The sequence below is a fragment of the Pipistrellus hanaki genome (assembly GCF_964339955.1).
Source record: "Pipistrellus hanaki genome assembly, chromosome: 6".
NCBI classification, from domain to species: Eukaryota; Metazoa; Chordata; class Mammalia; order Chiroptera; family Vespertilionidae; genus Pipistrellus; species Pipistrellus hanaki.
Genome location: NC_140508.1, coordinates 8,760,584 through 8,904,237, shown reverse-complemented (window position 1 = coordinate 8,904,237; position 143,654 = coordinate 8,760,584). Strand labels below are relative to the sequence as shown.

General features: G+C 48.8%; 3 pseudogenes across 3 annotated transcripts; 1 reads left to right on the top strand and 2 right to left on the bottom strand.

The window, feature by feature from the left end:
• Nucleotides 1–27,112: 27,112 nt before the first annotated feature.
• LOC311624775 (armadillo repeat-containing protein 10-like) lies at nt 27,113–31,235 on the bottom strand (annotated as a pseudogene). The gene is made up of 3 exons: nt 31,207–31,235; nt 30,078–30,189; nt 27,113–27,658 (listed from the first exon to the last, which is right to left on the bottom strand). The product of its transcript is annotated as an armadillo repeat-containing protein 10-like (transcript).
• A 7,796-nt stretch (nt 31,236–39,031) lies between these two features.
• Nucleotides 39,032–94,448, top strand: LOC311624774 (glyceraldehyde-3-phosphate dehydrogenase-like; annotated as a pseudogene). The gene is made up of 3 exons: nt 39,032–40,018; nt 93,242–93,284; nt 94,078–94,448. The product of its transcript is annotated as a glyceraldehyde-3-phosphate dehydrogenase-like (transcript).
• Nucleotides 94,449–126,845: 32,397 nt separating this feature from the next.
• On the bottom strand, nt 126,846–127,653 carry LOC311624773 (cytochrome b-c1 complex subunit Rieske, mitochondrial-like; annotated as a pseudogene). Its single transcript has one exon. The product of its transcript is annotated as a cytochrome b-c1 complex subunit Rieske, mitochondrial-like (transcript).
• Between the last annotated feature and the right edge of the window lie 16,001 nt (nt 127,654–143,654).

The window sequence follows — 143,654 nt, the reverse complement described above, 5'->3', positions numbered from 1 at the left end:
GAAAGAAAGAATCAAGTCAAAGATTTGGAATACAAAGAGGCAAAGGACACTCCTCGGGAGAAGCAAGAAGAGAAGATAATCCAGAATGTTGAAGATAGTGTAAGGAACTTCTGGGACTTCAAGCATACCAACATCAGAATTATGGGGGTGCCAGAAGAAGAGAGAGAGCAAGATACTGAAAACCTATTTTATGAAATAATGACTGAAAACTTCCCCCACCTGGTGAAAGAAATAGACTTACAAGTCCAGGAAGCACAGAGAATCCCAAACAAAAAGAATCCAAAGAGGACCACACCAAGACACATCATAATTAAAATGCCAAGGGCAAAAGACAAAGAGAGAATCTTGAAAGCAGCAAGAGAAAAGCAGTTGGTTACCAATAAGGGAGCACCTATACGATTATCAGCTGATTTCTCAACAGAAACTATGCAGGCCAGATGGGAGAGGCAAGAAATATTCAGTGATGAATAGCAAGAATCTACAATCAAGATTACCCAGAAAAATTATCATTCAGAATAGAAGGGCAGATAAAGAGCTTCACAGATAAGAAAAAGCTAAAGGAGTTCATCAATGCCAAACCAGTATTGTATGAAATGCTGAAAGGTATTCTTTAAGAAGAGGAAGAAGAAGAAAAATAAGTAAAGATAAAAAGTATGATCAACAAATACATATATATCAACAAGTGAATCTAAAAATCAAGTGAATTAAAAATCTGAGGTACAGAATAAACTGGTGAATATAATAGAATCAGCAGCAAAGAAAGGGAGTGTATTGATAATTATCAAGGGGAAAGGGGTGTGGGGGGTGAGGAAGAGACTGGTCAAAAATTGTACACCTATGGATGAGGACAATGGGGGGAGGTAAGTGCAGAGGGAGGGGTGGGAACCGGGTGGAAGGGAGCTATGGGGGGGGGATGGAGAAATAATTCTAATAATTTGAGCAATAAAGATTTATTAAATTAAAAAATAATAATAAAAATAAAATAAAAAAATGTCTAACAATTTCAGAAGGAATGCATGCTTATTGTAAACAGGTGGGACAATGGAGAGATCTTTGAAAAGGAAATAACCTCCCTTCCTACTTGGAAAATGCATCTGTATGGCATAGCATGTGCACCTCACACATGAAATAAAAATTTGAAAATAACACCTTGACATACGCAATGCAGAGTTCTAACATAACATTTATTCACATATAATGTCAGTAAACTAAGCAAAAGGATGATTATTCAAAAGTCTAATTCACGTGACTCATTGACATGCCCCTCTGGCAGCAGAGGAGGAGTCAGGACGCTGATGGCCCAGTGATGAAGATGGTTGCAGGGAGACTCATGCAACTCCAGTGGCCGGTGTGCTGGAGGTTCCTGACAGCTCATGAAGCTGGAACCCCACACTTTCCCTCTGCACGGGGCCCTGCAAACTCTGTGGCTGGACCTGGTGCAGCTTCTTCAGCTGACTCTCCAGTCTCCTTGGGGTCAGAAAGCCCTCTCATAGGAGGACAGGGACCTCGCAGACCTCCAGGTCTCCATATGTGTTCACAAACCAAACCCCGTTCCTTTATAGCAGGTTTGGAAGTACCGGACATGGGCACAGAGGAGATGGGGAAGAAAAGTGGCTGCAGGGGCAGCTGGGCTTCCCAGGAAAGCCTATGCTCTGTCTCATGGGGTCACCCCAATGATCCAGCCAGGCCCTCTGGGCTTCTCACGGGCAGCAAACCTTCAGATTTTAGGATAACTGCCAGACTTTTAAAGCGTGATGCCAATTCACACTTTGAAAAACACGAATCAAAAGAGACTTTCTACTAAAAACTAGTCTGGACTCTTCAGAAATGTCCATGTTATAAAAGACTAAAAAGCAAAAATTACAGCATGATAGTCATAGACCAAAGGGGACTAAAGAGATATGATAGCTAAATGCGAGGCAGAGGATGACAAAGGACCTTATGGGACAGCTGGGGACATGGGGATATAGACTATATATTAGTAAGAGTACGTGTACCATTATGTTGGTATGTTAATAGTATAATAATATGCTACTGTCATGCTGATATGACATGTTTTATGTATATTATGTCAAACTAAGTATGAAAACTGAGTGTGGTTATGTAAGAGAATGTCCCTAGGAGACATACGCATATCTCAGCTATATGTCTATAGGGAGAAAGCAATGTGAGAGAATTGTATCAAGTGGTGAGTCTAAGTGAGAGTATATGAATGCTCGTTATTCATTATATATATTTTTTTATTTTTTATTTTTTGACAGTTTTCAAAATAAAAACTTGGGGAAAACATTATAAGGCCTAACTCTCCCCATCTTTCCCTTAGCAAATCTGCAGGTCAAACTGGCTCATGAGCCCCTGGCTCATGACATTTGAATTAAACTATCTGACAAACAGGGAATTTCCTGCCTGACTTTTACCTCTGTGAAGCCTCCCTGATTTCCTGGGAGCTAACCTGGTCATTTGTTCTAGGCAGTTGATAATGATAGATCAGGCCACTTGTGTAGAGGTAGGTGCCTATTTGTCTTCTCTTAATTATGCTATGAATGGAGAAGGCAATGTTTCTTACTCTCTTTGGTATTCTTCCCTCTCCCCCATATTATAAGGACTAGAATGAGCTGCTAATTCTAGTCCTTATAGATTCACTTGTTGATAGATATGTATTTGTTGTTCATAATTTTTATCTTTACCTTTTTCTTCTTATTCCTCTTCTTAAAGAATACCTTTCAGCATTTCATATAATACTGGTTTGGCAGTGATGGAGAGTTTTAGCTTTTTCTTATCTGTGAAGCTCTTTATTTGACCTTCAATTCTAAATGATAGCTTTGCTGAGTAGAGTAATCTTGATTGTAGGTCCTTGCTTTTCATCACTTTAAATATTTCTTGTTACTCCCTTTTGGCCTGCAGAGTTTCTTGAGAAATCATCTGATAGTTGTATGGGTGTTCCCTTGTAGGTAACTAACTGCTTTTCTCTTGCTGCTTTTAAGAGTCCATCTTTGTATTTAACCTTTGGCATTTTAATTATGATGTGTCTTGGTGTGGTCCTCTTTGGGTTCCTCTTGTTTGGGAATCTGCACTTCCTGGACTTGTATGTCTATTTCTTTCATCTGGTAGGGGAAGCTTTCTGTCATTATTTCTTTAAATAATTAAATTTCAATTTCTTGCTCTCTCTCTTCTCCTTCTGGTACCTCCACGATTGAGATGTTGGTTTGCTTGAAACTGTACCAGAGGCTCATTATACTATCTTCATATTTTTGGATTCTTTTTTCTTTTTACTCTTCTGATGGAGTGTTTTTGCTTCCCTCTATTCCAAATCTCTGATTTTATTCTTGGTGTCCTGTGCTGTTGATTCCCCGTAAATGATTCTTCATTTCAGTTAGTGCAGTGGTCGGAAAACTGCGGCTTGCAAGCCGTGGTTTGCTGCTCTGTTGACTAATGAGTTTGCTGACCACTGACTTAGACTCTTGATTCCAATCATTACAGGCTCTTGTTGTTCCTTGTGATTAAGCCCCTATCCCAGTGGTCGGCAAACTCATTAGTCAACAAAGCAACAAACTGTGGATCTCAAGTTGCAGTTTGCCGACCACTGAGTTAGTGTATCCTTCATTTCTGATTGGTCCTTTCTCATGTCTTTATGTTCCTTGAAATTATCATTAAGTTCCTTGAAATTATCACCAAGTTCCTTGAAGCTCTCATTAAGATCTTTGAGCATCCTTGTAGCCATTGTTTTGAACTCTGTATCTAATAGTTTGCTTGCTTCCATTTCATTCGGTTATTTTTCTGGAGATTTCTCCTATCCTTTCATTTGTGACATGTTGTTTTTTGTTTTTGTTTTTTTTGTCTCCACATTTTGGCTGCTTCCCTGTGCTTGTTTCTGTGTGTTAGATAGAACTGCTATATTTCCTGGAATTAGTAGAGTGGCCTTGTATAATAGGTGTCCTGTAGGATCCAGTGGCTCAGACTCCCCAGTCACCTGAGCTGGGCACTCTAGGTGTGCCCGTGTGGGGGTTGTGTCCACTATCCTGTTGTAGTTGAGCCTTGATTTCTATTGGCATCACTGGGAGAAATTGACCCCCAGGCCAATTTGCTGTGAGGATCTGCTGCTACTACAGTGGAAGAGTTGCTTTGCAGGAGACACTCCTGTGGAGCAGGACTTACTTCAGTGGTGCTTGGGTTCTCACTGAGTTTGCCCCTTGAATATGTGGCTTGTAGTGTGGAATGAAGCTGTATCTCCTCCCTCCCCTCCTCCCCCCAGGTGCACTGGCTCTGGGGCCTCCTGGGAGGTACAAAGTCAGCCACTGCCTGGGGCCATCTGTCAGGAGCAACAGAGCAATCTGCAGATGGCTGCTGCTTTTTATTTTATTTTATTTTATTTTATTTTATTTTATTTTATTTTATTGATTTTTTACAGAGAGGAAGAGAGAGGGATAGAGAGTTAGAAACATCGATGAGAGAGAATCATTGATCCGCTGCCTCTTGCACACCCCCTATTGGGGATGTGCCTGCAACCAAGGTACATGCCCTTGACCGGAATCAAACCCAGGACCTTTCAGTCCGCAGGCTGATGCTCTATCCACTGAGATGGCTGCTACTTTTGTTGGGCTTAGAGATGGCCAAAAGAGGCCAAGCTGTGAACCTTGGTAAGATGTTACTAGTGAAGGGCCTAGGGCCACTTATGGAGAGGTATGGGGCATATTGAGTTCAGCTGTTACTTGAGAGATTTTAGGAAAGTCTGAAGCCTGAGTCAGGACAGGCCCTTCATATGGAAAAGCTACTGCAAACAGTTTTGGTGGAGCTGCAAATTGGGTGGGGCAGGGTCTCTGGGAGTCATAGTGTGAGCCAGATTGATGGAGACTCAGATAGCGCCTGCCAGTCAACTGTGTGTGTGTGTGTGTGTGTGTGTGTGTCTGGGGGGGGGGGGGGGTTGGGAAGGGGAAGTGTCTCAGCAGAGGAACAATGACCTCAGCCAACACTTTTGTCTGGGAGAAAGCTGCTCCCAATTCTTCCTCAGATTCCAGATCATTTAGTTCCCACCTGTATGTCTCTGGGTCCTTTAAAGCTGCTGCCCCAGCGCTGGAGCTCAAAGGGATCAAATCTGAGTAAGTTCATGCACTGGCCCTTTAAGAGGACCTGCTGGGACTCTAACAGCCCTTGTATCACTCAGCCACAATCCCTGCTGGTTTTTACAGCCTGAAGTTATGGGGACTTCTCTTCCCAGGGCCAATGGGTTCTTGGGAGAGGCCTCCTCAGCCAAGATATCCCTCCTTATTAAAAACATGCCACACCTGGGGGTTAGACCAGCCCATTCCATGCCTCTCAATGTGGTTTCCTCTTTAATTCTCTAGTTGAAGGGCTTCCATCCAGCCACATTTCAGACGGTTCTGAATGATGGTTATTCTCTATTTTGGTTGTGATTTTGATGTGATTTGGGGAGTATGCAAATATTGCATTTACCCATACTGCCATTTTGGTTTCTCTGTCAGAGAAGTGGAGTCTTTATACCAAGAGACCATGAGCCCCCCTGAAGTTCAGGGGTTTTGTTCCTGCAGAAGAGGAGAATGGGGACAGTAAGGAGCAAATAGCAGTCTCTGCCACATCCCAAACCAGCAGAGGGCCTGGCATATGCTGAATCAAGAGTCAGCGAACTGCACCCCACAGGCCATATCTGGCCAGCTGCCTGTTTGCTTACAGTCCATGAGCTAAGAGTAGGGTTTACATTTTTTAATGATTACATTTAAAATGGTTAAATAAGAACTTACTATAAAGAACAGCCTTGCCGAAGCTGGTTTGGCTCAGTGGTGGAGCGTCGGTATGCGGACTGAAGGGTCCCAGTTTCGATTCTGGTCAAGGGCATGTACATTGTTGAGGGCACATCCCCGATGGGGGGTGTTCAGGAGGCAACTGGTCGATGTTTCTTTCTCATTGTGGAAAATCAATAATATATATATATATAAAGAGCAGCCTCTGTGTTGCCTCTTAGCCACTAAAACCTAAACTATTTACTGTCTGGCCCTTTAAGAAAAAGTTTGCTATCCTGTACTAGATAATTAATACATTCTTTTAAAGATTTACCTTTTCCAGTGTTTGCCAACCATTTGCCATGTGTCAAGCCCTGGAGATGCAGCCACTCATCCTCACTGGGCTCAAGGCTGGCAGGGGACAGAGTAAGACATAGCTAGTGAAATGTAATTGATTATGACGATGCTCTGTGCTGTGAAGAAGTATGGGGTGCTGTGGATATATAGGATGGAGAACCTAAAATATTCTGGGCAGGCCTGGGAAGGCTGAGGAAGGACTGCTAGCTGAAATCTAAGAAGGCGTTAGTCTGGTGCTGTGTGTGTTAGGGAGGAGGAAAGCATTTTAGGGAAGAACAGGCCACGAGTGGGGAAAGGTCTCAGAGTTACCAAGAATGACAGGAGAGGTGGGAGGAGCAGCATGGAGCCTAAGGAAATGCTTTTCCGCCAGGACCTGCAGGAAACCTATTAGCTGGAGAGCTGCACATCGTCTCCGCTGTTTCTGTTTTTGGCATCCTCTCAAATCCCATAAAATAGCCATTGCTAAAATGTGCCCACTGCCTGTCTTGCTTTTTGGTCATTCCCACTGCCTTCCTTTGAATCTCTTATAGAAAGAAAAAAAAAAAAAAAAAAAAAAAGCAGGGATTCCAGAAAGACTGGTCCAGCCACATGGAAAGCGGCCCAGGAAACTGCTTGGTGATGGCTGCAGATGCCGTGAGAAGAAAATTATCCTGTAATTGAAGGGGAAATTCTTTATTAGGGTCGTTGAAGAGGTCTACAAGCTGCTTTCATCTGTGGCTTGCTCCACGCTATAATTAATTTGGATTCAGGAGGCTTCCCAAGCCTCCAGTCGCACCATTCTTAGGGATCAGGACCTCTGTTGTAGGCGGAGAAACCGAGGCTGGCGAAACCGAGATGTGGAGCTTGGGGACAGGACCTGCAGCAGAGAGATGGTTTCTGAACCCTCAGGCCTCAGGCTTTCCGGAAAGAGCTCTCAAAGCCAATTGCTCCCAAAAAGGAAGAGTTTCTTTAAAAAAAAAAAAAATAATAAAATAAAATAATATATATATATATATATATATATATATATATATATATATATATATATATTATTGATTTCAGTTATTGATTTTGTTATTGATTTCAGTTTGGAGATCATGTTTCCATATCACAGCTGGCTAAGGAAAACCCTGCTATTGTCCAATGGGCTTTTCTACTTTTCTTGATTCTTAACTAAAACCCTGCTCAAATATGGTAGCTTCTTGGGTCACGTAAACAAGGAAGTCCAAGAGGAATATCTGCCTTTAGTCACGTCTAGTCTCTGGGCTTAAGTGATGTCACCAGCTTTCTCTCCAGCCTTTCCTGGCACTGGCTCCTCACTCCTGAATGCCCGTTCTCTCTCTCTTTTGCGTTTTCTGTCTCTTTCTGCTTTCTAGAATGTGAGATGGCCTCAGTGGTTCACAGAGCTTTCTTTTGCACAACCTCACGGGAAAGATGGCTTCTTCCCAATAGATCCAGAAAAATCTCAAGAGAGAACAATATTGAGAGGCACAGAGATGGTAAAACGGATACCAAAGAATTTTATTATCCCTCCCTTGGATATTTTCAAAAGTGGTTTGTGAAGTTTCCAATTACTTTCAACTGTGTTTTTTGGTGACTGGACTATTTCTTTGAAACTATATAGAAAAATACACCCACACCAATCACCCATTATCCTACCAAGTTAATACAATCACTGCTATCATTTAGGGGGTGTCTTTCTTTTCTGGGTCCCAAAGCATGTCTGTGCCAAGTGTAATTGTGACAGTGGTGTGATAGGCAGTGTACTTTATATGGGCTTTGGAGCTATATGGACTTGGGTCTGAATCTTACCTTTTTTATTCTTACCAAGCCTTTGATCTTCAGAAAAAAAGGGAGAGAGGGAGAAAGAAATCTCTCCAACTTTGGAATGAAATCCCTGAGCTCCATACTGATTGCACTACCACTGCCCGATGCCTGTGGCCAGGGGAATGCCAGGTGCTGATTATGTCAGGTCTGAGTCACCTGAACCAATCACGATGGAAGATAGTGAGTGTCTTGATTGGCTTACGCGGGTGGAGGCTGCTGAAGTTAGGAGGCCACACTGAGGACCTGCCAGCCAATAGAGTCCCCAGCAGGATGACAGACTCCTGGCAGGCAGGCTGTGCCCACCTCCCCATGTGGGCCAGAGGGGTCCTGAGGAGTGAAGAACCTGAGGGGGTCTCAGGCACAGGTCTCTGCCCCTGCAGCCTGCATCTCCAACCCAGTGTCACCTCGTTCCAGCCCACACCTTTCTTCTGGGCTAGGGGGACAACCCTAACTGCTACAGTTTGGAGGTCAGACGGGTTTTTTATTTGCTCCCTGGCAAAACATGAATTCTTTCCCCTAAGAAAATAAAAGTACTTAAAACAAAGAAGAAGAAGAAAAAGAAGGAGGAGGAGAAGGAGAAGGAGAAGGAGAAGAAAGAAAAACCTCATAAAAATAAAAGCCCAATTCCCAACTCCAGTAGCAAATTGTACAAATTGTAGCACTTAACAAACTAGACCTGGAGCAATTTACAGGCGGCAACCAGACACATTAGAATTAAGTTTCTCATGAAGGCAGAGCCAAAGGCGGGTGGAGGCAGAGAAGGTTTTCAGGGACAGGATCCCTAAGGCTTCTGAGGCGGAGATTTTAATCACTTGTCCATACTGAGGCTTATTGAGCACCTGCTATGTGCTGGGCACTGGGCTCAGTGTGTTGTCTATCATCTATCAACCTTCCGACCGCCTCCTCTGACAAAGGAAGCTGCGGCACTGGAGTAGGTGGCTCGCCTGCAGGCACGCTGTGTGCTGGCTGTGGAGCTGGCCCTCAGGCCTGTGTCTCTTTCTCCAAAGCTCCTGACCACTGCCCTTCACTGCCTCTCTTCAGGTCTGGGTTTGAGAAGGTTTGCAGAGTTGAGGGTTCGGGGGTGAGTTGGGGCCTGGGGCAGACAGAGCCTCCTGGGTTCTGGTCTGCTGGGCTTTGTCATGGCCCACATAGGACTTTACAAGCCGGATGGAGAAGGGGAATTATTCTTTTTTATTTTCTACTCCCTGGATTCTTCCACAAAGTGAGTTGACTTCAGTGAGCCTTGGGTTTACCTTCTTGGGTTTATTTTATTTTATTTTTCCTGGGTTTTTTAGATGAAAGGGAAGCAGAGTACAATGGACCTTTCCAGGGGGCAAGTTCCCTGGACTTGGAGAGGAATGAGAGTCCCTTCTCAGGCTGACTTGGCCGGAAGAGGCAGACCTGATCACCTTATCACTTTACCCAGGGATAAGAAAGCAGGGTGAGGGCAGAGAAGACTGCTCCCGGTGGGCCCAGGGGGCCCTCTCTGTGGAGGCCCCTCTTCAGTGGAGCCCTGAATGATGGGAAGGAACCAGCTATGGAGACTGGGGAAAGAGGGCTGCAGGCAGAGAGCAAGGTGCAAAGATCTGGAGGATGGACAGGAGCTAGCCAGGGAAAGGGGCGGGCAGGTGGGAAGTGAGGCTCTCCCAGAAGAAAGACCCGTGTGATCGGAGGAGCCAAAATGTCTCTGGGCCCCATGGAAGTTTTCCCCGCTGCCAGCTCTGATGTCATCTGATTCTATGCCTCAGTAACACAGGGAGCCCACTTGTGGCCAAGGAACATGGTCTTTGGGTCATTAGTGCTTGCAGAGGTGGGGCTGTGGGTGTCACCCTGACCTCCATGGGGTTAGAACGTGGCTGGTAAGGAAGGTCTGTCCCCCGCCCTCCCTCCCCATGGGCACTTGAGAGCTTGTTTAGCAGCTGCCTTCACCTTCAGGCTTAACAACCTGTGAGGCAAACAGCCCTGGAGGGACGCAGTGCCCAGCTTCTGGGCTCAGCGCCGGAGGGAAGGAGAGCACGCTTTGCTGAGAAAGCATGAGTAGTCACTTATGAAGTGCTTTCTTTTTCTTTTCCTCTTTCCAGTTGAGAGCAAAAGGCACCGCCTTATCCTGGAGGCAATGTCAGGTTGTTTTCCAAAAGTGAAAATTGATATTTGCTCTCTGAGCTGTGTTGATCTTCATTTTAGTGGCCCTCCAGGCAAGCAAATAAAATATCCGTTTCCGGGATGGAAGAGCAGAGAGATGCAGTAATTGAGGGGCAACAACCCAAAATTTAGTATGGATGGTTTGTTTAAATATTCATCGGGTCTGTTTAAACATTCCAGATCATCAGAATGCTATCCTGGGGAGGCAGTAGAGTGCATATTTAAACAGCCAAGTGCATGGGTCTTGAAGGCTTCGGCTTCAGTCTTGCTCTTGCCTCTTACCAGCGCTGAGAATTTGGGCAAGTCCCTATCCTGTGAAAGCCTCAGTTTACTTGAATAAAAAATGGAAATAATGAACCTTTCTCAAAGGATTGTGTGATAGCAGATGGTTAGTGCATGTCTGAATACACATAAGGTGATTAGGATAGTGCCTGGAACTCGACAGCAGTTCATGAACTTTAAATTATTCATATTAATAATAAAACTAGCGTAGTAGTAGTATTAATGAGTGGCAGATGTTAGAACTACGGATTCTAAGTTCAGTTACCTGGTTCTGCCACTTACTTACCAGCTCTGTGACCTCAGGCAAGTTACTTGACTATGCTGAGCTTCATTTTTCTCAACTATAAAATGGAGATGATCATAGTTTTTATGAAGATAAGATGAACAAGAACTTAGAACTGAGCCAGGTTCAGGGTGAGCACTACATGAGGGTTAGATTATTGTGGGCAGTATATAGTTGTTTGGTGCTAAAAAGTATTTTTCCTGAGAGCAGGGCCTTGGCCCTATTCTTTATATTCCCTACATCTGCAACAGTGCTGGGCACATGGTAGGTATTTAGTAAATTTCTCCAGCTTTGTTGAGTAAGTGACATGGAAGGCGGTGAATCATTCCTGTGTTTCTGTGCAGATGGAGGATCCCGTGTCCCTCTGTGTGCTGAGCACTTTGCTGAGTCTAGAATGGGAGCCCTTCTCCCTTGCCTCCAAGTAGGTGCCATTCATGTTCAAATCTTGTGTTTCCAAAACACGCAATGCTCAGCAAATGCGATGCAGGGCTCCTTGGTTCCCTGTGGGCTTCCAGTGCTAAACCCTGTGTCCATCAGGCATCGTCCATCAGGCATCCCAGCAGGGCTGCCGCTGGCCAGGAGCCTGGGATCTCATTGGAGACCCAGTGAGTTCCGTTCCTTGGCATCTCCAGCGCTTTCTGCACAGGAGGCACTCAGGCCAGGTTTGTGGATGGTATCAATGCGCGTAGATGCGACCAGTAGTGAATGCCATTTGGGTGGAATTTTGTGTTCATACACTTGAGGGAACAGGAGACGAGATACATATTCTCCTCAAGTCGGGGCACACAGGCTGTTGTGGGGCAGAGCTGGGTTAGCAGCCAGGCCAGACGAGCAGCCACACAGGCTGCTGGCATCCCTAGGGTACTAACTTAGTTGGCACGATGAGACCTTTCCTCAAAGAATAATGCTCACCAGACTGCCTCCATAGGAGGGTGCGCCAGTGACCTGTGGGATGCTAAGCAAGGATGCGAGTGTAGGCCAGAACGGAATTGCTTTAGAGAATAAACCTTAGGGTCCCCTCTGGCATTGCTTCTTGGCTTGAAAGCCAGTAGAACTTTCAGCCTGCTTCCCCAGAGTCATGACTGGAGCAAGCTGTGATGTGCAGGGGGACATGTAGCCATAGCTTAAACCTGGCATGTTTTTCTAAGCTGATTAGAAGTCCTTTTCAAAAAATTAAAATAAGTAGTAGTACATCATGGAATAGAATGACAAGCTTTTTCATAGATTTTTAAGTTAAAGCACAGGACTTAAAAAAAAAAAAAAAAGTCAAGCCTGCTTCAGCCAAATCATCCAGATCTTCAGCTAACTTGTTTGCCTTTTTCTCTGCAGTTAGGATTGTTTTGGTGGACACATTTATGAAGGGACTGTATTAAAACCATGAATGGGACCCAGGCAGCTCATCTCTCTTTCATTCCTCCTATGAGACTGATCTCTGGGTGGAGGGAACTCCTGATCTTGAACTCCCTCAGAGAGTGACTAGAGTTACTGTATTTTTCTGTCTATAAGACGCTATTTTTTTTCCTAAAATTATTCGACTGAAAATTGAGGGGCATCTTATACATGAAAGTCAGCTGAGGAGGGAGCTGCAGTGTTGCATTCCTTGTCATACCTTGTCGAACAGGCTTCCTCTAATCACAAGCCTTATTGCTACTGACGTCAGCTGATGCCATAATTGGATTGGAGGTGGAGGTGGAGAGTGTGCAGATGCAACAGGGAGCATTCTGAATCCATAAAGTGTCAAAAATAAAAAGATAAATACCGGTAAATGATTGTTCTACTCTGCAAAATTCAAACTGAATATAATCAGCTATGCAAAAGAGCATGGACTTAGAACTACAGAGAGACAATTTGGACCTTCTCCCACTGAGTGTATGATCAGACAGCGGAGAAAACAGGAAGAACAATTCATTAAGATACCAAAAAAAGAAGAAGGCCTTAAGAGAAAAAAACAGCAAAATGTTTAAAATATTGACTTTTTAATTTTGGGTTGTAAATGTGGGGGCATCTAATACACGGAAAAATACTGTAGGTTGTGCTTAACACCAGTGAGGCACTTATGAGGCAGAAATTTTTGGTTTCTGGGAGAAAGCCCCAATCAAAACTAGTGAAAGGTACAGAAAGACACTGTTTGGCTCACAGAATTGGAGACACAAAGATGAATTCCTGGGTTCAAGAACTATGTTTTTGTCTGGTTCTTCTCTCTGTCTCCTGATGTTCTTCTGCAGACAGACTTTCTTTATGCACCTGTGCAAAGTGTGGGGAGGGTCATGGACATTGACAGAGGCAGACTTACACACAAAGCAATCTTGCTCCTGGCAAGCATAGAGGCACTAGGGAGCTTGGATTTCTCAGGGTCTGCCCATAAATCCCAGGGCAGGGCTCTGTGTGGTCCAGCCTGGATCCTGTGCATGTGCATTGGCCAATCAGAATGGCCAGGAAGATGGAGTAGTGTGGTTGGCCAGGCCTGGATTACGGTCTCACTTTAAAGATGGTAATGGGGAAGTGTGTTATTGACAGCCCAATCAGAATCACATGGGAGAGGAGCAGCTCCCCAAAGGCAAGAGGGAGTCATTAGAGTAAGGGAGGAGCATCAGACAGAAATAAACCACTATGCCCACCACCCAGGAGAAGGGATTCCTGCTGGGAGAAGTAGGTAGTGTCCAGTATCTTCTTGTGGTGTTAGCCCAGGTAGGGTGGGCCCTGATCTTCAAGACAGTGAAATTGAGGGGTTTCCACACTCTCAGGGCTCTATCGGGCTTCTCAGGAGAATGCTAAAAATAAAAAGAGAAAACTTGCGTCCATGCCCAGAACATGATTTGGTCTTGATTTCCTTACATGCTAAGAGATTAGGAAGAATGCTCTAGAACAAATGGCTTGATCTTGTTGCCAGTTTCTAATTCTGCACATTCAGTGATCCAAAGGCTGGTTGTGCAGCTTGACCAACTGGTCCACTGAAGAACGGTTCAGGGACAAAACTTTTCAAGTATTTAATAGTTTTAAGCCAGAGGCCACAAAGTGATGGCATGCTTTCCTTGGCCAGCACAGAGTTTAGGAAAAAAGAAAAGCAAATGCTTGCCAACATTTAAGAATTGGAATATTTCACATGAAAGCATGGATCAACGGCTTCTCCAGGAAAACCAGAAGGTCTGGCCATGCTGGCCCTGGACTCGCGCATGGCCACAGTTGGCTGGAGCTGAAGAACAGAGACCTCTTTAGACAGAATGTAACGCTCTGGTTTGCCACAGTCTCCACCACTCCCCATTACTTCCCCCATCATTCATTCCCATGACCTGTTTGGCTTCTGTAAACATTTACCTTTCCAATCCCTGTACAAAACAAATTCCCTGAGCAAAATCTCTGAAGAACCAGGTTGCTATCTAGCTTTGTGACCTAAGACAAGTTATTTTCTCTCTCTAAACCTGTTTTTTAAATCTGCAAGTGGGGATGAAATACTTAATTTAACTGATCCTATTGAGTATCTATGTTTCTAGGTGCTGGGTTTACAGCAGTGAACAAGTAGACTTGTTGGAGCAGACAGGGGTAGATGCGAGTGAGGAAAGGAGATGGTGGGAGCACATACTGGGCAGGTGATTAAATGACAGGTTGTATCTAAATCCCTTGGCAAACTGTGGCCTATGAGACAAATCCACCCGCTATCCGCTTTTCTCAATCAAGTGTTATGGCGTGCATTCACACCCACTAATTTACATACTGTCAGTAGGCTGCAGACTGTCTATACAAGGGCAGAATTGAGCAGTTCCAACAGAGACCACATGACTCACAAAGCCTAATATATTACTTGGCCCTTTACAGAGAAAGTTTGCCTGCTCCTGCTTTAGCCCAAAGCCTGGATAAATAGAAGGAACACAGTAAATTGCAGCGTATTAATAGTAGTACAAATGGTCCCCTCCCTGACTCTCTGTTGCTGTCTTCCAAGGCTGGGAGTTTTGATTGGTAGCCCTAAACCCCTGCCTTTCTATTTGCTTGCCTAACAGCCATGCTCCTTGTTTATGTAAAACTGCAGAACCAATATTGGCTACCTGTTCATATGGCTTTCATAGAAGGTTTACTGTGGCCCCATGAGGGGCAGGGTTGGGTTGGGGTTTGCCTACTGTTCCTCTCTGTGTGTCGGATCAGGTTAATCAGACCAAATCAAGTACAGGATTGGGCAGGCTGCAGCTTGAAAGCCTGTGTAGAGAGGGCTAATCTGTGTTGACTTACATTTTTCAATGGGGTGTGTGGCGGGCTTGCTGAGGGTTTATGGTCTCATCAATGGTTCTGCCCTTATGCCAGCTCCCTCAGCCTGACTCCGGGCCAGAGACCTAGCTCTCAACAATGCCAGGTGGTTTGTTTTCAACTAGTTTTGGGGCTCTCGTCAGCACAGACCTCCAGCCGGGGATGGGGGTCACAGGGAGAAAGCAGGTGTTACCTAAATCCAGGAGCAATAGCAAAGGGCCTGGGTGAATAACCATGAAGGTCAGCAGAGTCCTTGGGCCAGCCCAGTTTTATGAGTGTGTGACCTAGACAGTCACTCAGGGACCCATGCATAAAAAGGCCCTACGCCTAATTTAAATGCTCTGTTTCTGATTCAATGTTAGTTTCTGAAAGTTCTTAATAATTTTTTTTTTATAGGTATGGGACTTGCTTGGATTTATTTTGGAGGGCCTCGGGACAAAGGGATATTTTTATTTTTATGAATGGAACCAAAGTTTATTGAGAGAAGTCAGTCCTAGAAAAGGAGCCAGTGGGTTCAGGATTAGCCTGGTGTCAGTTACAATCAGGAGTAGTTTAGCATCCAAGCGAATTAAAGTCTATTAGTCCATGTGAGGAGACCCACATGGTCATGAGCCACAGGGGCAACGGGGGCTCTGCTCCTCTGCAACAGGAACGTCAAGTATCCATGGTGCACTGTCAGGGCACTGAGATATTTATGGATGAGCTAGAGAATTGGAAATTGTTTCATAGTGGGGCTTTACAGAGTTCCTGCACTCATGAGATTTCCAGCAGTGGACAGGGAATTAATAGTATGGCTGGGGATGGAGACAAAGAGGACATCTCTTCCTCCTCTGGCAGCTGACAGGCAAAAGCATGACAACAACACACGCATCATTTATTGACCACCAAGTGCTTTATATTCATCATTTCATTCACCCCACCACAAGAATGCTGTGAAGTGGGCACCCTTGTGTGGGATCAGCCAAGTAAGGAATTAGCCAGATAAATTTAAATTCTTAAATTTAGCAACCCCAATCCAGAATGATCTTATTCCAGTATCTGGCAAATTTGGCTGTCTGAGCTCAGAAATCTAGCACAAGTAGTTTCCTAGTCTGAAAAATGGAAGCAATTAAAGCTACCTTGTAGTATTATTGAAGGAATATATAGTACCTAGTACACAGCATCTAATGCGTGCTTACTACATGATACCTGTGATGATGATGGTGGTGGTGGTGATGATGATGCTAGTGATGCTGGTGATGGTGATGGTGATGGTGGTGATGGTATTGATTATATGGTGATGTTAGTAATGTTGGTAATGTTGATGATGATGGTAATGATAGTAATGCTGGTGATGGTGGTGATGAAGGTGATGGTGGTAATGCTGGTGATGATGATGATGGGGATGGTGATGGTGGTGATGCTAGTGATGGTGATGATGATGATAGTGGTAATGTTGGTGATGGTAATGATGATGATGGTGATGTTGATAGTGATGATGATGGGTGATGATAGTAATGCTGGTGATGGTGGTGATGATGATGGTAATGCAATTGATGAGATGATGATGATGGTGATGGTGATAATAAAGATAATGATGGTAATGATGGTAATGATAATGAGAGGATAATACAACTATATTGGACTGTTTCTTATAACTTTATTGACTATCATCTGTCTCCAAAAGGCATATCTTGCATTACAGAAAAATATGGAGTAATGTTCTTTTGCTCTCGAGTGTTTTAGTGATCTGTGGCCTCCACACTACCTGTGTGGCTTGAAGCAATAGAAACTATTCTCTCCTAGGCTTGAAGCAATAGAAACTATTCTCTCCTCGAGTGTTTTAGTGATCTGTGGCCTCTACACTACCTGTGTGGCTTGAAGCAATAGAAACTATTCTCTCCTAAACTATTCTCTCCTCTCCATTGGAGGTCAGAAGTCCAGAATTAAGGTGTGGGCAATGTTGATTCCCTTTGGAGAATCTGAGGTAGAATCACCCTGCACTTCCATGGCATTCCTTGGCTTAAGGTCTCATCTCTCTAGTCTCGCCTCCATCCTCACATGGCCTTCCCCTCCGTGTGTCCTTCTCTGTCTCTTATAAGGACACTGTTGTTTGATTTAGCACCCCAAATTCAGAATTATCTTATTTCTATTTTTATCTTAATCATATCTGCAAAGACCCTAGTTCAAATAAAGTCACATTCTGAAGTCTCATGTGGACATAAATGTAGGGGAGTGGGGAGACACACTATTCAACCACTACACTGAGGTAGGTCATTGAGGGATCCAAGGAAGTGACATGCCATGTCCACCCCCAGTAAGGGCCCCAGACCTAGGGCACTGCGTTCCCAGTGCTCACCAAGAAGCTGTCACAGCGACTCTGTGCTGTGGGAATTCTGGTGGATTCATCCTCTTTGAACTTTAGAAGGTGGTGACTCACTGGGAGTCATCCTGGCGTGTGCTGAGCCACCGGCTGATGGTGGACCCAGTCAGGAGCTCACTACTGCTTCTGAAGAACGCAGCCCAGGACCACCGCCCCATTTCCACAGAGCACATGTGTCTCTGAGCCTGGGCAAGGCTAGTTGGGCTGTGGGCAGCTTTTGCCTTTCCTTTTCTCCCTTAAATGAAAAGCTGACGAAGATTGCAGTTTGCCATCATTGAAGGCAGGCTGTGACATGTGGAGGGAGCTGAGCCAGCATTTGGAGAATTAGACCTGCACGTTGAAGTCTCCGTGGACTGGGCAAGCCCGCTTCAATGTGGACATAGGTTCTTACATTTCTTCTGCCTCAGTGACAGGAAAGTGTGTGTGCATCTGGGGAAGGGAAAGGGCTGCTTCCACTCCCAGTGTGAGGTCAGAAGAAAGGTGACCCTGCCCTTTCTTAAGAATGAAACAAACAGCTCTGTTGAAAAGGGGGTTTCCCCATTGCTCAATTCTAAGCACCCCTCTCTCCTGCCACCCTCCCCCATGCCAGCTCCACGGGTCTTCTCTTCTGAGGTGAGGACAGGAGAGCAGCTGGAAACCATACACACTATTTTTAGAGAGAGAATGACACAGAGGGGTGTATGTTTGGTGGAAAGGGGCGCAGCATGGAAGTGGGTATAGATATGAATGTCCTTGAACACACTTCAGGCATTGGCTGTCTCCACGAGGCCTCCCTTGTTCTGAGGTGCTAACCCCAGAACCCGGGGAGGGTGGAGGCTCTGGGAGCCTTTGGAACCTGGCAGTGGTTCAGATAACAATTGATGATTTCTTTGCAAAGGGAACTTCCTTTATAAAAAAGGACTTTACTGGTTTTATTAGTTCTAAAAGATGAATGTGGGTGGGCAGCCGGGATGTTTGAGTCTTTCATTAGTGTACTAGCATGAATAGAAAAGTATACTTTGAGTGCCTCTGATAATGAGGCTGAGGAGAAAAAATAGGGAGAAAAGAAAAGAGGGAGGGAGGGAGGGAGGGAGAGAGAAAAAGGAGGGAGAGAAAGCAGCAAAGAAGATAAAAACATAAACAACAAAAGAAAGGAAAGGAAAGGGGAGAGAACCAAGATGGCAGCACAAGTAAACACCTATGCTTGTTGCCTCTCACAACAACATTAAAATTACAACTAAAGGCAGAACAACTACCACCCAGAACCACAGGAAAGCTGACTGAGTGAAAGTTCCACAAGCTGACTGAGTGAAAGTTCCACAACTGGAGAGGTGAAGAAAGCACATTGAGACTGATAAGAGGTGTGGAGGCGTGGAAAGTGCTGGCCCCTGGATGTGCTGCTCTTTTAATCGGGAGGGAGATATAAGCTCCCACTTGCTCTGAACTCCAGTTCCATGAGAGACTCTGGGGGACCCAGACACATACAGGGAGAAGCTGGAACGTGAGGGCGGCTTTCTCTCAGAGGTGCTCACAGCGATCGTTGTTTTTGCATGGGGGTGCGGGATGTGGAGACCTGAGGACCTCTCCAGTGCAGGGCTGACTGGCAGTTTGGTCCTCCCTGGTGATTCCCAGAGATTCTGCCCCACCCACTTTATAACCCCACCCAAGCTGTGCTTTGGCATATGAATGTCCTGTCCTTTCTCTGCATAAAACCTGTCAAACTGCAGCTGGGTCAGAGAGTCCCAGAGCTTTCAAAAGAAGGCCCAAGGCCTGACAGCAGCAGCCTGCCTTTCTTCACAGCTGGGACCCATCTGGGCACTTCCAAACCCCATACAAAGGAGGAATCTGCACATCTCTCTGTAGTTCCTGCTGGGTGGCCTCAGGCAGTGGCTGACTTTGCACCTCCTTGGAGACCCAAGAGCCAGTGTACCCAGTGGCCAGGTGAGACCATACCAGATTACAACTCTTCACATCCATAAGAGATACACTCAAGGGGTAGACTCAGTGAGCATCAAAGCCCCACTGAAGCAAGTCCTGCCCCATAAGGGTGTCTCCTGTGCAACAGATCTTCCAGTGTAGATCCAGCTGGTTCTTACAGCCAATTGGCCTGGAGGTCAATTCCTCCCAGTGATACCAACAGCAACCAAGGCTTAACTACAACAAGACTGCACACAGCCCACAAACGGGTGCACCAAGAGCGTCCACCTCAGTTGGCTGGGGAGGCTGAGCCACTGGGCCCTATAGGACACCTACCACACAAGGCCACTCTATCAACTCAAAGAGACTTAGCAGCTACTCAGTACATAGAAATAAACACAGGGAAGCGGCCAAAATAAGGGACAAAGAAACAAGTCACAAATGAAAGAAGTGGATGAAAGCAAAGTACTGGATATAGGGTTCAAAACCACGGTTATAAGATTACTCAAGAATATTCTAGAAACCTCTGAGAAATTTAATGAGACCTTCAAGGATATGGAAAAAGGCCAATCAGAAATTAAGCATACACTGAATGAAATAAAGAATAATACAAATATCCAACAGCAGACTAGAGGATCCCAAGAATCAAGTCAAAGATTTGAAATATGAAGAAGCAAAAAACACACTCAACTAGAAAAGCAAAAAGATAAAAAAGAATCCAAAAATATGAAGATAGTGTAAGGAGCCTCTGGGACAACTTCAAACATACCAACATCCAAATTATGGCGGTGCCAGAAGAAGAGAAAGAGCAAGATATTGAAAACCTATTTGAAGAAATAATGACAGAAAACTTCCCTACCTGGTGAAAGAAATAGACTTTCAAGTCCAGGAAGTGTACAGAACCCCAAACAAGAGAAATCCAGAGGACCACACCAAGACACATCATAATTAAAATGCCAAGGGAAAAAAACAAAGAGAATTTTAAAAGCAGCAAGAGAAAAACAGTTACCTACAAGGGAGTACCCTTATGACTGTCAGATAATTTCTCAACAGAAACTATGCAGGACAGAAGGGAGTGACAAGAAATATTCAAAGTGATGAATAGCAAGAACCTGCAACCAAGATTACTCTACCCAGCAAAGCTATCATTTAGAATTGAAGATCAGATAAAGAGCTTCACAGATAAGAAAAAGCTAAAGGAATTCATCACCACCAAACTAGGATTATATGACATGCTGAAGGGTATTCTCTAAGAAGAGGAGGAAGAAGAAAAAGGTAAAGATAAACATTATGAACAACAAAGTGACAACAAATATATATCTATCAACAAGTGAACCTAAAAACCAAATTAATAAAAAAAAAAAAAAAACACTGATGAACCGAACAAACTGGTGAATGTAATAGAATCAGGGGCATGGAAAGGGAGCAGACTGACAATTCTCAGAGGGGAAGGGGTTGTGGGGGTGCAGGAATGGATTGGTCAACAAGTGAATCTAAAAACCAAATTAATAAAAACCTGATGAACAGAACAAACTGGTGAATGTAATAGAATCAGGGTCATGGAAAGGGAGCAGATTGACAATTCTCGGAGGGGAAGAGGTTGTGGGGTGCAGGAATGGATTGGACAAAGAACTTATACCTTTGGAAGAGGTCAGTGCTGGGAGGGAGGCCTGGAGTGGGGTGGGAACCAGGTGGAGGGGAGCTATGAAGGGGGGAGGGGAAACAACTATAATAATCTGAACAATAAAGATAAAAAAAGAAAGGAAAGAAGAGAAGGACAGATAGTGACTCTAAGGAGGTGACATTTTAAAAAATATATTTTATTGATTTTTACAGAAAGGAAGGGAGAGGGGTATAGAGCTAGAAACATCAATGAGAGAGAAACATCGACCAGTTGCCTCCTGCACACCTCCCTCCAGGGATGTACCTGCAACCAATGTGTATGCCCTTGACCAGAATTGAACCTGGGACCCTTCAGTCCGCAGACCAATGCTCTATCCACTGAGCCAAACCGGGTTCGGCAAGGAGGTGATATTTAAACTGTTTGGGCCTTAAAAGGATTGTGGGGGTGGTGGTGGGGAGCGGTCCAGGCAGGAGAGCATGTGCCAAGGCTCTGGAGGTGGCAGAGAACTTGACATGTCTAAGGAACAGAGGGGAGAAGAGTGACTGAGCCTGTGGACTCCGGGTGAATGGCCGGACCTGGACCACAGGGCCAAACTCCTCCTGGGTCAGGCAGGACTACGAGGTGGGGAGGGGGCATGGCAGCTGAGCAGTCTGTCCTGAAAGGCTGGCCGCCGTTGCACAGCTCCAGCAAGGTACTGCCACCTGGGACTGTCGCCAGGTTTGAGCTTTATTACAGAGTAGGACTATAGATTGTGCGAAATCTCATGTCTTTTGGATGCTGGCTTCAAACATAAAGACTTAAAAATGACATTGCAGACTGAACAGAGACCATGCGCTGGGATTGACTCTGGGGCCACCACGCTGGCACTTGCTCCGGGTCTCTGACCCTATGGACCAGGGACGTGGTCATTTATGGGCTATTCCAAAGCATGGCACTTGTCATCTCTCGGTCCATCTCCAGAAGAGCTAGGCCAAGTCACAGGAACAATCCTTTGCCGTCTCCATCTGCAACGCTGGCCAAGGGACTTGATCCAAGTAAGAGTGCAGCCAGAGGAAAAGGGCGTGTCTTCCTTAAAAAGCCTTGAATAATGGAATCCTATTCAGGGCCTGAAAAGACCAGTGTTTCAGTGAGTGGCAGCTTGTCCAGGCAGGTCTGTGTGGTGACCTCTTACAGAAGAGAGGCAGCTGTTTGAAGGCTCGCTGCTCCTGCCCATGGAGGAGTCTCCTCAAGCAGAATTAGGCCCGTTTGGTTGCAGCCTCTGCTCTGATGCTACAGAAACTTGTCCTTAGCCTTCTTTTGGGGATTATCAGAAGGGCCCTCCTGTGTACATCTGGTTCATCCTACCTTAGGCATGGAGAGCTGAGGTCCAGCTGAGGGCAAGTCTGCACCCAAAGTGTCAGTGAACATGTTGACCCATTTGTGCTATGAGCTGGTCGTGCCTAGCTGAGTTGCAGAAAGGTTCTTGGTTGCAAGCGACAGAAAGTGAACTCATACTGAGTTAAACAAATAAAAGAAAGCGACAACATGGATGGAAGGTCCTTATGCTAAGTGAAATAAGTTAGAGAAAGACAAATTCTGTATGATCTCACTTAAATGTGGAATCTAAAAAGAAAGCTCACATCAAGAGAAATCAGATGGGTGGTTGCCAGGGCAGGGGGTGGGGGTGGGAGAAATGGGTCAAAAGGTACAGACTTGCAGTTATAAATGAGTAAGTCCAGGGATGCAGTGTGTGGCAGGGTGATGGTAGTTAACACAGCTGTGTGGCATACTTGAAAGGCACTAACAGAGCAGACCCTGAAAGTTCTCATGGCAAGGAAAAACAGTTTGTGGCTTAAATGAGGTATGCACGTCAAGTTTTTGTGTCGTACAGCTTAAGCTCATATAGTGTTGTAGGCCAATTATATCACAATAAAACTGGAAGAAAATAATGAAGAAGAAAAAACCCACAAAAAAACCCTAGTCAACAAACCAAAGAAGGAACAGGTTGGTTTATGATCCTGAAAAATCAGCCCATCGTATTTCAGGGGAATGGGAAGAATCTCTGTCCCTTGACCCCAGCTCCCAAATACCGTCATACCCATATTTCAGCCAGGAAAAAGGGATGGCCAGTGGTCCACCTCCCAGCCGAGTCAGCCCCTGAGAGAACCCCATGACGGCCATGTGCCCTGACTTCTGCTTATGTGTCAGTGGCCACACATATTGCAAAGGAGGCACCAAAAAATGATCTTCTAGCCAAACTCATTTCAGGCCTCAGTGATTTAGGATTTCTGTTAGAGAGGAGGAAGGAGACTGGGCAATGGGAAGGCTGCAGGCTTTGTTTGTTTGCTTTACTTTTTCTGAAGTCATCATGTATGCAGAGTTTAAAGTAAGAGTCACAAAAGTCACATACCTGCATGAGGCTGGCTCAGCAGCAGGTAGGCAATAGGGAGTAGTGGAGCCTGGGGCAAACTGGAGAGCTCATACTCATCTCCAGGGAATTGCCAGTTGGACCAGCTGATGTTCACCATGTGAGAAAGAGGAGCCCAGTATTATCAGAGCCTCTGAGTTTTTAAGAAAAGTATATATACACAGTTTTAGATGAATTCTTCTGATTGTTAAATGATGATAATTCTAATTTATTCCCAAAATAATTCTATGATCCAAATAATACATAACTATAAGCTAGATCTCACTTGGGGCTTACATTTTTTATCGATAAAAGTCGGGCTTATTGAGGAATAATTTACATTGAACAAAACCCACCTATTTTAGATTCTATGAAATTTTGGATTTCACCAGTTTTTTTATTCATGTCCTATTTTTTCCTGTTCTAGGATCCAACCAGATTGTACTTAGTCCTGGGTTTATTAGATGCACACTTTTTAAAATAACTTTTTATTGATTTTAGAGAGGAAGGGAGGAGATAATTATTGATTGGCTGCCTCCTGCACACCCTCTACTGGGGATTGAGCCAGCAACCCAGGCATGTGCCCTTGACAGGAATCAAACCCAGGACCCGTCAGTCCCCAGGCGACACTCTGTTCATTGAGATAAACCAGTTAGGACTAGATAAACATTTTAATGGCTCTAGAATCAGGGTCCATCTTATAGTCTGTGCTATCTTACAATGATAGCTGGCTGTATTTTTTTCTTAGTGGACCATCAAATTATAGAATGTCTTAGATTTAATGAAATATGTTATTATTATGATTAGTAGTTGATCTCCTTAAGTCTCCACTTCCTCATCTGTAAAATGGGAACAATGCTAGGACTCACCTCATGTAGGTGTGGAGGATAGAATGAGAGACTCCTCAGAAAGGGCCTTGCATAGAGCTGAGTGCACACTGAGCACTTATAGTCAGGGGTTAGTGCTAAACCCAAATATGTGCCCTCTACACAGCGTGCTCACAGGGACTGGTGAGCACACCTTCCCTTCCCTTTCCCTATGTGGAGGGAAAATTGCCTGGAGCCCTCATTTCTTAGCAGCGTTTGTTTTACAAACAGGAGCCCACAGGAATAGCTACCAATTAAAAAAGCAAAATTTCAGGTGACAACATTTACAGAAGATACTGCAAATATATATATATATATATATATATATATATATATATATATATATATATCCCTAATATGCAAATAGACTGCATAGCAGAACAACCGAACAACTGGTTGCTATGATGTGCACTGACCACTGGGGTGGGTGGGACATGGAACACGGTGGGCATTGGCAGCAGGCAGCAGAGTGCAGAACATGGCAGGTGTAGGCTGTAGTGGGATGGTGGAGCAGGTGAGCAGGGGCTCCAGACCAAGGCGGGGTGCTGGTTGCTGTCATGGGGGTGAGCCTCCGGTGGTTATTGAAAATTCTTTGCTCCTGTGCTTTGCAGTCCCACCTGGAGCTCCCACCTGCTGCCAGTGCCTGGGCTGGCCCTGATCGCCCAGTGCCATCAGCAGGTGTGAGCAGCAGCTGCCAGTCCCAATCACCCATCAGGGTTTCTCCATCTCCCCCTGCTCCTGAGGGGTGATGGGGCAACAGCCGCTGCTTTACCTGCTGATGGGGCCAGCCCCACTTACACCTGCTACTGACGCCAGCCCCAATCACTCTGTGCCATCAGTGTGTGGGAGCTGTGGCGGCAGAAGGGGAACTGCAGGTAGACAGGAGACCTGGGGGCTATAGTGGGAGGGGCCAGGTGGGGGCATGGAGATGGGCCCGAGACCCACCCCTGTGCCCACCACAGCCTCGAAGACCACAGTTCCTTTCAAGGTGCATGAATTCATGAACTGGGTCCCTAGTGCTTACTAGTAATAAAAACCCAGTTGCTGGGAGAGTGAGACAGCTACCTCTTCTGGAAGATCTGAAGCCACATTTTAAGTTTGCCAGTAAATTTGCTTTACTTAGAACAAGATCTTATTTTTGTTCTACCTCAGTGTCTAAGGTCAGGCCCCCAGCTCTGTCACTTTTTCTCCTTTGCTTTCACTTTCTGAAACCCATTCACTTGTTCTTAATTGCACTTGCGTTTTCAAAATACACCAGCCACATGTTTCGTTTGGACATTGAGATTCTTATACCTCTGGCTGTATAAGGCTCAAGAAATCACTTAGCCGAAACTGATTTGGCTCAATGGATAGAGCATCGGCTTGGGGACTAAAAGGTCCCGGGTTCGATTCCGGTCAAGGGCATGTACCTTGGTTGCGGGCATATCCCCAGTAGGGGGTGTGCAAGAGGCAGCTGATCGGTGACTCTCTCTCATCGATGTTTCTAACTATCTCTAACTATCTCTCTCCTTTCTTCTCTGTACAAAATCAATAAAATATATTAAAAAAAAAGAAAGAAATCACTTAGTCTGGCCCTGCCAAGGCATTAGGTGTGAGTTAATTAAGTGTTTGTCCAAATAGCAGGCTAATTTTTAAAGATAGTAATTTTGTTTGGCCCATGAATGATGGGCTTATAAATATCCAAGTGGCCCTCAGCAGAAAAAAAGATTCCCTATCCGTATTACAGAGAATTGAGATAATATTTAAAAAATAATAAACACAGTGGCCTGCAACCCCACTGCTCAGATATTGTCACCATGGACACCAAGTTCTTTTTAGCATTCTTTCCCTGATTGTTAAAAAATAATATTCACTGTAAAAGAAACTAGAAAATGTAGAAAAAAACACAGAAGCAAAACACCATACTGTTTCTTAACTCACTGTCCGGATTACCAATGTGGAGACATGCCTTCTTACAGAGATTTTCAGGCTGATGTTTTCATCTATATTTAAAACTATTGCAAGCCTGTGTAGCTGAGAGCCGGCACTGGGTGGATCAGCTGGATTTAGATTTTTGCCACCTCTGCTGACTAGTCATGGGCAACTGTGACTCTGTAGGCCTCAGATTCTCTATGTGTAAGACCAGGATGTTGTTGTGGAGAACATTGCTCCACCCTTGGCCCAGAGAGCTCTGAAAAGTGGCAGTCATGAGAGGTGCGTCCATTTCTAATGGCTGCCCGACAATTCCCATGCAAACCTAGTCAGTTAAATCAACCCCTGGGTGCTCCCTCCCATTTATATGCCACTGTTTTTGTGAGTCAGCATTTCAGGCACAGGCTAGCTGGGTCCTCTGTTCAGAGTCTCACAGGTTACCACCCAGGTGTTGGCTGGGGCTGAGGTTTCAACTGGGGTACTGCCGGTAATGTTTTTGGAGCATTTGATAAGTGTTGGGAAATTAAAGCACACAGACCTAGTGCCAGGTGAATTGGGTTTAAAAACTTAGACCTGATTAGTTCTTCATTGCTTTAATCATTTGCCTATAGGTGGATATTTTGATCGGTGCCAATATTTTATGCACAGCATCTTTACATACCTGCACACTGAAGGGGAGTGGATGATTAGTAGGAAACATTTCTCCTCCAAGTATACAATTTTAATTGACTAGAATGAGTTCTGGCTATTGGAACAGACTCTTGAAAGCAGTATGGCAAGGCTAGCAAGTGGCTCTAGTCTAGAGCCTAGGCTCTCGTTGCTGCTAGAAGACCAAGGTCCTTCCTACAGCACTTCTGAGACAGTCACATATTACCACTCTCTCAGATGTGTAACTTCCAGTCACAGCTCATAGCAGAAGGATAGCTTAACATTAAAAGGTTGTTGTCACTTCATGTTGAAAAACTAAATGAAGTAGCTCAGCAAATAGCAAAAAGAAAAAGAAAACAAGTGTTCCAGAACAAGCTGTTGTATTCACTTAATATTAATAAAATTGTCCAAAATAACCCAGAAGACCATGGCAAGTTACAGTTATGTAAATGTTGAAATCTGATATTTCACTTTGAAATTCAGCAGCCGAGAGAATCTCTTTGTAAAGAAGATGAAAAAGAAATGTGCATGCATTACTTCCAAACTGCATTACTCTTTGGAAATATACAACCTACCAGTTAGAGTTTGGGTATGATTGTTACCTTTGCCTTCATGTCCGCGTCATGGTGATAACCAACACTCTCATTTCCTGGGTGCGTTCTTCTCCATATAACAGGAAAAACAGTGAACTTTAGTGACAGTAGGCTGAATAGCTAAATGGCCTTCCTTTTTGAGGCAGTTAAAGTTATATTCTGAAACAGTGTCAGACCTCAAAGAAGAATCCCCTTTGCCACATGGCCATCCTAGAGGGAAAGGGATGAGTAACCCGCCTGGAAACCAAGTAGTCCTCTGTCCTGGCTGGATTTTCAGACACATTTAACAGCAGTTTCAAAACCTGAACCTTGGTGCCTCCATTTCCTGTAAGCAACACTTGGAACTGGCCTGTAATGTCACTGTTCAGCATGTGCTGGTGGTTGTTGGTAACTGTCATATTTGTTAACAGTCTCAGCCCGCCAGCTGCACGGGGAGTTCAGGGGACGGGAGAAGACATCCTCACAGACTTGATTGATGTGTACCTTTATCTTCATTTGCTTTCCAATGTCCACACTCAGGTGACTCAGTGCCTGATTCTATTATATTCACCAGTTTATTCTGTTCATCAGATTTTTTATTCACTTGATTTTTAGATTCACTTGTTGATAGATATGTATTTGTTGTTCATAATTTTTATCTTTACTTTTTTCTTCTCTCCTCCTCTTAAAGAATACCTTTCAGTATTTCATATAATACTGGTTTGGCAGTGATGAACTCCTTTAGCTTTTTCTTATCTGTGAAGCTCTTTATCTGACCTTCAATTCTGAATGATAGCTTTGCTGGGTAGAGTAATCTTGGTTGCAGGTTCTTGCTATTCATCACTTTGAATATTTCTTGCCACTCCCTCTGGCCTGCATAGTTTCTGTTGAGAAATCAGCTGACAGTTGTATGGATACTCCCTTGTAGTAACTAACTGTTTTTCTCTTGCTGCTTTTAAGATTCTCTATTTGTCCATTTCCTTTGGCATTTTAATTATGATATGTCTTGGTGTGGTCCTCTTTGGATTCCTCTTGTTAGGGGTTCTCTGAGCTTCTTGGACTTGTAAGTCTATTTCTTTCACCAGGTAGGGGAAGTTTTCTGACTTATATCTTTAAATAGGTTTTCAGTATCTTGCTCTTTCTCTTCTTCTGGCACCACCATAATTTGGATGTTGGTATGCTTGAAGTTGTCCCAGAGGCTCCTTACACTATCTTCATATTTTTGGATCCCTTTTTCCTTTCTGGTTGGGTGTTTTTTGCTTCTTCATATTTCAAATCTTTGACTTGATTCTTGGAATCTTCTAGTCTGCTGTTGGATCTCTGTATATTATTCTTTATTTCAGTCAATGTATGCTTAATTTTCTAATTGGTCATTTGTCATATCCTCAAGGGTCTCACTAAATTTATTGGCAGTTTCTAGACAATTCTTGAAAAACCTTATAACTGTGGTTTTGAACTGTATATCCAGTAGTTTGTTTTCCTCTATTTCTTTCATTTGTGACCTGTTTCTTTGTCTCTGTATTTTGGCTGCTTCCCTATGTTGATAGAGTGGCTTTGTGTGCTAGGTGTTCTATAGGGCCCAGTGGCTCAGCCTCCCCAGTTACCTGAGATGGACATTCTTGGTTCATCCCTTTGTGGGCTGTGTGCACAGTCTTGTTGTAGTTAAGTCTTCATTGTTGTTGGTATGACTGGGAGGAATTAACCTCCAGGCCAATTGGCTGTGAGAATCAGCTGTGTCTGTGATGGGAGAACTTCTGTGCTGGAGACACCCCCATGGGGCAAGACTTGCTTTAGTGGGGCTTTGGTGCTCACTGAGTCTGCCCCCTGAGTGTGTCCTTTATGGATCTGAGGAGTTGTAATATGGATGGTCCCACTCTGACCACTGGGTACACTGGCTCTTGGATCTCTTAGGAGGTGCTAATTTAGTCTTTGCCTGAGGCCACCCAGCAGGAACTACGGAGAGATGGAGAGATGTGCAGATTCCTCTTCTTTGTTTGGGGTTTGGAGGTGCCCAGATGAGGCCCAGCTGTGAAGCAATACAAGCTGCTGTGGGGCCTTGGGCCTTCTTTTAAAAGCTCTGGAGCTCTCTGACCCAGCTGCAGTTTGTTAGGTAATTTTAGATTGCAAAGGGCCAGGTTATTCATATGCAAAAGCCTCTGAACACAGCTTGGTGAGTGGGGTCTCAAAGAATCCACAGGGCAGAGCAAAGAGCAATGGCTGATCCTCAGTCCTGCCCTTAGAGGCCCAGGTCTCAGTGTCCCTTGGTAATCGCTGTAAGCACCTCTGAGAGAAAGCCGCACTTGAGTTCTGCCCGTTGCCAGATAGTCCAGTATCTCCCCATATGAGTCTGGGTCCCCAGAGTATCACCCAAAACTGGAGTTCAGAGCAGTTGTGAGCTTGTGTCTCCCTCCTGATGGAAAAAGACAACCATGTACTCAGTTGCCAGCCCATTCCACGTGTGCGTGCCTCTGTACCTCTGCCTTTACTTCCTCTGAGTCTCAGTGTGCTTTTCTCTTTCCTTCTAGTTATAGAATTTCCACTCAGCCAGCCTTCCTGTGGTTCTGGATGATGTTCATTTTGTCTTTTAGTTGTAGCTTTGAAGTGGTTGTGCAAGGCAGCAATTTCAGGTGATTTCCTATGCCACCATCTTGGTTTCTCTCCTGAATGTCTTTCTTAGTCTGACTCAGTGCCTTTATATATATATATATATATATATATATATATATATATATATATATATATATATATATATATATTATTTTATTGATTTTTTACAGAGGAAGGGAGAGAGATAGAGAGCCAGAAACATCAATGAGAGAGAAACATCGACCAGCTGCCTCTTGCACACCCCCCACCGGGGATGTGCCCGCAACCAATGTACATGCCCCTGACCGGAATCGAACCCGGGACCTTTCAGTCCGCAGACTGACGCTCTACCGTTGAGCCAAACCGGTTTCAGCTGACTCAGTGCCTTTAAGTCCTTCTCTTTATTACTGTGATTGGGATCGCCAATTTTGCTTCCAACAATGGGAATACCATCCAATTCACAAAGAATGATGTGCTTAGCTGAAGAGCCCGCATAGCTACCCAGAGTGACCAAAGCTTGTTCAATAATTATTAGATATTCGGTTGGCTCAAGCTGATGAAGCAGTTCCTGAAATGGATCAGCATCTATTATAGGACATTATCATATGAACCATTGGTTAAGTCTTCTGAGGATTGGGCATGATGTAGCCGTAGCCCTTGGCCCCAGTCAGCCAGTAAATGCAATAGCAGGCGTGGCCCGAGGACCAGGCCCACCGCTACCCACCCGCATCCAGGTGCTGCTAAGTCGCTGAGGCTGGGGCCCATGCAGGTGTTTGCTAAGGAAGTGGGTTCCACAGCCACCTGAGCTGGAGCAGAACCCTACATTTTTGAATATTTAATTTTCTCAACTATAAGTGAAATAAAAAAGACTTGCCTGGCAGAATTGCTGTTAGGGCTAAAGGGAATAATATAGCCAAAGACACTGGTGTGTGTTAAGTAAGTATATTATGCAGGTGCAGGAACTGAGGCCTTGGGCCCTAGAGAGAGGTGCTCAGGGAGTGTATCTAGTCCCCACACCTCCAAATTCACCATAGCCTTTGATTTGTCACTTCCTTGGCAAGTCACATCTGTGCCCTTCCCCTTCTTCAGCACAACACTTGCATCCACCCAGGTTGGCTCTGACAGGTGGGATATCCTTGTTTTCGTTACCGTTTCCCCCTACAGACTTCAGTTTTGTCTGAACAGAACAGCAGGAAAGGCAGAGAATGCCTGGGCTTCTTCCTCCTTTTCCCTCTGCCACGTGGGGCCTCAGGTCAAGCAAGGCTGCTGGTGCTGTTATCTTTTCTGCTGGAGGCGGTAGATGCAGGCCCAGGTCTGGACTAGGACTCTAACTGGTTCTCTCCACCCTGATTTTCTGGTTCCAGCAACTGGAGCCTCTGTGTTTAAATGCAACTCACTGACTCCAATGCATTTGCCCTTTGGAGCAGGAGGCCAAGGATCCTGGGCTCTCAAGCCCAATGGCAGACATAACTTTGAAGGTGGGTCACTGTGCAGTCACCTGGCTGTGATCCTACTTGGCAGCCAGCTCAGGTTCTAGGGCCATGGAGGGAGGATGACAAATGCCAGCCTTGTCCACCACCAACTTGCACATCTGCTAATTAAAGGCTCAGCCTGTTTTGGGGAGATACTGGGGCACAAGGATCTTCCAGTGGCTTCCCTTTGCTCTATTCTATATTTAACAAGAGTCAGACTGTTTGTAATCAGAGACTCATTTTCTTCTGTAATGATCGAGTGACCCTTGCCAAGATACTTAACCTTCCAGGCCTCAGTTTCCTAATCGGCAGAGCAGACCAATCCAATGGCCATACCTTCCTAATAGGGTTGTCCAGAGGATGAAATGAGAGAAAGCTTTTAAGCAGGTGGGTGGTACACACTCAGTAAGTGTCAGCTGTTAGTGCTCAGATGGTAGGCCCCTGGCTAGGCTGGCCCCATTCACCTCGCTGACTTCATTTCTTCGCCTCCCCCAATTGCTGCAGCCACATTGGCCCTGTTGCCCTTCCTGATGCACAACAGGCATGTGCCCTCTTGGGCTCCTTCTGAGAGATGTTCCCCAGGTCTATGCAAGGCAGGCCCACCTTCCATCCACAGGTCAGAGGTTACCTCTTCCAGGAGGCTCCTGACCACCCCTTGCCCTGCCACTTTCTTGTGATCCTGTTTTGTTTTATTTTCATTTTTATTTCTCTCATGACATGCTTGAAATTATTTGATGTATTTCTCTCTCTGCTTGTGCATTTTCTGATCCACCCAGCAAAGTAAATCTTGATCTTTAGGAAACCTATCTTTTTAGGAAACCCCGAGTGCCTAAAATAGCACTGGCATGCAGTAAGTGGTCAATAAGTGACTGCAGAGTGAATGAATAAGCTGCATGGAAGTTGGCTTAAGTCATACAGTAAATACTGATGTTGGTTGAGCGGCTATTACTTGCCTGGTGCTCTGAGCAGAGCTGTGCATATTTTTCTCCTCTTATTTCTACAACAGCCCTTCATGGTAGGTAACCTGTTGACTTGGTCCCACAGATGGGGTGACAGTTCAGAGAGCTTAACTTCTCCAAGGTCACACAACTACTGAAAAACGTAGCTCAAAAAGGCTCAAGTCTGGGGGGTCCTGGTCTTTCCTTGGCCCTCATAGGAATGGGGTCCTGGAGCTTTGAAGGAAGCAGAGAAGAGAGTGTGCAGATCCCCATGAGAATGATGGTGCTGATGTGTCTTGTTTAACCCGTTAACTGCCACACGTCCAAAACAGAAGCCATTCCCACATGCCACGATATTTTGAATTTAATTGCATCTATAGAAGTTTATTGTACAAAGGGTTAAAGCACACCTTTAGTCATTACCGATCACATTAACATCCTAAATTGAGTGTGAGCCTTCAGCTTTGTCCCCTCCCCGAGGCAGAGGGGCAGGGTAGGAAGGATGGACATTTAAAATGTTTATTTATTTATTTTTTAAATACATTTTATTGATTTTTTTACAGAGAGGAAGGAAGAGGGATAGAGAGTTAGAATCACCGATGAGAGAGAAATATCAATTAGCTGCCTCCTGCACACCCCCTACTGGGGATGTGCCCGCAACCAAGGTACATGCCCTTGACCGGAATCGAACCTGAGACCTTTCAGTACCCAGGCCGACGCTCTATCCACTGAGCCAAACCGGTTTTGGCTTATTTATTTTTAAAAAGTATTTTTATTGATTTCAGAGAGGAAGGGAGAGGTAGATAGAAACATCAATGATGAGAGAGAATCATTGATCAGCTGCCTCCTGCAAGCCCCCAGTGGGGATCAAGCCACAATCCAGGCATGTGCCCTGACCAGGAATCAAACATGACCTTCTCATTCATATGTTATTGCATTCATATGTTACTGAACCACACCAATGGGATAAAACTTTTATTTATCGATTGATTTTTTTTTTTACAAAGAGAGAGACAGGGAGAAACATCGATTTGTTTCACTTATTTATGCATTCATTGGTGGTATTGAATCCACAACTTTGGTGTGTTGGGATGACATTCTAACCAACTGAGCTACTGGCCAGGGCTGGTAGGCTGGCTATTTCTGTCCTATTTCACAGGCAGGGAAACAGGGGCCCCAGCTCTCAACCATCTATCTGTGTGTGGGATGTCTCCTTGAGAAAGGTCTTGGCTGAGACCCTACTCCTCTGAGTTACCTGCCTGGACTCGTCTCGGTGAGCTGTTCCTCCTAATGTCACACTGCCCGCACGTCTCCCACCCTAGCACTTGCCCCGGCATGTCACAGTTGCTCATCGCATTGCCTCTCTCTCCTGTTAGATCGGTGCTGTCCCAAGCAGAGGCCACTAGGCCCGAGGCAGTTTTTCTCCCTCCCTCAGGGGACATTTGGCAATGTCTGGAGACATTTGTGGTTGTCACAGTGGAGGATGGGGATACTGGGTACGTGCCAGGTGAACAGGAGTCTGACTGTGTCTGTCTGGGTTTGCTAATAATTGCACATGCAACACTGAGTGGAGGCTTGACACAGACTGGGTGCTGCAGGCAGGGTCCACACACCCAGGAGCTGGCCTGGTGGGACCCTTAGCACCCGCTGGTGAGCCCACAGTTCTCCCCCAAGTTCAGTATATAAGGCAGTGGCCAGGGAGATTTCCTTCCTTCTGGGAGATGCCCATTGTCCCCTGACTCCCTGACCAGGCCCCCAGGTCTGGGTCTTCCTGCTGGGCCTCCTCCCACTCTCCCTTGGCCGAGAGTGATCACACAGTCACGTACTCCCTTGTTTGGCACTTCTCCACTTGCAGCCTGCCCTTCTGGTCCTCAGCAGCAGTGAGGTGCAGGCAGATTTAAAATCTGGTTGTCTGCGCCAGGACTCTACCGGACGTACTAGTAAAGGCAGACAAAGGCAAGCAGTCGCAGGCTTTCTGTGACTTTAATTATCCTGAGCGCATGGCTTGCTTGACCCCGGAGGAAAGCAGGACGAGCTCCAGAACACATATTTGGAAACCTCCATCCTGTCCTGACAATGGGTTTCTGAGAATAGGATGAATTCTTCATCATTACACAACAGAGATGATTGAGCAAGTGTCCGCCACGGCCAGCGCCAGCTGGATTCGACCACAGTTTGTCCCTGAGATTCAAAACAGCCCTCGAAAGGTTTATGGACTGGCTGGGCATGGTTTTGAGGGCAGGATCTGTTCTAGGTGGCACTGAGAGAGGATGTCAGAGGGACATATTTTAATTATGAACCTGGCCTCTAATTCCCAAGGTAGCTATGCAATTGTCAATACCGAGCAGCCTGGCTGAGAAATTGGAATTTACAGACACCAATGACTGGCTTGTTTTAGTGTAAAGGTTCCTGGAATGATCCACACACACGCCCCCCCCCCCCCCCCCTTAAAAAAATATGGCTGTATCCTAGCTGGTTTGGCTAAGTGGATAGAACATCGGCCTGCAGACTGAAGGTTTGATTCTGGTCAAGGGCACATGCCTGTGTTGCAGGCTTGATCCACAGTAGGGAGCGTGCAGGAAGCAGCCAGTTAATGATTTTCTCTTGTCATTGATTTCTCTCTCTCTCTCCCTTCTTCTCTGAAATCAATAAAAAAAAAGAATTAAAAAAATATGGCTGTGACAGTAACAGGTTTATTGTTCTCAAATTGCAAACTGTAGGAAAACACACACACACACACACACAAAAAAAACCAAACCCAGAATCTCATCAGGCAGTGATTATCACTGCCCACATTCCCCCCCTAAGCTTCTTTTGTCCTACTTAAACTTTAGTGTGTGTGGTATTTTACAGTATTGCTATCAAACAGTCCTTGCCATTTTAAATCTTTTTAAAATTTATATCTAGAATATTTTGTTGTCTCATTCAGTATTCGACATCACGGTAATGGATTGCATAGCTCTTCACTAGGAAAGCAGACCAGCTTCTTGAAACAATTCTCCATCGTTGAATATTTAGGCCGATTCCAACTTTCTGCTATTGTAAAAAACTCTACAGTGGATGTCCTTGTACATGAGTCTTTGCACACATCTCTGTTTATTTCCTTAGGGTGAATTCCTAGAAGTACAATGACTGGTGTGATGGGTCACACATAGACATTTGGTAAGTACTGTCGTCGTCGTCGTTGTCTGCAAAGTCTATGACAACACTTCCAACGGAATGTGCTGTCTTCTCTCCCTTGCCCTCCCCACCTCTCCAGTCCTGGCACCGACCAATTGAAACAAGAAAAACAAGCAAAAAGTAAGTCATTCTCACTCCTGGAGAAAAGCACTCTGGCGTTTGGTGCATGTTTTTTCCGGATTGCTTTCCGTGCACATGTGCCCATGTACATGTGTGTTTTTGTAGAACTGGAATGCTGTGTACATACATATTGCCTTGTGCCCTGATCTTTAAATTGACTGCATGCTGGCATCTTCTGTGAAGCATCGTTCTCCTCTGAGGCTCCAGCCTGTTCTGTCGAATGTCTGTGCTGGAGTAGACCTCCTTACGGCCGAACTCCTGAGCACCGAGCATAGAGGCTGCTTCCAATTTATCCCCTATAAACGGCCTGGGAACACATCTCCTTCCTTATACATAGTTCCTAAAGAGTTCCTTCCAAGTGAAGGTGCTGGAACAAAATCACACGTTTCTAAGGAGTTTAATATGTGTGACAAGATTCGGAAAAGCAGAGTCCTTTATGCCCCCCAGTAGTCTGTGGGTTGCGGTCTCTCCCCATCTTGCTGATGCGTGTTTCCGTTCTTTTTAATATTGCTGCTCTGAGAGGAATGAGAGATGACCTCACTGTAGCTTTCACTCAGTTGGTTTGATTGCTGATGATTTAAGCATTTGTCCCCAGTGGGCTGCCCGTTGGTGTCTCCACTGCTGTGATTTGTCTCTCACTTTTCTGCATGGCTCTGGGTGAGCTGTGTGAGCTTTAAGAGTCTTAATACGTTGTCATCAATGTTGGAAATTTCTTTCCTAGTTGTCTTGTGTCTTTTAATTGAATCCGCTGTGGGTGTCGATGTACAGGAATTTTTCATGTTCATGTTCAACCATGTCTTTTCCTTTGTGGTATCTGACCTCACAAGCTTAGAAAGGCCTTCGGTGGGCATGATCTGAGGGCTCATTGCTGCCGTGGACAGCTGGACAGATGTCCAGTGAACTCAGTGGCACTGCATGTGTAGGGTGGACAAAGTGTCCTTTCAGCTTTGGAGTGGGCAATACACTCTAGGTGGCCAAGAGCCCTCTGACTTCTCCTGATTTTTATTCTTTTTGCACAGCAGAAAGAGCCCTGGGCAGGGACTCGGGACTGCAACTTCCGCCCCACTGTGCACTCACAGTGGAGCCTCAGTTTCCTCATTTATAAAGTGAAGGAATGAAGAGGATCCTTCCCTCTCACCGCTACCTGCTCATGACCTATGACTTTAAATAGGACCCTAAAAATCACTCTCTATTCAATCCTCTGTAGGCGCATAAGACCAGACACTCCAAAGAAAAACAAAAAGACTCATCCATATAAACATTAAAAATTCTAGGACGTCAAAAAACACCACAAGTACAATTAAAAGACAAAGAATAAACTAGGAAAAATACTTTAAGCAATTAACTCATTAAACCTCCCCATCCAGTCAAGGGACAGATAATTCCTGGACACCCTCCCTCAGAGGCTGGGGTGGGAAAGAAGCCCCGAGGGTACTGAGCAAGGCCCAGGGAGGTGCTCAGTCCAGGCTTTTAATCCTCTGAATGAGAGAGTGAATGAGTGAGTGAGTGAATGAGTGAATGAGCGAATGAATGAATGGAGGCTAAGCCTGCGTCCTAGGTGGTGGGGCCTTCCTTTAAACTAGGAGGCAGTACCTGACCCCGGAAAAGAAGTGGTTCCGTTGTTTACTGTGGCTTGTTCACTGCCAAGCCTCCCCCTTCCTCTGAGCTCATCCGTCAAATGGGTTGAGAAATGTTGACTCTCCTGCCTCCTGCCTGCTCCCTCTGAAGGGGTCAGTGGGATGAATCAGAGCCCAGGTATTTTGGCTGAGACATTGTTTTGACACTAGGAAGATTAAACAGACAGTTTATTTATGTTATTCTCATCTTTGCACCCGCATCTCCAGAAGAGCTTTGTTCCTAGGTGCAGACAAGAAAGGAACTTTGTGCAAAGTCAGAAACTGTCATGAGAAGGAAACGAGGGTTTCTTTGTGGTGGAAGAAAATGTGGGCATCTTTGAGCTTTTATTTTCTCACAGGATTTCATGTCACTTTACAGTTTCTTCCCTGCTCTGAGTGGCCTGGAATGTCTATTGAACTCAAGTTGCAGCATGAAAGATTGTGTTAGACATCGAGAGGGACTTTCTGGTTAATGAGCTTGTGTAGGCAGAGGAAGGGAGCAAAAGAGGACAGTCCTACAAACTCCTTCCCTGTGAGTGAGAGGTAATTTGCTGGAGACACGAGCGCCTTCAGAAGAAACCCTCGTGCCGTGTTCTCAGAGGTCTGAGAAGCTGCGAGGGAAGCAAAGCACAGCCTATCAGAAGGATCCTGAGAGAAAATGTTATACTTCCCTCACATTTCACAGGTGGACACACTGAGGCAGGATACACAACAACTATTTACCCAGGACTTCCCGTGTGCCAGGTTTGTTCTGAGCACTGGGCGGTCAGCAGTGAGACAGATGGCTAGCAAACAAGGTCATGAACATAGCATGAAATGTCAGGGGGCACTGGTCTGGGTCGGGACAGGAAATGCTGGGGGAGGAGAGAGTGGGAGGTGCTTTGAGGTAGGGTCATGAAAGATGCAGTGACTCACCAGGGTCACATGAGATACACTCAGAGTCTGGTTTCCTGACCCTTAGTCAAGGGTTCCTCCAGGGTGTTTTGGATGCAAGTAACAGAAAACCCAACTCAAAAAGGCTCATGCCAAAAGAAGGGTTATTGGCTGAAAATTCTGATGTTAGATCCTATTTCAGGATTGTTTTTATTCAGGTTCTCAAGCCCTGCCCCATCTCCATGTGCCTGCCTCTCCCATGGGGTTTAAATTCTCAGGCTCCCAGCAAGATGACCACCCAGCTCTCCAGGCCCCCGCCCTCCGAGAGTCCAGCTCAGCAGGGTAGAGCTGCTCCTTCCCCAGAAACTTGAACGAAAGCCCTAGGCCTGACTCCCTGGCCAAATTTGGGATGTGACCCCATTTCTGAACTAATCACAGTGGCTTGGGGAATGTCCAGCACCTATGGCCAGGTGGAGGAGGCCCACCCTGAAGTGCTGGACTGGGAGAAGGGAGGGGACACTCCCAGGTGAATTCTGAGCCCTGTTGGCAGAAGAAGGAATATGGATTCAGGCTGGCCCAGACCCAGCTGTGACAATAACATCTCCCCACTTCTCTGTTCTCTGTCCCCATCAGCTCCTCCCCCAGACTTTACTGGGCACCTTCTGTGAGTTCCATCTCTGTTTCCCACAGAGCAAAGACTTCAAGATTGAAGAGGGTTGCTTCTAATCCTCAAGGATCTTATAATCTTCTCAAGGAAACGAATCCTTCGCCCTTAATTTCATTTTGTCCTTTTGTGGTTTGCTAATGACATGAATTTTCTGTCCACAAAAGGAAGGATGTCCGTGGGCTGGAGGAGTCCAGGCGGGCGCCCAGTGCCTGTCAAAGGGTGGGCTGTACCAGGAAGGTTGACAGAGTAAATTGTATAGTTCTTGTACCCTGGGTGGTTTCCAAGATTATAAGGTAGGATAAGGCAAGAGTGTAATTTAGTAGTCAGGTATTTATTCCAAATTTGTCTTAGAAACAAATATATTCTTAACTTATCAGACTTGGGTAATACTGCTGGGGATGAAGCTAAAATGAAAAAATAAAAAGAAGGGGCTCTCTGCTTCTGTTCGTCAGACAACCGCTCTTCCTGTGCAGTGCCAGCCACAACCCTGAGACACGATGGTGAAGGTCGGTGTGAACAGAATGGGTCGCATTGGGTACCTGGCAAAGAGGATATTGTTGCCATCAACTACTCCTTCATTGACCTCAACTACATGGTCTGCATGTTCCAGTATGAGTCTACTCCTGGCAAGCTCAAAGGCACAGTCAAGGCAGAGAATGGGAAGCTTGTCATCAATGGAAAGTCCATCTCCATTTTCTAGGAGCAAGATCCCGCCAACATCAAATGGGGTGATGCTGGTGCTGAGTACGTGGTAGAGTCGATCTGTGTCTTCACTACCATGGAAAAGGCCGGGGCTCACTTGAAGGATGGAGCCAAGAGGGTCCTCATCTCTGGCCCTTCTGCTGATGCCCCCATGTTTGTGATGGGTTGAACCATGACAAGTATTACCACTCCCTCAAGATTGTCAGTACTGCCTCATGTACCACCAACTGCTTAGCCCTCCTGGCTAACATCATCCATGACAATTTTGGCATCATGGAAGGAGTCATGACCACAGTTCATGCCATCACCACCACAGAGAAGACCGTGGATGGCCCCTCTGGGAAGCTGTGGCATGATTGCCAAGAGGCTACCCAGAACATCATCCCTGCTTCTGCTGGCACTGCCAAGGCTGTGGGCAAGGCCTTCCCTGAGCTGAACGGGAAGCTCACTGGCATTGCCTCTGTGTCCCTACTCCTGATGTGTTGGTTGTGGATCTGACCTGCTGCCTGGAAAACGTTGCCAAATACGATGCCATCAAGAAGGTAGTGAAGCAGGCATCAGAGGGCCCCCTCAAGGGCATCCTGGTCTATACTGAGGACCAGGCTGTCTCCTGAGACTTTATAGTGACACACATTTCTCCACCTTTGATGCTGGGGCTGGCATTGCTCAATGACCACTTTGTCAAGCTCGTTTCCTGGTCCGACAATGAATTTGGCTACTGCAACAGGGTGGCCCCATGGCCACATGGCCTCCAACGAGTAAGAACCCCCTGGACCACCAGTCCCAGCAAGAGGAAGAGAGGCCCTCAGCTTCTGGGGAAGTCTTTGCTCCAAATCGATCCCCCAACACACTGAGAATCTCCTGACTTCCACAGTTTCCATCCCACACCCCTGAGGAAGGGCAAGAACTTTGGGAACCCTATCTTGTCATGTACTATTAAAGTTCACTGTACCCAGCCAAAATAAATAAATAAATAAATAAATAAATAAATAAATAAATAAATAAATAAATAAAAAGAAGGTGGAGGAGACAATTTAAAGAAAGATCATAAATACATAATCCCAACCCTCCCCCACCCTGTCCACACTACCACAGGTAGTTTGCAGAAATAGCAAAAATATAGGTATGAGAATGAGTAAGATTTGGGAAATGCTGATCTGGAGATTGGATTCTGGGATTAGATAGACTAGATTCCAACATCAGACCCACCATGCATCTGCAATGAAACTGGGCAAGTTGACTCACCTTTCTAGGTCTTAGTTTTCTTACCTATAAAATGGGTTGATGGGCTGAGACTGAGACCAACTTTGTAGGGGATTTTGAGGAATCCTAGAGATCGATAATGTATGGAAACACTAGGGTGCCCTCTAATGTAAGTGATAGTTATTCTGTAGCTACTAATAATCTGTATTAATATCCAGGGGAATAGAAGAAAAGATGGGAGAGAGAAACCAAGATGGTGGCGTAGATAAACATCTGGTCTGCCGCTCGCACAACAATTTTAATAATTAAAACTAATATAAAGGACATCTATCAACCAAAACCATGGGAAGGCTGGCTGAAAGAGAGGAGGGCGCAAGAGCTGAAAAGCTGAGGAGCCTAGGTAGGGAGGCACAAGAATCCGGCTGGAGGCGAATCAGGCTGGTGGCGGCGACTGGGCACCGGCGCAGCTTTTCTTTTCAACCCAAAGGAAACAAGCTCCCTATCACTTTGAAATCCAGTTTCTGGGATCAAGTGGGGGCCCAGACGCCTACGGGGAGAAGCTGGTCTGTTGGCCATCCGTCCGAAGTGAGGGCGACTCTTGCAGAGGTGTGCGAAGTAATCATTGTTTACTGCACTGGATCTCAGGGAAGCGGGGACTTGGAAACACGGAAGGGCAGACATCGCTGTTAGCCCACGCCCAATCTAGTGACGTCCTGAGACCCTGCCCCACCCTGAGGCCCCGCCCTGCCCTGAGACCCTGACCCACATTGAGGCCCCGCCCACACATTCTACAGACCCTCCCAGGCACCACACAGCTGCTTTTACATATGAATGGCTTGTATCAAGGCAGCTTAACCATATATAAACTGCAACTCCAGAAAAAAACAAACAAACAAACAAAAAAAACATGCCAAGTCCCAAGCAAACAGGAAAAACTGTAGTTCTTGCTGTAGCTCTTGCAGGGCGACTTCAGACAGTAGCTGAATTGAATCCCATTGGAGATCCAGAAGCCAGTGTTCCTAGTGGTCAATTTCAACCACTCACACCCATAAGTGATGCATTCCGGATACAGACTCAGTGAGCACCACAGCCCCACTGAAACTAACCGAGTCTCCAGAGCAGCAACCACCCCAGGTGATTGGGGAAGCTGATAGGTCACCAAATACACAAAGCCACTCCATCAACACAGGGAGGAGACACAGAAACATGTCATGAATGGGAGACATGGAGGAAAGCATACTACTGGACGACACAGAGTTCAGAATCATATTTATAAGATTACTCAAGAATCTTCTAAAAACTTGCCGAGACCGGTTTGGCTCAGTGGATAGAGCGTCGGCTTGGGGACTGAAGGGTCCCGGGTTCGATTCCGGTCAAGGGCATGTACCTTGGTTGCGGGCATATCCCCAGTAGGGGGTGTGCAAGAGGCAGCTGATCGATGACTCTCTCTCATCGATGTTTCTAACTCTCTATCTCTCTCCCTTCCTCTCTGTAAAAAATCAATAAAATATATTTTTAAAAAAAGAAAAAAAGGAATCTTCTAAAAACCTTTGAGAAACTTGATGAGACCTCCAAGAAGCTTGGTGAGACCTTCAAGGACCTTAAAGAGAATACCAAAAAAAAAAAAAAAAAAAAAAAATGGAAAAGGACCAGTCAGAAATTAAGCATACGTTGTCTGAAATAAAAAAAATATACAGAAACTCGCCGGGACCGGTTTGGCTCAGTGGATAGAGCGTCGGCCTGCGGACTGAAAGGTCCCAGGTTCGATTCCGGGCAAGGGCATGTACCTTGGTTGCGGGCACATCCCCAGTAGGGGGTGTGCAAGAGGCAGCCAATCGATGATTCTCTCTCATCGATGTTTCTAACTCTCTATCCCTCTCTCTTCCTCTCTGTGAAAAATCAATAAAATATATTAAAAATATATATATATACAGAAACTCAACTATAGCTCAACGTACCCCAAGAATCAAACCAAAGATCTGGAATATAAGGAAGAAAAAAATCACCCAACCAGAGAGGCAGAAAGAAAGAAGAATCCAAAAGTGTGAGGATAGTGTAAGAAGCCTCCGGGACTGCTTAAAACGTACCAACATCCAGATTTTTGGGGTGCCAGAGGAGAGTGAGCAGGATATTGAAGGACTATTGAAAGAAATAATGATAGAAAACTTTTTCTACCTGGTAAAAGAAATAAACTTACAAGTTCAGAAAGCATACAGAACCCCAAACAAGAGGAATCCAATGAGGGACATACCAAGAAACATCATAATTAAAATGCCAAGGGTAAAAGACAAAGAGAGAATCTTACAAGCAGCAAGAGAAAAACAGCTAGTTACCTACAAGGGAGTACCCATACGACTGTCAGCTGATTTCTCAACAGAAACTATGCAGGCCAGAAGGGAGGGGCAAGAAATATTCAAAATGATGAACAACAAGAACCTACAACCAAGATTACTCTACCCAGCAAAGCTATCATTCAGAATTGAAGGGCAGATAAAGAGCTTCATAGACAAGAAAAAGTTAAAGGAGTTCATCAACTCCAAACCAGGACTACATGAAATTCTGAAGGGTATTATTTAAGGAGAGGAAGAAGAAGAAAAGTAAAGGTAAAAATTATGAACAACAAAAAGATATAAAATACATACCTACCAACAAGTGAATCTAAAAATCAAGTGAATAAAAAATCTGAAGAACAAAATGGACTGGAGAACATAATAGAAACAGAGACATAGAAAGGGATTGGACTAACAATTCTCAGGGGGAAGGGAGTCTGAGGGGTGAGGGGTGAGGGAAGAGATTGGACAAAAATCTTACACCTATGGATGAAGACAGGGGTGGGGGTAAGGGCATGGGGTGGAGTTGGGAATCAGGTGGAGAGGAGCTATGGGGGAAGAGAGGGGAAAGAGGAACACCTGTAATAATCTGAACAATAAAGATTTATTATAAAAGAAGAAGAAGAAGAAGAAGAAGAAGAAGAAGAAGAAGAAGAAGAAGAAGAAGAAGAGAAGGAAGGAAAGAAGGAAGGAAGGAAGGAAGGAAGGAAGGAAGAAAGGAAGGAAGGAAGGAAGGAAGGAAGGAAGGAAGGAAGGAAGGAAGGAAGGAAAGAAAGAAGAAAAGAAGGTCTGGGCACAGTGAGAGCCAAGGCCCAGAGTGGGGCTGACGTGGATGGTGGGGTACAGCAGGGATGATATTGGAACCTGGAGTGGAGGATGTGCAATTTGAAAAGAAATTGCAAAGGTGAACAAGGCTCCTTTGGAGGCTGGGACTCCCTGCTTCCCACCAAATCTCTCTTTGCTCCCCACTGACCCCACTCCCACAACTGCTGTCCCCGCTCTACCTCACTGAGAGCCAGAGTGTCTGTGCAGACAGATGCCAGAGAACTGGGGTTGTGCTCCACGGAGTTCATCTGTGTTGTTTATCTTTTAAACATCATTAACCACAAATTAGCTGATTCTTTTGTGGCTATAAATTAATAGATTCCATTAGTAAACAGTCAATTACAGGATGATTACTTTTCCCCTCGAACCTCAAGCGTTTGTATAGCTATTTGAGAGTGTTTGTTTCTGTCCTCTTCCCACTCCGTGTCCTTTCTGGATTCTTGGTTCACTGGTCCGGATCTTCCAAATGGACTGGGAGGCTGAGGGGGTGGGTGCGTGGGCTCCCTCTCTAATGAGGTTGTAAGCAGCCTGTTGTTTGTTTTGCAGAAACAAACTGATGGACCAGAGGTTTGTTTTAAGAGAATTTCTATTTCAAACAACAAAACCCAATAGCCAGTGTCCGTCTCCTTTTAGCCTTGTATATGCCATCAACATCCTATTTGCGTTTTCTTCCCTATCTTTCCTGCTTCTGGGACCTCATCCTGGTAAACACCCGAAAATTGTTTTTTTTTTCAAGCTCTCCTTCCCTCCCACTATTCATTCATCCCAGCACCCATCTATCCATCCATCCTATCTGGACTCTACCTAGATACATCCTTCTATCCTTGGCTGGAGTAGTGCCCCACTGTATCCACTGGCCAAGTTTTAAAGCATCCAGGTAGTAAGATGGGATTAGTCCTTGGAATCCATAGCCATAAACCTACTCCTGGGATAGCAAACATGGTACCTTAGGGGCCGGGCAGGTAACTTAAATAACTAAAAGCAAAAGAACGTCTCAGGCCTTCAGTGAGCTGTGGGGTTCTAGCCATTCCTCTGGCTTTCTAATTAAAATTGAAAACGAAATGCAGCATCTTCCAACTAGTGGTTCTTAACCAGGGGCAGGTGTGTTCGATATTAGACAGTGTCTGAGGGATCACTTCTGTCCCCGCCACCACTGGCGGCCAGGCCAAATGGCCCTGTTGTTCTCTCCTCCGCAACTACGGTAACATTCTCCTTGGTCCTCTAGTGTCTCCCTTGAAGCCTCTCAATCAATTCGCATAACCTGCTGGAGAGAGAGTTTATAGAAAGCAAATCTAGCCTACTTTTGCTTCTTCGTCTAAAATCCTTTTGGATGGTTACAGTTGTCCCTGGCAATGTCCCAGCCACTCACCATAAGGTCCGTCTGCTCCTCCAGGCTCATGCCCATCCACTCTCCTCCTCCTTCCCTAAGCTTCAGCCATATCCTGACCTCTGGATTCCTCCAGTGGACGATCCCACCCCAGAACTTTTGCACTTGCTGTTTCTTCATCCTGGACACCCTTCTTGCCACTCTTGGCTTGGTTAACACTCACCTTTGAGACCTGTTTCAATTATTAATGCTTTTGACTGCAAGTTATAATGGTCTCAACAAAACAGGCATATTTTAATCATGTAGCAAGAAGTCTGGAGGCAGCTGGTTTCTAGGTATTGATTCTGTGACTCAGGGCTGGTATCTCTGGGATGATCTTGGCCTTTCCTTGGTGTCACAGAATGGCTGCCTCAGCTCTAGACATCTCATCCCCATTTAAGGCAGGAAGAAGTAGGGCAGTGGAGCCAACAGACTTCAGCTTGCATCTCATTAGTCACAATTGTCCCACAGTAGCCCCAGCTGCAATGGAGGCTGAGAATGTAAGTATTTCACTCTTGCAGCTTTGATAGAGGGAGTAACTAAGGAGAAAGAGGTTGGGAATGCTGTCTGTAACGTGTTGGCTTAAATGTCACTTCTTCCTAGAAGCCTCTCCTGATTCCCTAGACCAGGTCAGACACTCCCATTATATGCTTTCCTATCACCCTGTACCTCTCCTTCTTACTCTTACCACAATTGGTTTATTGATTTACTTGTATAATTGATTGGCAGGCATCTGATTCTTTCAAGCTTAGTGAGTTCTCTCCTGTTTCTCCAGCTTCTAAGCGGGTGACTGGTACACAGTAGGACCTCAATAACTATTCAGTGACTCACTGCTGTCAAATTATTCTTCCTACATGGCAGAGGGGCCTGACTCTGTGGCCCGGACCGTTCCTGTCCTTGGGAGGATAGGCTCCTTTAGTCACCTGCTTTCCCAGCAGTGGCCAGCCCTGTTTGGCAGTCTCCTACCAGCCTGTTCCTGGAACAGGTCCATTGATATCAATTGCACCTCTGTCGGTTGCATGTTGATAAGGAGAGGAAGCTTGTACGCAGATCAGTTCTGAGATATGGCACTGGGAACCAGCCACCTGGCGGGGCGCTCCTAGGCTCTCGGAGGATGGGGGTTCCTGCCACAGAGGGCTGGGCCCTGCCCCTTCATCCCTTTTCTCCTACCCAGCTGGGACTTCCAGGTCCCCTTATTTTGCCCATGTATCGATCCAGTTATTTTACCTTGGGCCTTGTAATTTTTTCACATAAGACTAAAAGTGACATCATGAGTTCACTCTGGGCATCTTTGTGGAGTGTCTGTTAATGAGCATGACTGCAGACACAGGGTGGACAGGAAATGGTTTGAGAGACAGACACAGGCATCAGCCAGAGTCGTCAATAAATATAGAACTACTAGAGGACCAGTGCATGAAATTCATGCATTTGGGGGTGTCTCTCAAAACAGCCTGTGCCCTCTCGCAGTCTGGGAGCCCTCGGGGATGTCCAACTGCTCTGGATGCAGGAGAGGCTCCCGTCACCACTGCTGCACTTGCCAGCGGTGAGCCTGGGTTCTAGCTGAGCAGCACTCCCCCTGTGGGAGCACACTGACCACTAGTAGGCAGCTCCTGCATTGAGCGTCTGCCCCCAAGTGGTCAGTGTACATCATAATGATCAGTCGTACCCCTGTTTGGTCTATTTGCATATAAGCCTTTTATTATGTAGGATATCACAATAGAGGGACATCACCTAGGGAGGTTAGAAGAGGCTTCCTGGAAACTGTGCTGACTCAGAGAGGAAGAAAAACAGGAGTAGTCAAGTGCAGGATCCTGAGATGGGAGACGTTCCGGGTGGGCCCAGTGTAGTCTCAGGTCCTTAGAGAGACATCAGGGGACATGAGGTCAGGAAACAGAAAGTGAGAGTCAGAGAGAGTTGAAGATACTACACTGCTGACTTTAAACATGGAAGCTAAGGCCATGAGCCAAAGAATTTAGAAGCTTCTAGAAGCTTGAAAAGGCCATGAAATGTATTCTCATTTAGAGTCTCCTGAAGGAACACAGCCCTGGAGACACTCTGATTTTAGCTCAGTGAGATCTGTTTAGGATTTCTGACCTCCAGGACAATAATACATGTGTGTGGTTTTAAACCATTCTGTTTGTGGTCATTTGTTATAGCAGCAATAGGAATTTAATACAACACACAGTGGATTGCTGACTAGGTTAGGCACCACTTGTGTCTCAGTACCAAGTTCATGCTTCCAGTCGTTTCTGAGGTTGCCCCTGACCATTCACTCTCCAAAACTAAAAGCCCTTTGCCAATCCTTCTGTTGCTGCAAGTCACTTTCTGCTCTGATTGTTTACTAAGGTCTTCCCCGGGTCACCCGGGCTTGCTTCTCATCTCCCTAGCCTCATCCAGTTAGTAGCCAATTATTAATGCCTCTCCTCTTATTTCAAAAGGGACTTAGGGACCAGACATCCATCTGTCCACCCATCCATCACCCATCCATCCATCCATCCATCCATCTAACATTTCCTGAGCACGTATGCTAAGGACCAGGCTCTGTCCTAGATGCTGGGAACTGAAGTCCCCACTGGGGCTGCCTGGGGGACAGGACTGTAGTGTCATGCTGGATTCCTGGTGAGGCTCCATTTTGGTGCTCAGAGTGGACATTGGTTGTTTTGGAGCCATAGTGTCTGTTTCCCATTTCCAGCATCATTTTGAGGAGAAGGTACATCCAGGTATCTGCCTTCTACCGTAGGCACTAGGAGACTTTCTAACTCACAGCCTTCCTCTGCCAACTCTGCGCAGACCTTTGTTCATTCTCATGGCCCATTTCCTCGAGGCCCTAGCCTGGTCACTCCCTCACCACCTGCGGGCCCTTCTGTTTGCAGAAGCTGAGAGGGGAGCCTCCTTGCTGGGTACAGGGGTCAAGGACAGCAAAGTGGCCCCAGGCTTTGGTGGAAGGCACACCTGCAGGCAGGACCCTAACTCCCCACCCATTCGCTGACTCACCTCACCATTGCCATCCGACCTCTCTTGTCTTGTTCTCTGTCTATAACATGGATACTGCAGTAATGAAGGGTGAACGGGAGAGTTTATCTGTGGTAATTAAGACACCCTCTGGAACCCAGTAGGACTCAAGGTTGTTTAAGTATCGGGTGCTGTGGCATTTTAAGAAAGATCCCCTTGTCCTGGTTTTGGATCAACAAAGGCTGGGGGTGGGGGTGCGGATCCCTTTCCCTGCTGAGCCTCCTGCACCCAGCACAGGGGTGTCTGTCACTCAGGCACTCCAGAAAACACAGCAGACAGAACTGGATGCAGGAGACACACTGGGGGGTGCCTGTGAGGCACAATGGGAAGTGAAAGGGACAGGGGAGGGCTTCAGACCAAATGCACTCTCCCCTGGAAAGGGGGTGAAGAGAGGGCAGCGGGAGGGGAGGGAGAGTTGGGACCATGGGCAGCTCTGTGAAAATCTCTCCAGCCGTGGGCGTCTCTGAGCAGAGACTGCCCGTTAGGAGAGGCTGTGCCAGGCAGAAGTGGCCTGGCTCTGCCTCTGACAGGGCAGCTCGGGCACAGTGCAGCCGCAGCACATCTGAGAGGCTGGCGTCTGCAGGCAGCCGGGCACCTCCACTCCTCTCTCCAAAGGAGGTCTGTGTCCTACACCAACGTGCTCCCCCAGAATTTGACAAATATTTATGAATAACGAATGATTAAAGACACGAGGAATGATTAAACGCATGAGTCATGCAAACTGAGGCCGCACATTAGGTCTGGGTCGAGCCATTGCTGCTGATTGAAATTCTTAGTGAATGCCCAGTGCTGTGGGTTAGCCTGCTCACCGTCTATTGGAGACCTACTATGCCCGCCCGCCCGCCCTCCCCAGGCTGGGCCCAGGGCTCCCAAGATGAGCAGACATCCCTGCCATCCAGAACTTTCTCTGATGGACCAAAGGGCTGGTCACATCTGACCAACGACCACAGGAAAGGCTGCTCTTGTTCAGACTTAAAAACTACTTCTGAGCCGACGGCTCAGTCAGCCAGGCACATTGGGGTGCTGGCCACGGGCAAAATATTGAGCTTACACACCCCCAGGGGCCCCTCCCACCAGGGGCAGGCCTGCAGTTTCCCAGGCTGGTGAGTATGACGTTTAGTCAGCATCAAAAAATGCAATCAGAAAGAAAAAGAAAAAGACAAATTCTTTCAGCCACATCCAATATAGGAAAACAAATGTTTGCTTTCCTCATGGAGTTTCTGGTCAGCTGTGGAATTTTAATAACGCCACATGCCTTGGGCCGACCCTTTGTGGAGGAAGACGGAAATTGGACATTTGACCACCGGGATTCAATGAAGAGAAAGCCGACTGGTGGATGGTGTCCCGATGTGGCATCTCGCTCCGAGGTCTCACTCAGGCTTTGAATCCGTTCCGTGGACGCTTAAAAGCTTTCTTCTCGGAGCGGGGATGGGACGTCGTGGGGCCCTGGAGAGTTTCGGAGCGCAGGGACCTCCATGATGCCGGGGTTTTGTTTCTCCTGGGCTGTCTTCCTGGTACTTAAAAAAAAAAAGAAAAGAAAAACCAAAAAAGCCTGGTCATTTTATCTCTTTGGTTACAAACATCTTTCATTCCTCCAGAAAGAAATGAAAACACACATTGCCCTGTAATGATGTTTACTGAGAGAGAAAAAAATCCCCGAGTAAAATCAACAGACACAATCTGGATAAAATAGATCATTCAGCGACTTCCTGGCGAACTCTACACCTTAATCCCCGCCACCAGCCGTGCGCTGCGGGCTCCTGGGCAGGTATTTGTTTTACTTTCTTGAAAGTGTGTGAGTGGGAGAGGCCTGTCCACAGCCGTGCCGGGTGAATGGCAGGGAGACATTCCCCGAATAGCTCCTCAGCGCGTCCGTCAGTAGAAGTTTTTCTCCTCTGCTCATGGCAACGAATCAAATATCTAACTGTGATTTTTAGACCTCAAGGCACATGAAGAGATTTGTTTGACAAAGGAGGGAGTGAATTAGAAAGCTCTGCTCCAGTGATGGGGAAGAATTTTCCGCAACATGAGGCTCACTCACCTGCACCGCACTTTGCCTGTAAATGCCGTGTCCCCATCAAGCTTCCCATTGGCCAGGGCTGCTCCCCACCAGAGGGTTTGGGGACTGTGGTCCCCCCTTGGCAACAGGCTCTGTGTCCTGACAGCAACTGGCTCTCCGTGGAGGGTCCCCTTGGCAGCTTTTGAGTGGAGTGCTGACAGCTCCGATTTGGCAGGGAGCTGGGGAGTCAGAAGGGATTCCTCCTCCTGCTCAGAGTGGCGGGGAAGGGACTGTCAGGGCCTCGAGCCACTCTGGCTTTGGGCAACAGAGGGAATGCTAAGGGGAGCGGACAGCGGGGGCTGGGCTGCTGCGCAGAGCGGAGGGAGGATGGGACTGGTCTGATGAGCCAGGTCAAGGGGATTGAGGCCAGACCCTGAGGACAGGGCGCCAAGCATCTTCCTGGGAGCCTGACGCCTGCCTCCCCCAGTCAGTGGTCCCAGGAGAGCCACGACCCCGGGTGCGGCCTTTAACCTGCAGCTGGGAACCAGAGGTGCTTTCTGGATGGACACTTTTTACTTAGAAAAGTGAACATGCGTGAAAACACATCAGCACTCCAAACCCACAATTCCAGGTGCCAATTACATTTTTCCAATAGAAACAACAATCCCTGATTGTGAAGATTTTGCTGTAAGCCAGGCATGTTGCCACGTGGCACGTTGGTTTGCTGGCTTGTACACCCCCCCCCCCCCCCCCCACACACACACACACACATTCACCCTTCGTATTTAAGACTCGAGAGAGCCCCGTTTCACAGGGTAGCACTCACACTCTCCCTGCTGCTGACTTCTGTCCCCAGCGATAATCAGCTGCCCTCTCCCTGCCTGGGTAAGAGTGGGCACCTGCTGATTAATAGCTCTGTCAGCCCGTGGCCCGCATGTTTTTTCAGTCCTTTTTCTTGGATCCGTTCTGGGATTTTGCTTATTTAAACCTGGCTCATCACAGTCATAATGGTTTGTCTGCACTGGAGCGGAGCTCACACTTCTGCTTCCAGAAAAGCCTGCTTTTCCACATTTAGGAAATAATGCTGGAGGTAAAAGGCAGGTGGTTTGATCAATCATGGTTTAGAAAACAACATTTCGCTTCTGCGGGGTCAGTTCTAAGGCAGCCACCTTCTCGCTGACGGTGAGACCACAGGCAGGTGGCTGCGGCAGGCAGGGGAGAGCCTGCTCCAGGTCCTCATCGAGCATAATTCCCGGTGGTCAGACTCTGAACCAGGGGTCCTCAAACTTTTTAAAGTGGGGGCCAGATCACGGTCCCTCAGAGAGCTGGAGGGCCGGACTATATGAACTACTAATTCCTACTGTAACACCTCGGCTGTGCTCACTGCCCAAAAAACCTGGCGGGCCGGATCAGACTCCTCTGCGGGCCGCATGTGGCCCCCGGGCCGTAGTTTGAAGACCCCTGCGAACAGACAGAAGCTGTTCTCGTCTCTTCCTTTGGGTTGATATTGGTCCATTCACATCCAAGACCTGTTTTAGTTCTGGAAAATGGGACTATGCAGCACAGGTACGCTCTCTCTCTCTCTCTCTCTCTCTCTCTCTCACTCTCTCTTACACACACACACACACACACACACACACACGTGCTCACAGGAGTTCTTACACACATTCACTCTATACTCACACTCACAGTGCCTCAAGCACACATGCACACACACATACTTCTTTTTTTTTTTTTTTAATAAGTTTTTATTGTTCATATTATTACAAATGTTCCTTTCCCCCCCCCCCCCCACCATTGCTCTCCTCCACCAGGTTCCCACCCCACCCTCTGCCCTTTCCCCACTCCCCATTGTCCTCATCCATAGGTACACAGTTTATGTTCAGTCTCTTCCCACGCCCCCCTCTCCTCTTTTCCCCAAGAATCATCAGTTCACTCCCCTTCCATACCTCTGATTCTATTATATTCAACAGTTACTATTGTTCATCAGATTTTTTTTTTAATTTCCTTGGTTTTTAGATTCACTTGTTGATAGTTACGTATTTGTTGTTCATAATTTTTATCTTTGTTTACTTTCTCTTCTGAAAGAACCCCCTTCAGCAATTCATATAATTCTGGTTTGGTGGTGATGAACTCCTTTAGATTTTTTTTATTAGTGAAGCTCTTTGTCTGACCTTCGATTCTGAGTGATAGCTTTGCTGGATAGATTATCTTTGGCTGTAGGTTCTTATTATTCATCACCTTGAACATTTCTTGCCATTCCCTTCTGGCCTGCATGGTTTCTGTTGAGAAGTCAGCTGACAATCGTATAGGTGCTCCTTTATAGGTAACTACCTTCTTTGCTCTTGCTTCTTTTAATATTCTCTCTTTGTCTTTTGCTCTTGGAATTTTAATTATGAGGTGTCTTGGTGTGGTTCTCTTTGGATTCCTTTTGTTTGGAGTTCTGTGCGCTTCCTGGACTTGTAAGTCTAATTCTTTCACCAGGTGGGGGAAGTTTTCTGTCACTATTTCTTTCAGTATGTTTTCGATATCTTGCTCTCTCTCATCTTCTGGGACCCCCATAATTCTGATGTTGGTTCGCTTAAAGTTGTCCCAGAGGTTTCTTACATTATTTTCAATTTTCTGGATTCTCTTGCCTTCTAGCTTCTGTGGAGGAGTGTCTTCTGGCTCTTTATGTTCCAAATCTTTGACTTGATTCTTGCGATCTTCCCTTCTGTTTTTAGGACTCTGTAAAATATGTTTTATTTCAGACAATGTATTCTTTATTTCTTGTTGACCCCTTATCATTTCTTGTTGATCCCTTATCATTTCTTGTTGACTCCTTATTAATTCTAGTTGATCTCTTTTCATATCCTCATAGGTCTTATCCATCTTTTTTAGGAAATTCTTGAAAAACCTTATAAGCGTACAGTAGATTTGAACTCTATATCCAGACGCTTTTTGTCCTCCATTTCTTTCGTTTGTGATCTATTTTGTTGTCGCATTTCGCAGTTACAGATGGGACGGGGTTTCAGGGTGGAGCCTGCAGCTTTGGCTTCCGTCAGCCCCGCCCTATGTGGGTCCTTCAGTGCTCGCTGTCGGCGCCTCTGAGAGAAAGGTGCCCTCGATTTTCGCCTGCTGCCAAACAGTCTATGCTCTCCCCCAATGAGCCTGGTATTGGGGTTCAGTTCAGTTGGAAGTGGAGTTGGAGGTGGCGTTCAGAGCAGTCTGGAGCCCCAGTCTCCTTCCGGCCAGGGCAATCCCGCAGCACAGCCGACCGTCCCTTCTCTGTGCGCAGTGTGCGCGCCTCCGGGACCTCCTTTCGCGGCTTCCCCGGAGTCCCGCCTTACCGCCCGGCTCCCTCTGGATGAGCCTGGGTCCCCGGGGTCTGGGCTAGAACTGGGGTTCAGAGCAGTCGGGGGCCCAGCACAGTCGGAGTTTTATCTCCTTTCCGCTAAGGAATGCCCGCCAGGCACTCCGCCTCCCCCTCCTCTCTGGCTCCGTCCTCTCCGCGCGCCGCGTCTCAGTACCTTGGGCTTTTCCAGATCCTCCGAGCCTCCTTCTGGTTTTCTCCTTGCTTCTTGCTGTAAAATTTCCAGTCAGTCAACCTTCCTGTAGTTCTGGGCAATGTCCGTTTTATATTTTAGTTGTATTTTATTGAAATTGTTGTGTGCAGCTGCGGCTAGGTGTTCACCTGGGAGCAGCCATCTTGGATCCCACACACACATACTTCTGCTTTCTCTCAGGGTCCCTCACACATACATACCCTCATGTACACACACACACACACACACACACACACACACACACACCTTCAAAATGGTGATCACATGTGGGTGTTTGGAGTTCATGGTCAAAACTGGGGAAGAGAGGAAGACCTCCCTCATAGGATGGCATGAGGGACAGGATGAGTTTTAGCGACAGTCAGTCTGGGCCTCCTGGATCCAATTGAATTCACCAAGAAGCCGCCACCAGGTCCCAGGCTCCGTGCGGGGTCTGGTGGAGGGGGCGGGAACAAAGTAGGAGAGAAGCAACTGTGAGGCGGGAGGAGCATGGGCTGATGGAAAGGTCAAGTCCCACCTCTCCCAACTCTCCAGGGAGGGAGTGTCCTCTCCCGGCCTCAGTTTCCCCATTTGTTTCCACTCCTCTCTGTACCAGAGAAACCCCTGCCTTCAAATCCAAGAGAGGCTATGTCTCCTTTGCTCTGGGAAAGTGGAGCAGGGATGGTGGAGCAGCCGGTCACGCAGATGCGCAGGGCCTTTGCACCTGCTGAGCCATGTGCAAACAGGAAAACCAGCGTGTCTCCCAAAGATGCCCACTCCTGCTCCCCAGAGCCTGTGGATGTGAGGTCACAAACGGCAACGCACCTTTCCCCAAATCACTGCCTAACCCCGCGGAGCCCTGCTGACTCGCCGGCAGAGGAGACCATCGGAGCCAGCTCCCTGCCCAGTGGGCAGCAGCGGAGCCTTCTCGGAGGCTCTGCGTGCCCTTCCTGCTCAGCTGGCCGGAGGGGAGCGGTCCCGGGGAAGGTTCGGGCCTGGGTGGTTTTGTCCAAGTCAGTGAGAGCCCAAGGCAGGGAGGCGGCGGCTGGGGTGGCACGGGCTGGGGTGAAGGGTGAGCACAGTTATTCCTGGCTGGGCTCTGGTGTTCTTACCCGGGGAGTGCTCACCTTTCCTAATTCTCACCCGCCGGCGGCCGAGATTTCCACAGGCCATGGGGTGGGCCTGGGGTTCCTCCCATGGCCCTTGAGCACCGGCAATGCTGTCCCTAGTGCTGCACACAGAAGCTGCCAAGTTAAAGGAGTTGCCTCAGAGGAGGCACAGGGTCCCTGCTGCACAACGAGGCCTGACCGGGCGCCAGCCTGCCTTCCGGGTTCCCTACCCTTCATGCCACTCCCCCCCGCCCCCCCCGCCCCTCTCCTGGGAACCGTCGTCGTCGTCACTCCTGACAATGCCCATCTCCCTGGCACAGGCAGTGTATGCGGGGAGGTGGGCGGCCTGGTAAGAGCAGTTGGTCTCCCTGTTATTCTGCAGGATTTGCTCCGATGCTTATCTGCCCCTTTCACAGAGCTCCCCGCCCTGGGAGAGCGTGTTTGGTGACAAAGGCTTCCTTCCCCAGGTAGCGGCTGGGGTGTTGGGCCACTACTGTGTGCGCTGGATGGGGGCGAGGGCGGGGCGGGCAAAGCCCTCTCCTCCGGTCTCCTGCCCCCGCAGTGAGGGAAGAAGTCAGAGGTGGCTGTTGGGCAGTCCATCTGGTTAAGGAGCAGGGACGAGTCTCCACTTGCCACCCACCTCTGCCTTTTGAAGTGTGATCACCTTTCAGATCTGGCTCCACCTACCACGCCCCTCCCTTCCCCACATATAGCCATACCCTCCCCCTACCCAGGTTCCAGATAGGCCGTGTACTGAAGGCACAGAATTCACACATTGGAGAAAAAGGCATTGTCTCACCATTTATGTTCATCTGGACTTGTCCTTGAGTCAAGTCCAATGTCATCCCCATTGGAAAAAGATCCACTCTTGCTGTTCATTTAATAAATAATGACTTATTGCCGACATAGTGTGGGCCACTGGGCCAAGCTTGGGCTTAATGAGAATGGGGTGAGTAAATCAGACCCCAGTTTGCGGAGGACAGAGAGGCGCAGGACCACACGGAAGGTTAGGGGCAGGCTGCGTCTCACCGCCAGGAATTAGGTGCTTTCCCCTGGGCCTCACTCAATCTGCATCCTTGTTTCCAGACAGAGGCCAGGCGCGGAGAGGTGGAGAGACTTGCCTAAAGTCAGGCAGCCGGATTTGAACCCAGGCTGTCCATCTCCAGAGGCCACACTTTAACCAGACCCTGTATACGCCGGTGACCAGGTCGTACTCACTGCACGCAGGGCTGGGAGGGAGCAGCAGGCGATGCTCTGGTGGCTCTCGAGAGGGACACCCAGCCGCATTCTGTCCATCCTCCCGCCTTCCCCACACCTGGTGCTCGGCTTCAGGACGCGGGTGGCCAGAGCATGGGAGGGAGTAGGCAGCGTGTTGGGATAGCAGGATGAGGACGGGGACCGGAGTAATAATTTTTGAAAAGCCTTTCAGCAAAGGAAACTCATTTTTAAGAGGAATAAAAGCAATTAGGCCTGGCGGCGGCGGTTCACAAAGGAAGCGCAGTTGTCAGAAGGAGGGCTGGGACGTCTCAAAGCCATGCGGGAACTAAACAGAGCGCTGGACTTTGTTTTGTCTTTCTGGAGAACATTCTCGTTTCGGAATGAAAAGGCTCCGAGGGTGGCAGAGGACCTGGGAGTGTGGAATTGCATCACTGGGAATGGTTTGCGGCTTTTGTTCTTGAGGCTGGGCCTCTGAGGGACGGGCTTAGCAGGGAGCCCAGCCAGGCCGCAGAGGGGCCTAGAGGAGGGGCAGGGGCAGGCTGGGCTCCTGCCCCCAGCAGGGGCTGTTGGAAGTGCCCTCCAAGTTTCCCAGCTCCTCCAGTGCAAACTGCGAAGCCTCAGGGGGCCTAGTCAGCCATTACCCCAGGGGAAGGAAGATCTAATGTCCTGTCAATGCATCAAATGAATATGAAAAACAAAACAATACAAAACAAAACAAAACAACATTGACTAGGCCCCAACCTCAGGAGCAGCAGACTAGGAGGAAGTGGGTCAGGGACTGGAAGGTTGAGGCGCCCTGCAGCGCACTCGGAGGCCGGGAGTGCTGCGGAGTGACCACACGGCCTGCTGAAGGGCCCTGCCCGGCTTCCTGAAAGGGAGGCTGACCTCACCCTCCCTGTTCAGAACCTGTGGCTCACCATTGCCCCGGAGAGTGAGTCAGGCTCCGTAACTGTACGCTCTGTGTGACCTGGCCTGCTTATCTCTTCTCTGACCTCATCTCTTCCTTCTCCCCTGCACCTCTGCTCTAGCAGCACTGAGTCACCTCTGGTCTTCCAAGAAACCAGCCCTCTCTGTCTCTCGGCTTCGCAGATGCTGTTCCATCTGCCTGCCATAGTCTTTTTGTTCCCTCTCTGCCCACCAACACTGTGCATTCCTGTGGTTTCAGCAAAGACGTCCCAGCAAAGGGCCTCTCCTCTGGGCCACCTGCCCCCCACCCCCTAATCTCCTGGGCTTTTCTCATTACAGATGTATCGCAATATAGTATTAATGCCTTTATCTGTCCCCCCTCAGGGGGTTTCTTAACCCCACTATTGATATGTGGGGTTGGATAATTCTCTGTTGTGGGGCTGTCCTATGCATTATAGGATATTTAGTGCTGTCCCCTTCCTCTATCCGTCAGATGCCAGAAGCCACCCCATTTCCAATGGTGACAATGAGAACTACATCACCTGATGATCAATATGGCTGCTGGAGTTCCAGCCATCACATCCACATTCCAGGTAGTATAAAGCTACCTTCCCCTCCAGTGTATCCTCTGTTCCCCACAGTCCTGCCCCAGGACCTTTGAACTGCTATTCTAGTGCCTGGAAAACTCCCCCCCCTCCCCCCCCCCCCCAACATCTGCATGGCTTGCTCTTTCAGGTCTCTATTCTGACATCTCCCCAGAGAAGCCCGGGTTGACCACCTCCACCTCCCCCCACTGTCCTTCTCACTCATCCTGTCTTCCCCTCCCCCAAACACCACCGCCAATGCGGTGTGGGGAGACTTTTCCTGGTGTTTTCACTGTGAGATCTCAATTCAGAAACTGAGCTTGATGTAGAGCAGCCTCTCACCTCTATCTGCGAAAATAAAAATAAAAAAGGGGGAGGGGGGACCCGTGTTTTTTAAGGGCCAGTCTTTGCTGGTACCATTAAGCTATCTTAAAGGAGAGCTTGCCATGCGGGAAGGCCTGCTGTCCTGGCAATGGCAATCACCCACGCCAGACCAGACTCTATTCCTTGTCCTGCTTTATTGTCTGCATCTAGCTTTACTTGCTTTCAGATCCGGGGAGTATCTTGGGATAAGAAGCTTCCCTCACTTGCTATGATGCTTACTGGAATTATTCTGTTTGATCCTGTTATGATTGATTAACTGATGGTCGATGTCTTAAGGCTAAACTGACGCCCGTGGCTGCCAGAATGTTCCGCACTGGGGTTTGTCAGGCTCAGCCCTAGTGATGGTTGGAGTTGGGTAAGTCTCCTTATGTACCGCCGGGTGTGAGCAGCATCCTTAGCCTGCTAGATGCTACTATCACCCTCTTGGTTGTGACACCCACGACGTCTGCAGACATTGCCAGATGTCCCTTGGGATACAACATTATCCCCACCTGAGGAGCACTGCTCTGTATAATTCACAACCCACTGTCAGAGAGCTGCGATATGAGTACGGGTGGAGCTAGCCGAGGGTACCCAACCTGCCCCGATTTTCAGTGAATTATTCACCCATCAGATGGCAGCCACGAGGGGGCTTGTCTTTGGAATTTACAGAGGAAGGCAATTTGGAGCCCAGAGCAAAGAAACAACCGGGTTCCAGTGGAAGCTATAAAATTGAGTTTTCCAAAGTGTCCCAGTGCCATTAAATAGTTCACGAGGAAGAAAAACATTACTGTCCACCCCCTTAATGCAATAAAACAAATCTGTGAAGTCACATGCGGGCTTTTAAGATCTTATGAAAATAACAAATTAATACCGATTTTAAATGAACTCACGTCCCAGCTCCTATCTAGGAACCTTTGCAGAGTCACCTTTAGAATTTAGAATTATTACCCATTTTAAGGGTGAGAACACTGAGTCTCAGAGCGGCTTGACATGATATGGGTTTGGGACTTTCTCAGTCATGCATGCCATGAACTTAATGAACGCTTGCTTTACGGAAGGGATATCTATGTTGGCTCAGGGGTGGAGCTCAAAGAAAGGGAAGAACAGGTGAGAAAGGAAAGAACTGGATGCTATGCCTCTGCCTCCGTCTTCCTTCCCAGCTGCCTCTACAGATGCCCTGCTGCCTGTTGGGAAGACTCCCTAGCAGCCAGGCCCCCGGGTCACAGTACTGGAAACAGAGCTCCCCTCTTTCAGGCTCCAGGGGCCGTTTCCCAGGGAAGGACTCTGATTGGCTCTGCTTGGATCACATGCACATCTGTGAACCAATACTGAAGCCACTCTGAATGGCCTCTCCTTAGTCATGTGTCATGGGGGTGGGGGTCTGTTACCGAAATATGGAGAATGGGGGAATGGGTGTTGGTGGCCAAGATGTGGGTCCAGGTTTTGACGAGCTCTGGAAGATGCCTGCCATATGTATTGGATGTTTTGAAATAAATACCTGAAAAACACACACACCCAAACTCCTAATCTTTATAACCCTCCAAGAAAGAGATCATTATTGCATTTTGCAGATGAGAAAATACAGGCCTAGAGAACTTAAAAAGTGTCTTGGTCTGTATGAGCCGAGCTCAGTTCTAGCTCCAAAGTTCCAACTCCCAATCTCCATGTATTAGTGCCGCCAGGTACCTCAGATTTGTCCCAGAGAAACATCCCCCGCGTCCCTGCTCCTTCCCCTCCTCCCCCTCCCCCCTCCCCTTCCCCTCTCCCCCTCCCCCTCCCCCCCAGCTGTTGACCCTGATTACTTGGAGAGGGCTAAGGGGCCAGGGGTGAGAGAGGCACATTGGGAGACAAAAGGGGGCAGAGGGAGGGCTGTATGGAGAAGGCATGACCTCGCCGCCTCTGCAGGATGGAGCTGAGCAGGCCCATGCAGAAGTTGCGTCCTGGCAAGGACACAGTGCTGAGGTCCAGAAGCAAGAGGGCCTTTCCTCTAAAACAAACCAGAGACACACCCTGTGTTTGGCGCCTGCGAAGGAGTGATGACGTAGCAAGGGTCAAGTATCACAGGACCCAGAGACATGCCCAGGAGCTGGAATTTACCCAGAGCAGCGGGGAGGCACCCGCAGTGTGTGGTGAGTGGGAGAGCTTTGAGTCTGGCTTGTGTTGGAATGAAGACCTGTGTGCAGTGTGGAGAATAGATTGGAGAAGGGCATGTGCTTACTGAACACCTAGTCTAGTGGTCGGCAAACTCATTAGTCAACAGAGCCAAATATCAACAGTACAGCGGTTGAAATTTCTTTTGAGAGCCACATTTTTTAAACTTAGACTTCTTAGAATGCCACTTCTTCCAAATAGACTCGCCCAGGCCGTGGTATTTTGTGGAAGAGCCACACTCAAGGGGCCAAAGAGCTGCATGTGGTTCGCGAGCCGCAGTTTGCCGACCACGGACCTAGTATGTGCCAGGCACCATTCGAGGCATCGGGGACACACAGTGAACAAAACCAAGTCCCTGTCCTCACAGAGCTTACACTTCGGTAGGGACATAGACCCTCGTCAAATAAACAGGAGAACAGCTTCAGTGTAACACACCCGGCTCCGTAAGGCTGTAAAGGAAGCGAGCACAGGGAAGAGGTGGTGGGTGCTACAGTGGCCTGAGGCATATCCCGGAGAGAGATGATGGAGGCCTGGCCCGGGTGGCAGAGAATTGAACTCTGTCTGCCCGCGGCGGCACTGGCTGGCCAGCCTGGGCCCAGGCCTCGGTGCCTGCGCTGCCTGTGCTTTGGAGCAGCTGTCGAGCCGATGTAAACATTGAAAAGTGGATGTAGCTTGGCTCTCATTCAGCATGTAAATAGTTGTCAAATCTTCAATTTTGAGAGGACCAGTTCCCTGTGATTTGTATAAATTTTGGAACAGAGCAGAGGCCGCACACATGCAAAGCCAGGTCTCCCTACATGAAGGCCAGGCCTGGCGCTCAGATAGAACCCTTTCGGATGGGAACTAATCTGAGAGGTGGGGCACACTGAAACCATGGAGGATCACAAAGGAAGACCAGATGTGTCCTTCTTCCCTCGGGAAAGTGAAAATGCTTGGCATAGAAAGCCGCTGCTTTGGAAGTCTTTGATTTGGATTCTTATGTTCCTCCATTGCTGCCCAGGTATAAGTCGCATTAAGCAGCTTTTCTCAGGGGACTGGCTCTAAAAAATTATTAGACTTCGGGGTACCAGCTAAGTAGTCAGATTCCTGGGGAGCCAACAGACTCAGCATGGAGTGTGTCTATTTCCCTCATGATACTGATCAAGATGAATGATGGTGAAGCTCGTGGTTGGGGGAGATGCGGAGACCTGGCACTCTTCATGGGTGGATAAAGTGGAGCACTGTTTTCCCATGGCAACTGGGCAGGATCCAGCCACATTGAGAAATTGACTGATAGGAATCACATCATAGCGGCATCTGGAATACTGAGCAAAGATGGTAGTTACCGGGATGTGCACTGTACACAGCTTCATATATGTATGTATGACAGATGTATCTATACATCTGTATTTCAGATGTATACATTAACTATCAACTGGTTTAGAAAAATGATTATACTTCCCAGCAAAGGGACACTTTGCAGCTGTTTAAAAGTAGACCTGAGCCAGGTGACCAAGATAACATCAGCAGTGATGTCACCTGTACTCTGATATGATGTCATAGTAGGGCACTTCTTCTCTATGGTCTTCCTCCCCCAGTCCAATCATGAGAAAAACATCAAATTGTCACAGTGGAACATTCTACAAAATCCCTGAACAGAGTAGTCCTCCTCCAAACGGCCAGGACCATCAAAAACAAGAGGAGCCCCAGGGACATGACTAGTGCCATGTGGGGCCCTGGTTGGGGTTCTGGACCAGGAAAAGGGCCCAAGGGAAACGTGAGGGAAATCTGAATAAGGCGTGACTTCAGTTAATAATTAATGTTGGTTCATTAATTATAGCCCATAGACCACACTACTGTAAGTTCTGATAGGAGAAACTGGGTGTGAGGAATATGGGAACTCTCTGTACTTCTTTGCAATTTTTCTGTAAATATAAAACTGTTCAAATATGAAGTCTGTTAAAAATGAGGTAGACATTTATGGATGGGTGTGAAGTTGTTTAAGATGTGTGATTGAACGAAACAGTGATCCCACATTTGTAAAACAACATTGCCATTGTTTATGTAAGGATGGACAGAGTCCAGAAAGGTGCTCCCCCTTCCCCTAAGACACATATGTCAAACACAAGGCCCGCGGGCCAAATCCAGCCCGCCAGGCCTTGCAATGTGGCCCGCACCGCGCTGTCATCACTGCACTCCGCTTTCAGTTTATGACATTGTCAGTTTATGACTGTTCAGTAAACCATTCGGCCCGCGATTTAGGCTGGATTTTAGATTTTGGCCCCTTCTCTGATTGAGTTCGACACCCCTACCCTAAGAGGTTATCATGAGGATTTGGGGGTAGCACATGAAAGGGGAGGAAATATTTTATACTTCTATAATGTTTTGAAATTTTTACTATACACATGCAAGACTTTTATAATACAAAGTTCAATAAAGACATCTCTCTTTCTCTCTCTCTCTCTCTCTCTCTCTCTCTCTCTCTCTCACACACACACACACACACACACACACACACACACACAGTGAAAAAGAACTCCCTGATGGGCAGGAGAAGGCAACAGAAGTTCAAGTAGCCTGCTATGATTTTATTTCCCATAAATAGCCCCCAATTAACTTCCCTTGATCCATAATTCAGAGCCAAAGACATGGAAGAATTAGAACCCCATCCAGGTTTGTGGGCACATCAAAAAGGCATTTCTTCTAGCTCTGGCCAGTTTTCCTCAGCAGCTGGTGTGTCGGCCCACAGACCAAAGGGCTCTGGGTCCCATTCCCAGTCAAGGGCACATAGCTGGTTGCCAACCATGTGTCTCTCTCATGTCAATGTTTCTCTCTCTCCTCCTCTTCCCACCCTTCAGCTCTCTCTAGAAATCAATGGAGAAAATATCCTGAGTTGAAGATTTTTTAAAAAGGTATTATTTCTAGAGAGTCTGATCTTGACGAGGGTCTTTGGACTCTGTCACTGTCCAGCTGTCTGGGTGGCTGGCCTTGCAGTCACTGCCACTTACTGGGCACTCACTTCAGACCTGCCCCGGGAAGGACTCCCCACAGGCCCCTCATTTAGTCTTCGGAATCATCCTCTGAGGTGAGTGATGTCACCACCACCTTCTAAAATGTGAGGTCACTGGTCCCCCACCCTAGAGAAGGTGGCCTGATGCAGAGCCACGTGAGTGGGCCCACCTAGATCGTGTGCCCTGACTTCTCAAAGTCCGGGAAAGAAAGCTGCTCACGGAACGTGAGTTCCCCTCTGTGTCCTCACACAGGTCCCTGTTCCACAAGATGGTTCCAATAAGCTCCAACCTCCACTGCCATTGTTTATCTTTCTGGTGGGGTATTTTGGTCTCATAACCAGGTGCACATGGAATTTTGGTAACAATCAGAAACTCCAAGGGTGCGTGAGAAGTCAGCACATGTTGGCTGAAGTTGGGCAGTATGGAAAGTATATGTTTGTCATCAGTGTTTACATTTTACTTATTTATTTTTTCTGAAATTTCATCAGAATAAAAGCCCACCATGTTGCCTGGAAGCCCTTTTTGATGTCGGGGAGGTGCCCTGGACATCACTTCCTGTTAGAGGGACAGGAAGCAGAAATGAGGGGCGGGGCAGACAGGCCATTGTCGGGAGGGACAGGGACCTTTCTTTTATCTAATCCAGATGTCATTGGACAGGGAAGCATGTGTCTGTCTCACTTGAGCAGACTTAGCTTCTTTCAGAGTTGAATGAGTTCTTCTGGTAACCACACTGTGAGCCTTGCTTAAATTTTGACCTTTAACTTCTGCAGTGTGATACCTACTTAAATTTCTTTCTTTTTTTTTTTTTTAATCAATCTTTATTGTTCATATTATTACAAAGGTTCCTCATTTCTTCCCCCCTCCACCAGGTTCCCACCCCACCCTCTGCCCTTTCCCCACCCCACATTGTCCTCATCCATAGGTGCACAGTTTATGTTCAGTCTCTTCCTGCATCCACCACTCCCCTTTTCCCCCAGTCAGTCCACTCCCCTCCCGTATCTCTGATTCTATTATAATCAACAGTTAATATTGTTCATCAGATTTTTTAATTTCCTTGTGTTTTTTTTAATTAATAAACTTTTATATTTTTAAGAATAAATTTTAAAATCTAATAATTTTAAACCTTGTTTTTTTCTGCCCTGGGAACTAAGAAGCAAACTTGTTTACATGTAAACTTGCCCTTAGGCTATTAAAAGGCGTAGCCATTCAAATGTAAATGAACACATTGTTTAAAGATAGCTGATGGCTGGAATTGGATTACCTATTCTGGGTGGGAAGGGCTTGTCCTCCCCTTTCTCCATTAAAATTAAGGTGTTAGCTTTAAAACCTCTTTTTGGCAAGAGACCTTAAACTTTCAGAACTTTAAATTTTTCAGGTAGTAAATCAATTACTTAGCATTTTCTCAAATCAATAATACCTCCACATGCCCAAGGATACACTTCACACAAAAGACACTTCCAAATAGATCAACCAACCTCATCCAGACCCCACACAAGGCACTCACAGATCAACACCCCAGCACTACAATAACTCAACACATCCAGATCTAAGCCTTCCTCACTTGATTCAGCAGACCCTCAAGTTCCCCCAAAAGTTTCCAGGCATGTCTGAGAAGCAGCCCTGGGGCATGGGCAGGCGAGGAGCGAGCTGTTACGGGCCCGGCTGCTCCGGGCCTGGCCGCTGTTGCTCCAGTCCGCTCCACAACCAGCTGCTCCGGATCTGGCCGCAGCACTGTCGGACCTGGGTCTCCAGGGTCTGGCCTAGAACTGGGGTTCAGCACTGTCGGATGCTGCTGCTCCAGGCCTGGCTGCTCCTGATCTGGGTGTTCCATGCCTGGCTGCTCCTGATCCGGCTACTCTGGGTCCGGCTGCTCCGGGCCTGGCTGCTCTGGGCCTGGCTGCTACGGGCCCGGCCGCTCAAGGCCTGGCCACTGCTACTCTGGGCCTGGTTGCTCCCAACCCGGCTGCTCTGGGCCCAGCTGCTCCGGGCCCGGCCGCTCCGGGCCTGGCCGCTCCCGGCCTGGCTGCCACTGCCCTGGGCCTGGCCACTCTGGGCCTGGCCACCACCGCTCCAACATTTTGTCCTTTTTTTAAAAATGCATTTATGTTGTAATGTTGGCTGCTGAGTTGAGTTCTGTCTTAATCTTCGATTTTTCAAGATCTTCTTTCTATTCTTTCATAAGTAATTTTAGTAGCTTTTGCTATAACTTGATTTCTTCACATTGAAAACTTCTTTGGTTTCTTCCTTCTCATCCTGGAAGCTCAGCAGGCTGGCCTGAGGCGCCCCTTTGTTCTCTGCGGCCTCTTGCGCGGCTTCAGCTTGTTGCCGGGGTCGGTGCCGCCCAGGAAGCAGCCCCCGGCCTCGGCTCCGTGGCCCACGATCAGTGGTTGAGGGCCCAGCGGCACCTCCCCCCCGGGGGCCCCGTCACCTGGCTCCTTGCCGGAGCCCGGCTTTCCAGTGCCCGGCGGCAGCTCCTGCTCCTCATCGCATTCTTCCCAGTCTGGAGCTTTTGTCTCCTTCCCGCTAGGGCAGTCTAGCATCAGAGTCAACATTCCGTCCTCTGCACACAATGTGCACGACTCCAGGGGGCTCTGCCTTTCGCCGCTCCCCTGGGATTCTGCTTCACAGCCCTGTCTCCCTCTGTTTGAGCCTGGGTCTCCAGGGTCTGGCCTAGAACTGGGGTTCAGCACTGTCGGATCTGGGGTTCAGCCCAGTCCGGGGCTTTTATTTCCTTCCTGCTAGGGAACGCCAGCCAGGTACTCAGCCTCCCCCTCCTCTCTGGCTCCATTCTCTCCGCACCCCCGCAGCATGTTTCCGTACCTTAGGCTTTTACAGCTCCTCTGATTTTCCTTCTGGTTTTCTCTTTCCCTCTTGTTGTATCGATAGATTTTCAGTCAGTCGACTTTCTACAGCTCTGGGCAATGTCCATTTTATATTTTAGTTATATTTTATTGAAATTGTTGTGTGTGGCTCCAGTTAGGTGTTTACCTGTGCAGCCATCTTGGATCCTCCCCCCAGAAAAACTCTTAAATTTCTTTTTTATAACGAGAGAGAGAGAGAGAGAGAGAGAGAGAGAGAGAGAGAGAGAGAGAGAGAGAGAGAGAAAGCCATGTGGGAGTGAAGCATTGATTGGCTGCCTCCTGCATGCACCCTGCCAGGGACTGAGTCCAAAATCTGAGCATGTGCCCTGACCTGGAATTGAACCAGCAACCTTTCGGTGCACAGGATGATGCTTAACCAACTGAGCATGCTGGCCAGGTCCCTCCTTCACCTTTACACATCGCTGTGCTCCTAAAAGGCCATCAGATCAGGCCGGCTATGTGCACATGGACAGACCGCGAGTGGGGCCACACTTTTCTTAAGGTCCCCTGCCATAGCAGCAAGGCACTGTGACCTTTAGATGTCAGTGCCTTCAGACTTGTCATGTGTGAAAAGGGTTCACACCTTGACTTTCTCCCCAGGGTGGCTCCACTGGGCGGGGCTTACCGGTAGGTGCACTCTCGCAGGAGGTCTGCCCCATATCGCGAGCGGAAAGCTTGGCACGTATTTAGTGTCGTCCGCTTTCCAGCCATGTGGAGAATGTCACATGATTCCCATGCCAGGAATTTGGACCTGACTTCCTTGGTTGCCCTCTCTGACGGAGCCCTAAATTCACATTAAATACATTTCTGGGAGGTGCTTGCTTTCTTTCCTCCTCCCATTTTTGCTGTTGAACTTCATCTGGTGCAAAGGTTTCCTCCAGAGAAGTCATTTAGAGCATCGTGGCATTTCCTTCCCTAATTAAACCCAACTGGGGCTCTGTCCAGTGCGCACCGCGGCGGGGGCCTCCTCGGGCGGCGGGCTCTCCCTGCTGCATCCGTAAACACCAGCCACAGCGCTGGGCGCTCTGGTTTGAATTAAACTGAGGCTGAAGGATCGACCCAGCTGTGCTTTCCTATAAGCTCTGTCAGTTTTCCAACGCTTGTTAACATACTAATATAAAAAGGAATAGGACAGACTTCAAGGAATTTACAACTGGTCTTAAACTTCAAAGACGAAAGCTACATCCATGCAACACACACACACACACACACACACACACACACACACACAAACCAATATGTCCCTCTACTCCACCCTCCTCAAACACAACCCAACACAAAACAAAAAACCTAAAACTAATAAAAGTTCAGTCAGCGGCCCAGGGATGGCTCCGTCGGTTTGAAACGCCGTGCCTGTGATCCCTGATGTCGCAGGCCAAGTTACAACACGTGGCATTCGAATTGTGAAACTCGGGGCAGAGCTGGTAGGTCTGATTGGAGACGTGATAAATATTTCTCCAGCCCTCACGAGAGTGATGCCATCCCAGCCCAGGAGGTTGGCTGCCTTGTTCTTCCCTCAAGCAGAGCTGGCCAGGTGGGTTGGGTGGGAAGGGAGGAACCAACCACACTCACCTGCCACCTCCCCTGTCCGCACGGCCCGGGACAAGGCCCAGCACATCCACGGCCGAGCTTGCGGTGCAGACAGCAGGGAGAGGCCGGGCACGTTCCCCGGCAAATGGTGATTCATCGCAGAGCCGTCTCTTGGAGATTTTGACAACAAATAGAAAAGTACAACTTTTTAAATTTCCTTTTCATGTTCTCCCTTCTCCAGTGAGGATCAGCAGATCATATTTATCTCAGCCTGCCTGGGGGTGGGTGCCAAAACCCAGTGCAAAGATCCTCGTTAACTTCCTCTGAGCATTTCCAAATTGCAAACCAAACAGAGAAACCCAAGGTCCCATTCAGGAGGAGGCTAATGGCTGCGGCTCCAACTCCCCCTTTCCTGCCTCGTTAACTGCTGGCCGTGGGCAAAATGTTCACACAATGCCCTGTGAGTCTTGGGTTGTCCGAGAGTTGCTGCTTTGCCTGCTGCCTTTACATCTTTAACCTAGACATAAGGAGTGGCTCGCCCTAGGGCAGGGCTCTCACCGCGGCGCTGGTAACGCTGGGGCAGGAGACGCCTTTGCTGTGCGTTGTAGGAGCTGAGCAGCAGTCCTGGCCGCTGTCCCCCTAGATGCCAATAGCAACCCCCTCCTCCTCCCGAATCATGACAGTGGAAAATGTTTCCAGATATTGCCAAATACCCCTGGCGAGAGAGTTGCCAGGTTCAATATCAGATGCCTGTTTCCATTTGAATTAGATATAAAAAAATTAGATAAACAGGGAATACTTTTTTTTATAGTATGTCTTATGCACTATTTGGAACATGCTAAAAATTATTTTTTGTTTATCCAAAATTCAAATTCACCTGGGCAGCCTATATTTTCTTTTGTTAAATATGGCAACCTATCTGGAAGGCAGTGTCCACCCCGTACCGCCCATGTACCCCGCCTGGAGACCCGCTGACTTGGGGCAGAGAACGAGGGAGGGAGCTCTCCTGGTCCCTCGCTGGCTCCATTCTTGGCCCTATTTGCTCAAAGAAACCGTTTACATTCTTGGAGTCCTCTCCTCAGTGTGAATGTGGTCCTGATGTCTGTCCCACCTTCTCCTGCAGAAGACTCAGGAGACAAACCTTGCAGGGCCACTCACAGGGCACTGGCGATAAACTCCTGCTTCCCAGGGGCCTTCCCCACTCACTGGGGGGCAGGGGCAAGGGGACTGGACCACCCCTGGCTCCAGGCTTGACCCATCGGACCCTCATATTCCTCCAGGCACAGGGACCACTTCATCGGAAGAGGAGGCCCTGTTCTAGGTCATGTGGCTGCTCGGAATTTTTTTACCCGATCCTGGAGGTGAATCTCTTCCTCGCCTCATGTCTCCCTGCCTACCCCGTACCTCCGGGCACCCACCTGGCCCCTTCTCCTGCAGTGAAACCATTTTATTTAAACAGAAAAAAATGACAAAGTCACTCATAAACTGAACTGTTTTTCACACTGTTCTGTCTCTGACAGGCTGTTAGAGAAGTTGGGAGAAGAGGTGCTACTGATATACTTTCGTTATTCGGTGCTAATTAGAAGAAAGCTGAGTGGTGGAGCAAGAACCGGTTCCCAGGAGGCACTTACTGTTCCCACTGGAATGAAAGCGACTCCAGATGAAGTCTCCGGGTTCCCTGGCACTGCATTTTAAACAATATATTTTGTTTTACTCTCAAACAATTAAAATTACCTGGCCCATCGAATAGCATATATGTGTTAAAAAATTTAAAAAGCCTATATTCTTAGTATTTGGAGTTATCTGACAGCTTTTTCTGAAACAACTAGAGTCTCGGTGCATGGAATTCGTGCACTGGGTGGGGGTGTCCCTCAGCCTGGCCTGCATCCTCTAGCAGTCCAGAAGCCCTCGGGGGATGTCCGACTGACTGCTTTGGCCTGCTCCTCCTAGGAAGCAGGCCTAAACTGTCATCTGGACATTCTTAGTGCTGCCTCGGAGGCAGGAGAGGCTCCTGCTATCACTGCTGCACTCGCCAGCAATGAGCCTGGCTTCTGGCTGAGCAGAGCTCCCCCTGTGCGCACTGACCACCAGGGGGCAGCTCCTGTGTTGAGCATCTGCCCCCTGGTGGTCAGTGCAGGACATAGTAACTGGTCCTTCTGCCATTCGATTGATTTGCATATTAGCCTTTTATTATATAGGATTATAATGAAGATGCTGAGCGAGTTTAGTGTGTGGGGAAGTGTGCTTTTGCTCATCAGAAATGCACATTTTATTGCACAGCTGAATAGAGGAGGTCGATGGGAATTGCTCCCGTTCAGAGGGCGGCAGGAAAGAACTTTAGCTGAGAAGCCTGGAAAAGTGAGAGGGAACGACAGGGAACACTTTTCCTCTCAACACCACTAATAGTGTATGCTGGTTGCACAGCCCAATCTGTGTCCTAATCACAACACGACTGTGTTGGATGTGCAGCATCTTACTGAATTCTAACAGTAGCCCAGGGGGTGGATATACTCATTATAGTTACTGTTTCTGTAAAGGAACAAAGTGAGGCTCAGAGAGGTTAAGCTGTGTGCCCAAAGTCACACAGCACTAAATAGCAATACTGGGATTTGATCCCAGCGCATGGAGCTTGTGTGTCTGTGTTTTTGGCTGTGGTGCTGGGCTGCCTTGATATGGAAGTATTATTTTTACTGTCTTAAGAAGTGAGGGAGCTGAGACTCAGAGTCTCACCAGAGTGGCATCCTGGCTCCAGGAAGAAGGAAGTGCAGGGAATGGGTAGAGGCCTCAGTTTCCTTACAGTAGAGTGAGGATAATAGCAGTTTCTGTCTTAGTGGGGTTTGAGGGTTAAAGGAGATAACTCGTGTCGAGCTCTGTACAGCAATCTGCTCACCTGGTATACCCTGGCTGAAGGCTGTCTGTTACTATAGTATCATCATTATTAGTATTCTGATTCCAAAGCCATGTGGGTGCCAGGATGCTGCTGAACAGCTCTCCATTATCAAGTTGGGTCATCCTGAGCAAGCCTGTAACCACTGTGGTTTATGTTTCTCCCAGCGGAACCAGAACATCAGAACAAACAGACTCAAAGGCGCTGGTGGTTCTCACTGCCCTGCCCTGATTCCTTGTTATTATATCACATTCGTTCAGCAGTTCCAGGCACAGTTCTCAGCTCTGGGACAACTCGCAGAGGCCCCATTATGTTTCTGAGTCTTACGTGTACAAAAGTGTAGGTTCAATAAGTAGATCAGAATAGTCGCCACCTGGTTCTGCCTCTCTCAGAGGTAACTGATGGCAGGAAGGGGATATTTGTCAACACATTTATTTTCCAAAATGCTTTCACTTCTGCCTTCTGGGGCAATCTCTAATACACCTGTCTGAGCTAAATGGCTGGCTAAGCAACCCTCATTTATCCCCATTTGACAGATGAGAAAATTGAGGTTCACAGAAGTTGAAATAATTTGCCCAAGGCCAGGGAGCTAATTATCATAGAATCCAAGGGCTTGTTCCCACCATATCCTGTCCTGCCTCCTCATGCCCTATGAAGAGATAATTCTGGTCCTGCCAGCATTGGCAGGGCCCCATAGGGGCTGATTGTTATATTCTGGTGACTAGAAAATGGGCTGGTAGCTCTTCAACTGCCATTTTATTATAGCCTCTCCTTCAGTTCTAGCTGGGAGGAAGCTATGGTTCCCATTCCTTGTGAAAAACCACTTGATGAGTCAACCAATAAATGCCAAATGAGCATTTTTTGTATGCCTGGAAGGAAGATAAAACCCACTCATAACCTCTGGGTGTGGCAGCATTATCAGTAATGTACTGAGCACCAACTATGTGCCAGGAACCATCGCATCATGTCACGTACTCTTCTCCAGGTCAGGGATCCGTATCACTGTGGTTGGTGAAGATGCTTGATATGATTTCAGTCTTCTTACATTTATTGAGTTTTGTGTCCCAACCTGTAGTCTATTATGGAAAATGTTCCATGTGCACTTGGAAGTATATTCACCCGCTTTCGGGTGGAACTCTCTGAAAATATCAATTAGATCAATCTGGTGTCATTAAGATCACTGTTTATTGTTGATTTTCTGTTTGGAAGATATATCCATTAATGTCAGCAGGATATTAAAGAAGTCCCATACTATGACTGTATCTCCTTTTATGTTCATCAATATTTGCTTTATATATGTAAGTGCTCCTATGCTGAGTGCATAATATTTACAATGGTCATATACTCTTATTGGATTCATTTCTTTATCATTATGTATTGTCCTTTGTCTCTTGTTATAGCCCTTTTAAAAAAATCTATTTTGTTCTATATAAATATTGTTATCCCAGCTTTCTTTTTCATTTCCATTTGCATAAAATATCTTTCTCCATCTCTTTACTTTCAGTCTGTATATGTCTTTCAATCTGAAGTGAGTCTCTTGTAGACAGCATATATCTGTCTTCTTTTCTACAATAATCCATTCAGCTACCCTATGTCATTTCATTGGCAAATTTAATCTATTTACACTTAAAGTGATCGCTGATAGGTATGTATTTATTGCCATTTTATTATACATTCATTTCTTTCTTTTTCTTAAAAGAAAAATTCTCTAACATTTTCTGTAATATTGGTTTTCTAGTGATGAACTCCTTTAGCTTTTTCTTGTCTGGAAAGCTCTTTATTTCTCCTTCAATTTTAAATGATAGCTTTGCTGGGTAGAGTAGTCTTGGGTATAGATCCTTGCTTTTCATCACTTGGAATATTTAATGTCAATTCCTTCTGGCCTGAAATGTTTCTGTTGAGATATCAGGCAACAACCTTAAGGGAGTTCTCTTCTAGGAAACTAACTGTCTTTCTCTTGCTGCTTTTTAAGATTCTCTTTTTGTCTTAAACCTTTGCCATTTTAATTATGATGTTTTAATGTAGCCCTTTTGGATTCATCTTATTTGGAATTCTTTGTACTTCCTGGACTTGTATATCTTTTTTCTTCATCATGTTAAGGGAGTTTTCAGTCATTCTTTTTTCAAATAGGTTCTCAATCCCTTACTCTCTCTTCTTCTTTTGGTACTCATATCATGTGAATGTTGTTACACTTCATGTTGTCCCAAAGGACTCTTAAATTATTCTCAATATTTTAAATTCTTTTTTCTGTTTTGCTGCTCTGATTGGGTGTTTTCTGCTACTTTGTCTTATAAATTGCTCACTCAATCTTCTGCTTCATCTGATTGGCTGTTGATTACTTCTAGTGTTTCTTCATTGCAGATATTGTATTTTTCATTTCTAAGTGGTTCTTATTTATGGTTTCTATGTTCCTTTTTATTCTTACATGTCTTTCTGTTTAAGTTCTCAGTGAGTTCATTCATTCTACCTCTAACTTTCTTGAGCATCCTTATAACCATTGTTTTGAACTCTATATCTGGTAGTGGGCTTGTTTCCATTTTATTTAGTTTCTTTTCTGGGAATTTCTGTTGTTATTTTATTTGGGACATGTTTTCTTATCTCCCTATTTTGGCTGCTTCTCTGTATTTGTTTTTTTGTATTAGGTAGATATGCTATGTTTCCCAATCTTGGTATAGTAGCCTTATGTACTCAGTGTCTGGTGGGGCCCAGTAGCACAATCTTCCTGATCCACCTCAGCTAGGTGCTTCAAGAATGACCCTTGTGGCCTGGCAGGAATGGTTCAATGGTTGAGTATTAACCTAAACACACAGAAGTTGTGGTTTGATTCCTGGGTAGGGCACATGCCTGGGTTGTGGGCTCAATCCCCAGTGAGGAGTGCAGGAAGTGACCCATCGGTGATTCTCTCTCATCATTGATGTTTCTATCTCTCTATCCTTCTTCCTTCCTCTCGGAAATCAATCAATGTATGTGTATACACACACACACACACACACACACACACACACACACACACTAGTGGCCCAGTGCATGAAATTTGTACACGGAGTGGGGGGGCAATCCCTTAGCTCAGCCTTTACCCTCTCCAGTCACGGACGCCTTTGGGATGTCCAACTGCCGGTTTAGGCCTGATCCCTATGCTGCAGGACTGCAGGGCAGGCAGCTTGTTCCTCTCCTGGGCTAGTGGTGCAGGCACAGCTTGACCCTCTCCTGGCTGCAGCCTGGCTTGTCCCCATACCTCTCTCCCCAATGTTGAGTGTCTGAGCCATTATGGAATGATAGCATGAAGGTGTGATGACTATTTTCATATTAGCTCTTTATTATATAGGATAGCTTAATATGCTAATTAGAACAGACAGCTGGACGACCTTCTGGACAAGGCAGAGGTGGATAAGGGTGATCAGGCAGGCAGGTGAGAAGTTAGGGGCAATCAGGCAGGCAGTAAAGTGGTTAGGGGTGATCAGGCAGGCAGGCAAAGTGGTTGGGGAAATCAGGCAGGCAGGCAGAGGCAGTTAGGGGTGATCAGGTAGGCAGGCAAGCAGTTAGGGGCAATTAGGTAGGCAGGCAGCATAGTTAGGGGTGATGAGGCAGGTGGGCAAAGTGATTAGAGGCAATGAGGCAGGCAGGCAGGCAAGTGGTTAGGAGCCAGTGATTCTGGATTGAGAAAAGGATGTCCAACTGACAGACAGTTTAGGCCCAATCCCTTCAGTGGGATTAGGCCTAAACCATCAGTTGGACATCTACCAAGGTGTCCCAGACTGTGAGAGGGTGCAGGCCAGGCTGATGGACCTCCCCCACTCTCCCCTGTTCACGAATTTTATGTGCTGGGCCTCTAGTCTACACTAATAAAAGAGAAGGATGCAAATTGACCATACCTCCATGACACCCACCAGCCAATCAGGAACAAGTATGTGACAAAGATGGCGGGTTAATTTGTATACACAGGCACCAAGCAGTCTGGGTCCCAGGAACATCCTCAGGACTCAGGCCACTCCTAGCCTGTAGATCTGCACGTAGGCCCTGAGTGGCCGGGGGTCCCAGAATGCCCCTGGCCACTCTGGGTCTACAGGCACAGGTGCCAAGCAACTGTGGGTGGGACGGATGTTCCCTGGGATCACACACTCAGCCTAGTTACCACAATGTGGGGCTGCCGGCGGGGCATGCCCCTATCCCAGTGGACAAAATGCAGGGGGTCCTCTGCACATGAGCTGCAGAGGATACACCTTTATTTTCTTTTAAAAAATATTTTATTGATGTTTTTACAGAGAAGAGGGGAGAGGTATAGACAGTCGGAAACATTGATGGGAGAGAAACATTGATTAGCAGTCTCCTGCACACTCCCCACTGGGGGTGTACCCCCAACCAAGGTACATGCTCTTAACAGGAATCAAACCTGGGACCCTTCAGTCTGCAAGCCAACGCTCTATCCACTGAGCCAAACCAGTTTGAATGTAAACACCTTTTCTGACTGCTCATTGGCTAAGGTTCCTGTACACTGCCACTTGCAGTGTTCTTGGTAACTTGGGTTATAAGAATCTAAGAAGGTGATCTAGGGTTTTTCCACCACACTCCTGGAGGAAAAAAAATGAAGGTCTGCTATTGGAGGGGCTAAGAAATGTCATATCCTGCCCTAGCCAGTATGGCTCAGTGGATAGAGCCTTGGCCTGCCAACCTCAGGGTCCGGATTCAATTCTGATCAAAGGCATTTACTTAGGTTACAGGCTCCTTCCTGGCCAGGGCCCAGGTCAGGGCTCATGCAGGAGGCAACCAATCAAAGTGTCCCTCTCACATTGATGTTTCTCTGTCTCTCCCTCTCTCCTCCACACTCTCAAAAAATCAATGGAAACATATCCTCAGGTGAGTATGAGGAAGAAAGAAAGGAAGAAAGAAAGAAAGAAAGAAAGAAAGAAAGAAAGAAAGAAAGAAAGAAAGAAAGAAAGGTAGGTCATATCCTATGAAAGACATCTTGAAAATGCCTAAAGAAAGTTGTCATTTTTTCATGGTGAAGGGACTGGAGTCCATGTTGATGAAAACACTTTGGCAGCTGTGGTGGCTAGCAGTGGCTGCAGCAGCAGGGTGATGGGGCTGGTGCCTTCCCCTGATCAGCCCGGTGGCCTCCCATTGGGGAGTGGGCCTAAGCCGTCAATAGGACATCCCCTGAGGGCTCTCAGTCTGTGAGAGGGGGCAGGCTGGGCTGCTGGACCCTCCCCCACCCCCTCCCACCTCCCAGTTCATGAATTTCATGCACCAGGCCCTTAGTATATATATAAAGATTTGGCCTGGGAGAAGGCTGTCTAGAGATGATCATGTCAGGGGAACAAACTGCCAAGATGAAACACAGGTCTGGTTATATCTGTTAAGAAGTGTCTTCTCTTTCCTCACCTGCCACCCCCTCCCCCCCACCCCCCCCCAAAAAAAGCTGCCCAGAGACCAGTGGCAGACTTAATCCAGCTTTTGAGGCAGATGAGACAGGAGGTCAGGAGGTCAGCTAGCAAGCAGAGAGATTCCCAGTATAAACAGCACCCGCAGCAATAAAGCTTTCTTATTGGGGAGCTTTCTCATCGTCTTTATTATTTGTGAGCATTTAGTATATGCCAGACACTAAGGTCCTTAATATGTGCTTTGCCTTTTTTTACCCAAAGGCAGTACTGTGAGTTATGTGTTGTTATTGCTATTTTAAAATTGAGGAAACTGATGCTCAGGCAAGTTGTTGACATGCCTAAGTCACACAGTCCTGGTAGAAAAGGGACCAAGCGCAAGCCATTGTGCCTCAGAGTCTTTTCTACAGTTTCTGTGAGACATCCAGGATGCTGAGCCCACGTCTAGCACCTCCTACAACCAGAATTAGAAGCTGGGTGGTTCTTCATTAGATAGAGAAGGGGAGAGGACATTTCAAGTGCAAGCACAGGCTTGGGAAAAGTCAAGGAAGTAGAAAATGGAGTAGTGATTGGACACAATGCAAGAAGAATGCAAGTAGACATTAGGAATAATTGTCAAGAGGCAGGTGTGTCTTAGGGTCACAGGTCTTGAAGGGTCTTGAAAGCTAGATAGAGGTGATAGGTCTGTAGGTTGGCCGTGGTGCTGCTGCCTCCTGAGAGGCTGGTTAGGGAGGGCACATGTCATTCATTTCTGCCAGTGAGCACTGGGCTCCTGGGAAAGCATCAGGATAATGACAAGATAATGACAGCGCCCTCCTTCCTCTGGATGTGGTTGTCTATGATATCCATCTTGTGATATCCATCTTCTGACCACCAGGAAGATGGTCTGAGGTCAAAGCCAAGACCCCACAGCTGGCAGAGCTGAGAAATGGAAAGAACAGGGGCCTCAGAAAGAGAGAGGGACAGAGCCATGAGAGCGTGTGCTCTTGGAGTCGAGGAGCACTTGGTGTCTGAGAATCTTGTGCATTCCTTCAGCAAATTCCCTTTGACTTGAGCTGGCTTCAGTGGGTCCTGCTCCTGCCTCAGAGTCACTGTGACAGAATTCCAGGAACAGGTCTTGGGATAGGGAGGGCACATGTCATTGGGTCACCTTTGTGTCCCACACCCAGGATGGAGCCAGCTTGCAGTGTAAGGGGGATACATGCAGAATGAATGAATGAATAGATGGATGAATGAATGGTGGGTGAGATGAACCGTGGCCTTGGAGGTGATGTGGAAAGGTGGGGTTCAACACGAGTCATTGCCTCCAACACATATACTGTACTGCAGATGCCTCAGTGACGGTAGTCTCAGCTACGTCCTCTGTCCCTAGTCCTGGGAGTGGGCACAGCTGACAGGTGTCCTAGAGCTGCGGTCCCTAGTTGCTGGGAGGTCCATGCCCAGAGTTTCTGATTCTATAGTTGAGTGGGGCTGACATCTTGCATTTCTAACAAGTTCCCAGGCGATGCTAACACCGCTGGCCCGGGGAGCTGGAGGGACATGAGGCCTGATGTTCTCCAAAGACTCTAACCATCAGCGTGAAACTAGGGGAGAATGGTGGTGGGGACAGGAGCACAGCATGTTCAATAGGCTGGGCAAGGTGGGCACCCCAAAGCAGGGACTGTCTGTGGGCCACTGGCACAGGCCTAACACCAGCCTGTCACATGATTAGCTGCTCAGTGTCTAATGCCTTTCATTAGTGAGACGAAGGTCAGCGAGGCTCTGGGATGGAGAAGACGGACATGTCTGAGGTGAGCTTGGTGTACCTGGGCTGTGCTTGGCTTGAGATTCGAGTGTCTGTTCCCTCATCAGTGCCCGCGGAGGAGGGGCTGCAGAACTTGGTGGTGGTCCAACCAGGTGTCCTGGATGTGTGTGCTCCTCCCCTCGGCGCTTCTGTTCCCAGTGGCTGGTCTTTGGAGAGGTGCCTGGGGACTGCGGGGCACTGGGAGGCCCAGAGAAGCAGAAGTGGCTAGGATGGCCCTAGGCCAGGCGGATGGTGGGGCTGGACGCTGTGCAACCCAGTGCAGCCCAGGCAAGCTTCCTGGGGCAGCTTACCCTCCACTGTTCCCTGGTGATTAGGCCCAAGGCTCCTCCCGCCCACATGAAATTGCACCTTGCTTTTCTTTCCGTCCCGGCCTGCTCCCCCACGTCCACGTCGCCCTTCCTGGCAACCTATTTGTAACAAGTCAGGTGCCAGGCTCTGTGTCTGAGGAAGCTGGCCTAGAGAGATGCCATCTGCAATAGTCCAGAGAGGGACACATGAGAAAGGGTTATGGCCAGGGCGGGTGCCCTGAGGAGGAGCAAGTGGAGGTGGAATGTAAGTTCTGAGGGTGGGTGGGGTCACGGACGTGGGGCTGGTCTCCATCAGGCTCCTTGGAAGTTTCTCCCCAGAAAGCCAGGTCCAGCCTGTAGATACAGCAGCGGCACAGCCTCTAGAGAGGCCACACCAAGTCCTTTGTGAGAGAGTGATGGGCAAGTGTGGGCTTAGAGCCGCTCAGAGACTGCTCCGGCTGCACACAGCTCCGCAGACACCGCAGTGAGGTGCATGGTCCTGCGGAGAAGCTGCACTGCCCCCTGTTGTGTCTGCAAAACCGGAGGGTGTGGAGTGGGAGCAGTGCTGGGCTGGGCTTCGGGATTCAGAGATCTCATTGCTGGGACACCCTGGCCTTCCCTCGGCCCGGCTAGTGGTGGCAGAAAAGGCTCCACTTGCTGCCATGGAGGGGAATTATGAGGGGGTGGGGGAAATACTCCAGAAACCAGACAATGTCCTCCCTTTGTCTCCGGAGCTATAATTACCGGTCCAGGTGCTGCCTCCCGTGACAGGCAGAGCGGGTGGGAGGAGCAGGGGAGCCTTGCCAGGGCTGGCTGAAGTAACGAGCTCAACGTTATAGAATGTTCTTCGCGAGGAAGTGCTCTTGTTTCTGTAAGGCTGTGTTTGGCCAGGCCCTTTTATCCCTCCGCACCATTGCCTCAGTGATGACCACGTGGGGAAGCAATTCTCTGTCAGCCTCGACAGGCCAAGTGCTTAACTTTTTCTTTTCTTTTCTTTCTTTCTTTTTTTTTTTTTCCTAAAACCCCCCATAATTACTACATCTGATTTTACAAGTGAGACAGTGGAGGCTCAGAGAGGTTAACTAACTTACAATCACACAGCTGCTGAGCGGTAGAACTGACATTGGTAGGATCTGGAGTCTGCTTCCCTGACCCTCCTCACGAGTGTCAGCCACACGGATTCCTGTGTCTTCAACACCCAGAGCTGCTCCTGCCTCCGGCCTTCGCCTGTGCCTGTCCTTCCGCCTGGAGCCCGCTCACAGACCTCCCGTCCTCCAGTCTGGAGGGGTCTTCCCTGCCCTCCTGTCTAAGTGGGTGCCCCCCACTGCCCACCTCCTTTGTATCCTTTTCTTCACAACCGGCATCACAACTTATAATTGTGTATTTATTTACTTGTTGAATGCACTCCCTTTAAAGAGTCTCCGGGAAGCCCTAGTTGGAACATCTGCTCACATCTCATTGGTCAGAACTGTGTCACATGACCACCCATAGCTGCCAGGGGAGTGTACTTTTTTAGCAGGATGCATTGTTCCCTGGGTAAGTGTGGGTTTGTCTGTCTGGTAGAGGGCCAGCACATGGACTTGGTAGGTTGGGTGGTTGGCTCATCCAGCTTTGCCCACACAGGATGGTCACCCTTTTGGCAGCCACCTCAGACTCTGACACACTGACCCTCCTGGGCTCAGCCCTAGCAGCCGCCTAGGAGCACAGGCCAGGTTTTTGTCTGGGGCGTGACATCCAGGCTCATGAAACATCAAACAGCCTGGATGATGCACTGAGAGATAAGTTCACCCAGCCCAGGTGCTGAGTTGCTAGCGAGTGTAATCATTTGATATGTATCTAGAGGCAGAGGAAGTTCCGCCTCAATTAGGCCTGAAGCTGAGCTTTCAGGTTTCCTCTGCCCACTTCTCTGTTCCAGAAAAATGTCCTCCTCTCCCTAGTCCAGTTAGGTGTTTCTTTAAGTCTGAAATGCTAGTTTGTAGTCTTCGTTAAAATGATAAGATAATGGGTTTTTGCCAAGTCTCTAGAAATGGAGGAAAGCTTTAGGAAATGGGAAATGCCCACCTTTGGACTAAGGAGCATGAACTCTTCTAGGAGCCTCTTACTGACAAAAGGGGGCTGGCAGGAAGAAAACATGACCAGCCTAGACAAGGCCCCCAGCCACCTCCTGTCCGCCTGGTCTGAATGGTGCCACAAGCTGTGGCATCTGCATGATCATCCTGAGCTCCTTTTGTAACCGAAGCTGCTTCCAGAGGCTGAATAACCTGCTAAATTCACACAGCTAGAACGTGGGTGCTGAGGCTGGGGTTCAGACCCACACCTGGCTGACTTCGGGCTCTGGAAAGAGCTGGTATCAGCCAAGCTTACTGTTTGTAGGAAAAAGGAAAATGGGGTATGGTCGCCTGGCTGCACCCAGCTCTGTCTTGGCAGCATCTTTTAAGCTGAAGGAAGGCAGGCGACTCCTGGCAATTACTGTTTCCCAATGCACCAGGCGATTTCAAATGCCTCGCATTAAGATAACAAGTGCCATTGTAGTTCTTGTTATTTCTGCTTATTTCTCTGCTTTGCTTGGCATCGGCGTCTCTATAACCACCCAGTTTTTCGGGACCAATTTCACAGATTAGAAGTTGTGAGACAGGTTTTAGTATAAAGAGACCAAGGGTGACTCCAGCTGCAGGCTCCAGGAGTGCCAGCCTAAGTCAGATGCCTCCTGGAGGCCTGATGCTGCCAAGCACTGCCACCTCTGCTGGTGCTCTTGGCTGCTAGGCGTGGGCGCCTCTGGTTGGCTCTCGTCCAGCGGGTACTGCGCTGTCATGCCTGCTGGGAACCCCACATCTCCTGATCCTGGGTTCCAGCTGGGTCTGAGACTGGTCCCTTCATCTGTGCATTGGTGACAGCAGCATCTGCCCCCCAGGACTGTTGGGGGGATTAATGGAGATGGTAGCAGCCACGTGCTCCACACCGTGCCTGGCTCATATGAGGGCTCAATAAATCTCAGCCTGAAGAGTGATGGCAAGGAGAAAGGAGGGGGAGGGGGAGGGGGAGGGGGAGGGAGATCCTTTGAGCCTCAATTTCTTTAATTAGGAAGTGGGACTGACAAGAGAACCTCTTTCGTAAGATTGTAAAAAAGATTGATAAGATGTCAGTTAGTTGCTTAACATTATGCTCAGCACATACTAAGCGTTCAATAAGTACAACCTTTTGAGTGTTAATAAAATTGTGATAATAAGTCACCTTCCTCATAATGTTGGGGTGAAAATTCAGCAACATAATGTCCCTGAAGTGAATAGAAAGTGCTCAGTACCTACTAATGCCCCGGTGTCCTAATGACTGTTGTTCAGACAGAGATGGCAAATGGTTCTGCTGATCAGTGTAGAAGCTGGTGGCCTCAGTGGGGTCTGGGGGCCTTCCTGAGAGAAGGGAATGGATGGATCATGCAGGCCATGGGCTCTCTTTGGGTGAAATGGTGATGGGGGACAATGTCAGACTGTCCCGGCGGCCAGTGTCACTCTCTATATCTGTTAGTTCTCATACCAAAGGCCAGGGAAGCAGCATGGTGACCGGGACTTGGGCAAGCGTGAGCGCTGCCCCTGGGTGGTCTCGCACATGCGTTGCTGCCCAGCCCGCTCTGACATCTGCCTTCTGTAGAGCACATGTCACCGGTTGACACTTACACAAGCCAGAAGGGCCCGGCCCACACTCATCGCCATAATAAACACATGCGGCAGTTTTTGAGCCGAGCTGTCCCATCCATCAATCCACATGACACCCAAAGAGTCCCTGCGGGAGGAAGGCATGACTTCATGGGCAGAGCCTCCAGTCCAGGTGTGTGCGTCAGGGATGCTGTGTGCCCTGGGCTGCCGTGGATCAGCACAGGTGGGCTCTGGGAGTCTGTGTATGTGTGTGGATATGTGGGTGTGTGCATGTGCACACCACATGTCTGTATATCTGTGCGCACACATGCATGTGTGTCTGCACGGATACATGTGTGTATGTGTGCACATGTGCATACATGTATGGATGTGTTTGCGCATTCGTGTGTACATCTGTGTGTGTATATATGCAAGCACATTAGATTGAGTTCCAAATTCAAACCTCTTATGGGGATGGCAGTGTTGCTGAAATGGAATGGGATAGACAGAAGCTGACTTTGGTTCTTGGAATTTAGAGGACAAAGAGAGTGGTGAGGACTGTGGCAAATGGGAGTCCATGCCCATCTGAGGCTGGTGGATGTGGCTCAGTTGCCTCCAACTGCTTTGTTGCATGTTGGAAGGCAGATCCAGGGTTACCAGATATTTCCAGTTTTCGAGAGAGGCCAGAAAGCTGGACTTTTATGTGAAAGGTCCTGGCTTTTAACACTATTGTCAGCTCATCAGGGAGATTTAAAGTGCCTCCTGGATCAAAGGGAACACACACAAGGCTGAGACTTGGCCTGTGGACCCCCAGTAGTGTGTAGGTTTTCTCTGGTGGGAAAGGGCCTCTGCTAGGGCTGGGCCATTCCCAGAAACCCCTGCAGTGACCCGGAGCTGTAGTCCTCAGAGAAGCAAGTTTGCCAAACGGAGGGACATTTAGCAATATCTCGAGATACTTTTGGTTGTCAAAACTGGTGGTGGTGATGGTGAGTTGGTTTAGTTCTGGCTGTCAGTGGGCAGGGACTGGTGAGTTGGGGGTTTAGTGCTGGCTGTCAGTGGGCAGGGGCTGGTGAGTTGGGGGTTTAGTGCTGGCTGTCAGTGGGCAGGGGCTGGTGAGTTGGTTTAGTACTGGCTGTCAGTGGGCAGGGGCTGGTGAGTTCGGGGTTTAGTGCTGTCAGTGGGCAGGGGCTGGTGAGTTGGGGGTTTAGTGCTGGCTGTCAGTGGGCAGGGGCTGGTGAATTGGGGGTTTAGTGCTGGCTGTCAGTGGGCAGGGGCTGGTGAGTTGGTTTAGTACTGGCTGTCAGTGGGCAGGGGCTGGTGAGTTCGGGGTTTAGTGCTGTCAGTGGGCAGGGGCTGGTGAGTTGGGGGTTTAGTGCTGACTGTCAGTGGGCAGGGGCTGGTGAGTTGGGGGTTTAGTGCTGGCTGTCAGTGGGCAGGGGCTGGTGAGTTGGTTTAGTGCTGGCTGTCAGTGGGCAGGGGCTGGTGAATTGGGGGTTTAGTGCTGGCTGTCAGTGGGCAGGGGCTGGTGAGTTGGGGGTTTAGTGCTGGCTGTCAGTGGGCAGGGGCTGGTGAGTTGGTTTAGTGCTGGCTGTCAGTGGGCAGGGGCTGGTGAGTTGGGGGTTTAGTGCTGGCTGTCAGTGGGCAGGGGCTGGTGAGTTGGTTTAGTGCTGGCTGTCAGTGGGCAGGGGCTGGTGAATTGGGGGTTTAGTGCTGGCTGTCAGTGGGCAGGGGCTGGTGAGTTGGGGGTTTAGTGCTGGCTGTCAGTGGGCAGGGGCTGGTGAGTTGGTTTAGTGCTGGCTGTCAGTGGGCAGGGGCTGGTGAGTTGGGGGTTTAGTGCTGGCTGTCAGTGGGCAGGGGCTGGTGAGTTGGGGGTTTAGTGCTGGCTGTCAGTGGGCAGGGGCTGGTGAGTTGGGGGTTTAGTGCTGGCTGTCAGTGGGCAGGGGCTGGTGAGTTGGGGGTTTAGTGCTGGCTGTCAGTGGGCAGGGGCTGGTGAGTTGGGGGTTTAGTGCTGGCTGTCAGTGGGCAGGGGCTGGTGAGTTGGGGGTTTAGTGCTGGCTGTCAGTGGGCAGGGGCTGGTGAGTTGGGGGTTTAGTGCTGGCTGTCAGTGGGCAGGGGCTGGTGAGTTGGGGTTTAGTACTGGCTGTCAGAACAACGCCCAAGACAGCCTCCTTCCCACCGTGGCCATGAGAGACCTGGTCCCAAATGTCAGTAGTGAGAGCCTGCCTAGAGTCATCGAAAGATGACTTGCGACAGCCAGCTTTGTCTGCCAGAAGTCTACTTCTTGAGCAATGACCTTTCGTGTTTAGTTGGGTGACCAATTGAAAATCCACCCAAAGAGATGGATTTCTGTCCGAGGCCTGTCCAAGTGTGCCTTCCCAACATGCTGGCTTCTGGTAGTGTTTTCCCTGCACGACCACGAACCCTCCCACCTGCGGGAGAAATACTGCTTGTTTTCTTTTTCCACAGGTGAAGAGAGCAGCATACACACACACACACACACACACACACACACACGCACAAACATATACACACACGGAAGTTGGCCAAGCCTGTGTGAGGCAGTCTGTCTCCCAAACCTGCTCCCTCATGCCAGGGCTCCACTGAGAAAACAGGGACTGAAAAGATTTTACATCTTCTTGCACATCGAGTGTGTGAACTCACTGCTCTCTCTGCCTGCAACAGTTTCTGCTTAGAAAACACAGAAGTTCGTCTTTCCAGGCAGAGCTTGTAAAGCTTCTTCCCCAGAAAGCTTCCCCTGGCAGCCGAGCGGAGTCCCAACACCAATTAGATCCTCATCCCTGACATAGGCCATTTCTCATAGATCATCTCCCCTCTCCTGTGACCCCTTCAGGTTCTGTCTTAGTATTCAACGAGCATCTGTCATTACTGTGCTCTCAGCACTGACCAGGTATCTCTGAGTGATCGGATCAATGAATGGTGGGTGTTTCCTTGCTTCTCGTGTTAGCTTAATTTCTGAGCTTTGAAGTGCATTGCTGAGTCTTTATGATGAGCCAGGCAGGCACTGCTCTACGTTCTTTACATGCATTAACTTGCTTAATGCTTGCAACAGTCCCACGAGGCAGGTTTTAGTGCTGTCCTCATTTATTCTCATTTTGTCTGTTGTCAGACAAAGAGGAGTTAAGGCACTTGGCCAAACTCACACAGCTCGTGGCAGGAACTTCCCCAGTGGCTGCTGTGTGTACACTGGACTTCTGCAGGCCTGGGGACAGAGCTGAGTTCTGTGCTTGTCCTCACTCTCTGTGTCCCGTGGTAAGGGCTTGGTGAGCTATTATTATGGCATCAAACAACCATTTCACTGAACATCTACAATGTGGAAGGCACTGACTAGATGAGGTGGTTTTATGTTTCTTTGTGTTTGCAATTTTTTATTTAGATATTTGCCTGTTTATATCCTACTAGTATATTTGACTTTTTTTCTTATCGTTAAACAATTACTCTTTATATATAAAGGCTGTAAACCATACATTTGTCCTATTTTACATATTCTCATAATTTTACAAATTTTGCCATTTCTCAACTTGTTTATTTTATATGCTGTTGATTTTTAAATTTTAATTTTAAGTAGTCAAAACTGTTCTTTATAGTGTCAGTGTAAAATGCCACACCTTAAAACATTCTTTCCATCCCCAAGATTATAAAATATTCACACCTATCAATTTAGTCCTTTTAGTTTCATCATTTTATTTACAGATTTGTATTTTTATCTTTGACCCACCAGGAATGAATTTTTGCATATGGTATGAAACAGGACTTTCACTTTATTATTATTATTTTTTAACCAGGTCTCAGTGTACATTCTCCATAAAAATTCATTGAGAGCACCTTACACTAAAACAGGCAGCCACAGCTTTACAGTGTCCACCAGGGCAGCTCAGTTGTCAGTCACATTGTCTTTCAGTTGCCTAATATATAAGTGATAAATTTGTATATAGAATAACCAACCAGTGGATGTGGTCACATGGCACTCTGACATTTTGAAAGATGAGCTTCTTAAGGCATTTCCGAAGGGGATGCAATTATGTCAGCCTCTGTCGTTTGCCCATTCCACAGACATTACTGCACACGCCCCCCCGCCCCCCACTTCTTGACTGGCAGATGACTGCTTTATTCGTATGACTGACAGATCTCCCTGATGCATACCAATTAAAATCCTATATATATAAAGGATTTTAATTGGTATGCATCAGGGAGATCTGTCAGTCATACGAAAAAAAAATTTATATATATATATATATATATATATATATATATATATATATATATATATAAAAATTTTTTTTTTTGATTTTTCACAGAGAGGAAGAGAGAGGGATAGAGAATTAGAAACATCAATGAGAGAGAAACATCAATCAGCTGCCTCCTGCACACCCCCCACTGGGACTGTGCCCGCAACCAAGGTACATGCCTTTGACTGGGATCGAACCTGGGACCTTTCAGTCTGCAGACCGATGCTCTATCCACTAAGCCAAACCGTTTTTGGCAATTAAAATCCTTAATATCAGTGTTGGTGATCTGATGAGCAAAGGTGAAAGAGTTTGCTGATTCCTGATGTTGGCAGAGACGAGGGAAGAGAACTGTCTTGGTCCCACTGGTTTGAGCATGGGAATGGGTGGCAGGGCCACCTGGGTGTCCTCCGGGTGCTGCATGCCAGTCACTGTGCTTGGGTTTCGCATTCATTGTTTAGGCCTCATAACCACCTGAGGAGGTGGGAACTATTATTCATTCATTTCACAGAGAAGGACACTGAGGTACAAGAGGTGAAGTAACCTGCCTGAGGTCAAGTACTGATTAAGTGTCAACCAGACCACCTGCTTATCTGCTCTGCAGCCTTGCAAAAGTTTGCAGCAAAAGCCTTCAAGGCATACTTGCTCATCAGCCCAGCAAGTCCCTGTCCAATTGGTGCCAAGGGAAAAATGATGGATGGACAAATAGATTTGGGACAAGAGTACTAGTATGTATTTCCACAAGGTTGTTTTAACAGTGAAAATTTGGAAATAAGTTAAAAATCCATCAGTAGAAAATTGGTGAACTTTATTACAGTGTTTACATATCCTAGATTATCATATAGCTTTTAAAGAATTATAAAACAAGCATACTCTTGATACATATAATTCCCCATATGTCATCACATGTACAGAGCAGGTTACCAATTATATATATATATATATATATATATATATATATATATATATATATATATATATATATTGTGTGATGTAACTTTTGTTATTTTATTATTATTTTTTATTATTATTTTTAAGCAAGGATATGCTTATTGATTTTAGAGAGAGAGAGAAACATTGATTGATTACCCTTTGTTATACTCATCAACCAGGATCTAACCCGCAACCTAGGTATGTGCCCCAACCAGGAATTGAACCCACAACCTTTTGGTGTATGGAGCAACACTCCAACCAACTGAGCCACCCCATCCAGGGCTAATTTTTGCTATTTGAAAATATAGGTATAGAAAACAATGGGGGTCTGTGGACCTGTTATCTGTCTCAGTACTGCTGACAGTGATCTGGATTCCTCTCTCTGTGGGCTGTGCCTTGTGTAGGGTGCTTAGCAGCATCCCTGGACTTTACCTACTGACGCCAGTGACACCCTCCTCATCCCTCACCCTTTTAAGTGCCACAGCGAAGTCTCCGGTCATTGTCGGCTGTCCTGTGGGGGACAATATTGCCCGGTTGAGCTGTGGGCAGGTTGTTAGCATCACCATCAGAGCCAGGAGCTGCCGGCATAAGCAATGGGGCTGTTTACCCAACAGCTGGATAAGGGAAGAGCGAAAGATTAGGCCATGCTGGGCCCCTGCCCAAGACCTCCCTTATACTTTGGTCTCAGCCAAAGTGTCCCCTCCTCCGAGAGGCCCCCTTTTTGAAACAATGCAACTGTAGTTGGTTGAGTGGGACCTCCCAAACTTACATCCACCTAGAATCTCAGAATGGGACCTCATTTGGAGTAAGGGTCTTTGCAGGTGTGATTATAGTAAGAATCTTGACATGAGATCATTCTGGATTAGAGTGACCCTAAATCCAATGACCAGTGTCCTTGTAAGAGACAGAAAAGGAGAAGAAGCAGTGAGACGCGGGGGAAGGCCATGTGATGATGGAGGCAGAGATTGGAGTGGCGTGTCAAAGGTCAGGGAAGCCGGTGACCCCCGAGAAGCATGGTAGGGTGTCTCCCTCAGAGTCTTTACAGAGCCAATCCTGCCGACACCTGAATCTCAAACTTCTGGGCTCCAGAACTGTGAGCAAATACATTTGCGTTGTTTTAAGCAGTCAAGTTTTGTGGTAATGTGTTATGGCAGCCTCAGGAAACGAATAGCGTTCCTGCCTCCGCAGCTCAGCTACGACAGCCGCAGCAGAGTGCTTGCACAGGTTACTCCTGCCCCAAGTGTCTGCTTTCTCAGCTGTGAAACGGGGCTTTTAGCCACATCTACACGAGGGAGGTAGATACGGAGCAGCAGCCAGGACTGCAGTCACAGTGGTAATGGTATTTCATCATATTAATGCCTTCCCAAATATTTTACATATTCTGAGCATCAGATCTCTTATCTAAAATGTGGAGCATCTCTACCTCTCAGCTCAGTCACACACTAGCTTGTGCTCATGGCTTACTCCCTATTGGCCCCAGTTTCCCCGTCCATAAAATGGGACAGTGAGAGCATCTGCCTTGTGGATGTTTTTATATAGATCAGTCCTGTGCCTGGCACTTAGTAGATGCTCAGTAAACTCAAGCTACCATTCTTACATCTGGGATGGGAGCCTAGTGCATTGTTTTTGAGGAGACCAGCTCCTCTGGGGTTGCCTTCCCACCCCTGGCGGTTCCCAAGGGCAGAGGAAAATTCCCAGGGACCTTGGCAGACACCCAGGGCAGGAGGGCTGGCAAGAGGGACAGCCCCATTTCATCTTGGCATAAGACAACTTCCTGGTTCAAAGACTAAAGGTCTTTGTAAAAAAAAAAAAAAAAAAAAGGAGAGAAAAAAGAGCTCCTCACAAACACTGTTTTGATGGGTTAAACGTAAACGAATCCGAAACACATGGATTAAATTTCTCCCAGAGGGCTTAGAAATTAAGGGGGAGGAAAAGGGAGCTGTCTTGGGCCAAATGCATGCTGATTTTTTCCAATCTCCAGAATCTTCGGGAAATAATTGGAGACATGTCCTCACACCCCAACCAGTACAAAGCTGTACCTTTTTTTTTTTTTTTTAAATTGCTGTTATGACTCACTGTTGAGTTGGTGATTATTTTTATCCAGTTAATGAAGGTAATCTATAAATTACCACTGACCCAGATTCATGATTTAATAAGATTTAAATTACACACCCATGCTCACTCAGAAGAAGCGGGCTGGAGCCTCTTTCTGAATTGAAGGCATGCATCTGTCTGTTCTCAAAGGTCCAGAAGCTCAGATGCTCTCTCACCGCCCCCTCTTCCCCTATCTGAGCGCATGGCCTATGTCATGTGACACTGGGGGCTACCTGGCTGGTTTCCAGGCCCTGTGACTGCCACATGCTCTGTGGCTGTTGGCTTTGGGCTCAGTAAAGACACCAAATGGAGACCCAGAAGACAGCCATCTTGCTCTCCCCTCTGTACCCTCAGCTGACCTCCAGCTGCTCTCTGGGCCTCAGTTTTCCCTCTATGATATGACAGATTAGTGGTCCTTAAAAGGGGTTTCTTAGCACTGATGTGCCACACCTGGATTCCCCAAAGTGTGCCCTGTGGAACCCTCGTCCCTTGAGATACTCTGTGGAGAAGGGCTCCATCCTCAAGCATGTTTGAGCATGGTCACAGACTCAGCCCATTTGTTGATTCACACGGCATGCCAGTGGCTCAAGGTCAAACTCAAGGTTATTGCCGCCTCTCACCCTGCCAAAGCTGAAGCTCTCCTGGTTTAAAAGCCAGGTCAGGACTGACACTGCCTTTGCACCTCCTCTAAGGGCTCCTGTTGTCCTTAAAACAAAATCGCACTCCTAAGCTTGCAAGACCCTGGGATGGGCACCCAGAGCCAGCTCCACGTGGCAGTCACACAGGCCCTTGCTCAGAAGGACCCCACACCAACTTTAATGCTTGTTGTCTCTGTGCTGGGAGTCTTAAGAAGTTTTGTCCAGAGGGCCACAGTTAAATCTTGCCCTGGACCACTTGGACCATGGAGCCAACAGTCCTGCCCGAGGCGCAGACCCACCTTCTGCCTGTGTGTGAGGCAAGCGGGTTTAAAAGAGCCCCACTAGGAAGTGAATATGCAGTTAGGGAAAAGGTCAGCCACGCTCCTGTGGCCTTTGGATCTCCCTGGTGTGTGACCTTACCGGCAAAGCTGGGGTCTTCCCTCACAGCTGAATTTGGAAGTGTTCCAGCTTCACCCCTCGCCTCTGAGGAGGAGACTAACCCCCGGCACCCAGCTGGGACAGCTCTTCACGGTGTTTCTTTTTCTTGTGTTGGCTGCAAGAGCCCTCCGAGGAGTCTGCAGCAGTCAGAGGAGGGCCGTGTGTCTGTTAGCTAACAGCTTTGTTTTTCTCTCTCACGAAGTAATGCACTTGTGGTGTCAGTTTAGGAAATGCAGGTCATCCATCGCCCACCTTCCAGACCCAATGAGAGACATCCGCGGCCTCTCCTTGAGCTCAGGTCGCAAACCTGAGTGTGTGTGTGTGTGTGTGTGTGTGTGTGTGTGTGTGTGTTGGGGGGGGGGGGGGTGTATAAGATGGTGGGGGGAAGAAGGAGGGGAAGGGATCTGCAGCTCAGGGTTTCTGCTCCACGGCTATGGTGTTGTCTCGAGCTTTTTGGCAGCTGTGCCCAGTTTGGGAGGCAGGAAGAGAGGTGAGGAGTGAAGAGAATAGAGGTTTTGTTTTTGTTGTTTGAGAACTTGGATGAAGTTAGAGTTGCATCAGGTTAATGAGCAATGCTAAAGTGAGTCCCCGAAATACACTTGACCCGTCCCCAAAACAGATTAGTTGTCATTTTTGATGTTTTTAGGAAATCGGCATGCTGGCAGTCAGATTGTGAATATTTCAATAGTTTTTACAATATTTGTTTCTATTTGGTCTAGAACATGATTTTTCAACCTCAGCACCATTGACATGTGGACCAGCTAGGTCTTTGCTATGGGGCATCCTGCGTACTGTAATAGCTTTAGCAGCATCCCTGGCCTCTGCCCATCAAATGCCAGCAGGCACCTCTCCCTTCGCCATGACAACCAAAAATCGTCTGCAGACAAATGTGGCTGGGGACAAAATCACCATCTGCGGAACAGAAACCACAGTTCTAGAAAGTTCCAGGAAGAAGCATCCTTACATTTCCTCAAGCATAAACAGAGCCTAAGCGGCAGTTTATGATGCTGGGCTCTCTGTGATGGTGCTTTTAAGGGGTCCTGCTTAAGAAAATAGCGAATTAAGCAAGGGGCCAGGGGTAATAATATAGCTAATGTGATATTCCATGTGGTTGGTGTTTGTACTTACATTTTCATATGCATTACATTTAATTACAATGAGCATTGCCTTACATTTACTATTATGTTACTAATTTCATTTAACCAAAAAGAGGGCTTTGGGTAAATTTAAGTTCTCTATTTCTTGTATTTAAATGGCCAGCTTCCTGACTGAAGTATACTATTACACATCAGATAGGAAGAGTGCTTCCCCAGCACACTTGAAAAGTGAATGTTGTTGCCGAAACCGGTTTGGCTCAGTGGATAGAGCGTCAGCCTGTGAACTGAAAGGTCCTGGGTTCGATTCTGATCAAGGGCATGTACCTTGGTTGTGGGCACATCCCCAGTTGGGGGTATGCAGGAGGCAGCTGGTCGACGTTTCTCTCTCATTGATGTTTCTAGCTCTCTATCTCTCTCCCTTCCTCTCTGTAAAAAAAAATCAATAAAATATATTTTTTAAAATATTAAAAAAAAGAAGAAGAAGAAGAAGAGTGTTGTTGACTAGAAAATAGCTTTCTAAGACTTGCCCTCGAACTTCACTGATGGGGGCCTCCTACGAGCAATGACTGCCTTTGAGACAAAAACAGGCATTTTATCCACCCAGTGGGGGGCTGGCTTTTCTGGGGGCACACCATGTGCAGGAGTTTTAGGAGGAGATTTCTAATTTCTGCAAGTGGACAGGTGACGGTTGGAGAACGAGGAAGCTTTTGCTCTGCTACTCAACCAGGGGAACCCACACAGGAAGGACATTTAGTACAACTGGGCAAGTGAGGTTTGTTTTGCAGAAACTCCTTTGGCCAAGTTCAATCAACCAATCATATTGTGAGAAGTCTTGTTTAATATAGTATGCATGTGTGCATGTATGCACTTACATGTGCAAAACCCAGGCATGAGCTATTTTATCTATTCTCACTTTACTCAGAAAACAGAGTTGATGTGAGAATTTTAAAGATTCCTTTTTACTAAGTCACCATAGAAATTAATCCACTGTATTGAAAAAAAGGCAGAAAATAATGTATGCTATGGCCTCTATTTTCCAACCAAGTAAGTCATTTCGTTAAAATTATTGTATGTATCTAGAAAATTTGGTGACTGCAAAAAGAAAGTTAATATCATACCTAAATCTATTGCCTCAAAATAAAAGGTTGGTATATTTCCTTCCAGTCTTTCATTTGTGTCGTGTGTGTGTGTGTGTGTGTACGTGCACGTGTTTTTAAAGGAATACTTTTTCGGAGTTCCCAGTTCCATTTCATTTTCTGTTGTATCCTGAGCATCTTCCCCAGGACATACTTCCTCGGGAACCCCTGCCAGTGTCTGAGGCGCAGACAAGGCTGTGTGGATGGTTGTGCAGGGGTACAGTGTGAACAGCCTACCTGAAGCAAGATGCTGCTGGTTCTAGAAACTACTCACATTTTCACAAAACAGCCTGAGCCGGGTCCTGAGGGGCTGCCTCCCTTTGGGGCACAAGGACTGGCAGCTCAGAGGCCCAGAGGGACTGTGGGCTACAGAAGGGTTTCATATGGGACTGGAGGCGGCTGCACAATTGTCTGAATGCTCTAGGGGTCAGAGAACTGTAGACTTCCGATGGATAAATGTTATGGCGTCTTAATTAGACCCATTGTTAGGGGGCAGGGTTAAAGTCCACCCTCGGAAACAATCAGGCACCAGGCGGTGGGTCCCACTGCCATCATCGTTCGCAGGCCAGGGCTCGGAGGGTCCCTCAGTTCCTAGAGGCCACTTCCCAGCCTGGGACTCTGCCCGCTCCAAGCTGTGATGTGCTTATCACAGGTCACAGCGGGCTCTTCGCTGTCTGCAGGCCAGCAGCCCTGGCTTTTGGGGCGGTCCCTCCCCACTTCCTGTATCCAGAGTCTGTTGTCTGCTTAGTAGCCCATTCTTGCTCTGTTTCCCAGCCTGGGTGGCAAACACCCAAGCCGAAAACACGGATTGAGCAACAGAAGGGCCAGGGCAGCCCAGCCCGCCCCGGCGGCCCTTGATCTGCAGCGCTGTGATGAGCGGCTCAGCACGGGAGGCAGCCCCCTTGGGTGTGCCTTCCCCAGCGCCTCGTGGACGAGTTTGATTTATGGCCTGTGCTTGAAGGGATCCGCAGACAATGCGGAGCTTCTGGCGGCCAGTCTGAGAACACGCTCACACACAGTCACTCAGCCCAGCTTGCTCGCCCTCCGGAGGGCGGGGGAGCTTCAGAGTCCCGCCAGCCAGCACTGCGGGCTGGGAACCAGGGTGGAAAAACTGACTGTGAATGTTATTTTCGAATGTGGCAGTGGTTTTGATTTCATCATGAAGAGCCCCTTTTGTATTTTTATTTTCATTGTGTTGTCATTACCGGGGCTCATGTGAGGTCAGGCTATGAGAACCTGGGGCTTGCGGGCCGATTCCCATCGGTTGGTCGGGGTCAGGGCTGCATCCAGTGGAAGGACGGCTCCCGGGAACCCGAGGGGTGGGAGGAAGGCCAGCTGCAGCCGGGCTAGAGCAAGGCGTGGCAGCTGGTCTCTCCCTCTGCTCAGCCTGCCCCTCCCCTTCTTCACAGTGACCATCACCAATCAGTCCACCGCCCGTTCTCACACAGCATGATCCGATGGCTGAACAAGCCGTGTACAGCCAGCAATGGAGTATTGTTCAGCAATGAAAAGAAATGAGCTATCAAGCCATGAAGAGACATGGAGGAGGAACCTTGCATGTCCTCCAACTCCAGTGTAAGGCAGGAAAGGTAGATGAGGGAGGGTGTTTTGTCTCTTTGATGACTGGTGTATCCTTTGTGCTTCAAACTGCCTGGCACTCTGTAGATGTTCAGTAAGTGACTGACTGGATGAATGAACTGCATTTACGGACAGCCACTGTATTCATTGGGGTTCCGTGTAGGAAACAAAGCCATTTTAGGTCTTTTAAGCTGAAAGCATTCTAATATACAGAATTAGGAATTGGGAAACTTATAGAAGGAACAACAAAGGAAACAACCATGATTCTTAATTTCCATCACACCAGCCCCGCTTCACCCGCCTGTGAACCCCAGATACAGTCTCCCACAGTGCCTCACCGTCCGCAGCCTCCCCACTTTCTGTGGTAATGCCCCTTTACACTAGCGTGCCGGTTCAGCATCAGTATGTCCAGACCAACTGGTCAAGGTTAGAGCCCCAAGTCTAATGCTTACCGGCTGTATGACTAACCTTAGCTTTTTTTTTTAACCTGTGAAATAGGGTAATTATGAGACTGATGCTCAGGCTTTGGGGAGGATTAAATGAGATAATGCATGTAACGTGCCTGAGCTGATGCCTGGCCAAGGAAAACCCAACTTCATGCCATAAACAGCCTCATCTCCTCTGCGCCTGCTAGGGCCATGATGGAGAACAGGAGTGGCTAGGACCCTGCCCCCACGAGGTCCTGTTGTCGTGGTTCTTGTGGAAGCCGTGGTTCTCGTGGAGGCCGTGGTTCTCGTGGAGGCCGTGGTTCTCGTGGAGAACGTGGTTCTTGTGGAGGCCGTGGTTCTCGTGGAGGCCGTGGTTCCCGTGGAGGCCGTGGTTCCCGTGGAGGCCGTGGTTCTCGTGGAGGCCGTGGTTCTTGTAGAGGCCGTGGTTCTCGTGGAGGCTGTGGTTCTCGTGGAGGCCGTGGTTCTCGTGGAGGCCGTGGTTCTTGTAGAGGCCGTGGTTCCCGTGGAGGCCGTGGTTCTTGTAGAGGCCGTGGTTCTCGTGGAGGACGTGGTTCTCGTGGAAGCCGTGGTTCTCGTGGGGACGTGGTTCTCGTGGAGGACGTGGTTCTTGTGGAGGAGGCTGTGCTAAGCTGGTAAGTTAGCCCAGAGGCAGGGAGGGCTGGCACAGGGGAACAGGGACAGCCCCTTTAGCAAGGGCGGTCAGGGAAGAAAGTGCCCTGTGAGCCAAACCTGAGTGAGAAGGAGGAGGGAGCAGGTGAAGACCTGGGAGACTTCCAGGTGGAGGAGCGGCAAATGCAAAGTGGGGCAGAGACAGCAGGGAAGCTGATGCATTAAAAACTACCAGTAAGGCTCTCTCTTAACCAATCAGCTGTTATTTAGTATCAGAGCAGAGCAAAAGTGTCTATTTTCTTACATTTCACCCTTCCTTCTCCACTCCTTCCACTTTCCTTTTTTCCACTAAGGTTTGTGGGAAATCTTACTTGTATGATTCATAAGAAGTCTAATAATTTAATGGATGAGGTTCTGTAGTAGTTACCTATTATCCCCAAACCTGGTGGCTTCCAGCAACAATAAGTATTTATTATCTCACAGAGTTTTTCTAAGTAAAGAATTTGGTGGCAGCACAGCTGGATGGTTTTGGCTCTGGCTCTCCCAGGTGGTTGCCCTCATCTGAAGGTTTGACTGGGGCTGCAGATCCATTTCTTGGGTGGGGCGTGCACACGACTGCAAATTGGAGCTAGCTGTTGGCAGGAGGCCTCAGTTCCCGTGTGAGTCTCTCCACAGAATGCTTGTGTGTCCTCACAATATGGCGCTGGTTCCTCTCAGAGCAAGTGACCCAGACAACAAGTTGGAAGCCCTGGTGCCTTTTGCAACCTCGTCTCGGAAGTCACAAACTCCCACCGTATTCAGTGTGAGGAGGACTGCACCAGGTGAAAGCACCAGGAGGCAAGGGTCATTGGGGTGACATTGGCAGCGGGCCATCACAGGTGTCTCCCCATCAGATGCGGTGAGGTCTTTTTTCCCCTGCGTGGGCCAGAATCGGTTCATAACTCTGGTCGGTGACAGAATCCTGAGTGGTGGCCCCAGTCAGGAAATCCATGGCTTGTCTTTCGGTTTTGATCTTTTTTTTTTTTTTTCTTATCTGAAACATGTTTTCCTTGCCTGGTGAGGTCTTTGCTGTTCAGATTTTCTCCTCTGTCTGAGACAACCTGAGAGACCAGCCCAAGCTGCCTCAGTCCTCCAGACGGCGAGATAGCAATGTGCCATTGAAGTGATGGAAATTAATTTGGCAAAAGGCTACCATGTACTCGACTGCCAGACGCAGAGTCTGCCCTGGGAAAACAGATGGGAATGTTATGTAAATAACAACAAATGCCAAGAAGAATCAGGGAAAGCAACCTGTCATTGTTTAAATTATTTTCTCAAATATTTTTTATTGAGGCGATACAAAATGCCAAAACAAGTTATGGTAATGTGAGGCATCCCGACAACCTCGTCGGCGTGTGCAGACACAGAAGCAGGGTGTGGCCTTTGGAAATCAAGTTTGGGAATCAGTCAACGGTTTCCCAATCGATGGGCTTGGAGGGCGATTCCCGGAACCCGAAGAACTTGGAGTCCCCGGCACCCGGCACCCCGTATCGCACGGTTCTGTGCACAGCATTGGCCAGGTTTCAGACGACGCCCAGGCCTTCCCTGTGTCAGCACCGCCACAGCAGCCACCGGAAGAGGATTGGGGTTTGTGACCGAAGATAAACTCACTGTTAAAAACAGCAGCATCCTAATGAGCAAGGCTTTATAGAAGCAAATGTGCCTTGGGTCATTCAGACTGGGGCCAGCTTTTCGTTGTGCAAGCAAATGGTCCTAAACACATTGTATTTGTATTGTGCGATCATAAGACAGAAATGATTTGGTTTTATGAGCATGTCCGCCGAATACTACCTTGTGCAGTAGGAGTTCGTAATATGAGCTAAATTTAAAATATGTTCGATATTTAATCTTTATTTTGAGGCAACTCTCCACTTACCTTTAAAGGAGAAAGTCAGGTGATCGGTTTTAAAAAAGGGACCGTGACTTAGGCCAGACAGGGAGGCCTCCTGAGGAGCTGACAGGTAAGCAAAACCGTTAGTTTTTGATCAGTCAGTGTTGGTGGGAAAGGAGGCAGGGGATTCCCTCTGTCAGGGAGAGGAGGAAATAGAGGGGGAGTCAGTGCCCCAGCTCTGCCAGGCTTCCTCAGACAATGGTCAGCCTCACAGCCACAGGCCCCCCGACATCAAGTCAGAAAGAGCTCATTGACAGTAATGACGTGTGACTAGCTGGGTACCTGACACAGAATCCTAGATTATACACACAACCCTCACAGCAGCAACGACAACCACAATGATAAAGAGCTGACCTCAAAGCCCTGGCTCTGCCAAGCCCCTGATTTCAGTCCTGGCTGCACTAACGCACTGCCACCTCCCACCACCCGAGGCAGCAGGTGGTATTGCTTTCCCATTTTACAGGTGAGGAGACCGAGGCTCAGTCACACAGCAGCCAGTGGCAGAGCCTGCAATGGTATGCAGCCCCCGCCTTCACACCACCCCGTTCAGTTCTTTTCTCTGGCCTCCAGACACGGACCTGTCTTGGCTGCTCAAATAGAACTCCTAAGAGAGGCACCTGCCGCAGCGGAGAGAGTATCACGCTGGGGAGTGACTTGTCAACAGCTGTTTCTGCACCTGCAGATCTCTGAGGGTCCAGTGAATAGTTCTTCCTAGACCCAGCCACAGTGCCCTTCAGATGTCCTTGATACAGATGTGGCCATGGCATCTGTGCAAGGCTATTTGCGGCAGCATGACCTAACGGCAAGAGTGGAAGAGCAACCCAGATGCCCATCGGTGCCTAATTAGGTCATGCGCGTGCTGGACATCTGCAGAGGGCAATGCCGCGCCGTTTCAGAGCAGAGCGGGGTGTCCTCTGATTCAGAATGACCGCTGCTGCACACAGGCCAGATGCAGCAGTGTGCGCACACAGCCGTCTGCTGGGAAAATGGAACATCCGTGCACACGTCTGCAAGAAATGCAAGCGCCCTTGAGAAGGTTGTCTCAGGAACAGAACAGAGAACTCAGGGGCTCCGGGTACGGGAGATGTCCCATTTCCTCACGTGCCGTTCGTGGTGCATTGGAGACTTTATCCTGTGTACATGTACTGTTAACAGATTGAGTGTGTGAGTGTGTGTGTGTTGTGTGTGTGTGTGTGTGTGTGTGTGTGTGTGTTTAAGAAAAGATAAAACAGAAATGGCTTGGGCTCCGACAGATGCTTCTTTAAACACACAGGGGGAGACGTTCCTTCAGCGAGCACGCTGTGAACGCAGGTGTGGGGTGCACAGTGCCCTGTTTCCAGAGGGGCATCTGCTTCCATTTTACCAACCATCTGGTTCCCCGAAGCTCCTTCCCAGGCAGCCCGGCCCACATTGTGATGCCACGTGTCCTCAGAGGCTGCCAGCCCGGCCAGAGCCACTTGCCTGAGCCGTTCTGCCACCCTCAGGCGCCTGCGAGGAGAGGCAGTGTTCACTGTGATGACAGTTGCTGTCACACTAATGTCCACAGTCATTTAATACGCATCCCACCGCGGCTGCCGGCACAGCCGACCTCGGGCTGCGCAGAGGGCAAGCACAGGCTCTGTCGCTCTGCATGACACCCCGATTTGGGACAGTCTGTAACATCCCCTGCGGTCTTTGCAGCTGACCCTCCCTCTCATCCGCACTGTAGCTCTCCTGGTGGGGGAGGAGGGGCACTTGGATAGAAGTGTGACAGCATCATGTCTAGGAAAGATGTGGTCCTGCCAGGTGTCACCCAATGGGCCCTGGTTCTCCTGTGACACAGCTGCCCAGAATCTGGCCTCCCTGCCCAGACACGCAGCCACGGGCCCCTCTCGGCTCCTCGCAGCCTCATCTTATCTGACCCTGCTCCCCGTTCCGTTGTCTTTCTGGATCCAGCAATAATTACAAAGATGGGCATGTGCTAAGCGCTCCCCAGACATACTACCTGCACCGGTGAAATACCCCTAAGAGGTGGGCTGCCGTGACCAGTGTGCCCGTGGAAACCAGAGGACAAAGAGAGCAGAGAACCTGGCTGAGGGGCGAGGGAAAGGAGTCGGGGTTTAAACGTAGGCCTCAGGCCGCCCAACTCCTGGCTCCTCACGAAGGGAGCCCAAGAAGACATCACTGCTGGGTCCCAGGAGGCTCTCCCTCAGCCCCAATGTGTCCTCCGCACCCAGGAGAAGGTCCTAGGCAACCCCTGCCATGGGTGAGACCATTGGCTTCATGAGGACAAACCCAGGCTGGCTCAGGGCGACACTGTGTCCCTGGTACCCACCATGGTGTATGGAACAAAGTGGAAGCACAATTAATATTTATGGGAGGAAGGGGAGGAGGGAGGCAGGGCAGGAGGAACGGTGACAGAGAGGGAGGGAGGTCACGTGGCAGAGAAGGTTAGCCATCTCCCAGAGTTCACTTTCCTTCTCAGCAGTGTACATGCTGTGACACACATCCCAGCCTGCCCTGCAACCAGTTGAGTCAGGTGACTAACTCTCCAAAGAACAGGAGCAGAAATGAGTGTCACTTTGGAAGCAAGGCTTCTATGAGGTGGTGTGGCCCCTCCTCACGTCTCCTGCTCTCGGCATGCGGGTGGCGGCATCTTCCCAGCGAACTGCATGGCCACAGGGTGGAGCCTGCCATCCCGTGTGGCTGCATCACGGAGAGCCAACTGCCATCAGGAATATCCGCTTTGGCTGATGCCTGGGCAGGGCAGGAGGGTGGGGAAGGCCTCTTCCAGGCATCTTTGGCCACAGCAGCACCCTCCCCCGATCCTTCTCTCAGGAAGGATGCATACGGAGCCAGAACACAGCCCTCGATGCTGTACCATCTGCAGGGACAGAGACCTCAGAGCATCTGCTCCGGGGACCGCCTGGGGTCGGCTGTGGGGAGGGGATGAAGAGCATGTGGAATGGTCAGCTACTTGCTGGGCACTTGGAGTTTCACCTGGTTTGACCTCACCACAGCCCCAAGAGGAAGTTTCTTTCATTGCTGTTGTTCCATTTTACAGATGGCAATATTGAGGTTTAGGAAGGTGAAGGGATTTTCCCAAGTGCCAGAGGTTGGAAGGGGCAGAGCTTGAACTCGGGCTGATCTGACATATAAACACTGCATGGCCTCGCTTGCCTTAGGGAGCCCTGGATGGAACAGACACATCTCCACATCACCACATCTCCACACAGGAGTTCGCCTGGCCTGTCTCCAGGAGCAGAGCAGCTGCCTGGCGGCGTGGGGTTGCAGACAGGGCGAGGCCAGGGGTCCTGCAGCTCAGGAGCCTCTGCTGCGGCAGAGTCAGGCCACCCTGCAGGGTGTGCAAGCACCACTCTGACTCAGAGGCCGCGGCCTCCGGGGCTGCCAGTTCTGCAGAATAAGCGTTCATGGGCCGCCGCCTGCATGGGGGACGCCTGGCTTTCCTGGGAGTGGCAGAGCAAGAGGGTGTTTAAGTCAGAGTGAGAAATGCACTGGGCACCCTGGTCTCCCCCGCCCTCCCCCCCCCCCCCCCCCCACCATGCAACTGCAGGGTAAAGGGCCCAGAGAAGACTGGCAGGTATCAGCTCTCCTGGTGAGCCACAGACTTCCAGCCTCACCTACCCCTCCCCCCGCACTCCCCCCCCCCCCCCCCCAGCGGCACCCTCAAAGCCTGTGCGTGAGGACAGGGCTCCCTCACACAGGCTTTGAAGGAATTGAGCGAATGCATGGAAAGTGCTTAGTGCAAACCCAGAACTCAGTCCCCTTTTATAATCAGGGGCTGGGCTTTCTCTCAGCTCCAACCCCTGGGCCGGGAGAGCGTGCTGCTCAGACCATGGCCCCAGGACCCAGCCCAGCTTCCGCGGCAGCTGACTTTGGAGCAGTTCTATGGCCACAGCCACACCCCATGTGTACTGCTTGCCTGTGGCTGTCACCTGCTACCACAGCAGAATTAGGTGTGACAAGACCACGTGGCTCTCAAAGCCGAAAAGTTTACTCCCTGGCCAGTGACAGAAAGGCTTGTAGAATGTGGACAGAGGGCTTTCCCTCCTCTGTCTGAGGCGGGAGCTCTGGAAAGACTCCTCAGGGCACAGGCCCAGCCCGGGTGCAGCACCAGGCAGCGCTGAGAGCAGGTGGTTGGTGCAGCCCACCTTGGCCTGGAGCTGGTGTCCCCTCCCTGAGGGAGATGGCGTGACCCTGCAGGCCCGGCCTCGGCCCCCTCCTCAGGGGGTGTGAAGGCCTAGCACATGGTGAAGCCCCTTCTGTCAGGTGCAGAGAGTTGCCAGACTTATAAGTAAAAATACAAGGCCCACTTAAATCTGAGTTCCAGGGAAACAACAAGTTTCTAATCTAAGTATGCCCCCAAATCTTACGTGGGACGTATTTACATTAACAATTATTCCAGAATTAGTCTACTAAAATTCTGAAGTTACTATATTAATATCCTAAGTTCTAAGTTTACTATGCCAAAATCTTTAGTGTAAGTCTCAAATATTGTTCAATAAATTTATTCATCGTTAACCTGGGTTTCGGATTTACCTGTTTCCTGTGTTTTGCAGGGGAGTGGATTGGGAGGCAGAGACAGGAAGCTGGGCCCTGCGGGGACCTGTGGCTGCTGGGTGTTTCCGGGTGGAGCTGTTCTGGGAAGGATGAGGGAGTCGCATCCGAGAGCCTCCCGGTGCCTTCCTCACATGGTCTTAAAGCCGCAAACCCTCCCGGTGCAAAGGTGAGCTTCTGTTTCCCAAGGGGCACCCCCAAATCTAACCCTGGGTCTGCCGTTCTAGCAGCTGGAAACGACGTGTGGGTAAAAGCCAGTGGACGTTTGTCACTGTGTTTAGTCTGGCTTTGACGCTTCGCCGCTGTGTTCCAGCCTCTCTAGCTCGCTCTCTCTGCTCATCCTTCTCTCTGTTATAGGCTTGCTAGGGGGACGGGCCGGAGAGAAAGCACCTCTTGACAGGTGACAAGAGGGAACCAACATCCTGGTGGGTCTGGGGCCATAACGCAGGGGCAGAAGGGAGGACTTAGAAACGACACAGAAACAAAATCGAGATGGAGGCATGGTTGCAGAAAGGGGACTGCACCAGGATTTCTGCTCTGCTTGGATTTGAAAAATAACTATTAGGCCCATTCCTCTCTAATGGGGCAGTGTGCTGAGTGGATCAACACCAGCTCCGAATTGACCCAAGAGCCCAGCTCTGCCGCCTGCAACACTGGAGCCTGGGCTTTGTCGCTGCCCTGGCACAGTGCTCACCGTGGGTGCAGGCTGGAAGGAGTGCCGGCCCGTCCTTACTGTGCAGAACCCAAGGCTGAGAGAGGCCCAGTGACGCACTCATGGTTACCAATGAGCAGCAGAGCTGGGGGTGAGTGGGACCCCATCCCCATGCCCTTGTCAACTATTTTGTCCCATAAAAATCTTGCCTCTTTTATCCTTTTACATTCTCCACCTGCTGGGCAATCCTCCAGCTCCTCTGGCCGCAGCTCAGGATGCTGGCTCCCCGGGTTCCGGGATCTGACTTTGGGGGCTCACTTGCAGAGGGCGGGATGCGCAGGCGGTGCCGGGTGAGCCAGGGCCTCGCACACAGGAGGCTCAGGGCTCCTAGCTGGGCTCCGTATTGCTCTGAAGGCTTAGCCCCAGGGTAGTGCAGGCCTCAGCTTTATTTAAGCACTTAGCGCCTGGAATGGAAGATGCCTGATAGGTGCTCAGTGAACAGTAGCTTAAAAATCACCTCCGCCAGGGCTCCTTCCGGCGGCCAGACCCAGAGGGCTGCTCCAGGATAAAGGGATGAGTATGTGTCATGTCCTTAGCATGGCGTCTGGCATCCATTCAGCAGATATTCAGTGAGCACCTACTGTGCACCAGGCACTGCATCCAGTGCTGACGAAGCCCCTCCAGTCACATGGGTTAGAGGGGAAGGTGGATTCGTGAGAAGTGTGGTGGGCTCAGTGGTTCCCAGGCCACGGCAGCCCCGTGCCCCACATTGGAGGACCATACTCAAGCATCTGATCTCTCCGAGCCTTGGTTTTCTCTCCTGTAACACCGGCATGTTAAGAGACCCTGCTTCATGGGTCACTGTGAATGTTCCATGAGTTATAGGTGTGCGTCCCTCAACTTGCAGTAGGTAAGGGTGAGCTGTGAGTACCAGGACAAAGAAAACAGGGAAACACATTTGGGAAACTTTAGGTAAAGGATGGTCTAAGCTTCTCGGGGGAGGTGATAAGAGAGAAGGAGGGCACGGTGTGGATATTTAGGTAGAGATGGCTCTGGCGAAAGGGGGAAGAGCTCAGGCAAAAGCCCTGAGTGAGATCATGGTTTTCAGGTTCAAGTTCAAGGCCGGGATGGCTAGGGCTTGGGTAACAAGAGGAGAGCTACTGCTGAGATAAGGAAGGGCTGACAGTGAGGAGGGGCTCTGCTAGCCTTGCCTTTTGCTCCACGAGAGATGGGAAGCCACTGGTTTTGAGTAGGGTGTGTCAGGGTCTGCTTTACTTGGAGACTCATTGGGGTTGGAGAAGGCATGGGGGGTCACGGCAGAAGCAGGCAGCACATCTGGGAGGCCACGAGGTTGAGAAGAGAAGGGACAGTGGCTGAAGAGGGGCATGGATGGTGGCAGTGATGAGAGGTGTCAGATCCTGCCAAAGGGGTAAAGCATGAGAAAAGAGAGAAGTCAATGGCGACTCAAAAGCTTGGGTGTAAGTAGGTGAAAGTGGAGCCATTTACCTCACAGGGCAGGGCACAGGGCACTGCGGTGGTGACCATCTGTGAGTGATCTGTTATAAGGCCCACGCATGCTCTTTCAAGCTCCCGTTCGCTGAGTAGGTCAAGTCAGCCCTCAGGAAGGCAGAGGATTTTAGTCTGAATGAAAACATCAGGCGAGGGCAAGCAGGAGGCAGTACTGTCCAGGAGGAAGTCACTTTATGCCTATACCTACAGAACACTCTACTTTCCAGGAAAACATGAAAAGCTGTCAATTGTCCAAGACTGTGTCCTTGCAACTTCTGACTTTGTAATACCATGTTTAATAGTTCATCAAGTTGTGCATACCCCAGCGTAGCTTGAGAAGTTGCTCTTTCTCCAACCCCATTTATATTTAATAGAGTCCAAGGACAAACTAACAGGATGTTTGGAATTTTCCATACAAATGCCACCCTCTCCGGATGGCACTAATCAGGAGCTGCAATGTGTTCACAGTGTACATGGGTGTGTACACAGGTGTACGTAAACCCATCGGACATGTCACTGTCCTCTCTACACCCAGGTTGGTTGAGCTGAAGTTTCCTAAACATTTCCTAAACCGCAGAAGAACTGTAAACGGCAATTGACTACAAAAACAAAAACAAAAAACCTAAACAAAATACTTCTCAAAAAATAGAGGAATCTTTGTAAACATAGATTGAGGCTATGAGGGAGGGTGGCAGTGGAGAGGGGTCCTCACCCCAAGGGGCTGCACCCAGTGAGACAGGGCAATACCCCTGTGAGGTTTCCTCACACCGTGGGCGTTCCTCCTAGCAGGGAGAGCCCGTGATAAACACGAGGGATTGCAACTCGACCCACGCCAGTGTTCATCATTATCATTCTCTCGATGGCTGTTTCCTGCCAGCCGCTGGTCCACATCACCCACCCTTGTCTGTTCAGAGACCCACCACAACCTGCAGGGACCCACTTTACCATCACTGGCCTGGGTGCCTGTCAGGGAAGCATTTGCTTCCATGCCCCACACGGTCCCCTCAAAATCCTTTCCGACTCCCTGGGTCCACTTGGTACCACGGAGTACCCTCTTCCATCTCCACACAACATCTCATTCAAGTTCAAAACTCAGTCATTTATAATCATTTGGCAAGTTTCATTTAAAAAGAAAAGCCATTTAATGAAATATTTCCGTTTAAATACCAGCACATTAGATTTGCAAAAATGTACCCATCTTGAATATATTTAAGCAAAAATCAATAAAGGTTAATAGCATATTGCTAGAGCATTGCAACGACAGAATGCCAAATAATTCCTTTTGTAATTGAATAGTGTCACTGGAGTGTGGGAGGAAATCAGCAGTGACATTTCTACCATATCTTTTCAAATGGTGTGTGAAATTCAACCATTGGGCTGTGATAGCCACATACAATTCAAATTTGACTAATTAAGTGCAATTTCCCATTTTTTAATAGGAAAGGGGGATGGCAAGGCAATTTTGAGAGGGTTGGGGCCGAAAGGGTGAGGGTGAATCATGAAAAGATAGCAAAGTCTTTAGCAACAATGTGATTTTTAAAAAGGGATTTAATTGGAACCTATTAGGAGACAAGCCGGCTGGTTTGAAGGACAAGATTAAAAATATTTCATTAATGCACATGTGACTTAGGGAATGGATTCTGAGGGAATTTATCATTTTCTCGAGTCACTTGCTGCCCAGCACTTTCTCTAAGGCTAGGGGACATACAGACTGTTGGGGACCAAGAGCTTTGTTTCTTTCTGGTCTCTGTTACCGACTGCTGTCCCCCCAACCCCTCCCAAGTGATGGTTATCTGTCCTTATTATTGAACATCCCTCTCCCCTCTTCCTTGTTAGCACCTTGAGCATTCTTGGGGAAACCACACCTCCTCTAGTTTTAGTCTTGAATTTGGAGTCAAGATATATCAATAGCCTGCCTCAGGCTGGGCCCTGATTGGCTAAAACCAGTTCTATTCCCAAGACACAGATAGGCTCTGTGAATGGGCACATGGCCAAGTCCACTTCCAAAAGATCTGAGGGGCCCGTATCTCCTTGTCCTGTTCACCGAGAGCACCTAGAAGCAATACACCCAGGAGCAGCAAGCACTGGAGTCCAGGTCTTAGTTTCCAGACTGACCTCAAATGAAGGAACCAGGGCTCCTGGGAGAAAGGGCTGGCCCAGGGGCAGGAATACACAAGATGAGCCTGCAGGACCTTGTAATGACAGAAAGTTGATTTAATAAACAACACCCACAAGAATGGAGGCACATAAAGAGACACAGGAGCCAACTGAAAGAGACCCAATGGCCAAAGCGGGGACAATCTGAGCATAAAAGTCAGGTGGTGTCAGATCATACCCCAAAGTCTAAGATAAATATGTAGGATCCATATAAATAAATAAATAATTGAATAATGGACAGATAAAGAAGTATAGACAAATCTCTCAGGTAGAACAATTCCAAATAATTGATGTAGATACACCAGCCTCAGGAAAGGGGAGCATAACCCCCAACTCCGTAAGTGTGGGCTGCCCTCAGCGACTTCCTTCCGAAGAACATAATATGGAAAGGGGGAGAAAGAGTAACCGAACAGTGGAGAAACCCGACACATACCAACAAGGTCAACATCTAGGTGATAAGGCACATTGATAGCATGTATTCTTGGTATGATGCGATGAGAAACGCACTTTACCGCTGGGCACTTCCCATGGCCTCGGGATATTCATGAGAACATCTGAGCCAATCCTAACTGAGGGGTGGGCAGGCCAGGGAATGCCTGAGCAGGATTCCCCCAGTCAGGCCGGCTGGGCAACTAAATGGCAGGTGGTGTAATGGGTGGGATCCCGGACCAGAAAGAGGACAGCGAGTAAAAGCTAAGGAAATCTAAAACTTTGGGCTTTGGTTAATAATAATGTACCATATTGGTTATTAATTGTGACAAGTGTACCGTAGTCACCTCAGATGTTAACTTAGAAGAAACAGGGTGTAGGGTATATGGGAACGCCTTGTACTATCTGTGCCATTTTTCCTGTAAATCTGAAATGATTCTAAAGTCTTTAAAAGTATTATTTAACAAATCCAATATGAAGATATATTTATTGGGCCCTTCTTATCACAAGTAAAGTAAAGCTCCCTTGTACTGCATCACGTGTAGAGCATAAGGATATGGAGTTTAAAACTGAGTGTGACGTGTTGCTACCCAAGAGGGAAAGACTCGAGCTGCTGGTAGTTGTTAGGTACTGACGGGGGATAAGTTACCTGCAGAATGAAGAATGAAGAGCTAGAGAGAAAGAAAATCCTTGGTAAGATGGTATGAGCTGCTGGATCACATTCTTCACTTTTCTGATTCCGAGCCAAAAAATAAATCCTTTTACTGTTTCAGTGGGTTTTCTGTCGATTGGAACATCATGGTTAATTATGCATCATGGAGAATTATTCCCCACCTTCTCTGATCCTCTCAGCAATCCCTAAATCCTGAACTCACACATTTGGTTGTGTTTGGGATACAAAGGAATTGCCGACAAAGTTCGAGCAACATGCTTTGAGGCTACTTCCACTCTGTGTCGGAGGGCAGCGAGGGTAAGGGCCATGGGCTGGGGAGCGGGGCCCCTGGGCTGGTCTTCAGGTCCCATCCAGTAATTGCTGTCCCCAGTGGAGTTGCTGGAGGATAATTTCTGGAACATTCTTCCGACTGAGCCAGGACGTAAGCCCATTGCTTCTCAGTTTTATGTGGTTTGTGGCTGTTCGTTGTTTTATTTAGGATGGCGATGGTGGGGGCGGGTGCGACTGTGGTTTGGTTTTCATGTCTGCTCTAGACTTTATTAGAAGACATCCCTTCCAGCCTCACCCCCACCCACTGTGATTTTCTATTTGTTGTATTTTTTTAAAACTTTTTGTGTAGATTATTTACCCTGGGCAAACTTCAGAAATGGAAGGACATTTGTATAAATAAATAATCAAACATTTCTAAATTGTCCTTCCTCCCCCAGGGCAACAACCGTATCTTAATCATCTTTATTTTCCCCCCAAACCCAAGTCTCCAGTGCAGTGCGGTGAGTCAACAAATGAATGAGTCTGTTACTCCTGCACACAGAGGAGAAGCTGAGATGCACACAGAGGAGAAGCTGAGATCCACAGAGGAGAAGCTGAGAGGCACACGGGCCAGACGCACATGGGGGGTAGGATTCACCAGTTCTGTCTGGCTCCAGAGCTTCTTGCTTCTCAGCACCCCTCACCACCTGCCCAAGCACCAGCCTCCCAGCATGTCCTTAGAGGGAGAGCCTTCCTGCCTGAGTGGCTAACGACACCCCAGAACCCCCCAAACCCTTTGAGCACAGCCCTCATGAAGATTGGACCTACGAGTGTTCTCTTCATGACCCAGCTCTGAAAACTGCCTTTCTATTGTGCCAAATGCTTGGTCTATTTTAGTGCAGATATTTGTCAGGTGCCTTATAGGAGGATGAACTAAAGAAGGTCCAGGAGAGAGCCCTTGTCGCTGGTCAGGTGTACTTAAACAGAGCAGAGGGAGGGCATCTTCACGTCACTTGGTGGGACACAGTTATCACCATTTAACCGAGAAGGCGAGGAAGGTTCAGGAGGGGCAAGTAGCTTAGGTATATCCTCCCAATCACCGAGCAGCAGGCGACCCTGTTCCGGGAGAGTATGGGACAGTCTCGCTTTCTTCTCCCCATTAGTGGGTACAGGGAGGGAAAAGTGTGCTGTGGTGCCATCAAGATAGAAGGAGAAGGTACTTGGACATCTACTTCACTTGGGCAATTTGTTGACCACGTGGCAAGTGTTTGCTGAATGATCAAAGAGGACAACGGAGCCACCTTCTTCCCTCTGGAGGTGCTGCTGCAGCACATCGTAGACCAGAGAAGGGGAGAGGGGGAAGCAGGTGGGCACTATCACATCTTCCTAATTTCTAGCTTTAAGGCGTCTCTGTGGCCAGGTAGCGTCTCCGCCCCCAACTGATGCAGTAATGAGCTATTAACCGCAATGAGCATTTATGGGGAATGTATTCTGTTCCTGACTGTCCTTGAGACTATACAGCAAAAATCCAGGCCATTGCAGTCTTAAATAAGAAAATAGCTCAGAAATTAATGCTAAGTAAATGTATGAAGAAGGTGGAAGGGAAGAAATATTGCTTTCCCTATACTCTAAGAGGCTTTCAGCTGTAAGGACATTAAAGAGTGTGAACTAGTTAAGAGCATCAGTCTGGCCTTAGCTGGTTTGGCTCAGTGGATAGAATGTCAGCTTGTGGACTGAAGGGTTCCCAGTTCGATTGTGATCAAGAACACATGCCCAAGTTGCGGGCTTGATCCCCAGTAGAAGGCATGCAGGAGGCAGCCAATCAATAATTCTTTCTCATCATTGATATTTCTATTTCTCTCCCCCTCTCCCTTCCTCTCTGACATCAATAAAAATATATTTTTAAAAAATAAAAGAAAGAAAAAATAAGGAAAAGAGCTTCAGGTCTAGAGTCAAACAGCGCTGAATTCAAATCCTGATTCCTCCACTAACTAGTTACAGGTTCTTAGAAAAAGAATACTGCTACCTACCTATCTATTTATCCACCCACCCCATCCACCCATCCATCCATCCATCCCATTGATCTATCCACCTATCCAACCCATCCATCCATCCATCCACCCATTCATCCCACCCATCAATCCATCCATCCACTCCATCCATTCATCCATCTATCCATCCATCCACTCCATCCATCCATCCATTTATCCCATTCATCCATCCATCCACCCACCCCATCCATTCATCCTCCATCCATCTTCCATCCATCCATCCATCCTCCATCCACTCAATAAATATTAATTGAACACTTACTATGCAGTGAAATTAACAGAATTCCCTGGGTCTGTGCTTGCTGCAGGATATATGAGCTCCTAGAAGGTAAGACTGTCACCTAACTAAACAGCTTCCTTATCAAGAGTGTTTCTATAGAGTCTGTGGTCAGAAGAACAGTGGCCTTTAATGTCTATATCCTAATCCCTGGAACCTGTGAATATATTTGTTTTCACTGCAAAAGGGACTTTGCAGGTGGATTAAAGTAAGGATTTTGAGGTGGGGGAGATTATCCTGTATTCTCTAGGTGGGCCCCTTATAATCACAGGGGTCCTTCTAAGGAGAAGAGGGCGGTTGGAGAAGTAGTGTCAGAGTTCAGTGTGATAGACTCCACTGGCCATTGCAGGCTTTGAAGCAGGAAAAAGGGGCATGCAGGCACCTTTGGAAGCTGGACAAGGCAAAGAAACCCGTTGTCCTCTTACTACCCCGAGCCCGGCCTTACTTTTCATCTAGTGAGACCCAGTTCAAACTTTTGACACACATGTATTTTGAGATAATACGTGTGTGTTGTTTTAAGGCACCAGATTTGTGGTCATTTGTCATAGCAGCAACAGGAAACTAATACAAGTCAGGGTAGTAAATATTTTCAGCCTTGCGGGTCATATGTTCTCTTTCACAGCTTCTCAACTCTGTCATTGTTGGTAAATAAATGAGTGTGGCTGGATCTGGCCCATGGGCTATGATACATAAATTCCTGTCCTAGCATGTTAAATAGGGATTTATAATAGTAGCATCTCAGAATGTTGTTCTGTGAGCATCAAATGAAAGAAGACATAGAAAGTTTTTAGCGGTACCTGAGAAATAGCAAGCACCCAGAAAAATGTTCATTATTATTATTTTATCACTGTTATTGTGGTGGCGACATGAGGAGAAATCCACTTGATTTTCCCAGCAGTCTGCCCAGAAGAACATTGAGGACAGGCCAAGGGCCACCTGTTTGCCCGGCGTTTCTGACTAGAGCTCTTCCCTCAGAGCTCATAGACACCCAGGAGATCGGAAAACAGCGTGGGGAGGAGGAATAAACGAGACGCGTTGTCTTTGCCTGAAAATGACAGTCTGGGACAGATCGGATGACAAGTCTCTGAGCCCTAGGATCATCCCGGCTTTGAGTGGCATGGGTTACCGTGGTACTGTTTTCTCAGCCTGGCATTGATATGTTTTATTACTAATTGCTTCTTCAAACCTCATCAATGATCTTTTGCACTTTCTGCAAAGAAATGTTGAAAGCTTTTAATGAAGAAATTAATTATGTATAGTCTTGAATGTAAATTAGGCTAATTAATTGTAGCATTGATACCCTCTCTCAGCACAAAATACGAGAACTGGCACGATACATATGTATAAGGCACCGAGCATTTTGACAGCTGCCTGCAGCTTGTGATGACAGGCGGTCAAGGTGTCAGGAAGGATGCCTTCCCCCTGACAGATGCAGTTGCGTTTTACGAGAAGTTTAGTTGTCAACAATATGACTCTGGAACGCTGGGATGTGAGAACTTTGGGCATAGAGTGGATCTTCCCCCAAATGGAAAACTTGAGTGGAAGTGACTGGAACCGGATTGAATGTGTTCTAGGAAAGTCCATCTGCGTGTTCTTTGTTTGGACCATGCAGTTCTCCAAGAGCCATTTCCATCAGGGCCCGGTGACTGAGTGGTTGGGTTAGGACTCTATTGAGGGGGGAAAATGATCACAATATTTTATGGCTTCTCCGATCAAGAAGTAGAGTTTATTTGTCCACCCTTTGGACCGTGACCTGGCCATGTGACTTGCTTGGGCCAATGGGAGCAGAAGACTGAAAAGTGCTTTTGCAAAGGGTTTGCTGTCCCTGCTCCTGCTGGAAACCCTTCGGCCACCATGAGAACAAGCACATGGCAGGCCCAGCCCTCTAGGCAAGACCTAAGCCCAGTGAGTGACCAGCTAGCCACTGCCAAGCCAACCCAGACCAGAAGACAGCCCAGCCAACCAACAGAGTTAGGAGGAGTTTAAAGCACATGTTTGCTGTTTTACATCATTTGTTACGTAGCTTGGGATCAATTGTTACGCAGCAAAGGCTAACTAACTGATGCAAGTTAGCACCACAGTTATAGAGCACTTTCCTCCTACACTTGGGGGAGGTGAGTATCATGAGTGACAGGAACTGCTTCCTAGGCAGCCTTTCACAGATAAATACCAGTTTCTTTGGGAGATGATAGATAATAAAGGGCTAAGTGATTCAACATTTCATTACAAATTAAAGGAAATGATTTGGACAAAGAGCAAGGGAAAACCATTGCTCTGAGCATGTGTAGCAGACCCTGCTGCTGCCTTCCAACAGCCATCTCCTCCCCACATCTTCTTTCTTCCTGGCTAGGCCTTTAGAGGCCGTGGTAGAGGCTGACAGGAGCTCATTTCCGGCTTCCTCTGCTGAATATGGGCATGGGACCCAGTCCGGGCCAGTCTGCTGGGGGTGTCCTTGGAAAGGCTTCCCTCCCAGTAAGAACACACCCATCCTCTCTGATGGTGTGGTTATGTCCTGCAGTGGACAGAATTCTGAGACCGCCTGCCTCTTCCTGCCCCAACCCCCCACTGTGACTGTGCTGAGAGACCACTCCGTGCTTGTGTTACTTTAAATGGCAAAAAGGATTTTGTGATAGAGTTAAGGCTACTAATCAGTTGCCTTGAGTTCATCAGAAGGAAGGTTATCGGGATGGGCCCACTCTAATCACATGAGACCCTTAAAAGCAGAAAGTTTTCTCCAGTTTGATTAAACTTGGTTTGTTAAAGTTTAAAGGTACAATCTCACAAAGCCACAGGTACTGAGAGGCTGGGGGTCGTCTGCAGAAGCCACAGGGAACAGCGATGGGCAGAGAGACAGACTCGAGGTGGAGAGAGAGGGGGAACCTCATTAGAATCCCATTCTAACCCTTCCCTAAACTTGGCTATACCCCAGCCAGGGGATCTCCCAGATATAACCGCTTCCTTAGATTAGTTCTCTCTTTTGCTTAAGCTCAGGTTGGTGTAGATTCCTTGTGGGGGCAAGTGTTGCATCCAATACAGCGCCCTCCTATATCAAGAGGTAAGTTATAGATGGTTAGGTTAGTCACAACCTCCAGCGTGGCCCAGTTTATATCCCAGCCTGTACCTTCTTCACCCACATGCAAACAAATGCCCTGGACTGTGGCTGCTCCAAGCATGGTTTGAAATTTCGGTGCCCACCTGTGAAGTGCAGTTGCTTGTCTTTGAGGAATTTGGGAGTGTGTGCTGAGACCTATGTCATAAAACAAATACAAAGATAAATACAAAGAGTCCAATTTGAACAATTTGGGCGTGGGGTTCTAAGGAGGCACACCACGGCCAAGCATCTGACCTGCCAGCGTTGCTTCTACAGAACAGAGTAGACAGTGGTGAGATTTGGGCCTATGTGGTGCAGGCTGGTCCTAGCCATGCACAGTAGGACCACATGTTGGCCTGCAGTATGTTGACAGATATAAAAAGTGATCCCTCGCCACTGGCAGTTTGTGAAGCACGCCCTGGGCTTGGCCTGTCAGGGTTTTCCTGGCAGACAGCAAGCAGTCATTCCAGTTCATTTGTCTCTTTTTCTGGAGAAATCTCCTGTTCTTTCATTTGGAGGTTGTTTCTTCTTCTTTTTTAAAATATATATTTATTGATTTCAGAGAGGAAGGGAGAAGGAGAGAGAGATAGAAACATCAATGATGAGAATCATTGACCGGCTGCCTCCTGCACACTCCATACTGGGGATCAAGCCCACAGTCCAAGCATGTGCCCCTGACCAGAATCAAACCCGGGACCCTTCAGTCCACAGGCTGACGCTCTATCCACTGAGCCAAACCAGCTAGGGCTGGGGCTGTTTCTTTGCCTCCTTGTTGTGGCTGCCTGTTTGGGTTGGTGACTGTGTATTCGGTAGATCTGCTACAGTTTCTCAATCTGTATTGCAGGACAGGGTCAAATGCTGTTTCTGACTAATTAGACGTGTCTTTTCAGTTCACACCATAGCTTTCCATCTGGAATACATGTCACAGTATCACTGATTTTCTCATTCTCTGTGGGGAACCGCCTCCTTAGGACCCCAAGACAGACGGAGAAGTCTCAAGTGCAGCCATTCTGCCCAGGTTTCCTCAGAAGAAGGTGGATTAAGAATGTTAGAAGGAAGAGGTTATCCAGTCCATCACTTCCCAAATCGTGTTCTTTGCCACTAGGTGCTCCTGGAAAAGAACCCATGAACAGAGGGGACACCACTCAGTGCATCTCTATGGAAACTGGGGGTGGGAAAGCCTAGAAGACTAGATCGAGAAAAGACCAACAAATTATGCAAATGCCCCATTTCAGTTTCCGGGGGAACTCAAGTCAGAGATGTCAATCCAAAGACTTGGCTAAGGCCAGCCATGAGCTGCGACCTGGATCCTGAGAATGACCGGATCCCTGGAGCCTCTGGCAACTCACTCACCTTATTAGTGTGGCTGCTGTGACCAAGATCACCATGACAGTGAAGCTTATTTCTTTCTTTTTCTCTTTAAATATATTTTCGTTGATTTTTAAAGAGAGAGTAAGGTAGAGGAATAGAGAGATAGAAACATCCATGAGAGAGAAACATCATTGAACAGCTGCCTCCTGCACGCCCACTACTGGGGATCGAGCCCACAGCCCAGGCATGTGTCCTCACTGGGAACTGAGATAGATCTTTTGTTTCCTGGGCTGATGCTCAACCACTAAACAACACCAGCCAGGCAGAAGCTTGTTTCTCCTTTTCATCTCAGTGTAGTAGCTGAGGTCGATCATGTCGGAACCCAGGGCTCCTCTCTCTTTTCTCTCCCATCTTCAATGGGAGATGTCGATTTCAGAGTCTATGCTGAGGGATGAGAGTTTTACCAGCTCAGATTGAAGTTATAGAGAGATCAGCCGCCTGCAGTGTGAGGAGTGGGTGGCGGGCATGGGAGCTGGCCAGGAGTCACACGCAGGAAGGCCTGTAAGGATAGGGTCCTGTGGGGCCAGACTATAACGAAAATGAATGAAGGCCCATGTAAGACCATAAAGGACAACTCACTCTGGACCTCACTGTCCTCGAACAATGGGGAGTGGTGGAGTCTGTGGCGAACAGGCATGCCTGCTGCAGGGTTTCTTGGTTTTGGCCTCTGGGCTACACAGTCTTTGTTCTGGGGGCTGACATGGGTGTCAAAGGATGTTTGACAGCATCCCTGGCCTCTACCCCCTAGCTGCCAATAGCCCCTCCCCCAACTTGTGTCAAACAAAAATGTCCCCAGAGGGTGAAGTTACCCCCAGTGGGCAGCACCAGTCTACGGAGCAGCCACCATGCAGCTTCACCAGTGGTTGCCCTGTGTGTGTGTGTGGGGGGGGGGGGGGGGCAGCTGCCTCAGTATCCCAGTTCTTCAGAATCTCATTTTGCATTGAACACTGGCAAGTAGTTTATGTGGAACAGACAAAATCCACCCGGGCCCCCGTCTGCAACTTTGGAGTTAACAGCCTCTTATAACCGCCAAGTGGATTGATTCTTCCACTTCCCAAAGGACCTGCCCACGGAACCTTCCCCTGAATGGGAGCTTGTTCAGTATTTGTTGAATGAGTGAACAAAAGAATGTGAGTTTGTTATCCTAATCCTGTGTTTCCCCCTCTCAAGCCCCTCATTTTTATCTGGCAGGCAGTCCCTGATCTTTCAGATCCTCGTGCCTCCCTGCGTCCCCCCACCCCATTCCTCTCCCTTCCTGCCCCCCCCTCCCCCAGGGATTTAAGAATTCGAAAAATCAACTGACCTCACACAAACCTGAAGCCACACAGCTGCCAGCGCTGCCAGCGCTCATTGAAACCAGCCCTTTGAAACTCACAGAGGAGCCACACATGCCCGTCCGCTCCCTCTCGGAGAAGGAGGCCGGCCGCGTGTGTGTGGGAAACGGCTTCGGATTTGAGGTGGTCGGGATGATGAGTTTATGTTGAAAATGTTCTGCTCTGCATACGAGTAAATAAAACAAAACCGTGTTCCTCAGAATGAACGTCAATATTTATTGTTCACACGGCTGGCATCTCGGACCGCCCCGCCCCGTCCTGCAGGGAGGGCTCTGTAACAGGCTGCACGGGTGCCCCTTCCTCCTGGCTCTCCGCTCTTCCGGTGGTGTTTCTGATAGTCCTTGCCTCTCGTTCAGAGCTTCAGTGAAATTTCGCAGATTCGGGGGTTCTGGCCTCCACTGGCAGCGTCTGGCGGATGCCCCGTTCCCTGCGCGACGCAAGTGTTCCGTGGCCTCGGATCCGGGCAGTGGAAGAGCGGGGACAACACGCACGGCAGGGACGAGCAGACAAGCAGCTCCGCTATTTGGGGCCACCTCTGAGCCCACCCTGGTGGCGCCCAGGTGATACTGTCTAATGGGGAAAGCAGTCACGTCCTTCTCCTACACTGCCTCCCAGGGCTTGTCACCCTGCACCCTGGCCTGCCCACGGGGCTGGGCTCTGCACTGTCACTGGCACAGTGACTTGGCCAGGATGGTGCCCCAGGGCACTGGCCCCCAGTCTCAGAAGCAGATGTCTGTGTGCAGCACAAGGCGCAAGTGCCAACACGGAGCTGAATTGCTTGAAAAGACGCCTCTTGGATTCTCGTGACCTGGCTCCACCCCCTCAGGTCCCAGAAGCCCCACTGCCTCTGCCTCTCGAGGGTCCTGGAGCTTGGGAGGGGCTTTCTACCCTCACCTCTTTGAGGGTTACTTTCTTTTTCTGACTTCATGGGTGTGGGAGCCGGGCAGGCACACACAGCCCATGCAGAGGGCCCGGGCTGGCTCAACACTCTGCTGTGCTGTCTTCAGATTCTCAACCCCTAAAAAGGTCCTTAGTTCACGGCCCTTCCTTCCTCTTCCGAGCCACAGTGGCTTCTTCCGTGTGTTACTCCTCCTGCTGCCTTCCTCCAGCAAGGAAGCCTGTAATGCATTTCAGGCCCACATGGTAACAAGGATAGCCTTCTGTCTCAAGATCCTCGGCTTAATCACATCTGCAAAGCTCTTTGCCACGCGAGGCCGCAGCCCCAGGTCCCCGGGATCTGGACCTCAGTATCCTAGGGCCATTACCCAGCCAACCACAGCTGCCCTCAAGTGTGCCTCCCCATCGAGGTCCGCACTGTGAAGGTGTGTGGTGGCCTATGAAAAGGTCACTATAGCCAGGGGGCCTTGTGTCCTGTAGGACGCAGAAAACCTGCCTGGAGGACCAAGCGATGCCTCCAGAATGTCTCAGGTGAGGCCCAGCGTTGGATGTTTTAAGGTTCTAGGGAAGGATGAGGGTCCCATCCTCTCATCTGTAAGATGCTGGGGGTGGGGACAGGTGTGCTGGGTGTGGAGGAGAGACCTTTGGTCTCTGGAGATAACAGCCCATATTTGAACTTAATGAATCCGGCTGTGTGGGGGGTGGTCTTACCTCTTCAACCCTCAGTTATCTCCTCTGTGGAATGGGAGCAGCTCCAGTGCCTACCTCAGAAAATTGCTACTGGGATTCTTAACCCACATAGGAAACACTGGGCACAGACCCTGGTGCACAGTGAACTCACAGCAAATCCTCCATCTTTTAAATATATATTTTTACTAGAGGCCCAGTGCATGAAATTCATGCACTGGAGGGTGGAGGGGGTGTCCCTCAGCCCGGAATGCACTCTCTCCAATCTGGGATCCCTCTCACAATCCAGAACCACTGGTTCCTAACCACTCACCTGCCTGCCTGCCTGATGCTCCTAACTTCTCCTATGCTGGCCTTATGGCCCTAACTGCTCTCTCCTCCTGGCCTAATCCTCCTAACTGCCAAGCTGTTCTCCTTTCCTTGCCTGATCCCCCTAACTTCCTATCTGCTCTACCCTCATGGCCTGATTGTCCTAACTGCCTTTCTGCGCTCCCTTTCTCTCTGCGCCCTTCGGACCCCGGTGGCGCAGGCGTGCTGAGAGTTCTCTGCCAGGGCCCTGCTCCCATTCTGATTGGTCATTATGTGATGAAGTCCTGGCTAATTTGCATATTCCTCAATTATTAGTATAGATTGTCTTCAAAGAGAGAGTGAGAGATAGAAACATCAATGATGAGAGAAGATCGTTGTTCTGTTTTATCCTTCACACCCCCAACTGTGGATGGAGCCTGCAACCTGGGTATGTGCCCTTGACTGGAATCAATTCACAGGGACCCTTCAATTCACAGGCTGATGCTCTATCCACTGAACCAATCCAGCTAGGGCTAAATCTTCCAGCTTAACTAACTGATTCTCATGAGCCAGTGTTCAGGCCATGATCCTTGTCATCCTTGACCTTCTCTCTCAGCCCTCACCTGCTCCATCAGAAAGTCTTATGGCTTTGCTGTCAACATATGCCCTTTGTGGATCCTACCCTTGCCTAAGCCACCTTCATCTCTCTCCTCGATGCCCCAAAGAGCCCCTCCCTGGTGTTCCTGTGTCCTCTGCCCTCTTACCATCTCCCACCCACAGAGCAGCAGAGGGATTCTTGAAAGCTCAAGTCAGCTCAGGCGCTCCTTTGCTCAGAGCCAGGATGGCCCCCTATTACATACTAAGTTAAAGTCAGCATCCTACTGTGACCAGCACCTGTGGGAGCAGCCTGCACATTGTTCCCTGACTTCCCCACACTCCTCCTGCATCTCTCTCAGCTCCAGCCTCCCTGGCCTCCCACTCCCCCTCCCATACACCAACCATGTTCCTGCCTCAGGGCCTTTGCACTGGCTGTTCCCTCTGCCACCAATGCCCTTCCTGCTTGTGGCTATGTGCCCAGAAACCTCACCCCCTTCCTATCTTTGCTTCAGTGCCACCTTTTTGTGAGGCCTCCCCTGGTTCATCTGTATAAAAGAATGAGTCCTTTATATATTATACCGACATCTGACACAGGGTTTGTTATTCTCTTCTGGTTTATTGTCCATCATCTCACTAGGCTGCCAGCTCTGGGAAGGCAGGGCCTGTATCAGTTTTGCTCTCTACCATGTTCCTCACATCTGTGCCAGCGCCTGGCACCTACTACATGCTCTAAGTATCTGTTGAATCTGCAGAAGAATTTATTAGGAGCTGAGTGAGACCAGTGCCCATGTTCTAAGGACTCTCTGCTTTCACCCTCATGCTGACGCCATGAGGTCGGTACCACAGTCATCATCCCCTTCCCGCACTCAGTCACATAAACGTACTGAGCCGTGGCCGAAACTGGGGTTCAGAAAGCCAAGTGCTTGCCAGGGTCTCAGTGGGGAGGTGGCCGTGCCAGGGTTTGAGCCTGGGCAGTGAGATCCCCATGCCACCTGTCACTTGCCACTGTGGCAGCCCTTAGCCCCACGTGGCTCTTCAGCACGTGAAATGTGGCCCGTCCTAATTGAGAGGGAAAATACACACTGATTTCAAAGGCTTAGTACCAAAAAAGAACACGAAATGCCCCATTTGTGCATCTTTATCTTGGTGACATGTTACAATGATACTATTTTGGGTATATTGGATTAAATAAAATATATTGTTCAAATTAATTTCATCCAGCTCTTTTTAAATTACGGTTATTGGAAAACTTAAAATCGCACATGTGGCTCCCATTTGCGGCTCCCATCTGTGGCTCTGGCTGTGTTTCTGTGGGACAGCGTTGTTCCACAGCATCTTGTAGGCTTCAACTTGAGCATCTTGCCTGGGAGTGAGCAGGTGGGCTGCCCGAGGGGCGTAGGGTGCCGCAGGGAAGCCTGCTCTCCGGGGACCTGCCGAGGGGTTCGGATGCTAAATATTTACCGGGCTGAGGTTTTGTTCCTAACAGCTCCAATATGCCTGTGGATTACGTATAAACCGAATCATGGCAAGGCACCCGGTTTCCATTTCAACCGCTTAATCCTGGAGCCCCCATAAGGAAGATGTGACCACAGCTGCTCGAAGTCCTGGGCCACATCTGGGTGGGAAACTGCAAAGGACAGGGCTGGGCTGGGCGTTCCCCGGTGACTGTGGTTTTGGAAGGAATGGTGGCGTTTTCAATGGTCAGATTCGATCACTCTCCTAACCTGGTTGTGGTATGAAAAGTTAGGAATGGTAAAGACTCTTAAGACTAGACCGGGCATGCCAGTACTCACCCCTCCGGTGGGACTGAGCACCAGAGTTTAAATTGCTGCACATAAAATTGTGGGTGGATGTTGAAGGACAGGAAAACTCATCATTTGTTGTGGATTGTGATAGCGAACGTAGTAATGTGTGTGTGTGTGTGTGTGTGTGTGTGTGTGTGTGTGTGTTTTAAAGCTATCTCATTTCATTCATTTGGGTTGTGGCCACTGTTTTGTTTTCATGTGGGGAGGGTGACACTCTGTGTCCCCGTTTGAGGTGACTTTGGATGGAGATGGGCCACAGGAGAGACTTGGGAAATCAGGAGAACTTAACGAGGGTCGAGGGTCGAAGGCAGCTGATAATTGAAGACATCTGCAGCTCAGCAGATTGCAAAGTCTCAGGTTGCACAACTCAGAGGAGGGCTCTGAGACTTTCAGGACTTAAACCGACTCATAATTAGAAGGTAAAATAATTTCATGGCTACGAAAGAAAGATTCTTTACATTAGACCCCAAGAATCTTGTTAATGGAGACATTATCTGAAGCTGGCTATTATTATTTTTTTGGTTGTAATGAAAAGTCTCCTATTCCTTTACTTTTTACTTCCTGCAATGATTGGTAGTGATTTTTTAACAATTGGAAATTGTTATCCGTGACTTTTAGAGTGTGCTTTATATTCTCCTGATTGAGATGTCTTCCTGAAAATTAATTTTCACTCGGGGCCAAGGGCTTAACACAGGGACAATACCCCTGGACTCGCGATGACTCACAATATTATTTCACATGAAGGCTAAGGTTTTGCAATCACAGATGGATGATTCACAGATTATTTGAAAAAATAAATTCTTTTATCTTTTAAATTTTGGTGCCATTTTCTCCTTTAAGTTCTGGTCTCTTCGGCAAATGGTTATTTTAACTGACACTCAAGTCAAAAGCTCGTTTGTAATGTCCTTTCATTTCAGTTTTACGGCAATTAAATTATGGTCGCGTTTAAACAAAATTGCATTAAAAACCATATGTGCTGAAGAAGCTTTGTGGGTAGGATCGAGGTTATGCTTTGAAAAGCCCGAAAGGCTCTGTTTTTAAGTGGATCTTTCATAAACTTGGAGTCACGAAGCAACAATAAGGCCCTTCACTGCGTCAAACAGCTTGGAAGGACACGAGCTGAAAACGCAAAGTCGGATTTCGCTGTCAAACCATGTTTGAAATTAAGGAATTCGTGCAAATTGCCATCTTTTGCATCAGCAGGAGGAAACGTACACAGACCCACTGCTATATGGAGTTGTTGTGACATAAGAAAACAGAATCTTTTTAAATGTCGAGTTCAATGAATTCTTTAAAAAAATAATTTAGCAGCAGCACTTTAAAAGGAAAGAAGAGACACCCCCCTCTCCTTCATTAGCTCCAAATAAGAGTCTTTTAATCGCCCTGATGAGGGAGGAATTAACAAAACACTGCCAGGGAGTAACATCTTTTTAATTTGGGGGGTGCATTGATAAAAATAAGTAGAACATTTTAATTAAAACTCATAAAGTAGTGGACATCTGCTGGGGATTGTCGAGCGTGGCAGCGATTAGCGGTCCCTGCACCTAGATAATGAGTCTCTGGTTGTCGTTATTGGCACAATGGCCCGGGCGCTGTGAGAACGCTGCAGGCTCACTCTGTGGTGCCCAGCATATGCCTATTAGATTCCAATAAGTTTAGCCGAAAGGGGGGAGGCGGGAAGGGGAGGGGGGCGGAGGGAAACACAGGAAACAAGCGTTGAGTGTGTGCCAATAAAAATGATCACAAATCAGGGCTGCTGATGTCATAACCTGGGGGTCGGGGGTCAGGGGGAGTGAATCGCCTGAAAGAGACCGCCTGTCTGCGGCCGGAGCGCAGCGTGCGAGGGGGCGCGGCGCGCACAAAGGGCCCGGAGCGCCTCATTAGAGACGCGTTTGATGGGCTCCCGGCCCCCCCTAGGGCCCCGGGCGATGTCAATGGGATAATTACGATGATCTAATGGCCGGCTCTTTTGCATGCAGGCCCGCCTGAATGGGGCGCCGGGAGGCTGCATTGAGCCGGACGGTGTAAACTGTAGGGTGCCTCGCCGGCTCGGAGCCGCGGAGACTGGCGGCGGGTCAACTTGGACCACTTTGCATTCACGCTCTGAATAGGCGGAGCGGGAGGCGCCCCTTCCCGCGGCCGCCTTTCAGCCGGAGAGTGACAGATTGGAGGTCAGGGCTGGAGGGATGGAGGCCCTCTCCAGGCAGATGGACCGGGCGGCTCCGCGGAACCAGCCCCGCGCCCGGCAGGTCTATGCGGCCGGGCTCAGACCCGCACCCGCGTGTGATTGGCAGCCATGACTCGCCCAGTGCGGCCTGGGAAGAGTGGTTTCCCACTTCCTCCAAAAACTGCTCTCAATTACAAGAGTAAAGCGGCCACCGTCCCACAGCCGGCACTTGGCTCCTCTCCAGGCACCTGTGCGTGTCCCGCCGGGAGCACCACAAAGCAGCCCTGCCCCAGATGCTTTGGAGGAGGAGGAAGAGTGAAAAAGAGCTGGGTGCTTGATATTTCAAAGTCATGCTCAATGGATTAAATTGAATCACATGACTTTGCCAGTATCCGACCACTTTTGCCCTCCGAAGCTGGCAGTTCAGTGTGGGTACCTGCCTTCACCGGCACCGGGAGGGAGTGTGGTCCTTGTGAATGGGTTTTCGGACGTGGGAAACCTCGCCATTCCAGTCTCAGGGGGTTGCACAGAGCGTCACCTGGGCCTTACAGGCACATAACAGGCACGCAGGGAGTATCTGTGGAATGAATGAGCTAGTGGACGCATATAGAACTGTATACAGAACAAGTTAGTAGTTCTCTTTTTGCCCTCTCCCCACCAGAGGCCCCACCTCCTCCAGTGATTCCAGCAGCCTGATGATCTTCATCTCCTTTCCCTTGCATTAAAAAAAGAAAAACTTACACCATACTAACAGGGTAAAAAGAAAATGATCCTTCCACCCCGTGTGTGTGTGTGTGTGTGTGTGTGTGTGTGTGAGAGAGAGAGAGAGAGAGAGAGAGAGAGAGAGAGAAAGAGAGAGAGAGAGAGAGAAAGTTCTGTAACACTCTATAGGACACATCACACGTGTCATGCAGTCCTGCTTTTACATTAGAGGGATCATAGCATTCATGATATTTTACAACCCAATCCAGCCTACCCTCAGTGACAATTTTCATGCCAATAGTACTGATGTACATTCAGCTATTTAACAGTTGCCTACCACTTCTACCACGGAGCTCCCCTTTTTTATTAAAGCAGTCACCTGCCAATGGGCATTTAGACTATTTCCATTTTTTCCTCTTTAAAAGCAACATTGTTATGAATATATTTGTACATGCTATTTTATATATTCTTCCAATTATCTCCTTAAGATGAATGATTATCATTTCATGGGTAAAGGATGCTATATCTAATGTATTCTATATTTGGAACTAGAATTAAACCTAGACAATAATGTAGCCTTCATCAATGTGAATATACACTTAAACTCTTATCTTTTCCAATCCAGAAACCTCCTTTTTCTTAGGAGAACTTTTGGGGTCACCCAGGGAGAGGTGTCTCTGATCTTCTTTAATCCGCTTTTTCCTTCCGTCAGTGAAGTTCCTTTTTAAAAATATATTTTTATTGATTTCAGAGAGGAAGGGAGAGGGAGAGTGAGATAGAAACATCAATGATGAAAGAGAATCATTGATTGGCTGCCTCCTGCACACCCCCTACTGGGGATTGAACCCACAATCTGGACATGTGTCCTTGACTGGAATCAAGCCTGGGATAGTCCACAGACTGACGCTCTATCCACTGAGCCAAACCAGCTAGGGCTGAAGTCCCTTTTTTACAGCCACAATTAGAAACGATTTCATCTTAGCTGTCTTCCCTGGAGCCAGTTAAGCAGAGCACTCATTACCCTGAGGTCCCAAAGCCAGACTTGGAAGCAACACTGGACACAGCAAATGACAGCAAGTGACATTGTGTAACCGATTCAATGGAACTGCCAGCTGTAATAAAATGCAGACACTACCTTGGACGGGGCGATGATGTCCAAGCTGATCTGATCTGTGGGACAAATCCATCATCAAACAGAAAACAGAAGTGGCATTAGGTGGTATTTCAGTGTTTTAAGATTCAGCTTCATGTTAGCAAAACAATTATGCACATAGTAAACATTTTTTCCAAACACAAACAGTGAAAAGTTTCTCCCCCACATCATCTCCACCACCCCCCCCACCCCACCGCATCCCCCCACCCCACCCCAAGGTCTGGATCATTCCCCCAGAGCATCGCCTTCAGGATTCTTTGCATACGTGTATCTGTGCGTCTCCCCTTTTGGATGGGAAGTTAGCACACAGCACACATCCTTCCTTTGCTCTTTCCCTGCAGTGTCTGGATCCATATTCCTCGGTGTGAACGAACCAGTTTAATCAGTGACCTGCTAAGGGACACTTAGGTTGGGCTCAGTCTTGTTATTACAAACAGAACTCTCCTGCTGCTGAGCTAGATCTGTTCATTTCTGGAGGCGGAAATGCTGTGCCTTCAGAGGAACAGCTATGGCCGCATTGCCCTCCAAAGAACCCACTGCTCTGCACTCCCCAAGTCAGGCTCAGTTCCCCTCCCATTCCGCGCTTTGTCAACTTTTTAAAAAGTCCTGCCACTGGGATCTGTGTGAATGTCTGAATGGTTTTTTAATTGCGGAGTTGCCCCCGTGACTTTGGATGGACCCCAGGCTCACAGGAGGTGCAGAGGGGCTCCGGTCCCCCACTGAGCCAAGACTTAGGAATTCCAGGGAATTCCCCCCCACCCCCCCATGGGGGGGGGTAGGAAAGAAGAAACCAGCTTGTGGGTTGTGTTTATCCTGCATAAATGGGGGAGGGCTGCAGCCTTGTTTGGGGTGTGTCCCTTTCTCTGGCTGGCGTCACCCTGCCGCTGACAGTCGCTGTACCCCGGGGCCAAGAGCTCCCTGGGAGACAGGCTGACGACGGAACACCAGGAGGGTGTATTGGGAGGTCAAACCCAGGACAGGGAGAAGACCGAGGCATGATCAAACGAGGCATCTGCTTAGGCATATTTGACCACAGGAAGCGGCTGGGTCTCCACACTCCTAGACTAGGGTTTTCATTCGGATTCCCCGGAAGTTCCCACCACTTCCCACCTTCACTGGGTCCAACTAATAAATGGGGCAGGCTGCGCTGGAAATGAACAAGAACACCCGTCCCTTTCTCATGAGCAGAGACCTGGGTGGGACCCTTCCATGCAGCGTGACCCTTCAATTCCCTGTCCTTCCACACAGTGTAGAGCCCTCTGGGGAGGCTGGCGTAAAGCCGATCTATCGGGGCTCCGCTGAGGGGCGCCGGGCGGGCGGGCGGGCACTTCAGCTCTAAGAAGACCCCGCACCCTTTTCCTCTTCACAGCCCCCTGCTCTCAGGTCCTCTTAGATGTGCACCCAGAGGGCTCAGGCGTCCTCCATGCCTTGCTCCCAAGGTGTTCTTTACCCAACTCTGCGTCTGGCCCATCCAGCAGCATTTTCTGTGAAAACACAGTTCTCGCCCTAGCTGGTTTGGCTCAGTGGATAGAGCGTCGGCCTGGGGACTGAAGGGTCCCAGGTTAGATTCCAGTCAAGGGCACATGCTCAGGTTGTGGGCTAAATCCCCAGTGGGGGGCACGCAGGAGGCAGATGATCAATGATTCTCTTTCATCACTGATGTTTCTCCCTTTCCCTTCCTCTCTGAAATCAATAAAAAATATTAAAAACAAAAAACAAAACAAAAAAACCCACAGTTCTCACTCAGTTGCCTTCTCAGGATTTGCAGCTCTTTTCACGCCAAAGAAAATGACCGTCAGCCACAGTTTGGGATGTCAACGCAGAGGTGGAGCATTAGTTTGTATTTGGAGATTTGTCAGACTTTTATATAAAAAAATACTTGAAACTGTTGAGTTTCTGCTGCAAGAGCCCTCAATCTAATTTCACCTGCTGCTGTTCAGAAAAACACCGAGAGAAATTTTAATTGTCATTTTTTTTCATTGTTGCCTCTAAGTCTTTTTAAGGAGCTAAAATTAATCCGAAAACAACCCAAGCTGGGGGCAGGGGAGAGTCTGTGTTCAGGGCTGGACTCTCTTCTCACCCCGCCCCACCGCACCCCCAGTCTCCTAAAAGGAAACTTCGTTCTGTGCCAACTCTCCGCTGTGTATGTCCGGGGCAGCCCGGTGGGTGTGAGCCTCTGGAAGCCCCTGGGCACCAAGGAGTTAAATGTAAACAGCTTGTCTCCGCAGGGCCTTTGGCTCCCGCTCTAAGTGGGTGGAGTTTGGAATCCGGGCTGAAAACCCCTGGCATTTTTAGTTGATTGTTTTTAATTACTTCTGAGGGCTGGTGGAGGTTGCTTGTTGCCTCCGGGCGCTCGTGACAGACAAGGAATGCTCCTCACTGCCATTTGTGAGGAGCACATCATGAAGCATCAAACGAGCAAAAATGGCAAGAATAGCAAGTGTATCATTACGCCTTCATTTAGATAGAAGATGCATAAACAGGAAGGAAAACCAACCGCATGGGGCCCTTGTCTGGCTTGCCCATCAGAATGGTATTTGCACCAGGATTTTTCTGTCTTTGCTGAAGCCAATTCGCTGGTGGAAGGATGAGGGACAGGGGGAGTGGGGGGAGGCGGACAGGGAGGTGCTGACCTTTAGAAAACTCAGGTGAAAGCCAGTTTAGGATCTAAAAGACAAAAAGTCCTCGCAGGTTGTTTCTTAGAATTTCTTTCTGGGGAGAAAGGCAGATATGGAAATAGCTCTTCCTGTGTTGCAACAATTAAGACCATCAGATTATTATAAAAGAACAAAATGGCCCTGACAGGTTTGGCTCAGTGGATAGAGCATCGGCCTTTGGACTCAAGGGTCCCAGGTTCGATTCTGGTCAAGGGCATCTACCTTGGTTGGGCACATCCCCAGTAGGGGGTGTGCAGGAGGTGGCTGATTGATGTTTCTCTCTCATTGATCTTTATGGCTCTCTCCCTCTCCCTTCTTCTCGGTAAAAAATCAATAAAATGTGTTTTAAAAACACACACACACACACACACACACACACAAAATAAACAGGACAGCCAGCTCAGTTTGAATTTCAGAAGAACAATGACTTTTTTTTTTTTTTAGTGTAAGTGTGTCCCAGGTGACATTTGGGACAGAGTTACACTAAAACACTTCATCTCTATTTAGATTCATTTAGCTAGGTGTCCTGTGTTTAGTTTGGCCACTCTGTTAGAGGCAGGAATAACAAACCTTGGTTCCTTATAACTCCATCATGTGTGTCTGAGATGGCAATAAAACATCTAATAAGATTGCATGGGGTGGCCCTGGCTGATAGTTCAATTGGTTAGATCCCTGCTCATGGCACATACAAGAATCAACCAATGAATGAATAAATGGGTGGAGCATTATATATATCTCCCCCCCGCCCCCATCTTCTCTTTCCCTAAATTCAATAAATAAAAATTGAAAAAAATATACAGGGTGGAGCAAAAGTAGGTTTACAGTTCTGAGTACATGAAAAACAGTTTTATTCTTGTATTATCGTGCTATTTCCCATATAAACAACTGTAAATCTACTTTTGCACACCCCATATTTTAAAAGGGCAGCATTTGCCCTAACCGGTTTGGCTCAGTGGATAGAACATTGGCCCTCTGACTGAGGAATTGATTCCGGTCAAGGGCATGTACCTTGGTTGCAGGCTGGATCCCCAATAGGGGGCGTGCAAGAACCAGTTGATAAATGTTTCTAACTACCCTTCTCCCTTCCTCTCCGTAAAAATCACTTCACATTAGCATTACAAATACATTATCAGCAAATCTTACGTAGTGCATACCAACTCTGTGAAGTACAGAAGACCTGCACTCAGGTGCCTTTTCTGAGGAGACTGGGGATGAAAGAGCCTGTGCCTGGAGCAGGGGCCACGCCCACCACCACTACTTGGTTGCTGGTGAACTCACAGTAGGGAACCTCAAGGTTGAGGGGCACAGGCCCCTTCCGGATCCTGCCAGAGGCGTCATTGGGACCCTCGGCGAGGGCAGTGATAGCCACCAAAATCTCCCACATTGGCCCTGGGCCCGCAGCCGAGATGCGTGCAGGCCCCGATCAGGATGGCCCACTCGAGCTTCTTTACTCACTCATTCCAGGTCGTGCCGGGGGTCCCTCAGGTGGGACATGTCCACGGAGGCCTCTGGTCCCACTCCTTCTGGGCTCGATGATGCACAAAGCGGCTTGCCCCTCCACGTGAAGGCCATGCTCTTGCCTTCTGGGATGTCAGACAGCTTGATTTCGATGTTGGACATGGCCAGCAGAGGCGCTCCTGCTGGAGACAACCTGGGAGATGACATTCTTGGCGGTGTAGGCAGCGAAGCTTCCTGCGAGCAGGAGAGCACTCCATTTAGGACAGTCATCGGCGCGGCAGTCATTGGAGAAGTTGGGCACTTGGACGTCTCTGTGGTAATAACAGATGGAGGCAGGGACATTGAGGCCACGATGGCGACCAGAGGCCCGCTCGCCTGGCCTGGCCATTCAGTGACTCCAGGCAGAGGAAGGGCCGCTTCCCGTCCAGCATCTAGCACTGTGGCACCAGGGGCCACAGCATGCCTGCAACCACGCGGGAGGAGGTCAATAGTATGGGTATGAATGGGCCCGAGCAGGTGGTGACCGACAACATGGCAACCCAATAACATATATATTTTTAAAAAAGGGTAGAGTTTCCATTTTAAGCCCTTTGTAGATGACAGTCATCTGATCGGGGACTTTATAATAATGATCCTAATAAGCAACTTAGGATCATCACTTAGTAATCAGCAAATAATCCTTTATAATAAAGAGGTAATATGCAAATTGACCCTCACACCCTCACACAAGATGGCTGCCCTCATGTGGTCAAAGATGGCCGCCACAAGATGGTTGGCAGGTGAGGGTAGTTGTGGGTGATCAGGCCAGCAGGGGAGGGCAGTTAGGAGTGACCAGGCCAGCAAAGGAGGGAGGTTGGGGGTGACTGGGCCTACAGGTGAGGGCAGTTGGGGGCAATCAGGCCTTCAGGGAAGGGCAATGGGGGGGGGGGGGGCAAGGCCTGCAGGAGAGGGTAGTTAGGGGTGACTGGGTTGGCAGGGGAGGGCAGTTGGGAGTTACTGGGCCAGCAGGGGAGGGAAGTTGGGGGTGATCAGGCTGACAGGGGAGCAGTTAGGCATTGATCAGGCTGGTAGGCAGGCAAGCAGTTGGGAGCCAGCAGTCCTGGATTATGAGAGGGATGTCTGACTGCTGTTTTAGGCCCATTTCCTATAGGTGTGCTGCAGCCCCTGGGCCTAAACCAGAAGTCGGACATCCCTTGAGGGGTACCAGATTGGAGAGGGTGCAGGCTGAGCTGAGGGACACCCTCCCCCAGTGCACAAATTTCATGCACCGGGGCTCTAGTAAAAAAATATAATTAATATCCCCATTGCTCATGTAAGGAAACTGAGGCTCAGAGAGGAGGAGTAACTGTGTCAAGGTTGCACAGCTTGGAAGTGATAGAGCTGGGATTTAAACCCCACAGTGACTTATCTTCAAAGACTCCTCCCTCACAGACAAGAGTGCACATCTGAACAAGAAGTGATTTCATTGAAAAACTGGAGCTGAGCTGACCAGTCAAATTAAGCAAAAGTCAGTTCTGTTCCCCAGGTTTGGCTTAAAGAAGTGACAAAACCCAACAGCAGCCTTTTGGCCCCTGAATAGTTTTCCCTCTCAGTTTTCTGGCAATAAGAGAACTCGCTTGTGGCAGAATAAAAATGGTGTTTTAGGTCGCCCTTTCATTGAATGGAAATGTTTGGCCATCAGCTTTCACCCTCAGGTTGATTTCCTCGTGCGATAATGCAGGGGTCAGGGCGCTCCTTCTGTAAAGGGCCGGCGGAGAACATCCTCAGCTTTGTGGGCCATACAGTCTCTGTGGCAACTCCTCAGCCTCGCCCGTAGCAGCAGGAGAACAGCACAGACAGCACGTTGACCGTGGGTGTGGCTGGGCTTCAGTACAACAGTCCCCACTACTCTCCTAGTAATGTTCTATAAAGATGCTGAAAACACTGAGTTAGCAAATAGTGAGCAATTCCTTGTCATAATAATCCAGAAACAGTATGTGTGTTTGCCGGTGGGGGGAGGCGTGAAGGGGGATGCAGAAGGGCTGCTGTATTAGTTTCTTATTGCTGTTGTAACAAATTACCATAAACTAGTGGCTTCTAAGAACACAAGTTCATTATCTTCCAGTTACAGAGAAGTCCTACCCAGTTCTACACTGATCTGCCCAGCTCCAATCAAGGTGTCGGCACTCTTGGAGGCTCCAGGGGAGAATATCATCTTGCCTTTTCCATGTCCATAGGACGCCAGCATTCCTTGGCTTGTGGCCCCTTCCTCCATCCTCGAAATCATGATGGTAGCATCTTCCAATCTCTTTCTGACTTTGAACCCCCCCCCCCCCCCCGCCACCCTTTTATAAGGACCCTTATGATGACCTGAGGTTCCCAGATAATCCAGGATAATCTCTCATTTCAGAGTCCTAATCACACCTGCAGTGTCCCTATTGCCACAAGTTCCAGCGATTAAGACTCGGACATCTTTGGGGAGCCATTAATTGGCCTACCACACTATAACTTCAGCTAGAGGTCAGAGTGACATTGGGGAAATTTCTTCCCAGGTCAAGCTTCACTTTCCTCGTGTGTGAGATGCAGCCCCCTTAGTTTCATCGTTCAGCACTGGGATTCCCCTTTAAACTGTTCAAAGTTTCTGTTCACAGAACACCCACAGTCCCTGAGGTCTGGAAGACGGAGTGAGGACGTGTGACCTGGTTCTCTCCCCAGATGGACCAGCCTGCTGTGGTTTTATTTTGTTTTGTTTTTGTTGCTTTTGGTATATGAGCTCTTTCAAACAGAAACCTGGTCACTGCAGTGAACAAAATTGAAACACCTTGCAGTCTTCCCAGCAGTGCCTTCTAGTGCTTTCCTCCGAGGCAGAGGCTAGGATTGCCCTTTGGCTGTGGGAACCCAGAGGCTGGGTTCCAACCCAGCTCCGGCCTTCATAGGCCCGGAGAACCTGGGCGAGCCTGTTTCCTGCTCTGTGAAATGGCAGCAGCAGTCACTGGACCGCAGCACAGGGGCTTCATACAGAATCAGTAAGAGAAGCCATCAAAGGGGTGCATGGTGCATGGTGCATGGTGCATAGCCAGCCCACCAAAACGTTTGCTCCTGAATGTGCATCCACTGCTCACACTTTAAAAAAAGACCCTTACTCGGCCGGTGTGGCTCTGTGGTTGTGTCAACCAATGACCAGGAGTTTATGGTTCAATTCCTGGTCAGGGCACAGACCCAATTTGTAGCTCAATCCCCAGTGTGGGGTGGAGCGTGAGGAGGCAGCTGATCAATGAGTCTTATCACTGATGTTTCTGTTCCTCTCTCCCTCTTCCTTCTTCTCTGAAATCAATAATAATAATACTTTTATATATTTTTAAATTTAAAAAGTTCATATATATACTAGAGGCCCGGTGCATGAAATTTGTGCATGGGGGTCCCTCAGGCCAACCTGCTCCCTCTGCAATACAGGAGCCCTCAGGGGATGTCTTACAGATGGCTTAGGACTACCCGTGGTTCTCTGCTCTCTGTGGGGCCTGGGGGTTTCACTGCAGCCATGGAGATGAAGCCCCCATGCCCTGCTGTCCACTCTCTGCTTGCTGACACCATGCTCCATGCGAAGGAAGCCTCAATGCCCAGCAGTGTGCTCTGTTTGCCAGGCCTGAGGGCTTTGCTGACACTGTCACACTAAGGAAGCCCCTATACCCTGTTGTCTGGGCTCTGTCTGCAGGGTCTGGAAGTGTTCCCGCCACCACCTTGCTAAGGAAGCCCCCAAGCCCCCCTGCTGTCTTTTATTATCTATCTATCTATCTATCTATCTATCCACATATATATGTAAATCTATATCTATGTATATCCTATATAATAAAAGAGAAATATGCAAATTGACCTTACCTTTCCTATACCCACAATCCATACCCACCAGCCAATCAGGATGAGTATGCAAATTAACCCAACCAAGATGGCGGTTAATTAGCATATCCAGGCGCAGAGTGAAGACTGAAGACTGCGCAGAAAGAAGCCAAGAGCTACAAAAGGTGCGGAGAAGCAAGCAAGCGGCTGGGGAGAAGGGAAGGAATCAGGCAGGGCAGCAGAGACTGCAGCAGGAAGCTCTATTGCAGGAATCTTCCTGCAATGGGCCTTTAGTATATGTATAAAAGACCCTCTTCTGTTTTCCAGCATCAGTAGTTACAAATGATAAATCAATATTTGCCTTAACAATAGCGCCTCTTTTCCTGCAAAGAAACATCAGAGCTTCACCATTGGGTCAAACATGCTCAGAGCTGCAGTTTGAAAACAAGACAAAACAAAGCAAAATCTCCAACCAGAAAGGGTGCGGGAGCTGCTGCTTTTCCTTAGGGATCCGGCTAATGCCGCCCAACAGGGAACCTTGGCATTTCAGCAGCATCACCCTGAGGGGGGTCCTTTGAGGGAACTTAGTTGCTGAATGAAGCATACCTTTAGGTGGTATGGGCCCAGCTCATAATAAGAACCGCAACACCCACAGCTGAGGGCCACTGGGTGGCTTTGTGGGGACAGAAGAGTGATGGAGGTAGGGCCAGACTTCCTGCACCCAAGTTCTTATTCTGCCCCTCCTAGCTATGTGACCTCGGGCAGTAGCTGAGCCTCTCTGTGCTTTAGTCTCTTTATAGGGAGACAGGCATTATGTCCACCTTATCGGAATGCTGTGAATTCATGGAATGTACTTAACCTGGCACCAAGCTTAAGAATGTTAGCAATTGGCTGGTATTTTTTTACGTGACAACTTGGTTTAACGTGCTGGCTGGGTGCATTGAGCATTTTTCATCTTGAAAACAGGTGCTTAGTTTAAAAAGGAGAAGGGTGGTAGGGGGAGGAGCTAATGGCTGTGTGAACTCAGAGGGTAACACCGAGACTGGGGATTGAGCTATAACTTGGATCTGTGCTCTGACCAGGAATCAAACCATAAACTCCTGGTCATTGGTTGACGCTCAACCACAGAGCCACACCGGCTGAGTGAGGGTCTTTTTTAAAAGTATGTGAGCAGTGAATGCACATTCGGGAGCAAACGTTTTGGTGGGCTGGCTATGCACCATGCACCATGCACCCCTTTGATCACCTCTCTTACTGATTCTGCACCAAGCCCCTGTGCTGCGGTCCAGTGATTGCTGCTGCCATTTCACAGAGAAGGAAACTGAGGCTCGCCCAGGTTCTCCAGGCCTGTGAGGGCTAGAGCTGGGTTGGAACCCAGCCTCTGGGTTCCCTCTGTATAAAGAGGTCCAGCCCCACCAAAAGCTCATCAAACACCCCTGGATCCCAGTGTTCACGCATCATAGTGGCAAGGGTTTCAGAGACTGATAACATTGGGAGCAAATGGCAGGCTGGGGAGCAGTGACCTGGGTCCCCCTAAGATCCCTGCTTACCCTCACTCTTGGGGAGTGAGTGGCCCAAGAAATACAGGGGTCAGTGAATACACACAGGCTGCCCAGGAGCTCACACAGCAGTGTCAGGGAACCTGGACATACCCTACATGGCCATCTGGCCATGGCCCAGGGGCGAAGTGAGGTGACCCATCGGAGGCTGCCCACCACTGACTGGGATCGTCGGCGCTCCAGGGAGTGATGTAACCGTGTGTGTGGCAAACCCGCAGCCTGGCTCTCAGTGCACATGCTGTTCCTGGGACTCGTGGAGTGGCTTTGGCTGTTCCTCTGATGAGCGGTGGAGGAGACGGAGGTACTTTGGTGGTAAGCAGGTCACCCAGGATCTCCGAGTTCATGCATGGCAAGTTGGATTTGAACCCACTGCCTGGTTCCTGACCGTGAACTCTGAAACTCTGGGCTAATTGGAACCTTAGCCCCAAAAATGTGGCCTGTTGAACAAAGGAAGTCGCAAGAAAAGGGGCTATCATTCCCCAATGTTACACATCAAACAAATACAAAATGAAGTGGCATCGCCCTCCCTCCTCTCCAAACTCCTTCCCCCTTCATCCTCTTCCTGCCAGCACCCCACCGTGTGTGGGTCGCTCCTGGCTTGTCCCCGATGAAGGCAGCTCAGGAGGGCGGCTCCGCTGCTATGGGTCTCCAGCCCGCAGAGGGATGCTGGTGACCAGCAGGACTGGGTAAGCGTCTGAATGGGTGAACGAATGAATGAACGCATCACCTTAATCTTCACCCTGAGAGCATTCAGCCACTGGCCAGGCCACTGGGATGCAGCTGGTGTTGCTGAGGGATGTCGGGGACAAAGTGGGTTGGAAAGTCGTCTGGGCAGTAGGAGCCTGAGACCCCTTGAGTCGGGGGGGGGGGGGGCAGCATGCCTGCCGCTGCCCCATGGCTTCGCAGTCCCCACACCACGCACTGGCAGTGAGCTGGACAACGGCGTTAAAGCTGGAAGCTATGTTTCCTCTGGCAGCAGGGTGGAAGACTGCTGGCAGCCCGTGGCTGCGTAAATTAAAACAATAAGCTGTTTTTAAAAATAACATTTTTAAACACGCGTACACTTGAATGAACCCATCACAAGACCGTCAATGGGAGAGAGGCGCAGGCTGTGTGCCCCATTCCTGCCCCACCGCCGCCGCCTTCCCACGGTGCTCTGGGAAGGGCGCTCGTCCTCCGGGCTTGGCCCCGGAGAGTTCCCGCAGCCTCGCAGCGCGGACCGGGCACACTCCTGCACGGCTTCTCTGTCTGAGGGGGGCTGGCTGCAGCTGCAGCTAATTTACCTCTGATTGGCCTAACCTTTCCCCCGCGGAGGAAGTTGTTTAGCAGGAGGGGAAAATGCGGTCACAATATTGTTTTATGACTGTTTATCTTTAGAGCCCAAGCGATGCTGATTGCAAATATTTATGTGCATTTTAAAAAATCACGGCTCATGTTTGGAATGCACTAAAAAAAAAAAAAAAAAAAAGAGTGAAATCAGATTTCGGGTAAGATCTAGCAATTTTGGAGGATTTCAAAGTCGTAACCAAGCTGTCCGTACCAGGCCACGGGGACTAATCGCAGAAAGGCAGCAATTAGGCCAGCGGAATCCAAGTGCAGAATATTACATTCCGTTTGGAGGGTTCGTCTTGGTTGTGCGGGTACATTATTAGTGACTAGTCTGGAAACCCAAGTCTCAGCACATGTAATACCGAAGAATACCATCTCCAAATCAGAAACCTTTGGATTTGGGTTAGACACGCTGCTTTCCCCTTCGAGAAGGGATTAGCTAGTTGTCAAAGGAAAAGCTGCGGACAGTTTCCCCACCTGCCACTGTGTGTGGGCCTCGTCTCTTCTCATTCTTTCCTTTTCCCCACGGGAACTGCTCACGTAGCTGCTGTCCGTGAAGTTCCTGGCCCTGAAGACAGCACTGGGGAGGGCACGCGGTCTCCTGTTATGGGCATCTCTCTGGCTTTAGGGTTGCACAGACTTGGGGTTGAATTCTGGTTTTGCCAGTTGCACTGTAGCCATAGGAAGAGTGACTTAACTTCTCAGACTCTGCACCCTCTTTGTAAAATGGGGGAGCAGCACTCAGTACTCCATTGGTTGCAAACTGGCCTAAGAAGAGGAAAAGGAGAGTTATCGACTCAAGGAAGTGGGAAGCCCAGGCACAGCTTCAGGCTCGGTGCACAGGGGCATCTGTACGTCCTCAGGCCTGCACTTCCTCCTCCCTCATCTCCTTCTCTGACTTGTGTTTCCCGCTGGGCACGGGCCTCTTCCACCCTATTAGGTTCTGGGACTGGGGTCTGAGAATGGAACTGACAAAGGACAGACCAACAGGAGAAAAGGCATACACATGTCATTTGCCATCGCTATTTTTACATGGCATGGGGGCTTCCTAGGACGAAGTTAGACCTGAGAGCGTATGTTATGGAGACAAAGAACAGTAAGTTGTGGGAATGCGTTAAGATGGAGGAAAAAGAGTTGGAGCAAAGGGCAGTAAAGTGTGGGGAAGGGACCAGGAGATGCCCAGGGAACCGATGGAGGGAAGAGTGGTTTCAGAAGGTTGGCTTGCACAGATTCAGCCTGATGTGCATTCTCCATCTCTAGTGACAAGAATGCCCTCTTCCCGGCACAGGAGGGCATCCTCCCCTCGGTGAACCACCCAGCGTTACCTCTTGGCGTCTTCTGGCCCAGACAAGATTTTCCTTTCTCCAGAGTGCGAGATTCCACTTTCTGTATTGGAGTCTGTCCTCTGCTCCAGGCAACAGCCACGCTGTCGAGGGCCGTGGGAGACACCAGCTGGGCAATGTCCATGCGGCTCAGCAGGCACTTTCAGGGGTGGGGTGTCTGGCCCAGTGTGATTCTGACACTCAGCTTTCTAGATGGATGTGTATTTAACTGAGTCTGGAGGCAGCGGTGGTCAGAGCAGTTCCTGGTCGGACACGGTGAGAAGAAATGGAATGAATGACACAAAACAAAGCTTCCCCTGGCCCTCAGCGGGCGGCACCAGCCCCCTGGATTCTCAGCTCCATCAAATCATTATTGGTCTTTAAGTGACAGAACGTGGCTTGTGAAATTGTATGCGTACATGGTGAAAACCCAATGACTGTGTGCTAAGCATCCAAGAAAACTGACCTGTTGAGGCATAAAAAGGATAATTAAAAGGAGGTCCCTGTTCAAAGCTGGAGAAAAACACCGAGAATAACCGCACTGAGAGAAAATTGTTATAGTCTCTGTTGAGTGCTGGCGATTGTACACAGCTCTTCAGACACATCCTATAATTCAATTCCCTACCAACCCCGGAGGCGGGGGCCATGGGCCTCCCCATTTCAGAGATGGGAAGAGTGAGGCTTAAGGAACTGACTTGTAGAGTGGGGCTTTGGATCCAGGTCTCACAGACTCTACACCCAGGCTCTAAACGCTCCCATACTGCACCTGCTTCCACCTGTGGCATCACAGTCTCTCGATGTGCATGAATATTTTCTTTTGTGGTGCTGAGGGCGACATCATTGATATCATCTCCACACAACGAAGGGAGCAGTGATCGCCTGAACTTGGCCTTGCAGCTGGGTGATCCCACTCAAGCCGCCCTCCTGCGGGAGCTGGCTTCTGGCGGGCTCTGCCGGGCGGGGCGCAGGCCTCCACTCAGTGAGACAGCTTAGTCCCCACAGCCCTCAGCTCCCGGGTGGTTTCTGTCCCCGGGGGATGACTCCTGTTGAGGAAAGAAAAGGAAGGCCAAGAAGGACGCAGGACGAGAGGCGCCGTGTGCGTGGAGAGCGCTCTCTGGCAGGGGAAGGCGTCCGTTCGGGCTGAAGAACCTCTTTCTGAAAGAATGAATTGACGCGGCTGCTTACCGCAGCTTTTTCGTTGATTTCTCTTGACAATGTATATGTTATTAAAAAAGGATAGTCCGCCTGGAACTGATACAGACCGTCTGGGGCGTTGGCCAGTCCCCCAGGAAATGGAAAGAGGAACTCTACGATGGCATTCTCCTGAGGAGGAAAGGGCAGCATGTGTACGGAGGATCTGGGCCCCTTTCTCAAACCGGTCTTCACACTCAGGACTTCCAGCCCCCTTTCGTTGTAAAGAGCAGGTGTTAGTGAGTGCGGGAAGCCCGTCCTCTCTGTCAACTGCCAAGGACATCAGTTCCCTGGCTTTGTCTCTGTCTGGACAGCAGGTCCCGAGGCGACACGTTGAGAAGGAAGTGTGGGTGTGCGACAGCAGCAGGCCTGCCTCTGAAGTGGGGTCGTGTGTTCACGTGGACAGGTGGCCACGCCCAGGACATACTAGCTCACTGCTGGCGTGTGGGGTAGAGACAATACGTGGTCACCGCTGCTGCTGGTGCTTTGTGGCTGGTGATGGACAAATCTCTATAATAAGGCAAGAACGTGAACTATAGAAACACATTTTGGTGATAATGTGTGGCCCATTCAGTTTGGGGGAAGTGTGTTAGAACTCACCTTACTTAAAATATGACATAGGCCCTAGCTGGTTTGGCTCAGTGGATAGAGCATTAGCCTGTGGACTGAAGGATCCTGGCTTCTATTCCAGTCAAGGGCACATGCCTGGGTTGCCGGCTCGATTCCCAGTAGGAGGCGTGCAGTAGGCAGCCTATCAATGATTCTCTCTCATCATTGATGTTTCTCTCTCCCTCTCCCTTCTTCTCTGAAATCAATAAAAATATATGGCACAGTACTACCCCCTCCTTGCAGCGTCCATCCTAATCCCCTTAACCTATGGCCATGGAGCCTCACTCAGTAAACGGAAGTTCACAGTGCGGGTAGAATTAAGGATGCAGAGACTATGCTGGCTGTCCAGGTGAGCCCAGTGGGAGCAGAAGGTCCTTAAAAGTGCAAGAGGAGGCACTGGGCACGCTGATCATTTTCCCGCTCTCCGCTCTCTGGCTCCTTTGTAAGCTCCTGCGATGGGTAAAGGGGGTGGAGCTCCTGCCACCAGCTCTGTAGCCTCACAGGACAGCTAGTGGTGCCAAAGTTGTCCTCTGCCTCCAACATTGAACCAAAAAACAGAAGCACCAATGCCCTGTGTAAAACAGGAAATGGGATCTTGGGGGAAGGACCTGTTTAGAATTGTAAACCAAGATATGCTCACCCTCTCCCTCCACTGGCATCTGCGAGATCCTGCCCCTCTGCTCCCTAGGAGGACCTGCCACCTGATTTACATTTCAGACGCGCAGGCTGTCAGAGGCAAATGGTGCACCTCCACGGCTGGCATTTTTCAAAAGATCAATTATGCACTGACATCTCTGCGCAGAAGGCTGTGTACAGCTGGCACGCAGGGCTGAGACACGGGAGAATCTGGCCTGAGCACAGCGTGGAAACCCGGCTCAGATGGCAGGAAGTGAAGGCGTTCCCAAGGACTCTGGGCCGGAGGCGGCTGTCACTGGGTCCTGGCCGCATGCAGGGCCAGTGGGGGGTGGAGAGTCCCAAACCCGAGAGCGGCCCTTTCTCCTCCCCTTCCCCTTAGCAGCTCTGCCTTCCGGTGGGGACCACCACGGCCACCCTCTGTCCCGGGATTCAAGGGCTGGGGCGCTTTGGAGGTCTCCCCAACAGTCCACCCCCACCTGTCAGGAGAGACGCGGCTCGTCAACAACGGCCACGTGATGGCTCCCACAGCCGGTGCCGCTCCTGACACCCACGGCATAAATTAAATGCTAAGCGAGCCTCCTGACAGCGCGTGATGACAGGTGTTGTGAACGAGTTGGCACAGGGGCCACTGCCCCACGCAGCAATTGTCAGTCACGCCACGCCGCCCCTCCCCGCGCGGGGACAGCGTCGGGCCCGCAGGAGAGCGTGCTCCGCTGATGCGGGGGGTGGAGGGAGGGTCTGGCTCCCACGTGCCTCGGGTCCCATGGGTGACGTGGCGGCCCCATGGGGTCATCACCGCTCCCCACTGCGGCCGGGTTGAGGGCCGCGCACTTCTCCCTCCGTCCTCGGCACAGACGCCGGGTTTTGGCTCTGGCACCAGCCACCGAAGCGCCCACAGAAGTGACAGCAAGGCCGAGGCTCCCAAACTGAGCAGACATACTAGAGGAAATGAATTATACCGATATTCAAGAAGCATGAGGTATCACACTGGCCGCCGGGAAATGGAGAGCTTTGTTGGACTTCCTTACACGTAGGGTACAGTGTATCGCACTTTTTTGAAGCTGCATGTAGCAGAGTGGTGGATAGCTAGTCCTTGGCTTCCTAGGATGTTTTCTGGGACAGAGAAACCCCCAACCCAGACCCCAGCCCTCCACCCACCCCAGGTGGCTCTGATCCGGGAGGCACTTCCCTCTCTCCGAGCGGCTCCCGGGCTGACAGCTCTCCGACCCCAGCCTTCAGGTGCAGGTGACATCACCCCACCCGAGACCCAAGAGCTTGGAGAACACGCTGGTCCACCGGGCCTGCCCAAGCTACCTGCACCCTGTTCTGCTGCCCCCCTTCCCCCTCTCCCCCGACCACTTGTCACATGTCTGCCTGCTCCCTGCCTCCGGGGGCAAGAGGGTGTCCATCTCTTGGGGCAAGAAGCCTGTGCAGCCCACTCAGCAGGACAGACCCCATGCCTGGCAGGGCCTGTGCGGGCACAGGCTCTGCGGGCAATCGCAGCGGGAAGTGAATGGGTGTGGAAACCAAGCATGCGTGCGTGGGTCCTTGGCAGCGCCTGCCCCTGCCCCAGGGGGCGCTGCTCTGCTTGGAGCCTTCCAGGCACAGAGGCCAGGGAGTGTGACCGCTGCCAGAGTGCATCCGGGTCCTGTGGGCACGCAGAGCCCAGCAGCCCGCCCGGTGCCTTGCACTCGGCCTGGGTCTCCGCCAGCTACAGTGGCTGCCGTCTCCACGGGGGAGCAGGTGGAGGCGGCCAGGTCACCTCTGTGCTACCTCCCCTGCTCTCTGAGGGCAGAGCAGGATGGAGACTGCAGGGCTGGGCCCTCCGGTGAGCGTGCTCTGAGCCCTGGGGGAATCTGAGGAAGGGCACTGACCCCCTTTCACAGGGGCTTTGGAAATGCGCCAGGGAGGAGGGAACTTGGCTTTCAAATGTCGCTCCGCTTAGCTCTTACTGCAACTCCAGGGAGAAGAGGCAGGAGGGGTGAATGTGGGTGGAGGAGTGACCCTCAGGCACAGCGTCTAAGGCAGCATTCAGATTGATGAACTGGGCAGGCAGTTATTGAGTAAAATCGCCTGCACCGTGCCTGAGACCAAAGCCTAGCTGTTTGTCTCTGAATGCTCTCCACACCCCCCTCCCCCTGCCGGGACCAGGAAGCAGAGAGGGCTTGGTGGAGGAGAGGCAGCCGGAAGTTATCACCCCAGACCTCGAATTCCAGTCCAGAATACTTCCTTGGCGTGGCTGCCTGAGCCTGGCCTGTGGAGCGAGGTCCCCTCCTCTCCATGGGGATGCAGGCTGTGTGCGCCGGGAGCCGCTGGCCACCGAGGAGGCTGTGCGCCCAGCTCTGTCCGAGGGGACCAGTGTGGGCCAGGGCGGACCTCACGCTTCTGGCAGCCACAGTGTAGGAAGAATAAAGGAGCAGGTGGCATTCACGTTTTCATTGTGTATAAGACGTATGACTTGAAACCTACCACGTGAACCACTTTTCAGCATAGTGTTCAGTGGTGGTGTGTGTATTCGCATTGTTGCCAAACAGATTTAGGCGACAGTAACTTTAATAATGTAGTATTTATCCCAATCTATTGCAAGCATTATCACTCAACATCGGTCTTTTCTTAAGTCTTTGAAATCTGCTGTGTATTTTCACGCTGATGGTGCACCGCCATCCGGGCACTGGGTTTTCCCGGAAATACTCACCTTTGCTTAGATTTTTTTCAGCTCACAGTTCAAAAAGCAGACAGACACACCCAAGTGGTTCCCAGCGTTTCCCAGTGCCCTAGTTGTCAGTCTTCAGCTTGAGATTAATTGAAGTTGAATGGAGTTAAAACTTCAGCTCCTCCATTCTACTGCCAGCCTCTGTCAGGGCTCCGTAGCCACACGGGACTGACGCTGGCGGTACCCTGCTGGCCGGCGCAGGTCAAGGACCGCTGGAAAGCCAGTGCTTTGTAAGAGGTAGCTGGTGCTGTCTTTGGGAGCGAGAGGAAATGGATAGTTTCTCCTCCTTGACCCGACCCTGACAGTGACCGGAGCCGGGAGAGTCCCGTGCACACCCAGGCCCAGCGCAGGGCCAGCCCACCCCCACCCCCACCCCCACCCGCGAGAGGAACGGGGGCTCCTGCGGACGGGGTAATGAGAAGACGGCTGGGAGAGAGACTTCAGGCTGAAATTAAGAATCGCCCACTCACTTTACCCCTGGAAGATCATTGCAGCACTTCCTCCAGGAAATTGTGAGGGGAAGTCATTATCCAGAGGAGGGGGAGGAGGGGCCTTCCACGTGGACCCCAGATGCCGCCCCTCCGCCCTCGCCGGAGGGCTGGGGCGGGGGTAGGGGGGTGTTTACTGGGTCATTTAACCAGGTTCCTATTTTTAAGTTTCCTTTTCCACGATTGGTTGTTGCCCCTAATTGTTCCCATGCTCAGGAGATGCAGTCCGAACTTCCTCTGCAGCCCCACGCCGGAGAGGGTCAGGGTGGCTCCTCTAATTGCCAGTGTTCTGCAGTCCCCCCCTCCCTCCCACCAGTCTCCAGGGCAGGCCCATTCCCACATATGCTTCCAGAACCATCCTAATAGCGGGCAGCAGTGCCCAGCTGACAGCATATGTCTAGCTGCTCACGGGGGTTGGCCAAGCGTGCAATATCGCGTTACATGAATGGGAAGGTCAGTCCCAAACAAGCGGCTTTTTACAAGCGCTGGCTTAAGGATTTGCTGCTAAATGGGGCTACGTGCAGGGGGGGCGGTAATGGGCTCCTTGTCCAGCCCTCTCCTCTGTCTCCGTTCTGCATTGATTAGAAAGTTTCCCGTCTCCCAGGACAACCCTCCTCCATTAAAAACGCCTTTGCAGCCACTGGGGTTCCTGGACCCAGATCAACAGCTGGCCCGGAGCAGGGAAAATGTGGGTTCAGGTCTCCCGATGTCTGAGGAGAGCCCTGCTGTGGGCAGAGCATGCTTGGGGGAGCCCCACTCCGCTCACAAACACATTTATGCTCCATTAACCCTGGGCAGGCGTGAGGGGCAGATGGCACCAGAGCAAGAGAAAGAGGAGGCTGCGCTGTTCTCACCTGGCCCGGCGCTGGAGAGACAGACGTGGGCAAACCCACGGCCGCCACACACCTGCTGGGGCCTGACCGCCCGCCTGGCCCACAGGCACCTGCACAGACTCCACTCCAGAAAACAGGGGGGCAGTCAAAGCTCGCAGCCAGCCCTGGGCCTGGAGCATATTCTGGACATAAACCAAAATGCCATTCAGGGTGCCTTTTTAAGACGGGACAGGGCACTTACTGAGCCCTTTGTAAGTCCCCGTGCTGAATGGACGCACTGATTTAATCCGCTCAACAGCCCCGTGAGGCAGGCACTGTACCCACTGCAGAGCCGAGAAAAGGGGCCGGAACAACAGAAATAACTGACAAAGATTTGCTTCAGCCGGTTCCCCTCCCTTCTTTCCTCCCTGATGGAATCTGCTTCTTCACAAGCTAATAGTACAAACACGCGCTCGGTAAGACGGGAAAGCTTCCCGAGCCTCTGCCGCATTCCTCTTCTCAAGCTGCTGACCGCCAGGGAGCGTCAGGTGTGCGGTGTTTTAGTGATAACTCATTCATCCACTTAACAAACATCCAGTGAGAATTCAGTACGTGCCAGGTTATGTTTTGGGCGTCAGTGAGGGTCTCAGCGTGGGCACTGCTGACACCGGGCCGGGTCCTTCTCTGTTGTGGGGGGCTGTCCTGTGCCCTGTAGGCTGTTCAGCATCACCCCTGGCTGATGGAACCCACCCCCACTTGTCTCTCAACATTGTCGCATGTTCCCTGGGGCCAACGCCACCCCTGCTGAGAACCACTGTTTGCAGGGGAAGGGAACCTCCCGCCTGAGGACCGAATAAGGCCCCACAGTCTTTGGATCTGGCCCTGCCAAGGCATTAGGGGTGAGTTAATTAAATGTTTGACCAAATACAGCAGACTGATTTTTAAAAATCTTTAAAAATATATTTTTGTTGATTTTAGAGAGGAAAGGAGGGGGGGGGGGAGACACATCAATGATGAGAGAGAATTATCAGCTGCTTCCTGCACGCCCACACTGGGGATCGATGCCACAACCCGGGCATGTGTCCTGACCAGGAATTGAACTGTGACCTCTTGGTTCATAGGTAGATGCTCAATCACTGAGCCACACCGGCTGGGCAGGGGCTAATTTTTAAGCTGATAATTTTGTATGGCCCACAAAGCTGTTATAAACACCCCCTGGCCCTTGGCAGATAAGAGGTTCCCACCCCTGTCTAGTGAGACACAGCCGGTGTGGCTCTTTGGCGGCTCTTGCCTTAGCGCCTCCAGCATCCTGGCCCTTCAGCTCCCACACGCCTACTGCACGCTTGTTGCGTCAGATTCCAGAGGTCAGTGGTGTCAGCTCAGAGAGCCTCCTCCCGTGAGCAAACATTTGGGCTGGTTTCCACTCTTCCCCATGTGCGTCAAAGCTGAAAGTGTTCACACCTACATCTGCACACACACGTGTGAGTGTTCCTACCGGACAGGTCTGTTTAAGGGACATTGTTTGACCAAAGGTGTAAGCATTTAAATGTTGTACAAAATGCCAACATCCCCTCCAGAAAGAGGATTGTCCCAATGTGCCCTTCACCAAGAAGCCATCGAGACGAGCGTTCTGAAAGGGAGTTTGTGGAACATGCTAGAAAACAGATTATGCCGCATGTCATTCAAAGGGGCTCTTATGTCTTTTGCTTACAATTTGTTAGAAACATTTTCAAAAATAGGTGAACATAACTACTCAAAACGGGCACTTAGGTCGAAACCGGTTTGGCTCAGCGGTAGAGCATCGGTCTGCGGACTGAAAGGTCCCAGGTTCGATTCCGGTCAAGGGCATGTACATTGGTTGTGGGCACATCCACGGTAGGGGGTGTACAAGAGGCAGCTGGTCGATGTTTCTCATCGACGTTTCTAGCTCTCTATCTCTCTCCCTTCCTCTTCTCTGTAAAATATCAATAAAATATATTAAAAAAAACAAAAACAAAAAAAAACGGGCACTTAGAATGTTCCAGTGTGAGCATGTAGAAGCTTAGTGTCTGTGCTTTCAAAA